Consider the following 144,179-nt stretch of genomic DNA (forward strand, 5'->3'; position numbering starts at 1 on the left):
ACTTACCCTACCCCAAGATCTTACAATCATGGCTCTCATTACTGAAGTATCTGAGCACTTCATCATCATTAACGTCTTTACTGTCATAACACCCATGTGGAGTTGGGAATTGCTATTAACCTCACTTTACTAATAGGGGACTGGGTCACAGACGGACTAAACAACTTGTCCAAAGTCATACTGGAAGTTTGTGACAGAGCAGGAAATTGAGTCCAGATTTCTTGAGCACCAGGCTAGTGTTATTAGTCACTGGACCATCATCATCTCTCATCTAGAGCATGATACCCAAGTTCATAGCACCGCTCATAAGAGTGAAGGTTTATCCTGATGCAGTTGGTCAAGATTTTTGCTCTCCTCATTGTGGTGCAATGTGTTGACTCTTCTGGCAACTCCCCAGGGAACTGCATCTTAGTGGTGATAGAAGTGACTTCTTGATGTGTGTAACGTGCTGTGGATGAAAGTTGCTGAATATACACAAATGCATGAAACATTATCATTGTGGTCAGTGCAGTGAGATTATCACTCACTTTCTCTTACCACAGCAGTAGAAAACTTCATCTAGCTCCCGCAAGAGAGATCTTCCAGAGTAGACAAGGGATAAAATTTCAAAAGTGCCTCAGTGACTTAGGAGCCAAAGTCCCACTGACTTTCAATGAGACTTTGGCTCCTAAGTATCTAGACACTTTTGAAAACTTTACCCACTACCCAAATTTTTGAATACATGGGTTCCCACCCATCTGCGCATCACAAACAGGTATCAGGGCGATCATAAACATCCTCCCTTTCTTTATAGTCAGATGGCAGGGGAGTCCTGAAACTTATGGCAAAGGGGAATCACAAAAAAATGGTTTCCATTGTAACATGAGATAATGGGATGGAAAAGGCTGAAAAACAGCCTGTTTTGGCGAAAATCTTTCAGTCTTTCTTTATGATCGGAAAGGAGAAGAGGCACAAGTCCAACTTTTTGTTTCCTTGCAGGTCTCCTTTCAGTAATTTGAGCCCAATCCTGTTATGTTCTAGTTGCTTCCTGTGCAGGGCTGAGCACACCTGACATGCAGTGAGATCATTGTAGGACAGGTAATGTACATGCAAGAGCCAAGCATTATTGTAAGAAGGGACTAACTGACTGATTTCAACCTATGGATATGTTCTCATTCAATCAGATCAGTGGAGATTGAATACTGGTGTGGAGGACAATGACTGGGTATTTAGTATGAAATTCTCTTTTACTGGCTGTTTCCAGCTACTGCTGCTGAGGTATAGTCTTATTACATGAATGAAAATCTGGCTGCAGCATCAGCTAAGTAGGGCTTCAACTGGCAGTGCTGTGACCCCACCGAGACAGTCATTTAAATCTAGGTATCAGAACAAGGGGAAAAAACCATCTGTTTGTCTAGATGCTCAGCTGCCACGGTGATGACTGACCTTATAAAGACCTATGTACATACATTCTGTGGCCTTCATCATTGCAATAGCTGGTTGCCTTCTATTTGTCCCTCTCCCTGTCAGCTAAGGGCCGGGTCCTGCAAAGTGGTTCACATGGGCAGCGTCTTGCACCCCACACAGAACCCTCTTTAAATCAGTGGAGCTCCAGGCAAGCCCCTGCAGCTCCATCTGCAGGATCGGGCCCTAATAGCCCCTCCTGTTTGCTCTCAGTGGTAATCAAAGTAAGGAGGGAACTCACAAAATGAATCAATTTTTCTTCAGTTGTTTTGCTTGGGTTTTTTTTCCTCCTTAGGAAATGAACACTGTGCTTTCAAAGGGAAAAAACACCACCACCACACCACCCTGGGAATGCCCCTGAGTGGGGATATAAATGTGAATTCTGCAGCTTCTCTGCTGCCGATGACAATGACACTTGTATGTATGTGGATGTCTATCTATTTATCTAGTGCATGTATTTTTTCCAAGGGAGTCTATGTCTCTGGCCCTCGAGTGACGAGTGCCTAATTTTTCCAGGCTGAATCTTGACTGTCTCCAAACTTAACTATTTTGACACCAGAGAAGACTGGTTGTTTCCCCTCAGAAGGTAGAGCTGTATTATTGCCAGAAGTACATCTCACCCACATGACTGGCCTTCAATGCTAATCCCAGTTGATGGTAGGGAGGGGCTGTCCTGGGAGGCAGCCATGTGGTTAACATTGTGCACAGTGTATTTTTTTCTCCTCTTCTCTCCTTTTCTTTTCAGACATGCAAAATTGTTCCATACAGCCATAGATGTGTCTCCCTGCTGCACTGCCTCTGTCTTTTCTCTTCCAGAAACTCAAGGGCCTGAATTAGCAGGCAGAGATATCTAAAATCTGCTATCAAATCTGGATGGAAACTGGAAAGGGGATGAATAGCAGAAGGCAAGAAAGAGCAAAGTTGGTTATTTTTCTGGCACATGGATGCAATTACGCTCAGTGCATTCCAGAGGCGTTCCTTTGAATTCTGTGCAGGTCTGCCTACCATTCCTGGGAGAAAGGAAGAAAAAGGGAGGAAAAGTCTCTCTCTCTCCTGGAGACGGAATGTCTGCACTTTCCATCCTCTTTTTAGGTGAGTGGGGCTTTTTTTATGGAAATTAAACTTACATATGCTTTCTCTGGGCAACAGAAAATGCCACAGGGACCAGCAAAGGAGAAGCTCTTGCAAAGAAAAAAACTTGTAGCAAAGTCTGTTGAGCTCAGAGACTGACTGGTTTAATTTTGTTGTTGGAGTTTTTGTTGTTCTTGTTTTAATTATTACCAGGTTTGGAAACAGGAGAATTTTTAAACTTGATTTTGCTTTCATATGTATCGATCAAACCTAGTCATTATAGTGTGAGTTATTTTTATTTTTAAAAGGTGCAGCGGTTTTAAGCCGTGAACTATTTAGCGGTTTGACTGTTCTTTACAAAACAAAGGTGAAGAAAGTGTCTTTGTTCCAGGGATGGTGTCAAATTTGTTTAATTTTATTTTGTTTCATCCAGGAATTTTAATTTCAGGTTAAAAAAATAAAAAGAGCTTATTGTTTCCAGTAGACGCTGCAGACAGTTCAGATTAGAAACAGATGTGTTAAAGTGCAAGTGGAAGGGAGGTGGGGGAGAGAGATGGGGAAAGGGACAAGGAGAGGAAGGTAGAGAAAGGGAGAGAGAAGGCGACAAAGAGGAGAGAGAAGGGGGGGAGTGAGACAAAGTAATACGGGATGGAGAAAGGAGAGAGGGAGAAGAGAAAGGGGGTGACTGAAGGATGGAAAGGGAGAGGGGTAAAAGAGAAACTGGGGAGAGAGAGGAGTGGATGAGAGGAATTAAAGTATGAGAAGGAGTGAAAAGAAAGAGGGAGGCAGAGGACAGGAAGGGAAGATGAGTGAAAGAATGAATGGAGGAGGAAGGGGTAAGAAAGGCAGACTGGAAGGAGGGATGTTTATTAAAGAGGAGATCTCTGGAGGAAGGGATTTGCAGCCCTGTGGTATTTGAGGGACCTCGCCTGAGTGACAGGCTCCGAGGCAGCTCCTGGTCTCCAGAGGCTCCACAGTGCAATGAGTGAGCCTCTGTCCCCATTCCCCTGCCAGATTTCACTGACAGGCAGACAGCTCCGCGAGAAATCTCGTGTCAGGGCCGGACGTGGGCTGTGATGGCTGGATCCCCGCCAGCAGACTGAGGTTGGGTGTGAGGGCAAGGTCTCCTCCTCTCTGGGGAGCGCGGGGTGCCACAAACTCTGAGGGGCAGGTCAGAGAGCCACCACAATGGCTTGAGACGGGAAGATGGAGATGCTGGAATGGAAGGTCTTGTCTGCTGAGGCTCACTGGTCTGAAAAACAGAGACTAGTCAGCATTCTAAATAGGGATCCAAGAGACGCGAGACCGTCAGTAGAGCTGGCTGAGTAATAATCACGACTCATGTGCTCCATTCATTTTCCCCTGCTCCATCAGTTGTTACATACATTAATTGCGAACAAAGGTTTTCGTCACTCGAGTGTAAGGTTTCCTCTGCAGGGACGCGGGCTGGAGTGCCAGAGACTGCTGGAGGCAGTTCAGAGACGCTGCAAAGTCTGCAGCAGAAGTGCAAGTAGGAGCTTGTCCCCTCTGTGCGTTCGCCTCTGCCCTTCTGTCTCCACCCGCTGAGGGTGTTTGAGAGACTCTGATAGCACATGGCCTTCCAAAGGCACTGGGGTAAAGACTAACAGCCAGGCTCCTCTTAAAAGGGTCAGTACTGGGTCTGCCACAGAACCACCACCATATTGGCACTACCTAGCCTAGTTTTATCAGTGGTTAGGGGAGGTCAGTGCAGTAGCTGAGAAGGAGGGGGAATTGTGGAGAGCACTGCTTGCCCCAGCCAGTGAGAGTAATTTCCCCCCACTTTAACCACTGAGTCTTATTAAGGTTGCTACACATGTTGGACGGACAGGAAGTCAGAATTAAGCCTTAGCTGCATTTATACTTTGCATTGCTGTAGAAACCCTTATCCAAGAGTCCCAAATAACTCATGATTATTTGCATTCTAATAGTCTCTAGAGGTCCCATGGTGCTAGGTGCTGTATGTATCTATAGTTAGAGCCCTGCATGGATACATTTGCATCTGCATCCGATCCGCAAACATGGGCCGTGGATATCCGCAGATTTGCAGGGCTCTACCTATAGTGAAAGATGATCCTTGCCCTAAAGAGCTTATAGTTTAAATAATCATGAATGAGTTAAGCCTTACCATCCCTTTGTGAATCTTGGAAGTATTGTTACCCCCATTCTGGCAGAGGGGTAAGTTAAGAGACTTCCCCATGATCATAGCAGAGGTGGGAATAGAACCCAGTTCTCCTAGTCCTCTCATCTCAGACACAAAATTGTCTTGCACCTCTTTTGTCCTTTGTCTCTTCTGCCCCTACTGTTCCTGCTCTGTAGCTAAATAGAGGAATCCAGCCCCATTCACTAATAATATGCTTCAGAGAAAAATAAGAAGGGACCATGGCTCCTCTTCTTGGGATCCAGACATCGGGGTGAGATATAGGAAGGCTGGAGAGTCTCATTCACTAACTGAAACCAATCCACTTGCAACTATGTTTTTGAAGCTCCAACAGCCCACTTCTCTTCTTGCTGTTAAAGCAAAGGGAATAGCCTTGGGATAGCATTTGAAAGACACAAGCAAGGTCTGGGAGGAGGGTAGTCGAGGGGAAGTGAAGCACAGCTTGGTTTTCGTTGTTATTAAACATGTCTATGGCACTGCCAAAACATGCTGTGCTTTACGGACAAGATGAGGGATGGTCCCTGCCCCAAAACAGTCTAATGGAGATAAGTTTGGGTAAAGATGGGAGGGGAGTCAATGGTGAGAAACAGGAGCAAATGACTCTTGGAAGAAGGGAGATTTAAAGAAGGGAGGTTGTGCTCTTAAAGTATGAGCAAAAGGCATGAATCAGAGGGTGGGTGGAGGGAACAGAAAAAAGAGAAGTAGAAGGAAAATGTGAAGTGTTTCTAGCTCTGGAGGCATCGGATTCCAATCTCAATCACACTAGAGCTGGTTGAAAGTTTGCTTTCAAATTGTGTTGTCAACAAAAATGGCTTTTGGGTCCTCAAAATGCAAATGTTTGTGGGAAATGTCCATTTTTGATGACTTTTCTTAAAAACCTGAACACTCATTTTTTTCCACCTTTTTGGCAACTAAAAGCTGAAAACAATCATCCAGTTGAGCAAATATTTTCAATAAAACCAAAATGTTTTGCTTAAATGACTGAATTTTTTGTGCCAAAAGTTAAAAAATTCAGTTTTGAGATTTTGTTTGTTTTTTTTTCAGTAAAAAGCCTCCTCCCCCCAATTGTAGAAAATTTGAGGCAGACAAAAAATGTTGTTTTGCTAATTTTTCACATGGAAAAAAAATCATACCAGTTTCACATTGGTATAATTATGTTGACTTCAGAAGACTTTGGATTTACAATAGTGTGAATCAAAACAGAATGAGGCCCCTCAATGTACCCATCTGAAGGGAACCTGGTAGAAACATTTCACTAGAGCTGAATGGAAAAATGCCAAAATGAAATTTTAGTGAAAAAGAGGGGAAGGGGGGAAGGCTTTTTGCAAAAATTGTCTTCCATTTTCCAATCAGTTCCAGAACTGTCATCCCATTGAAAAATATCCCCATTAAAAAAAAACTGTTTGTAAAAATATGCATCAGCACATGCAATTTTTAGACTTAACTTACACTAGAGCTAAATTTGACCCCTTTATCTTGGGAAAGGTTTCGTGAATCACAAAGCTAGAAAATATTCCCAGGTGCTCCATACTAGAGACATAAGAGATGTTGGCAACCACACTGGCTGTGTCTAGCTTCAGAGATAGATGGGTTCTAGACCCAAAAGAGCATAAGCTTTGCCTGACCAGATCATATCATTCATCCATCTAGTCTAGCATTCTGCCTCTTGCAGTGGCTGAGACATGATGCTCAGAGAGATGTGAAACCCACCCTAATGTCCTAAGTGCTGCTGCAATGTTGTATGGCTTGGCAAGAGTACTTACAAATCAGTAGATAAACTGCCTCATAGATCTGCACAGTGGAGATAACCTCCCTGTCGGAACTACAGCAAATTTATTACATGGAAAATTAATCTGGGGGAAGTATTCATAGCTTCTTTTAATGTGACTGACCAGCTGGAGGCAAAGAAGAGCCAGCGGCGCGCCATGTGACCAGTCTGCTCTCTGCTTGGGTCACAGCCTTAGAGCAACTGCTGTATGTACTATCTTTTGGGGGGGACGTTGGGGGTGAGAGAGACAGGATTAGGTTGTAATGAATATAAAGGGAATTCTTTATTTGGCTGCTGGACACCAACAGACCCTGTAGTTCTCTCTAGCTCCCTGATCAACTGATACAGTTAGGCTAGGTCTACACTACAGCGGGGGGTCGACCTAAGATACGCAACTTCAGCTACGTGAATAGCGTAGCTGAAGTGGCGTATTTTAGGTCGACTTACCTGGCTGTGAGGACGGCGGCAAGTCGACCACTGCCGCGCCGCCGTCGACTCCGCTACCGCCTCTTGCCGCGGTGGATTTCCGGAGTCGACGGCAGAGCCATCGGGGATCGATTTTTATCGCGTCTTCACTAGACGCGATAAGTCGATCCCCGATAGACCGATTGCTACCCGCCGATCCGGCGGGTAGTGAAGACGTGCCCTTAGTGTTGCCTAAAGTTGCCACATAGGTTCTCCCCAAGACCTGGGGAGCAGTCATGGAAGGCACTACAGGGTGATTACACTACATTAAACATTCTCCATAAACACCCTAAAGCATGAAATGTGATTCATCTTTATCATAATCTTGACTCTGACTTCCAAATATTCACTATCACTTAGCATCTTCAAAGCTCTTTATGAGTGCTAATTAATCCCCACAACACTCTCAGTAAGTATTGTTATCCCTATTGTACAGCTAGGGAAGCAGCCAGTGGGTAAGTAACTCAACCAAGGTTATGCAGAGAATCCTTGACAAAGAAAAGTTAAAACTAAAGCTGGTCAAGAATTCCCCGCCCTCCCCCACCCCGCTCCCTCCCATGAAAAATATCAGTGAAAATAAAGAGTTTTGTGGGGAAAAAAACTTTTCTTTTTTTGTGTTTTTTTTGAAAACCCCTAAACCGTAAATGGGTGTTTGGTTTGTTTTCTGCAACCAATCCCCCAAATATCTCCATTTAATATCAGTTTTTGATGAAAATTTGGAAAAAAAATGGACAAAATCCCCTAGAAATATTTTGGGGAAGAAAGAAATCTAGTTAACACTCAGGAACTCATGGCAGGAGCACAGGGCTTGGACAGATTAGATCACACTTCAGTCTCTAGAGGCAACGTATGCCACAAACTGACTGTGTGTAATAAAGAGGAGTTTTTCTAGCGTCTGGTCTAATTTCATTGCACTGTGTTGAGCTCTGTCCACTGAATCTCTGATATCAAGGAGGTATTTCGGTGTTGTCCCAAGGGTCCACGGTTAGTGAATCAAACTCCAAGACTCCTATAGTCTCACTGTATGGGAAAAGGTTATGGTGAAAATCCCTCTAGTGCCAGCTGGCATGAGCACAACTGTCCCAGAATGGAGTGATCAGGTCTGACAGAGGATGTGCAGTTTCTTATATACTCACCAGAGTTCCAGGATGCATCTTCTGGCATAAAATGGAGGCTTTTCTGATGCATTTAGGAACTGCAAGCCTGATAACATTAAAGCAGATCAGGGGTCTGTCATAAAGGCTATTCATCCCACTCCTAGTGGGGGAAGTTGTTATTGGTTTTAATGGGCACAGGAAAGAGTTGTATATTAATTAACAGAGAGGGAAGGGGACTGGGTATTAAGTAACCCCCAAAATCTGAGCTGGCTCTGTCATCTCCTTTTCTCAGCTACATACTGTGCCAGATGCTCAGCTGGTGTAGCATAGCTCCTATGATTTCAGCGAAACTATGCTAGCATACACCAGCTCTGGATCTGGCTCATTACCTCCAAACTAAACTTAATCAGGATGGGGAATAGTTTTGGTCTGTGCTTTAGATCTCTTCGTCCCACGCATTGCTAATGCTCCCATCATTGTAATATATGTGCGCTACATGGCAGGGTCATCAGTTCTTCTTAAAAAATAAACTCTCCGGTTTATCTTATTTGCTGACATCTTTTTCTTTCTTTAGAATCAAAGTCAGTGATCTTTGCATGTTTGATAAATTAGGATTTGTTCGATATTCAACAGCACAGGCCTGAACCTACACCACACCAGGCTGTGAGTTAGAAGATCTCATAAACTAGGCTAGATCAGAATTTGGATGGGAGATCTGGGAAGGAAAGCCGAGTGCTAGAGAAAGTGGTGTCGGAGATAGTACTGAACCAGCAGGGTGGTCTGGCATGCTGTGGTCCTGGGGACACCATCTTTCAGAGAGAAAATAAAACTACAGTTGTCATATGTATCATTAAAGATGCCATAGAACTTCTCACAAGGCTATAGTGTTGTTATTGTCAAATTCCAGTTGAGTACTTGCATTTTTCCTACCTACAATTTTTCCCAGAAATGTCAACAGGATAAAATATTCTATATGTCTCCTATATTGTTATGCTGATGTGTTTCACTCCAGCCTGCTCCTGCATTATGTGGTGGGGAAGTTATGCATCTTATATCTGTATACGTATTGTAAAATACGTATACATTTTGCCACTGGAAAAGGAGGAAAAACTGAAATGCCAAATGATTTTTACTAGAGGTAAAAAATCACAGGAAACTAAAAGGAAAAGAAAAGAAAACTTTTCTAAATTGTCCATGGAAAAATAACTGGCATTTTTCCATCACCCCCACACAGGCCCTTGCTTTTATGTCTCCTTCGTGTAATCTGTCATCTGTTTGTGGGGTGTTGGCGCTGTTTAGAAAGAAGCCTTGTGAAATTGCAGCACCGCTTCCCAGAAATGTCCAATCTTGCACAACTGACTCCTTGACAAAGGAGAGCTCTTTCTGTTTATCATCATGATTGCAACAAATACCTCTGCTTCCCTCATGGCAAATACAGGGGTTTTACAAGGAGGACAGATAAGCTGGGAATTGGGGGATTATTTGAATCTTCAGGAATTGTCTGGGGAAGAAAGAATGTAAACAAGCACCCTGATAAAGCTTTCAGTGTGTGTGGAAGGGACAAGATGTTAAAGTTAACTGGAATTATGCATGAGTAAGGACTGCAGGATTGGCCCCAATGTATTTATTGCATGATGGTGCATGTTGTGTGTGTGTGTGCTCATGTCATGCTCAGGTTCTACCTCTGTGCTTGATCCCCAGAGGAAAAGTGCCTGTTACAGCACTGGCAGGGGCGTTGCAGTTCAAGCTGCAGCAGTTAATGCTTTTAGTTCTGGAGGTCTGTGATTCAATCCACAGTGTGTCAGCCAAGATGGTGGCCATGGCTATATCCTGTGCACGCAAGCAGGAATGACTGATGTGTGTGTGAATTTATGCACATGTGACTGCGTGTGTATTATGTGTGCGACTCCCTGTGTGTTTTGAGTGTGCTGGCACGTGTGTTACGAAGCAGAGGCATTCCGGCTGTAGTGTAAACTTGGCGCCCGTCCTGTCTCAAAGATGAATGGGTCTTTTTCAGACGGGTTCTTCGTCTGTTTTTAGAAAATTGTTAGTTTCCAAAAGTGTCTCAGCAAAGAGGCTTGGGTGAAGTCAGGTCATTAAGAGTATGTCTGCACTGCAGTTAAACACCCGCGGCTAGGGTGACCAGACAGCAAGTGTGAAAAATCGGGATAGGGATGGGGGGTAATAGGAGCCTATATAAGAAAAAGACCCAAAAATCGGGACTGTCCCTATAAAATTGGGACATCTGGTCACCCTACCCGCGGCTGGCCCGTGCCAGCTGACTCAGGCTTGCGGGACTCGGGCTGCAAAACTGCGGTTTAATTGTTCAGGCTCGGTCGGGCTTACAGGGTTAGGGCTCTGGGACCCTCCCCGCACATGGTTATGAATAGATACTCGGAAGACTCAAAGGGAGGGGAATCAGGAAAGGTAACATCATGAATAATGGCAAAGTGTATAAAGTGAATAAATTGAAAGTGTCCCCTAAGGGCTTCTTGCCAGCAATGGGAACGGGAATTAGTAGAAAAAAGGAGAACACAGTGTATTATTCCTCTCATTTACCCTGGCTATCATCTCCTCCCTTTTATACCTCCCCTCCCCAACAGTACAGGCTGGAATGGTAGCTGTGTCAGAGCAGAGCTCTAGTGGTAAGAGCACAAGACTCCAAGACAGGAGTTTTAATGCTGGTTTGGATGCTGACTCTTCCTGGGAAAGCCACCTATTATTTGTATTATTATAACACCTAAGAGCCCCAGTCATGGACCAGGATCCCATTGTGTCAGGTGCTGTACAAACACTGAACAAAAAAATGGTTCCTGCCCCAAATAGCTTACAATTTAAGTATAAAACAAGAAATAACAGATGGATTCAGACAGACAGATGGAGGGGAAGACAAGTAAACAATGAGACAGTATTGGTCAGCATAACAGGAAGTGGTCTCAGAATGCTAGCAGCCTAACCCTTCTCAAGTTTTTTGTAGGCACTTAGCCTCACTGTGCCTCAGTTTCCAATATGTAAAAAGGGGTCAGTTCTCCCTTACATATGGGTTAATGTTTGGAAAATATATTGCAGATGGTAAATATGATGACTGGACAGGGGTATGAAACAAGTTATCTTCTGAAAGCCTCATCTGCACCTTCCTCCTTTCCAGGAAAGGGCTGGGTTGTTTCTGGAAGGCAAATGTTCTTCTAGCTCATCAGCTCTCTTAAAGGGCAAGGGCTTCATTTGTTTATGCCAGAATCCCTCTCCTGCAAGGATCATTGCACATTAATGGGTGCATTTCCAGCCTGGCTTCCTTTCGCTCAGATGTAGATTGTCCCCCCCCCTTTTTTTGTGTGTCCCTAAAAAATGAATTTGGGGCACAAATCACAGTGTGTGTGGTTACAGCTGATTTGTCCCCGCAACTGACTAGGAAGAGAGGCAGGAACTCAGATCTGTGCTTGCAGTTTAATTGTCTGTGGAAAAAGGTCACTGCAAATTTTGTGGGCAGGCAAGCTGCATCTGCAGAGGGAGACTGCCCTCCTGAAAATGAAAGGTGTGCACAGTTAAAAGAGAATAATGAGGAGGAGGAGAGGACGGATTTTGTTCGAACAGCAGTGCCACACTACTGCTACTTTCCACTCCTATAGATCTTTCATAATAAGGAACTAAGAGACCTTTTACAAGCGTACAAGCTAATTAATGTCGCCTCACAATTCTCTGGGGGGGATGAAGAAGTGTTGTTAGCCCTATTTTAGAGAGGGCTAAGGTGAGGCACAAACCATTGCCCAAGACCACACAGTGACTGAGCAGCACAGCTGAGAATGTAGAACCCAAGAGTCCTGACTCCCAATTTTCTGCTTCAACCACTGCTGTGTCCTGTTCTAATACCTCCTGGAATATACCCAGCTGCACATAGCTGAATCAGTAAAGGCCACCAAATAAATGCATGGGGATCATTACAATAGGCAGAAAAGCTTTTCATACTGATCTGAATTAACTCTTATCTGGAGGGATGACTTCAAAGGGGAAGAGGAGAAGTCTGATTTGGCCCTTGCTTCCTGCTAAAATTGCTCAACAATCAGTATAAAAGATGACGGTGGGGTTTATAACATGGACACATTGCCACTAGATACTGTTCTGACTACATGAATGACACAATATAGCTTTATTAAGAGAATCCCCCCAAGAAAATTAATTTGGGGCTCCATGTTTGTTCCCTTTATTGTTTTGCTCCACATTTGGGCAGGGACTGTCTAAACAATCCATGTAGAGTACTTATAATGCTCCCTTTACTGTTGTATCTGAGCACCTCACAGTCTTCCTGTATTTACCCTCACAACCCCCCTGTGAGGTAGGGGTGTGCTATTATTCCCATTTTATAGATGGGGAACTGAGGCACAGAGAGATTGTGGCTACACTGTGAGCCAGGGATGTGATTCCCATATGTGGACATACTTTTGCTGAGCTGGTGTGCTAAAAATAGTAGTGTAACTGTAACCGTAGCACTGTACTAGCTACCTCAAGTACAAACCCACCTGAACCCTGGGAGCTGTTAGCCTGCATCACTACAGCGACAATACTATTTTAGCATGTTAGCTTGATGACAGCTAGCACAAATATGTCCACAGGAGTTGGGAATCACACCTGTGGGTATGTTTCTGTAGCAGCTGGGAGGGTATTCCCCAGCATAGATCGACAGACATGCTAGTGGACTATAGGAAGTCTGTGGTCAAACAGGGACTTGAAGCGGATGCTTTAACCACGAAACATCCTTCTTCTTTGTGTCAATCTGTAGTAAGGGGGAAAGACTGAGGCCCTTATTTAAAAAAAAAAATGTACACCAGGAGAGATGGGTTCAGTTCCCAGCCCTCCTACAGACCTTGACCAACTCACATAGTGTCTCTGTTCCTCATCCGCTTGTGCACTGTACTCTTTTCTTGACTATTAAGGCTGTGCCCTCTCTGGGGCCGGAACACTCTTTTTTACAATGTGTCTGTACAACATGCAGTACAATTGGGCCCCAATGTTGGTTGGGTCCTTCAGTACTCAGAATATTTATGAGATATGTGCTGGCTGGATCTCACAGCTCAGCCTGTTGAGGACACACACACACACACACACACACACACACACACACACACACACACACACACACACACACACACACACACACACACACACACACACACACACACACACAAATGTTAGTAGCTATGGAAATTTTTAATGTAGAAATGAACTCTATCTGTTAGCACAGGAATGCACAGCGCTAGGAAACCACGGAAGGCAGGATGGATCTTCCATATACCAGACAGAGCTTGGCATATCAAACTAAAACACAGTCAGGTTTTTTTTATTTTTATTTTCCATTTCAGGAAAAAAAAAATCACAGGGTTTTCAACCTTGAAGGCAAATCACTTTGTGACTTCATTGTTTAAATTTAGGTTTTGTTTTGCGGGGGGGATCATTAGACTTCAAGCAAAAGCCTCATAGCCCAGGGACTGTCACTTCTGATTACTTCCAGTGACACTTCCAATTATTTCCAATCACAATTCCAGGGACAAGAGGGAAACAGAGCCAGATTCTCCAACATCAGGCTTTCTGAACAAAGGACCATTTATCAGACCATTGCAGAAAGGGAAGTACCGGGCCAGATTCTGAGTTCAGTTACATCAAAGTATATCCAGTGGGACTGGAGTCAAAGCCATTGCAGCTTTGAATAACAGAAGAACACTGGGAATCAAGAGTTCTGTTCCTGATTCTGGCTCTGATATGCTTGGTAACACGAGGCAAGTCATTTTCCCTGTCTGTGCCTCAGTTTCCCCAGATGTAAAAGGGGGATAGAATGCACTCCAGAGAGGCTGCACAAAGCTTAATGGACATTGAAGTGCTTTAAAGACCTTATATGAAAGGGGCTGTGGAAATGCATAAATATTATTTAGAAGAGAGTGAAGGGAGGGAGACTGTGCTGGGAACAGGAGACCAATGTCTCTGCTGGGGAAACGCCATTGAGCTTAATGGAAATATGCCAGCAGAAAATTTGGCCCAATTGTAATTCAGGAGACACTTGCCATTGTATCATTTAATAAGCCTCCCCAATAACGGACGGCTAAAGAAAGAAAGAGGAATGACTGGTGCATGTGTAAGTGATTATAATTCCTCAGGGCTTGCGCCTTGCAGCCTTGAAACAGAAGGCAGCTGCTGCTCTCCCCAGTGGCAGTGTCAGGCAGCGATGCACCCCAAATGTGTCCCAGTTCAACTCATTAAATTGTGGATAGCACAAGTAACAGGTTCAGTGGCCAAAGACCATGTGGTCAGAGTGGAAGGAGCCACTACTAATCGGGGCCTGCCTAGGGGAGATTAAAAGGATGTTTTACTTCAGCTTGGTAATGCAACCGTCTCATCATTTTCTGACCTGTAATGTCAGATGATGGCAATGCAGCATTGGGTCAATGATGCGTTTAGGCACCTCTGGATTTAAAGGGCCAGGTTCTCCACTTCCCTCCTGTGATTCCACTGCTATTCCCGATATACACCAGTTCAAGTGAGACCAGAATCAAAGTCCAAATGATAAAACCCCTTCTTCAGCTTCAGTGCATTAGATCTTTGCATAACATAAAACTGTTTTCACTTTCCTGACTTGACGGACATGTTAATTAATTGTGACTTCAGAGTACCACAGGCCAATTCCCAGCAGAACTACGTCTCCGAGGTGGGGGATCATCAATGAAGCAGGCTGTATTCCTGCTGCCTAGGTGTTCGGACCAGCTCTGTGGCAGGATGAGACCTGCCACTAGAGCTGGTAAAAAGTTCCTTTTTGTTTTAGAATGTTAGTAATAGCACCAGTGCCTTGGCCAAAGTCCAGTTCTGCTTATTACTTGCCACTAACTTAAATTCCTATCACAGATGGATGTGGCACGCCTCACTTTGTTTTCCGTCCTAGACTGCTGTGTGCTGTGAAGCAGCCATTGTTTTCCACCCCAGAGGAAGGTGAAGTGATTTCAGTATCTGTGTGTATCTGATCAAATCTATTCTTCTGTAAAGTACCCTGGAATGGAAGGTGCTATATATAAATGTAAGATATTATTATTTGGCACATTGAGCACAAGCAGTGGAGTGCATAGATATTTTTGTCATCAAAGTTCAGAAATTCACTTTCAGATCAGTGGCTTTGGCATTATTATTGGTCCAAGGCCTTCAAAATCTAGCCAGACATCAGCACTGAAGTCTTTGCTTTTTTTCCCCTCCCTCAGTTGTCTCAGCTTCTGTGCCTGCTGGAACAAGTCTAGCTTTCATTACAGGTGCACATCACTGGTGTTGCTTTGAGGCGCTGCTCTCCTGAGAGCCCAGCATTAATAGCCTATAACTTTCAGCATTTCATATGAAGAATTAACAGCTTTATTGAACACATCCTTTCTGGCTGGACATCTATACGGAACTGACTACTCCTGTTCCAGTATGGACTGAGCCTTGTGCAAAACCCATCCTTACTTTGGTTGTTCGAAACTCTTGTTTGGAAACACAACGTGGATTTTCCCAAGACATTGTGGTGAGCAATTTCACATAATTCTGCATTTGGTGCGGCCCGCAATTTTCCATATTTCTTTCCCAAAGTGGAATTTTAGGGAAGTGGGTGGATTTTCTGATGGTTAAAGCAGTAGGCTGGGAGTTGGGATGTCTGGATTCTGTTTCTGGTTCTGCTACTTACTGTGTGACAAGAAATGTAGGCCTCAATTTTTAAAAGTGCCCACTAATTTTGAGTGCCTCTATTTTCAGGTGGCCATCGTGAGTCATCTAGGGCCAGCACCTCTGAAAATGAAGACTGAGGGGCTGATCCAAAGCCCACTGAACTCAATGGAGAGATTTCCACTGACTTCAGTGGGCTTTAGATCAGGCCCTAGCTGTCTCAGCTAGTCGACACTATTGAAAGTGTAGGCTTCAGCCTCTGTATGCCTCAGCTTCCCACCTGTGAAATGAGAATAATATGCATTTATCTGGGTGAAGCGTAAATCATGGTTTTAAAAATTCTTTGAGATCACCATAGAAAAGGTGCTGCAGAAATCCAGGGTATTATTGTGTCAAAGTAAATGAACTGAAAGCCATAGAAGAAGTGATAATACTGCAGCTGTTAGTTATTTCAGATTCACAATGACCTCGTGCGAGAAAGGTTGAGGACTCTGAGGTCACTTGCTTTGGAACTAATGATCCTGTAATGCACAGTAGTACTTCCTCTAATTACTTATTTTTTTCCTATTTAGTAACGCCCTGGGCATGTTGCTTCCATTGCAGGATTGTGGTGAATGCACACCCATTAGTAAGCAAAGCCGTCTAAAGGGAGTGGAGGCTTCGCTTTCTTTCTCTAGTGACTTCAAGTTCTTCCCAGCATCATTGTTGGATTTCCCCGCTCCCCATTTTGTGAGTGACGAGGGGGAAAAAAAGCAGCAAGCAAAATCTAAATAGAAAAAACCGGTGGATTGTGGCACCAGATGGAAATACATGGAAGTATTATTTAGACTGCAAGCTCTTTCAGACAGGGGCCATCTTTTTGTTCTGTGTTTGGACAACGCCTAGAAGAATGGGATCCTGCTCCATGACTGGGCTCCTAGGTGCTACAGTAACACAAATAATAATAATACTGTAATAATAATTAATATCAAGTACAGAGTATGGGGGCTGCATGCGTTGTGCATAAGTTAGGAACAGGAGAAGGTCTCAAGCCTAGCCTTGTGAGTACTCACCTCTCATCTTGACAGATAAAATGGGAACTAAAAGATGTACGGAGCCCACATATGATGGTGTTAATGGCACAAGGACATGTTCAGATACCCTGCTGATGGTCATTCTAACAGGGTGGCTTACTCAGGGGCTGGAGAGCCTGGAGTTAATCCAGACCTGATTACAGGATGAGCCATGAATTGAATCAGAGGACCCCAAGATAAAAAGAGCAGGAAGCTGCAGGGATGGGGGAAGCCTAGGAGACTGTGGGTATATTTGCAGAGGTTCTAGGGAGCAAGAAGGCTCTTGCAGGTCAACAGGAGGAAAGCTGAAGAAGAAGAGAGTGGGAGAAAGCTCTTCAGGCAGCAAGGCATGGCAGAGACCCCTGCCCAAACAGGGGAGGGGTTGTAAAGGCCTGTTGGGATGAGGAATATGTGACATTTTGGGTTAATTAAACCAGAGTCACTGAATTGGGCTTGGGGCCTAGATGGTCTCTATGCACAGGAGCACTCAATAAATTGGAACCCAAGAGGGGACTGTTTGAACTATTGTTGAACTGAGTGAGTTCTTAAAAGGGCCCTCAAGGGGGGAGGGAACAGAGGCAAAGTACTGCTGAGGCACCGTTGGACACAAGGAAGTGCTTGAGGGACAGTCAGTAGCCACACTGCTACAGTCACCGTTGTAAATGACTGGACAGACAGACAGAAGGCTGTAAGGGCCTTATAGGAAAATCAGTAAGGCCTTAAGGCTATAGGTCAAAGTTCTGATTTTTGAAGGTGCTGAGGACACTCAGCTCTCATGAACGTCAATGAAAGAGGTTTGTTCTGGTTGGAACAAAAAAGATATCCCTAATGCTAAACTAATTTTTAAGTGTACTTGTTTGCTAAAGCTCCTAATTTCTGGCCAGTTCCAGACCCTGCAAAGAGCTCTTTCACACTGCTGGCTCTCAGCAGATAAAGCCATCTCAAGAAACCTAATTGTAACCCACTTTGATGTGCGTCCATCTCTGCGGAGCCCCCCGGTACTTCCTGGGTACCCACAGTCATAGGAGTTCTGAAACTAGCTTGCAGCCAGAGTTCAGCAGGTCTCCATGGGGTAGCACAAAGACATTGAGGGGACAGGGAGATGGATTTTCAGGCTGGCAGTGATCACTGGATCTGATGGCCTGTATATCAGAGGCCATAGAATTTCACTCAGCTACCCCTATATTGCGCCCAATAACTGGTGTCAGATTAAAGCATATATTCCAGAACACAGAAAATCCACCATTTGGTAGTTTAGTCTTAGAGCTTGGCTACACTGGTGCTTTACAGTGCTGCAACTTTCTCGCTCAGGAGTGTGAAAAAACACCCCCCTGAGCGCAGCAAGTTACAGCGCTGTAAAGCGCCAGTGTAAACAGTGCTCCCAGCGCTGTAAACTAATCCCCTCGTGGAGGTGGAGTACTTTGAAGTTTCCAGTGTAGCCATGGCCTTAGTGATTGATCACTCTCATTGTTAAAAAAAAAAAGTGCCTTATTTCTAATTTGAGTTTGTCTGGGTTCCACTTCCAGCCGATTGGTTCTTGTTCTCACTTTCTCTACTAGGCTGAAGAGCCCTTGAGTACCTGGAATTTTCTTCCTGTGAAGGTACTTATACACCCTAATCAAGTTACCTCTCAGTCTTTCTGATAATAAACTAATTAGATTGATCTGTTTAAGCTTTCCCCCTTCCTTCCTTTGTTTGCAGGGGTGGTTTTGCTAAAGCAGAGGGATTGCTGGAGCATGGAGCTCTGCTGCCAAGCCTCATACAATAAGGTGAACTTCACAATTGGCCAAGATTTTCAGAAGCAGCTAGTGATTCCGGGTACACAACTTGATATAATTTAAATGGGCTTGATTTCTGGAAGGCTGGTGCTCAGTGCTTTTGGAAAATCAGGCCCTTTAACATGTCTTACGTTGAGGCCCTGAAGATCGAGCCCCCGCCCCCAAAAAGCTTGTCACGTTTTTGAAAACGTTCTCCTTCAAATGCATGCTCACTCTGATCTCCGCAACCCCACAGAGCAAGAACAGTACAGCTTTTTAAATGGAATTCAAGTAAATTTCAGCTGGATTCATATTCTTCTCTCTCTCTCTGCTTGGATATACTTCTCTCTCTAAAGGCTCCGATAGGAGGGAAACATGAGTGGGGAGAGGAGCTGATAACATTCGTGCATGTGGAAGGATTTATTTAACTGGCCTGTTAAATAAATTACTCAAGATGCCAATATCATCTGTCTCCCCTATTAGAGCTCCTTCCTAGAGCAACTAAAGGCAATGGACTGTTCCCAGCCCTTTTTGACTTTTCCATAGCTGAAGCAACCACAGAACAGTTGCCCTGAGATGGACCCTCTGTAAGGGTCTGGCTGTGCTGCTGTGACTCAGGACATGCATGGCAGCATGTATAAGCATACCCAAGTTACATTGTGATCAAACAGCTGACTAGCAATAGCAGCCTTGGCAGGATGTCTGCACGGGCTAGCCACCCCAGAACAATCCCACCTGGGACCCTTGGTATGGACCCGGGTGGCTAGCCCATGCCACTATGACTATCCTGCTATTTTTAGCAAGCGAGCTTGATCCAAGCTAGCTCAAGTTTGCCTACCCATGTTGTCCTGATTTCTGTCTCTGGAAACAGGTTGAATGATAAAAATCCACACACCCACCTTATCACAAAGTCCCTAGTGAGGTGTACGGTGAAGACTATCTTAAGCGAGCAGCAGAAACTAGTGGGTCATCACAGTGGGTTGTACTGGACACCCAAAAGGAAGCTTTAGCATCGACCCTTAGGAGCAGAGGATGCCGGTGTGGGGTGGTTTTTATTTTTTAGTGACAGTCTCGCTGTGTTTCCCAGGCAGGGGGATCCTTTGAATTCAAACTTGTTTAGCACCTGTGTGAGCTCCCTGCCTGTTTCTGACAAAGAGAAGCTCCTATTGGGCTACGTTTTCCCTTCGGTTGAACTACTGCAACTCCACTGAAGTTAACCGGGTGACATAACAGAGAGGTGACCTGCTGTCTGTGGAAGATGAAAATGGGTGCTTATGAAAGGGCTGTGAATCACTGCGCTTCTGCCTCCAGTCCTTCCTTAGCTGCACCATGTGGTGAGGTTCATCACCATCATGGCATGATGTGCCCCCTCTAATAGCCTGCTGCTGCTTAAAAAAAGGTTGGGGCTTATGGTCTTGGGAACAGATGCTCAAAGGTATTTAGGTGCCTACAGGTGCAGAGAGATGCCTAGTGGGGTTTTCAAAAGCACCTAACCAGGTTAGATGCTTAACTCCTGTTGATTTGCTTCTAGTCGTTTGTGTTTAAGGCCCTGTGACTAATCCCTGCTCTTGCTAGTGTATAGTGCCTTGCTTGAGCCTTCAATGGAAGACTGGAGAGCTGAGACCAGAAAACTCATTCAGCTAGTGTGAGATTCCCATTGGGTTTCCCCACATCGAGTGCTGGAGAAAACAGAACACTGTCTGCTCCTCTCTTCCTAAGAGCCCATGTGTAATGCCTAGGGCTGGCCCATTGGGTGGGGGTGATATGGATCCCCCTATGAACACTGATAGATGAAACTTTGCACCGAACACAAGTCTGTAAAAGCTACACTTACTTTAAACCTTGTTTCCATGAAGAGGCCCCACTTGCCAAGAGTAGCCTCTTTGGGGTAAGGACTGTTCTTTTGTTTGGTGTCTGTACAGAGCCTAATGGGGTCCTAGTCCTTGACTAGAGCTCCTAGGTGCTGCCACATGACAAATAAATAATAATAATAACCTCCATGATCTTTTCAGCCATACACCTTATGCATTACAAAACCTTTGCATGCCCACTCCCTCTCCCACCCAGCCCAATCAATCCTCTCAGTCACTTCCTATTCTCCAGCCATATGTACTGTAAAACTTGGTCTACATGGACAAGCAGTGGCTTATTGAATAGCTGCTGGCTTCCTTCATTGTGATGAGACATGCTTCGGGCATGCCGAGGCTCTCTTCACTCAGCATGCATGTCTCCTCTTGCGGTTTTGGCTGCATTAGGCCTCCTGGTTGAGTCCAGAATATTCACTGCAGATGTTTGCCTCTCTGGACTCCAGCAGTATCATGTCAGTGGGATGGAAAATCTCTCCCCAACTGAAAGCACCTGGTGTGTTGAGCCTCTGGAGTATTAATATCCAGCTTTTGGGAACATAAGGAATTAATGTACTTCTTTTGCTGAGAGTGAAGTTTGGCTGTTGTAAAAGAGCTTGCCACCAGTTTCCCTTGCTAGTTGCTGGCGTACAGACGTCTTTTGGTTTAATTGATGATCTGGCAAAGAGGAAGAACCACTGTCAGGGATCTTTATAAAATGGCAAATACGTCCTTTCAGGGTCTCCGCATGGGACAGATACGGAATTGAGCCCACCCCAGATCAGTTCCTGAGTGGAGGGGTTGGGCATGAGGTGTAGACAGAAAATTATGCCCCACTGCAGTTCCCTGAATGGAGGGTTTGTGTTGTCACTGCATGCGACACAGGTATGTTCCTGTCAGTGTTCTCTGAAAGGCATGACTTCAGGGTCACTTCTGGTCACCCCTTGGTGCTACTGTAATGTAAACATGAATTAAATCATAAGCATCTTTGCTTTCCCAGTGTCTGAGAGAGACGGGGACGTGGAATCTAACTTGCTTAGGCTCAGCCAGGATAAGGTGGAAAGTGGTTAATTGTGTTAGTTTATTGTAAAGATTTATTTTACATGTTGCTTGTTGAGCACTAGCTGTGGGCTCAGTGCTGTACAGATAACGGACAAAGTCCTTGTGTCCCACAAGAGGCTCACAATCTAAGTTAGACAGATATTTATAGTCCAGACAATCTCCTACATGAATCAAATGCATTGGAACACTGAGAACAGCTGACATAGACTCATAGACTTTAAGGTCAGAAGGGACCATTATGATCTTCTAGTCTGACCTCCTGCACAACGCAGGCCACAGAATCTCACCCACCCACTCCTGTAACAAACCCCTCACCTATGGTTGAGCTATTGAAGTCCTCAACTTGTGGTTTAAAGACTTCAAGGTGCAGAGAATCCTCCAGCAAGTGACCTGTGCCCCACGCTGCAGAGGAAGGCGAAAAACCCACAGGGCCTCTGCCAATCTGCCCTGGAGGAAAATTCCTTCCCGACCCCAAATATGGCAATCAGTTAAACCCTGAGCATGTGGGCAAGACTCACCAGCCAGACACCCAGGAAAGAATTCTCTGTAGTAACTCAGATCCCATCCTAGCTAGTGTCCCATCACAGGCTATTGGGCATATTTACCACTAATAGTCAAAGATCAATTAATTGCCAAAATTAGGCTATCCCATCATACCATCCCTTCCATAAACTTATCAAGCTTAGTCTTGAAGCCAGATATGTCTTTTGCCTCCACTGCTGCCCTTGGAAGGCTATTCCAGAACTTCACTCCCTGGAAATGATGCTAAGAAACTGGGGTTAATGTCTCATAGAATGGTACAGGCCTTCAACTGTAACTTCTCTTGGAGCTGTACATAAGTGTTTTGCCCATATGGTTTACACTCTGCAGGTCATGTTGGATCCATTACTGCCCCTGGACCTGATTTTTCAGAGATGCTGAGTGCTGGCAGCTCCCATTGACTTCAACTGGAGTGGCTGGTGCTGAGCACTTCTGAAAACCATGCCCCTTGGATCTTAGGAGATTTTGGTGGCACGCACAGACTCATTTCACCTGCCACTGGCCCTGAGGCTCTGCTTGTTCCTCTTTCATGTGAACCTCTTCGTAATGATTTGTGCTTTTGCAACCTCCCAACAATGCGCTCTACTTGAAAAGCGCTGAACTAGTACAGTATGCAATGACTCACCTCTTGACAATAGTGTTCCACATTCTACGCTGGCTTCCAGTTTGCTTCTGAGAGAAGCTGAAGATGTTGATTATTATGATGTAATATTTGTATTGCATTAATAATAATAATGCCTAGCTTTTATATAGAGCTTTAGATCTCAAAGGGGATGTCTATGCTGCAATAAAACACCTGCAGCAGGGCTATAGAACTGCATTGTCACCGTCCAGGCTCGGGGACCCTATGAGGAGGGAGGGGCCCAAAGTCCAGGCTCCAATCTGAGCCCAGACATCAACACTGCAATTTTATAGCCCTGTAGCCTAACTGACCCAGGTCAGCTGCAGATGTTTTTATTGCAGTGTAGACATACCCAAAGTGCTTTACGAAGGAGGTCACTATCATTATGTCCATTTTACAAGTGAGGAAACTGAGGCACAGGGCGAGAAGTGATTTGCCCTAGGTCACCCAACATGCCGGTAGCAGGAATTGAGCCCAGGTTTCCTGCAGTCTGGTCTGTTCCTCCATCCACTAGGCCACACTGCATTTAATATAGCCCCTCTCTAAGGAAGGCAGAATAACCCAGTGGGTAGCACCCTGGACTGAGGGGCAGGAGGCTTGGGTTGCATTCCCAGCTGTATTCTCGCTGACCTTGGTCAAGACACTTCAACTCCCTGTGCCCCAGCCCCATTTGTAAAATGTTCATGATGATCCTGAATCTCCTTTGCAAAGCATTTTGAGCTCCAAGCGGGAGACATGCTACATAAGATCTAATTGCTGCTGTTATTATTTATGGCTATAACAAGTTTTTAGATGAATAATTTAAAAGTGCAGACTCAATAAATGAAACAATCAATCGGAGCATGACTTACTCCCACTTGCTGGAAGCCCCTGCGAGGGCAGGCCCAGAACGGATCAGTGCCATAAGAGGAAAAGAATCTATTAGCTGCACATTCCTGATCTTGAGGGACGAGCCCTCCTCATTGCTTTAAATCACTCTGGGTTTTATTCTTCTGTGTCAGCACTGTCAGTGCCTATAATCCTCAAGCAAAAGAGGCCATCCTAACCGACCAAGAGGGGGCTTAAAGTGAGGAATCCCTTTCAGCAAGGATGTGGCAAGCAGACTGATAACATAAAGGAAAAGAGAAAATACCCTGAGCTGAGATGCATAATATTAGGGCCTGATCCTGGGGGCAAATGCTATGAGGTCTCAGCTCCAAATGAAGACAGCGCCTCTCCGGATCAGGCCTTAATTTCTCTCCCTGTCTAAACTACCTTCACTATTATCATTAGAAACTAAAAACAAACCCATGCATGATTCCTCTGCTGCAGGAGGCTCATGTGATCCTGAAATGGGCCATGCTTACTGACCAGCCATGTGTTATAACCACTGTAATTGAGCAGGTAATTATTATACATGCCTGGTAAACACACACCATTGGTAATGTTCATGTTGTGCACACAGGAAGGATCCATGCAGCAGATAAATGTTACTTCTGCATTCATTATAAATAGCTGCCATGGTTCATGTTCCTCTCTATGTGCATTATAAATCGACAAAGCAGGTAAAATGTATTATGCAAGCAACGTTTGTTAGGTATGCATTAGAAATTGAGGCATTTGAGAAACAGTGCAGGTTTCAGAACTCCATGCTGTTTGCAGTCACAATACACACCCAAAGGTGTTAACTGCCCGCTTCATTGTAAGTGGCTTATGCTTAACAGTCTGTCCCACCTTGTATTTAGTTGTGTCAGTGACACTCTGGCTACCTTTTTCAGCTCTGAAGAACAGCTCTGTGTAGCTCGAAAGCTTGTCTCTTCCACCAAGAGAAGTTGGTCCAATAAAAGTTATTACGCTACCCTTCACCCACCTTGTCTCTCTAGGCTGCATGGTGGCAGGCGGTGTGGCTTAGAGGATAGGGCACTGCCCTGGGATTTAGGAGACTTGTATTCAAGTCCTGACTCTGCCACTGGTTTGCTGGATGACCCTGGGCAAGTCACTTTCTCTCTACCTCAGTTTCCCATGCTGTAAAACAGGGATAATGATACTGACCTCCTTTCTAAAGCACTGGTAACTCCATGGATGAAAAGAGCTAGATATTGTTATAATAATATATTAGAGAAGGCAGAATTGTCTAGCTATTAGAACGAGAGGTGGAGTGTGTGTCAGAAACCAAGGGCTCCACTCTTAGCTCCTTTTGTGATTATGTGACCTTGGGCAAGTCATTCATTCTCTCTATGCCTCTATTTCTCCATCTGTCAAATGGGAATAATTTACTCAACTTTGTCAAGTACTTTGAGGCCCTCAGATGAAAAGTGCTGTATAAATGCAAAGTACTGTATTCGTTGCTACTGTTTAATGTCCTTTCCAAAGAACTTGCAGTTCTTGCCTATCATTCTAATGTATAATACACCCATCAGCCTAGTAACTAGGCACATAATGTGTTCCGTTGATGGAGCCTGAGTATTGCTTCATTATTTAATGGGAAAAAAATTGAATTCTCCAGGAGTTGCAAAGCTGTTTACTTCACTCTTCTGCAAATTTTGCAAGAAACATACACTCAGCTTTCCTTCCTAAAGGAAAAAAACCCCTCCAAATCCCAGAATCTTGTCTTCTTGGTGCAGAATAAACAGAATCCAGATGTTTTATTCTGGGAGGAAAATGTTGTTTTGAATGTAACAGCCTGAATAGAACAACCCTGAAAAAAACCCATCAACAACCCACCCACCAACCCACACAAAAACTGGCAGTTTCTAGCTTAGAGAAAAATAGAAGTGTCCTGGTGTCATGTCAGGTTAAGAGAACGGATGGGAGAAGGGGAATTGGTTTCATCACTAACTAAACAGGGCATCTCAAGCAAGATTTATAATCATGCCAACTCCTATAATTGTCCCAAGTGAGTCTTATGAAACAATCAGCTTTTCCACAATTGTGCCCTGTATGTGGAGTTTCACAATCCATCGTATATTTGTTAACAGAAAATGACAAATATGCTTTTTTAGCGTCCCTGCCTTTCTGGCACATAGGCCAATACCACCCACATTCACCCATGCTCTAGACTCATCTCTACAAGTGCTGTCACGACTGCCTCATGCCCTGTCTGACCAATGGCTTGGAACGCCAAGAGCAGCCCATAATTAACAAGCATTTCACCCCCTCTCTTAGAATAAATTTAGTCAGTGAGTCAGTCTGCTTGCATTCCTAAAACAAGTGTTTGTTTCATGGAAATAGGAAGTTCGGAATTGCCAGACCAGATCAGATTGATAGTCCACTATTCTGCCTCTGACAGTAGCCAGCACCCGATGAAGATGTGATAAACCCCATCAGAGGAAAGAACGGGGAACCCCATCATGACTTTCCCATTGGGAATATCTCCTCCCAGCCCCCGGGGGTCACTGGTTGCATTATGACCTGAAGCAGGAGGCTTGTGCCTTCTTTTTTTTTTAAAAATTTCTATCCGGTGTAATTTTGGAATGTGAGCTCTATAAATGTGTAATCCCTTTCTGAATCCTGCTAAGCTCAAAATCTTTGATCTGCCATCCTGGAGCCAAACAGTCCATTTCCTTTGCATGTTCCTGAGTTGGTGGGGGTCTTTTGTCTTGCCTTGCCCATGCTGCTAAAATTCCAGTGGCCTACCATCAGCAACCCTTTTCCCATGAGTGAAGAGCTGTTAACGCAGTGCCTATTACAGACACGGAACTCTCTCTGCATCTGGTTAGGAATCAGTCTTACAAGAAGGGATTGTTGGGAGTTCTTCAGCTCAAAGAATTATGGACCTATTTCTAAGGGTACCTCCACACTGCGGTTAACAAACCCGCAGCATTGGGTCTCGGAGCCAGGGTCAGCTGATGTAGGCTTGGGCTGTGGAGCTATAAAATTGCAGTGTAGGCTTTCGGGCTTGGGTTGGAGCCCGAGCTCTGCGACTCTGTGTGACAGGAAGATCTCAGAGCCCAGGCTGAGTCTGAGCCTGAACGTGAGCACTACAATACCCACAAGCCCCAGTCAGCTGACCTAGGCCAGCCCTAGCCACGCTGCGGGTCTTTTATCACAGTGTAGCCATAACCCAAGGGATCTCTTTCAGGTGTACAGTGGAAGAGCTTTGGGTATGCTGTGTGGAGAGATGTCACAGATGGGGGACTCAATACCCCAATGTACACTAGAGAGGTGATTTCAAACTCACCATGGAAGGGACAAATGTGGCACATAACAGAGTCAACGTATGAGTCTGTATAACAATATGTAACGTGCCAATTTTTCATGATTTCAATGAAAGACAAGTTTTGTAACCAGCACCTGAATACTATGTGATGGGCACACAAGAAAGGTGTCACTAGATGGCTGGGTATGTAAGTCAGTTGAACCTTGGCAAGCCTTCCGGATTTTTGGATGGATGGATATATGTGCTAGAGAAGACGGATGCAGGAGTTAGGCAGAAAGGCTGATGAACCTGTGGAGGAACTTAGTCTGGGTTTCGACTTTGTGTTGAGTTTCATGTGGCCTCAGGTTTCACTGGGATGGTTTGGTCTCCTGAATCTCTCTGAAGCCCAGTGATCATCTTGTTCTGCCTGACTCATGATGGCAAAACACACATAAACAAGCCGAGTGTGGTAAATGGTGTTTTGTTTTGGAGCTTGTGCCTGAAGAGAGTCTGGGTCAGAGTAAAGGTCCCTCCATTAAACCACTGGCGCAGGCTGCTTTTCGGCTTGTTTAAACAATGCAGCTGAGCAGAGTTTAGCTTGGGGAAGGAATGCAAACTGTTTGGGATTGGGAGGCGACTCTGGGCTATGCTAGCTGTCAGATGTATACAGAAGCTTCATCAGAATGTGCTGTCTCACGTCTCTTGGCAGCTCTCTATAGTTTACCTGATTACCATTTATAGTAAATGTTTTTTAATAAGCACGGATGTGTCCAGGCCTGCACAGATGCAAGGAAGACATGACAGAGACTTCCCCAGATTGCAAGGTGCTGTGCAACGACTTGATTTATTAAAAGGAGGGTGAGAATTAAAAACAGCTCACCCCCAGTTATATAAACTCCCCCCAGTTTTGAATGAGTCTCAGATCTTGATATCGACTGACAGCTAGGCCTAGTCCAGGGTAAAGCTCTCCCCTTGTGTGTGGAGTGCAAGTTCAGGACAATCCCTGCCACCAGCGTAGGAAGCAACAGGCGTTTAGTAGGGTATAATGTGCAAAGACATGAATTGTCCTTGGTTTGGGTCATTGTGAGAAAAATAAGTTCAAATACTACAGTAAAAGTTTTTAAATCATCTGGGGTAATTAGATGTCTGATGTCAGAGTCTCTAACGGGCCACAAGTACTCCTGTTCTTTTTGATGTCAGAGTCTTTAATCTAGCAGACAAAGTCACAACAACATCCCATGGCTAGAAGTTCAACACTGACAAATACAAACTGGAAATCAAGTTTCTAACATTTAACAGTGAGGGTAATTAACCATTGAAACATTTCATCAGGGGTGGTGGTGGATTCTCCATCACTTGAAATCCCTACATCAAAAATGGATAAATTACTAAAAGTGACACTTTCGTTCAACCACGAGTTATTGGACTTGCTGCAAGAATCACTGGTGATATTCTATGGCCTATGTGATGCGGTGATCAGACTATGATCAAAATGGTCCATTCCGGCCTTAAAATCTATGAATTTTATTACCTTTCATTTGTTGTCTTTATTTTATTGATTGGTGCCCAGATTCAGCAAGACACTTATGCACATATGTAATATTAAGTGTGAGTACTCACACTGATGTTGGTACTATTCACAGGTTTAACTGATTTTAAGCTCATTACTGAATCAGAAACATAGTTCTGTGGAGGTACATAGTGCTTTACAGTAACTAATCAATGCTCAAATGGAGGTAGATGTTCTTTACAAACCTAAGAAAAACATAGATTGTTATTCAGTGTTTTAACTCAACTCATCTCTAATGGCTTCTCTGAGTGGGTGTTTGTGTGTGGAGTCCAGACTCACCCTTTTCCAGGGGTTTGGATATATTTAAAAAAGAAAAGAAACAAAGTTCCTCCTTCAAGACCACTCAGCCCACAGCCTAGATCTTCTCTCTATAGACCCACTCCCATCTCCATTATATCCAGGTGGGGTAATGTACTACAGTCCTCAATGGGTCAGCAGAACCTACTTAACCCTTTCCCAGCAGGATCACCAGCACCTGCTAACGGAGAGTTCTAGGAAAACACTGCCAGCCTATTATAGTCTCTTTTGTCCTTTCCTCATTCCCCTTAAGAAGGGTCTGACCTTAACTGTTTGATTTTTAAAAAGCGACAAAGAGTCCTGTGGCACCTTATAGACTAACAGTCGTATTGGAGCATAAGCTTTCGTGGGTGGCTTTTTACAGATCCAGACTAACACGGTTACGCCTCTGATGTTTGATTTTTGTTACTGTGTAGCTTTACTTTTGTATAGTAAAATCTGCAAATATTTCATATCTCTTTTCCTGTGTGCATCCTTGTTTCTTACTTAGGACCATATGCCGAGAGGTGCTGAACTCTCTTAAATCCCACTGACCTCCACTAGAGTTGCAGATGCTCAGCACTTCCTAAGGATTTGGTCTAAATTTAGGTGCCCATGCTTCATGATGGCTCCTCCAATGAATAAATATTCAATAACAAAACAGCACGAGTCCATTTGAAATGTAAAAGGGGCAGGAATACAGAATTAGCATTGCCAGGAAGAGAACTGAATTTCACATGGGACAATCCTTGTTTCACTTATCACCAGCAAACAAAGCAAAGCAAGCAGCAAAGAAAACATAACGCAACAAAAGCCACAGTCTCTCCATAGTTTGCAGTCAGCAAACTGCTCTGTTTATTTACATAGTGATGTATCCTTTGTGACTTTTTCTACCACTAGACTAATCTTGCCCTTCCAGACTGTTGATTCATCAGGTCTGGTGCCCTGCAACCGGCAGTGGCTAATTCCTGATGCCTCTCTCTCTCTTCTTCTTTCTATCTATTTTTTCTCATTTTCTGTCTGGGTTTTTTTCCTTTTTTTCTTTCTCTCAAATTTTTCTTTCTTTCCACCACAGTGCACCTAGTCATCTAAGCAATGTTCTACATTGGTGCAGAGGGAGTAAATGGTTCCTTCCTAATCCCTGTAGTGATCTGCTTAAGCCTTAGCCTGCATAATTATGAATGTTGCTCATAAAATTATCCAGGCCTTTTAAAATTCCACCTACACTGGCCCTGACCCCCTCTGGCAGTCTATTCCACAGGCCACAGCCACACTGTGCAAGCTAAGTAGTTCCCTTTGTTTGTTCTAAATTTAAGGGCCATTTAATTTTCAGTGTCTCCTTGTTCTCCTGTTTTGATCCATTATGTCCCTGTCATATTCCTGTCTATTTCTTGCTTTCTTTTCCACATGATAGTTGATAGTGTAACACAGTTAGAGTTCAGGGCACTATAGTTCAGAGGAAATAAGAAAGGACACAACTCGTGTCAAACCTTTCCTGAGGGTTGGAAAAATTTGAATGATTATTTTTTATTCTTTATTTTAGGGATCTCGTAGGGTTTGAGGTTTTGTGAGCCTCTCACACTATTTTTAAAATTTGCAAAATAGGCTGGACTAGTTCCTGAATCGCTTTTTCCTAACCTTTAAACCCATTACTTTTATTTTTCTAGGCTGAGTCAATTGCTTTAAAATAGTCATGATTTTCTGGCTGTAGAGTGGCCAGTCTAAAGCCATAGGGATAGAAGAGCCTGGTTTTCCCCCACTCCCAATTTAGACTGGCATAAGCAAGTGCCATACACACATACATATAATAGGCTCTAACAAACCTGTGGCTGCCTAAAAGTTCACGGTTGTTGCTATGCTGCACATCAAATGCAACTAGAAACCTCATTGCAACAGCAGAGTTAAAAGTCAAGTCCTCCTGCTCCAAAGGTCACAGGCCTCTACTTGAGCTAAAGGACACTCTCAATTAACAATTAGCCCTACAGGGCCTAAGACAGGCAGGAGAGCATATTCTGTTCTGTACAGGAAAGTGATGCACATACACACTAATTAGTCCATTAAAATATTGCATTTATATTTTCATTGGATTTTTTCCCCTCTCTCTCCATCTCTGGTCCTTTCCCTCCCTCTCTGTGTATTTGTTTTGCAGTCTATCCATTCTTTGCTCCATTTCTCCCTTTTTATTTTATTGTCTTTTTCAGTCTGCTCCTTTCCAGTCTCTGCCAAGTGGGATGAAAACCCAGTAACATTTGAGTTCAAGTCTAGTTTGCAAACCCACAATATTCAGGTGGATTCAAAATGATGTGAAATGATTTTGCACCTCCCTGATTACTTTATATTTTTGCAATAACCTTTCACTGGTCAGCTCCTTAACAGCTCCCTCTGCCATGTGCCCCACCCGTTTTTCCTACTGTATCTGTCTCCTAATACTCCAATATCCAGTGGACACTAAATCACGTGCCCAGTACCTGATAATTCCCCCAGTTTGAGAGTCATCTCACCACTACTAGTTAGTATTGCTCAGCCAGGTACTAAAGGAGGGATTGCTCAGTGGTTTGAGCGTTGGCCTGCTAAACCCAGGGTTATGAGTTCAATCCTTGAGGGGGCCACTTAGGGATCTGGGGCAAAATCAGTACTTGGTGCTGTTAGTGAAAGCAGGGGGCTGGACTTGATGACCTTTCAGGGTCCCTTCCAGTTCTAGGAGATAGGATATCTCCATTAATGTATTTATTTTTTATATTCTGCTTCACTACCAACACTGAAGCTTCCAATTGGGTCATACCTTCTTAACTGTATTGATCAACAGTTATCTAATATTTTGCCTTGTTGTCTAGCCACATTTATTTCAAATTTCTAATAAAAAGAATGAGAGGGATGAAGAAGCCATTGGGTAAGCATTTGCTTAAAGTTAGGCATGGACTCTAATGCTCTGCTAAGGAACCTGATTTTTAGTGATGCGTCAATTTTGTGTCCAGTATTGGGAATGTAAAATATTGCGCATATTTGCATTCATTGAAAAGTCTAACTCCCCACTCTGTGGGTATAGTTACATAGAGTTCTCTAACGGTACGTCTCCACTACAAAAAATAATTCAGGGCACCGAGTCTTAGGGTACGTCCGGATTGGCGGGTGGCAATCGATCGATCGGGGATCGATATATCGCGTCTCATCTAGATGCGATATATCGATCCCCGAACGCGCTCCCGTCGACTCCGGAACTCCACCAGGGCGAGCGGGGGTAGCGGAGTCGACGGGGGAGCTGCGGCCGTCGATCCCGCGCCGTGCGGACGGGAGGTAAGTTGAAATAAGATATGTCGACTTCAGCTACGCTATTCCCGTAGCTGAAGTTGCGTATCTTACATCGACGACCTCCCCCCCCACCCAGTGTAGACCAGCCCTTACAACCTGGCTCAGTTGACTTTGGTTCGGACTACAGGGCTAAAAATAGCAATGTAGTCATTCCCACTTGGGCTGGAGCCCGGTTTCTGAGACCCTCCCCCGGCACTGGGTTTCTGAGCCCATGCTCCAGCCTGAGCTGGAATGTCTAAACTAGTATTTTTGGCCCTGCAGCCCTAGCCCCGCAAGCCCAATCCAACTGACCCGGGCTCTAAGCCTTGGCACCACGGATTTATTGCACTGTGCAGTTGCAAGTGCCGTACAGCTCTGATCCTGTTCTAATTTAAGACAGTGGCAAAACTCCCTTTGACTTCAGTGGTGCAGGATCTGATCCTAATTGTGCCATTTGGAAGCAGTTTTTGAAAACGAAGAAAAACAAATCTTGCCATAATTCTTCCTTGTGCTCTCCTGTCTGTCTCCACCTGTTGTCTCTTGGCTTAGACTTAGATTGTAAGCTCCTTGGGGCATGGACAAGCTTTTTTCTTTTGTTTGTACAGCACCTAGCACAATGGGGTCCTGGGCAATACCACAATATATAGAATAATTACTAATATTGAGACACAGCTCTGTATTTAGCAGATAAACCATGTTCCAGCAGACAAATTAGTCCCATAGTCAGTAACAAGACATGGAAACATAGTTCACTAAGGAGTGATCTGACCCTAAATGCAATATCCTCAGATACAGTGCTTTAATCCTCCACAGCAACGCTCTTTGAAACACAGCCAGATTCACCATGTCAGGAGCCTTAGGACAGCAGAGAGGCATCAGGCCATTGTTTCTGTATCACTTTTATTTTTTTCTTTTAACCTAAAAGTTCTGAGGGGGGAATTTATTACCAGCTACGAAACGTGGCTGCATCAGTGAATGAGAAGCAGTGACATTAAAAGTAATTGACATTAAAATGTTGTGACATTAAAATTAATCATGTTTGATGGATGTTAGAGACTGAATCCACAAGGCTCCAGGGTTCACATTTTAGCAAGTTCTAACATTCATTCCTACCCTCTTCTGCCTCTGTTATGTAACTTCTTTCCCCCCCCCCACCGCCCCCCCCCCCCCCCCGGTCTCTAAGACCATCTGTAGGGAGGGGCTGGAGAAGGGTGAGTGCTATTTCAGGATGTAGGATGCCTTTCCACTTGGAATTGCAGCCAGGGCTTGGGCTAGACTGCTGGGTTACCTCTGCTGAGTGCATTTACACCTTGTCTACACTGGCAAGTGAAATACAAAACTTTTGTCCTTCAGAGGTGTTAAAAAAACACCCCCCGAAAGACAAATGTTTTGTCGCTGACAAGCGCTGGTGTGAGCGCTCTCCTGCCAACAACGCTAACGCTGCTCCTTGGGGGTGGTAGTTTTTTGTTGGCAGGAGAGCTCTTTCCTGCCGACAAACAGTGGCTACACTGCGCACCTTTTAGCGGCACGACAGTAGCAGCACAGCCATATCGCTCAAAGCTGCGTGGTGTAGACATAGCCTTAGCCTGAGACGTGTTGGGGGAATCTGCTCACTGCTTCAAAGGGAACGTCATAGGCTCTTCTCATAATGCCTTTGACTGGGGGAAAAAAAGGGGTAAAGACACATGTCCCATAAGTCAGAAGGGTTAAAATAATCAGTTTGCTCTACCCTCCTACTCATGAGCTGCCAGGTATTTACCTTTTCATTTTCAAAGAGTTACATAGGATTTAGCCACTCCTATTGATTTACATGGAGGATTGCTTTCAGAAGGTTCAGACAAAGGAAATGGGAGTCAGGATTCCTGAGTTTTATTCCTGGCTCTGTCGCTGATTGACTATGTAACCTTGAGCACGTCACTTAACTTCTCAAGTTTCCCTATCTGTAAATAAGGATACTAGCTCACACGGAGGCTGAGGACAAGTATATTTTTAATGTACTTGTAAAATATCATCATTGCAGTTTTGAGATTTAATTAATTGGTGCCTGTAAAGAGCCTTGAAATCCTCAGCTAAACTATGTATAACACAGGTGCCAAATAATGTTAACTTCTTAATTGCTGCCTGGTTTGCCAGGGTTTTGGAAAACAAACGCACCTCCCGCACTGCTTTATGAGAGTGGAACGCCCTTACAGAAGCACCTGACTCTTCAAAACACACTGCCAAGCTGTGCCTGTGATACGCTAATTAAGGCTCCATAAACTCTAATCACTTCCACTGACTTTAATGGGAAGCGTGGAGCTAAATCGGGAGTAACGCTGAAAGTTTCTGTTGAAACTGGATGTTTTAGTATAGGGGGCCTACCCTCAGGTAGCCATTCTGGCTCCAGACCAAGAGGGAGATTGTGACGTTGTGCAGTCTATATGGTTTTATAAAAATATAAGTGAGTATAATGTAACTGGGATATGCTTCATGCAAAAGGTCTCTTGTAAGGTATCATTACAAAGCTTATAATCTACTGAGTGTGATCATCCGATTTGTATAAATGTACCACTCTTGTATCTAAAACTAGAAATATAAAACATAACTCTGAGGGCCTATTGTAATTATGTAAAGTGTGGGCCATTAATGATGGTTTGGAATCTTGATGACTCCCATTAACAAGGACCATTGTCTGCAGATGACTGTGTTTACCTGTGAGTCTTCCTGTATATGTGTGCTGGCAAGTGAGTAATGAAGTCTTGCAGTGACATGTGATCATGTCACCTGAACTGGAATCCATCTTTAACCTGGTGCTTTTCCAGTGAGGGGGGGTGGAAACCCAGAGAGACAAAGGGTTCCCGCCTTATGCAAAAGATATATAAAGGGGTGGAAGAGAACAGAGGGGGAGAGGAGCCATCATGGAGAATCCCCTAGATAACACCTAAGCTGGAACAAAAGCTGTACCAGGGGAAAGAATTGTGCCCAGGCCTGGAAGGTGTCCAGTCTGAGAAAAACTTACTGAAGCATTTCTGAGGGTGAGATTATCTGTATTTAGTTTGATTAGGCATAGATTTGCGCATTTTATTTTATTTTGCTTGTGACTTACTTTGTTCTGTCTGTTACTACTTGGAACCACTTAAATCCTACTGTCTGTATTTAATAAAATCACTTTTTATTTAGTAATTTACTCAGAGTATGTATTAATACCTGGGGGAGCAAACAACTGTGCATATCTCTCTATCAGTGTTATAGAGGGCGAACAATTTATGAGTTTGCCCTGCATAAGCTTTATGCAGGGTAAAACGGATTTATCTGGGTTTAGACCCCATTGGGAGTTGGGCATCTGAGTGCTAAAGACAAGCACACTCCTGTGAGCTGGTTTCGGGTAAACTTGCAGCTTTGGGACTAGTGATTCAGACCCTGAGTCTTTGTTAGAGCAGACTGGAGTGTCTGGCTCAGCAAGACAGGGTGCTGGAATCCTGAGCTGGCAGGGAAAACAGACGCAGGGGTAGTCTTTGCACATTGGGTGGCAGCTCTCAAGGGGGTTTCTGTGATCCAACCCGTCACAGAGATGTTCAGTGAGCGTCAATTAACATAGCTTGGTCAATGGAGCTACACTGATTTATACCCGCTAATAACCTGGCCTCATGTCATTAAAGATGAAAGCTAGTTCCCATCGAACAGCTCTTTGGCGTTGTTGAAATGGGCGTGCTGATCTCAGTCCAGTTCCAGGTGGAGTGGCGTCTGCATTGCGAAACCATCATTTCGGGTAGGACTAATTGGTCCCATGGGCCGTAGTCTCAGCAAGATTATAGATTAAATGGATCATAGAGACACCAAGAGAGAGTTCTTGCAGGACAGGGCTGATGGGAGGCAGTGTAGGTGAGTTTGCCGTGCCACTACCTGTGCTTTGCCTGTTGTGTGCAGAAGCAGCCGTGCAAAATTCTTCTCTTTCTGTGGGAGTAGCTTTCTTCCCTATTTTGACAGGCTAGGAAAAATATTAGTGTGTTGTTGTCCTCATCATCCTGGTAAGGTCGGCCGTAAGCAGAGTGTATATCCGGGCTGCTTAGCTTTCGTAACAATTGTGCAAGGTTGAGCCAGGGACATCACATCAGTCTTCAGGGCTGTTAACACCGCACGAGCACAGAGTGCAAAAGAAACTGGCACCGTTTCCACCAACGGGCCTGGAGCTTCTCTAACAGCTGGAGGGGACCGAGCACAACGTGACACCTGCACTTCAGAGCCAAGTCATTTAACAGCAGCTAGGAGTACAGGGAATGTCAGGAGCGGCTTTTGGCAGGCCACCATGCATGCTGTTTCCTTTGCAGAACGAGAGCCAGGTGGGAATGACGGCAGCTGGCTCCTCCTAGATTGGAGCCAGCCCTGAGGAGATGCTGCCTCTGAAAGGGGAGCAGGAGAGAGAGGCAGCATTTTCTGGTTTTGCATGTAACATTTTCCCACTTCCTTTTTTGGCAACTCGAGGTTCCGTGTGGCCTCAGAAAAAACGAAACGATGCATTGGGTAAGAAGCCAGCCACCTTCTCACAGCCTCCGCTCCAGGCTGGCTTCACTTCCTGGCCTGTTTGCAAACCACAAGAAGAAGCACCGTGCTGAGCTGCGCTGTTTCTCTTACTGTGGGCAGCATGGGCTGTGTGGGGTGCAGCTCTTGTTTATTGAAAGAGCTGGACAATGGGCACATGGCCTTTCACAATGGCCTGTTCCCCAGCACTGGGCAATTATTTGCTTTAGAAGTTCCCTCAGCCTCTCTGGAAGCCATGCTGATGTAACTGCATTTTCACAGACAAGCCCAGAGACCACCCTGCATGGTTATTTCAGCTGGTTAGAGGAAGCCTTGTCTAGCAGTTATAGCACAGGGATGACCACTCTCTTCTGCTTTTGCAGGCGACCAGGAACTCCCACTGAAGTCAATGTATTTTGCAGAGAGAGAATTAGACCCCAGGACTTTTGTGTTCTATTCCCAGCTCTAATATTGACTCACTGTGACTGTGGGCAAGTCCCACCATGTCTCTGGGCCTTGTTCATCCTGAGTGTAAGGGCACACAGGAGTTAAACTATGGATGAATTTGGCCCCACCCTCTGCAAGCTGGAAATAATGATACTTAACCAGCTTCATCGGGAGCTCGTTTAACTAATGGCTGTAAAAAGCACATTGAGACCTCGGGATGGAAGGATCTAGGGAAGTGCCACGTTTTTCTCTTTTGAATGGTGAAACATGTACAAGTTTTACAGCAGAGGCACTGTATGGGGGAGGGTAATTTTAAGACAGCTTGAGCTGAGCAAGCCAGTTGAGTGGTTGTTCCTTTTCCTTATGCAACATGAGACTCTAGTTGGTTGGATGCCACTGAACAGATGTTGCTTCCTTAAATCCCTAGGCTAGACCAATGACGAGAAGAATAAATAGGGCAGAAAAACTTTATTTTCTATTAACATTTTAAAGTTTTCAAAATGAAGCTCAATACAAATAAACTTTCTCCTGGTTTACACTTCTCTGGTGCTGCTTATTCAGAGATCTCAAAGCACCTCCCAACACCCATGGGGTAGATAATTTCTGATTATGCACATTTTGTGGGTGGGTAAACTGAGGCATGGAGCAGTTAAAGTCCAGAGTTTGGCTCCTTAATTTGAAACACCTAGGTCCTGGTGTCCAGCAGTGCTGAGCACCCACAATTCAGGGCTGGTCTACACTGGCAATGCTAAAGCACTGCCGCGGTAGCGCTTTAACGTGGCTTGTGTAGTCACGGCAGAGTGCTGGGAGAGAGCTCTCCCAGTGCTCTAAAAAACCACCTCCACAAAGGCGTAGCTCCCAGCGCTGGTGCACTGTTTACACTGGCGCTTTACAGCGCTAAAACTTGCTGCGCTCAGGGGGTTGTTTTTTCGCACCCCTGAGTGGGAAAGTTGCAGCGCTGTAAAGTGCCAATGTAGACAAGCCCTCAGACTGAAATCAATGGAGAAGATGTGAGTGCATAGGATCTCCGGGGAAAAAAAGCCCAAGGTGTCTCAATTTAGGCAGTCAAAATTAGTGCGTACTAGGGCTGTTTGGAAAAATTTCTATCCAACCTTGTTTTGACTGAAAATTATTTTTTCAACTAAACAAAAACCTTTGCAGAAAAATGTCTGCTTCCTTTGAAAATATTCAATTTTTCATCGGAAAACAAAAGCATGAAAAACCAAGTTTCTTTTGGTTTTCAGCCAAAAATGTTTTAGGTTTTGGCAATTTTGGACCAAAACTTGTTTGGGTTTCCATAGGAAGTCGTCATTTTTCACTGAAAGTTTCAACAATAATGAAAAATGTCTTTGTTTTCATTTTTTTTAATTGACCAACTCTAGTGGCCACTTCTCTAAACATATGGGCCTAAATGACAGCCAACATCACATAGTGTACGTGGCAGAGCAAAAAATCTAACCAAAGAGTTCCAACGCCTAAACCTATGCTCCATCTTCCTAGAGAGACATTGAATAAGACAAAAATGTTCTGCAAATATTTGTTTTATTTTAAATAAAATTTGCTGTGAGCGGGCTACTGCCCCATTTGCGTCACTTCCTATGAACATTCCAGACACTGGGGTTTTTTTCTGGCATCTTGAAAGTGAATTTCAATGTCACCTACATGAATGTGAGTGGCAAATTAATTTTAAATGCACATGCACGTTTGCTTGCTAGCTCATCCAATCAGGAAACAACACCAGATGATTCATCTGACCAATCGAAACTAAGCTCTTTTTTTGGATTTTTCATAATGACACACAGTAAAAAAATCAAAAAGCTGTTTAGTCAATACTAGAATAATGAATGAATTGGAGGAAACGGTGACCTGCTCACGGATATTCAGTCAGCAGCAAAAGAGGTTAAATTCATCAGATAAATTATTTGCTCAGCTCTTCACTAGACCACACATGCTGAAATAGCTGGGGTTTACTTTAGTGTAAATGTATCTGACAGATGGCTGCCAGACATTACAATGGACCCAATCACTTAAAAGAGTCTCCCTGTCTAGAAGCTGAGTGTGCATTTTTCATGTCACTGCAGCTGAGCCTCCAGAATCAAGCTGTGGGACCCTGGTAGTCTCAAGGAAAGTAACTGTACCAGGTGTGGGAACGTCCCAGTGATAGGAGAGATGCAGAACTTCTTGCCAGATGTTATTGCCATGAAGAAAGATGAGAGATGTGCTGGGGGGGTTAAAGGGAGTGGAAATCAAGAGGCTGGCGTTCTAGTCTCAGCTCTGTCCCTGACTCACTGTATGACCTACCGCAAGGCATTGTTTTGCAATGAGAAAGAGCCATTGATGGAGGCAAAATAACACTACGGGACCAATTCTGGACCTCATCACTTATATGCTGCTCTGTTGGGACTGGCAAGGAGCCACAGAGGGTTGGAGGACAATTCTCTTGATTCAGGGGCAGCATAGGGTCAATGTAAGCAGTCCCAGCAAAGGGGACATGCCCGGACAGGGAACAGATCATAGATGGGAGACAGCATGCTCATCCTGCTGAGTGCTGCTGGTATTCTGGGCTGTAGCAAAGCCCATAGGCAGCCCTGGGGAGCCTGCTGTAAGTGAGAGCAGCCCCCCGTGGCTACAGTAACTTATGCAAGAGCCTGTTTTGACCTCCACAGCAGCCCAGAATCCGGATGATGGAAAGATGACGGAAAGCCACCTTTGCCCCCCGGCCTCTCCTCCTGTTGAGTCGCACCTTCTGTGCTGTGTCTCTGAGAGGGTGCAGCACAGAATCTGCCCCTTGCTCTAATCATGGTATTTCAGTTCCTTTGTGCTCGGTGTACTGCAGGGAGACATGAACGTGAACTTGGCCCAGAATAACTCCCCTAGGAGCCGTGGTTCCTTGAAGCAAAACCACGCCAAGAAATAGGCAAATATTGAGGCCCTGGAGTTTTCCTGCATACGAAAGCCACTTGGATTTATTTGCATTCACCCAGGGCCAGAACACATAGCCCTTGTGTTAAATTACCCTCCAGGTCAAACCCTGGCAGGAGACTTTCAGCCATTCCCTGCAGGCCCATGTTTCCCTCCCCATGTGATAAGAGCTGAGCTTAAACTGTGCTCCTTGGGGATTTCAGGAATGCATTTTCAAACAGAGCTTTTCATTGCTCTGTAATCCCAGTGCAGCCCAGGTCAGTGTCACAGTGACAGATGAGAGAGATATTGAGTGACAGGGGTTCACAGCCTGTGAAGAGACTAATGCCCGGGGGAGGGGGGGTGTCTGGTGGTTGTCTCTGCATTTTGAGGGGTGTTGTTCAGTGGAATATCTGAAAACGTGTATCCTCTGGAAAATGGTCTCTTCTTGGTTTGGAGCTGTGCAGGGTTGCAAAGAGCTCCTTCTGTGAAGAGATGGGTATCTATCTCCTACATTACTGAACCAAGGGAAAGGGCTCAGATGCAAGTTGCTTAAGAAAAGATGTTTTTACGTGTGGTTAATAACACTTTTCACCCAAAGGTCTCCAAGCTCTTGCCAACCATTAATTATTTAAGCCTTACGCCCTCTCCCCTTGACACCGGTAAGTATTATCATCTGCTTTACAGCTGGGGAAAGTGTGGCACAGACTTGCCAAAAGTCCATCCTTTGGGCCAAGTCCAGAAGTCTTTCATTCATAGCAGGGGTCTCAAACTCAATTTACCCTAGGGCCAGTGCCAGTCCTCAAATCCTCCCAGCGGGTCAATAATGTCACTGAAGATGGTGTTCAGAAAAGAAAATGTTTATATTGTATTTTTTATTTAGAATTTCTTAGAAATAATAAAACTGTCATACAACTTTATACAATTCTTCGCCTGCCAGAGAGTTTTTAGTGTTTGCCAGACACCTGGCAATGCTTCAGTTCTCAGTTTGTTGATGTTTGGCCTCAGTGACTGAGCAGTTGAAACCTTCAGGATTGCAGCAAGTTGTGCGTCAGATAGTTGTGTTCGGTACTTTGACTTGTTTATATTAATTGTGGAAAAAAGTGACTCTGCCCAGCGACTAGTGATGCTGCCCCCATGGCTAACTCTGCCCAGCGACTAGTGATGGTATCCCTGTCCCTCTCCCCCAGCCAATGGGAGCTGTGGGGGGCGATGCCTGCAGCAGACATTGCTGGCAGCGTGGCCGGCAATGTCTCTCCTCTGTGGGCCGCAGTGGGGAGGTTCTCGGGCCTTTGAAACCCCTGATTCATAGATTAGAAGGCCAGAAGGGACCACTGTGAGCATCTTGTTTGACCTCCTACATAACGCATGTAAGTCTTATAGTTAAGAGAATGCAAACCGTTCCAACAGTAGATTAGACAGGAGTTGAACTTGCTGCTACAAACCGTTCCTCTTTTCACTGATCCATGAAGCTCTTCTTTAGGGCCAGATCCCTCCCTGCAAGCAGGGGCTAATCAGGAGAGCATTCCGAGGCTCCCCCTCGCAAAGTTTCTCTCTGACTATTCTGCAGGGTTGGTCCCTCCCCCTCTGAACAGGTTACAGATCTGCCTCCAAACCACATGAATGATGAATCCGCAGGGATCTGAATCTGCATGGAGGCACTTGCTCTGTTATCTCCTTGCTCAGGACATTCCCTGGGAGTTCCAGTGAATGTGAGCTACTAGGGTGCTAGAATTGTTGCCAGTGAGCTGTCCCCAAGAGCAGAGGAACAACGTAAAGGTAAAGTATAAAGACACTTCTCCCCAACTTCTTAGGTCCTGCACCAAGTACTGTTCAGCTGGACCCAATGACCAGGATACTTAGAGCAACCTGTAGTGGGTTTAGGATATGTCAGAGAAAGTGCAGATTAAATACGAGTTCAATGTTCAATTATAAATCCAGCAGATGCAAAAAGCAGGATAACAAATACAAATGTGTACAATAATTCATCACACAGAGCCTAATTAATAATGATCATCATTCTTCTCTCTGTTTTAGAATGGGGAGAATCCCATATTTCATTACATCTACTAGACCAGTGGTCTCCCTTGCACAGCCACATCATTTTCTCATACCTCCCACTTGTGCCAGTAGCTGAAGCCACTCTTGATGCAAACAGCTCGTGATGTGAGGGAGTTGGTTGGTCATGTTGCCGTAGGGGCTTCCCAGGGTCTGGATGAGGACAAGGGAAAAGTTCAATGACACTTTTATTTAAGTTGAAGTCTATGTTGTGGTCATTGAGGGGAAGCTGAGAATTCAGAGTCTCTGTGGCAGAGGTTAGCTGGACATGAACGAGGGTTACCCATTCCTCCTAGGCTTAGCTGTATATACTCCACCTGACCTTTACAGTATGTTCCTTGATAACATGCCTGACCTTTTCAAATCTAATTAGCAAATACGCTCAATTGTTGCCCAAATGCCGTATTTGTCTTTTTTCTCCTCTGTTCCGCATGTTGGAAACTCTGCTTGCTCACCAGAGCTCAATGATGTACCGTAGCTCTCAGTCAGAGCGTCCTTACTCTAAGGACACTGATCCCCAGATGCAAAGGGCTCTGCCGCTTTCTTCAGCCATACCTACAGTAGCCCTGACTGTGAAACTGGGACACGTGCCTAACAGAACTGCATTCCTCTTTTGCGCAAAGGTCACAGGCATATTTGGCAGGCATGGCACTCGTATGTTCCCATCCGGGGCTTCCCTCAGCAATGGCCTTAGGCTCATGAAGCCTTTGCTGTTGGACAGTGCTCTGTGCACTTCAGAACATGCCAAACAAACAAATGCTTCAAAGGATGGCTTAAGAACCCTGCAGCATAGGCAGACGTGGCATAATCTGTCCCCCACATAGGTCTCTAATAGTCAGAAGAGGCTTAAGCCCTGAATCACAAGGTTTAATATTCCTTCCAAAATGTGCTGCCATTTTGATAATTCTGGATATTCCTGGTATCCATACAAATATCCAGTCTTTGTTAGGTTCCCCTCACCGTCATCCTCACAACACCGCTGTTAGATAGAGAAGTGCTGTTACCCCCTACTACATAGATGAAGAGCCGAGCCCAAGGTCACATAGTCTGTGGCAACTCTGGGGTCCTGAATCCCAGGTTAGCATGCCAATTACTGCACCGTTCTTCCTTTCAACGATGATGGCATAAGGTCTGTGAATGAACCATTGTGTCTTGGATCTGGGCATTTAGACCTCACAGAAGGCCACAATGAGCTACTCAGGATGGAGAAGAAGATGCAGTTTCTGCCCTGAGGAGCTTACAATGGAAAGAGGCAGCAACAGAAAGCAAGATGGGAGCCATAGAGGAAGGTTCTATTTACTGTTGTTGTTTTATCAGTTGTGTGTGTGACCGGGTGGACATGTTAATTGTGGGAGATGAATCGGAGGGTGGTTTTTTGTTGTTTTTTTGCTGAGGCGGTTTAACCTTTGCGAGCTTCACAGAAAAAGTCTGTTTTAGTCTCCAAGAAAACAAACCCCAAACCAAGAATCAGTCTCCTTCCCTTTTGGTTGAACAGGTGGGTGGGTTAACTAAGTGCTACACCATGTGCTTGAAATGATAACTTGACCCTCCTTCCCTGTCGCAATGGGATAGGGGAAGTTTTTGTTACAGAATATTCAGTTAATACTGTGCACAGTAAATAGAGGAAAAGGTAGGGTAATGAACTACATAGTTTCTATCTGTGGCACTATTGTCCTCTGCTGGATAGAATCAGAACTGCTTTACTATATGACAGATCCCCATACTGCTAGTATATAATGCAGATTCCTCTTTCACTCAAATGGTGCTTTTGGAGAAAGAATTTGAGTTTTTAACCCTTCCACCATCAGGATGTTCAAAGCAGAGCTGCTTTGAAAATGGGGGAAAGATTTGGTGAAAAATTCAAAATTTCAAAGATGTTTCTATTCCACAGGGTTTGAAATGGATCCATTTTCATTTTTAAAAAAAATTTCAAGATATTTTTAACTAATTTTTTATTGAAATTGTTTTCAAACCATTTTCTTTACCAAAACCCCCAGTTTTGAGTAAGAAAACATGTTATTTGGTAAATAACAAAAGCAATTAAAAATGATTTGATAAACATAGTTAAAAAGGTCATGGAATATTTCACTAAAACAGAAAATTTCAATAATATCAACATTTTTTGGTGAAAAGTTTTGTTTTTGAAGAAAGTCCATTTTTCAATGAAAAAATGTTTAGTGCAAAAAATTGTTAACATTATTTAGTTCCAACTAAGTGTGGTGTGCACCACTGGGGGTAACAAGTCCTAAGTGGTCATAGATTTGTTACAGTATTCATCTTGCATATTCAAGGAAACAATTTAGTAGTTTATATTCAGTGCAGGTGCAGCTGTCTATTCAATACCTTTAGTCCATTAGCATAGGGAGGAAGATTAGGATGTTTAAAAATAGGGATTAGAATAGGGTGACCAGATGTCCCGATTTTATAGGGACAATTCCAACATTTGGGGCTTTTTCTTATATAGGTGCCTATTACCCCCCACCCCGGGTCCCAATTTTTCACACTTGCTATCTGGTTACCCTAGATTAGAATGACCTTGCTCAGGTTCTAAAACAGTCGTTGATAACACATATTGCAGAAAACTTTCCTTGGCCCAAATGTGATCACATTTCCTGGCACACTTACTGTCAGATCCTCAGCTGGCATAAACTGGCATGGTGCCACTGAAGACAAGGCAGCGACATTCATTTGTATCAGCCGAGGATTTGACCCTCAAATCATAAATTTCAATCTAGTTGGGGATGGAATCCTTTCCAGACCATTGCTGTGTGTGCGCGCGCGCATGTATGTGTGTGTGTGTAATATAGGGTGACCAGACAGCAAGTGTGAAAAATCAGGATATAGGGTGGGGGGTAATAGGAGCCTATATAAGAAAAAGACCCCAAAATCGGGACTGTCCCTATAAAATCGGGACATCTGGTCATCCTAGTGTAATATGTACTGTACCTGTTCTTTCAGGTAGTCATTTCAAACTAAGAATATATCTAATCAGTAGCAAGCCAGTGTGAAAAACATTTGGTCAAGTCTGGCATTATTATATTTTTCATTTATTTAGCACTTAGCAATACATTCTTCTTGTATTCTCTGATCCTGAATTTTCAGTCCCTTTATGAACTTCAAAGGTACTGGTAGCTATTGTGCCATGTTGCTACATATCAGTTAAAACAGTTGCTGTGTTCTGCCTCAGAGGTGGCTTCCCTTCCATGGTGGGAAAAGTCCTTCCAAACAGTGCATGCCTTTCTCCTATGAGTAGCTCTTTTGAAGTCAGCGGGATTGCTTGCATGAGCAAAGTGTGCAGGATTTGACCTTCAGTGTGTAAATCTGATTGTAAAGAGCCTTGGGATCCTTCTGGACACAATGCCTTTTACAGAAATGTGAGCTGAGTGTGTTTTCAGTGTAACACAAACTAGCATTCAGTACCTCGATGAGCCAGCGGGACAGCAAAGATGCCTGCTTTCCAATATCCACATGCCTGCTTATCTGTCAATATATAAAGTGGGATTTACATTCCAATACACTCCTTGCTTTGCTTGGGCGGGTGATGTGACTCATGGAGTGTGATACATGGAGCTCTGCCTCTTGTCTTTTGGAAGACAGCGCTATGCGTATAGAATTGTTTAATTCCTCATGGTAGTGGAAAAACATGGGAAAGGATGAAGGGAGCAGATAGTAGTCTCATTTCCAACCCAAATTCCTAAGGGATTGCTTGCAGCTGGCATTGTGCTAGGCCAAACCCTGAGAGGGATGTGGAGAATGGCATAAAATAATACTAATAAGTTTACTCACGGCTTGATCCTCCTCTTACCTATAGTTGTGTAAATCAGGAGAAACTCCACTGAAGACAGTGGAATGACATTACTGTAAAACAAGAAGAGAATCAGACCCTTAGCATTTACATTCCATCTTCCAAAAGCTTTGCAAGCATAAACTAATTAATTAATTCTCACACTTTCCCTCTGTAGTGGGAGAGTATTATTAGGCCCATTTTAAAGGTGAGGAAACTGAGACAGAGCAGGTTAGGTGATTGATGCAAGGCTACAGAGGGAATCTAGTCCAATCTCGGATTAGATTTTAGTAGTTCCTGGTACCCAGTCCTGCGCTTAGCCACAAGCCCACACCTCTCATTCAAAAAATGATCCCTTGGAGCCACACAGAATTTAATGTATCTTTTTCACAAGACTAACGGGGAGGTTCTGCTGTTCGTTTCCTGCCCTAGAGTAAACTGTGGCTGCATGTTTGAGAGTGGGTGGGAATATGAAAAGTGACAGAGTGCTAATACATTAGGCATTCATTTTGCATCATATTAGCAAAGCTTGTACTGGATAAGTGAAATGTCATACCCTGTTAACACACAATTATGGGAATATAACTGAGCATTTCACTAAGGTAACATGAAAGTGGTTAACAGGGATGAAGCTTGTACCTTGGAAGTGCATTAGTCTTCACTGTGGATTATTGCTGCAGCAATAAAGAGATGCAATAAAGCACTCACAGTTTACTTTGGAATAGCTTTTCTTTGTCTTTAAAAAATGAAATCCCCCTCCTGTGAAGACAAACAGCAAAGGAAATGGAGCCATAGGCCAGCATTTTTTGGAGAACTTTTGTCTTGCTTTGGAGCCTAAAACAACAACAAAAAATTGGCTTGATAGGGGTTTGTTCAGAAGCAACTCTTTTATTACCCTCCCACATGTAACTTTCCAGTCTTTCTTTGGCCTGAATTTTCAGAACTGAACATCTCAGTTGAGCCCCCACATTCCATCTTTGAGCCCTCCGGTTGACGAGGAAAGTACAGACTTGGGCCACTCCACGGCCCTTTGAGTAGGGTTACCATCCGTCCGTATTTCCCCGGACATGTCCGGCTTTTGCGTCTCTAAATAGCCGTCCGGGAGGAATTGGTAACAAGGTTAAAATGTCCGGGTTTTTTTTCTCCCTCGCCTCCCTCCCTCCCTTCCATGCAGAGTGCGGCTGCTGATTGGGCGGCTGGGCCGATTGACCCACTCCCATTGGCCTCCAGCAGCCAGAGCCCTCCCCTGCTCCCCCCTCCCTCGGTCTGCAGCCCTGTGTAACACACAAACCGACCCACCGGGCAGCGTGTTTTGCAAACATGTGGAGCCAGAATGGTAAGGGGAGTCCGGGGGGGGGGGGGCAGACAGGGACTGTTGGATGGGTCCCCGGCCTCCACCTGCCACCCCCCTCCGCGCATCCCACTCCCCGTGGGCCCCCCTCCCTGCCTGCCTCTCCCTTGTCTGCTTGTACTGCCAGAGCCAGCAGCAACTGCTGTCTGCTGCCCCCGGGTCCTAGTGCCCCCAACCACTAATGGGAAGACAGGCTGCCCTTACCCTGCCCTTCCACCCTAGCCCTGAGCCTCTCCAACGCCCCAAACCCCTCAGCCCCAGCCCTCATCCCCCCGCACCCTAATCCTCTGCCCCATCCCTGAGCCCCCTCCTGCATCATGAACCCCTCATCCTCAGACCCACAGCCCTCACCCCTGCATCCCCTCCTATCCCCAAACTCCCTCCCAACCCCCCTCCCCCTTCCCACACACCCCCTCCTGCCCTCAAACTCCCTCCCAAAGCCTGCACCCCCTCCCTTTGCACCGCCTCCCACCCCCAAACTCCATCCCAAAGCCTGCACCCCTCACCCCCTCCTGCACACCCACCCCCTGCCCCAGCCCGGAGCCTGCACCCAGCACCCAAACTCTATCCCAGAACCTGCACCCTGCACCCCTCCTGCACCCTAATCCCCAGCCCAGGACTAGCACCCCAAACCTCCTCCCCCCACCCAACCCCCCTCCCAGAGCCTTAGGCAGGTGTGTGTCTCTGTTTGGACTGTACATTCTTTAAGGCAGTGACTGTCTGATTACGGGTGAAAGGCTGACTCCATTGAATGGAAAAGCTTCCAATGACTTCAGTAGGGCCAGGATTTCACTCTCTGTGTTTAGCACAATGGAACCCTAATGTCAGATGGCAGCCTCCAGGTGCTCCTGTAATACAAACAATATGTAATCACAATAAATAATAATGAGAGGCAATGTGTTGTCTAATGCTTAGTACAGGCTCCTGAGAGTCAGGTCACTTGGCATGAAATCCAGGCTCCACTGAAGCCAATGACAGTTTTGTCACTGACTTCAATGGGGTCAGGGTTTCACCCTTAGTTTCTATTCCTGCATCTGACACTGATTCACTCCATGGCTTTGGGCAAGTCACTTCACCTCTCTGTGACTCTGTTTTCCCATCTGTTAAATAAGTTAAATACCTGCCTCACTGGCACGATGCTAAAGCTTAATACATTCATGCTTGTACAGTTCTTTGTCTTCCTCAAATGGAAGAGACTATAGAAATACAAAGTATCTTATTTCCTTCCTCATCCTCATCTTTCCTCTCATATTCTCAACCTTGCTTTAAATCGGGGGTATTTGATGAAGAAAAGCCAGCAAAATGTCTCATATTTTCATGGAGATCTGTCCCATTCGCTCTCTTCCTCAATGCACAGCTTTGTAGGGCACCCAGAGTGGCATAGATTCCATCACTGGCTGTGTGAATGTTTGGGGGACAGCCCGTAGGTGTATCAGCGTCCTAATGTATCTGGGAGATGTACTGACAGGTTCTCTGCAAAAATCTGAAACACACAGCCTGAAATGACCAGCTGAATTACTCAGCGGCTTAGCTGAGCTATGTTACTGTAAAGATTAGAAGCAGACACCTTGACTCTTTTACCAATAAAACACCTGGACTTTTAGCTAGCAGGCTAAAGGACTTCATGCCTTGCATTGCATAAACATTCTAAAATTGGATGAAGTTCTAGCATCTTGTTTTCTGTTTGCTTTGGTCTCAAAGGCTGTAAACCTGACACCTTTTACTAGCACTAAACATTCATTTGAAAATTAAAACAAAACCAAAAAACAATCCCAGTGCCTAGACACTGTTTGCCTCCACAGAGCCCCTACCTAAATCAGAGTCCAATTTCTTTCTTGTTTTCCACCATCCCGCCTCAAGAATCTGGATGAAATCCTGACTCTACTGAAATCAATGACAAAGCTTCCGTTGACCTCATTAGGGCCAGGATTTCACCCTTTGTTTTCAGAAATTTAAATGTAAGATCTTTGGGACAGAGACTGTCTTCCATGTTATGTTTGTAGACCCCCCAGCACAATGGGGTTCCAGTTCTGGTTGAGGTTCTGAGCACTACTGTTCTAGAAAACACCATAATAATATGTTCCTTGGAGCCTTTGTAGAACATTGCATCATTCCTTGGACTACTTTTTTTTTTTAAAATAAATGACTAGAACTATTTAGTATGGAAAAAAGAGTAACAGAGGATCTGGTAGTGGTATATATGGTCAAAAATAGTATAGAGAGTGTTTGCCCACTCCATATTGTAGGAACAAGAGGCACCTGATGGAATTAAAAGTAAATGTAGAATTGTTAACCCATGGAACTTGCTGCTGCAGGATCTCATTGAAGTAAATACTGTACATCAGTACTAATAATAGTAATATAACAAAAGGATTAGACCCTTATGGAAATAAAGATAGCATCTGCAGTAATTTTAACCAGGAAAATATTAAAAGAGCTATCAACCCTTATGCTTTCAGGGCATAATCGGATCACTAATCAGGAAATGTCATCCTTAACCTCCATTCATAGCATTGCATATTGATTGGTGTATTTTAAATGTGGAGGAGATTCTATTTGATTCTATTCTAAATAGGTTTTTATACTTCCCTCACCACCATAGCATCTAAGCACCTTCCAGTTGTGCATCAAGCAATGATACTAATATCTGTCACGTGTGCTTCATTTTCTCCCTCATCCTCTCCCAGGGGGAGAACTGTGTGCGCCATGAAGTGTTTGGTTTTGGTAATTTGTTTGTTTTAATTAATTTACAGTTAGGAAGAAGCTACTGCACTAGATGGACCGTTGATCTGTTATGGCAGCTCCTATGTCTCTCATCTTTAGAGGAAACATCAGATGCTATACACTGTTCATATCAGATTACCTGCCTTTTTCTCATGTGTTACTCTCCATGATTTCCACTTGACTGGGCTGTCTATCCATTTCTAGCCAATCCACCCAGTCAGAGGCCTGTGTTTAGAAGGACTAAAACAGCAATAAGAGCTTCATGCAAAACTCACGTGTTCTCTTCCCTATTGAAAAGTAGTAATAAAAACCGGAATCAAAGCAGATATATTTAACTAAAATAATAATAGTTTTGGTGATATTGGTTCATAGAGAAAAGCAAAATGCCATCACCTTCTTATCCCCTAATGGTATTATGTATATTTCTGAAATGGCTTCTGAATGATCCGGCAAAGATATCCATTGGTGCAGTGATAATGCCCTGGAGTTCACAATCCCACTGAATTCAGCAAGGGGCTAAGAGGCCCATGCTGTGGGAACCTTTTGCAAGATGAAGACCTGAGTATGCATCTGCTTTCCGACTTAGACAAGTACCCTGCACAATTGCCCAGTCTAGCCCTACAAGAGACAAGAGAAGCTGCACAGGAGCAGTGCAAAGAGGCTGTAGCACCGCTGGACGTATTTGCGTATGCATATGCGCAGGGCCACCCAGAGGATTCAGGGGGCCTGGGGCAAAGCAATTTCGGGGGCCCCTTCCATAAAAAAAGTTGCAATACTATAGAATACTATATTCTTGTGGGGGCCCCTACGGGGCCCGGGGCAAATTGCCCCACTTGCCCCCCCCTCTGGGCGGCCCTGCGGATCAGGCCCTCCCCTGACATCTTCATCCCTCCCATCGTATAATGCCCCTCTCTGGCTCTTGTCACAGAGCGCCTGAGGAGTGGTTCCTTTGAAACATATTTGGACGAGCCAGAACAAGGGAGGCCAACTCCCTCCCCACCAACTCCCACAGCTGGTGGCGTTACTTTTGGTAGGAGTCTGCATAGCACCAGCCAGATTTTAGCCCACCTGCCCTCCCCCTCAGTCCCTGTTAGCTTTTAAAAATGAATGTTTTCCTTCATTAAACTGTATTTTTCTGTTCTGCTGGGGCCCGATTAACTCCTCGGCAGCTTTGATTCCAAAAGCCTCACATCATCACTTGGAAACACCGCAACACGCATGTTCCTTCAGTTTTATTTCATCGCTGTGCAGGATGGAATCCTGTTCTCAAGCCTCAGTCCCAAGCACATGTGATTTCAATCAGAGAGAGGACCTCTGCAGTGCTGCGTTTGTGTGGGTGAGATCTGCTGACCTCTGTGTTTTGACACAGCTCTGCCGTCCCTGCGGGAGCTGACTTCAAGCTCACATTTTTTATTCGCGACGCTTTCGTCTCGCAACCAAATTCTTGAAATCAGAGAGGGGCAGAGTGGGGCAGGCGGCAGGCAGCACGCACTGACGGCTGGATCTTGCTCACTCGGCGCGTTCAAGCTCTTGGGAGAAGGTGACCCCTGACCCATATCCCTCTGCTGGCCAAGGAATACAAAAAGCAGATGTCCCACAACATAGTCTTGGCTGAACTAATTACCCTTAGGAGACTTCCATCCACCCCCAGCTCCTCCTCCACTTGCGGAAAAGAATGTCAAATAGCCGTCTGTGTAAAAGGACACCATTTTACATTTCTTTGGACTTCAAATGCTGTGGAGGGTAGTGAAGTGTTAAGACTGGAATCATGAATGGCAATGGGAAACATAACATAAAAGGAGGGGATAGGGTCTAATGGTTAATGTCAGGGCTACACAGAGGTTTTTAGGGGCCCTGGGCAAAATTTGAAACTGAGGGCCCCTCACCCTTCCAAAAAATTGTCACTGAGGGGATCTCAGGGTGGGGGCGAGCTGGAGAGCAAGCCCCCACCACACTCACCTCTGGGCGTTGCAACCTGGGTGTGGGGTTGCAGTGCCACTCAGGTTTGGCTTGTCCACCTCCTGCCTGAAGGGGGGGCTGCCGAGTCAAATTTCAGTGAGTGGCACTGCAACCCCGCCTACCAGGTTGCAACTTTACTCCATTTGGGAGCCCTCTCAAATGGGGGTGCAGGGCAAACTGTCTCTTTGGCCTCCCTATTTCTTTCCCCCGCTCCCCTGGGCAGCCTTGGTTAGCACACAGGACTGGGAATCATGAGTCCTGGCTTCTACTCATTGCTCTGGAACCAGTCAATTTAACCTCCCAGTGCCTCATTTTACCCAAATGTAAAATTGGCATGATATCTATCCCACGCGGGTGTTGACACAATGTACCTTTGCAAAGTGCTAAACTATTATTTTTAATTGCACAATATTTGTACTAAGAAATGACTGGTCTTGCAACATAGATATTAATTGCAATGCCCAGTGGGTGGAATAGTTGGATCATAGCTCTATAATGAAACAGTTCTCCTTGGCCTTTGCATCCTTATGGTATCATCCATGAAGTCACAGACAGTCCCCTTGGTAATCCGATCTATTTTGTCACCTAGGCAAGCTTGCTTGGGCAATAGAGAGTCACTTGCACCAAAAATCAAAACTACTCCCAGTCCCAAAGGACCAGTCACTTACAACGGGTCTGTTGTGCCTTAGATCTTACACCAAAGACAACAATTGTAGCCAATCCTCTAATAAACTATCTAACGATGTATTAACTACAAAAGGGAAATGAGAGAGTTATTCACAAGGTTAAAGCAGATAACATACACACACAAATGAGTTACAGCCTTAAGTTTCAAAAGGCAATAGAAGCTTCTATAATAAGCAAGCTCTATATGTCCCTTGGGGCTAACCCAGGCTAAACACTAGGAATCTCTTGCTTATGGTTAGAAAACCTTGCCCTTGTCCAGCTTAAAGAAGCAGTTCTTCCTTGTTAAGGCATTTTTATTCCTTTCCCCATTCTGCTTCCAGCTGCAAACTTAGCTGATGGGAGGAATTCACTTGCACGCCTCCTCTTCAAAGGGAGCGAGGGGGTGAGCAATCAACAAATTGTTTTGTCATCTGGTGTTGATGGGCCTTCTCTGCTGGGCAGAGCCTAACGCCTTTTGTTGGAAGCCAGCATCTCACACTAATTCATGTCCCTTTGTCTGGTGATTTACATAGTTACAGAGTCTTAAAAAGCAAACACTTAAATACTACCTTCCTGGGATACAGATGTTATATGTGAGATTAATGCATGCACTAATTTACAAACATTCAATAAAGACTAATCACTAAGCACATTTTTATAATTCGAATACCTATTTTAACAACACTAACACACACAAGCCAGATTAATTCCAGCTACGTGTTTGTCAGTATCCAAGTGAGGCATGGGGACCTTGTGCCAGCATTACAGATGGATTTAAGCATGTGTTTAAGTGCCTTGCTACTCTCCCAAATCATCCAACCAAGTTGATACCTGCCTGATACTAGCACAAGCTGCCCTTGTTTAGCTTCAGTCACAGGGAAATTGCAGGTTACCTGTCTACTTCGCAGACTAACATCGACCTTCTGGAAGAGACTTAGCAACCTACCCCACAGATAAAGCCAAAATAAGGGATAACAAGTGTAGTTGAAGAACCTGCTTGTAAATTAAACAAAAAGGCCTCAAAATGTTTTCAAAACCAATTTTAAGAATTCATTTTTCAAATGATCATGGATGGGATATTTTGGACCAGATTCTCAGTGTGTCACTAAGTGTTCCCCATATCCAGAAGCCTCTAAAATTTCTCTGGGCCATTCATTCTCTCTCCAGTAGTCCATAAATGATTGAAGCAAAACTTATTTTTTTAAATGTGTAATTTATATTTAATATTAGTCCCTGGTTCAACCTCTCCTCTGAAGCTAATAAAAGATTTAGGTCCAGAAGCGCTTTAGCTTTTAGTATTAGAATTTTCCTATAAATAGAAATGTTGACAAAATATGTTAGTTTCTAATCCCATTCTGTGTGTATGTGTGCATTTGTGCTGTGTGTTCATGCGTGATTATCTGATGTGTTCCTGCATGTGTGTTGAATGTGTGCATGCATTTATATATGTGTGCACCTGTTTCAAATGTGTAAGTAAATGTGGTTTTGCATGTGTATCTTGTACCTCTGTATGAAAGAATGCATGAAAGTGTATGCTGGCACATGTACATGGTATGTGCATTTAAGTACATCCATGTATGTATGTGTATATATATCTTTGGTGAAGGAGTTATGGGCTTTCTCACATTGAGTAGTACCTTACTCCTTGAGTAATCCCACTGATTTCAGTGCACACTGCAGAGGGGAGGGAATGGTACTCTGAGACACCTGACTTTCTGAAAATCATCCCCCTTTAAAGTGTCTCAAGTTGAGTACCAAAAATTGAGGCACTCAAAATCACTTTGAAATTCGTAGAATCGAAGGGACTACTTCAGGAGGGAGCATGACTAAGGGTTGCAGAATCTGGCCCCATATATTTAAAAAAACACGTTGCTAAAAAGAACTGAAACTTTGTTATTACACTGTCCACCATATACCATTTAGGTGGGTGAGCTTTTGCGTTGCTTAAAACATTTCTGTAGTTTTAATACAAATGTTAGACTGGGATGAAAGAGCAAACCTCTCTCTTTTGTCTGCAGGGCCTGTGTGGGTGACCAAATCCATTGTCTTTTAGCACAAAGATAAATGTTTAAATATTAAAACTGTTTCACCAAAGTGTTCTGTTATATGATGAGTGACACATCAGCTAGCCTGAGGGCTAAAGAGGACGCTCATTTTTAAGGACTACATGCCCAGATGTGAGCCAAAGCTTATGCAACCTAAGAATTACTGTACAGGATCAGTCATGGGCCTTGCTCGGAATAAAGCTCCCATTGTTGTCCGTGGGAGTTTGCTTGACTAAGGAGTGAGTAAAGGTTTTAGAAATCTGAACACTATCGTAATTTTGAAATATATCATGACGCTCAGGATCCATGGAGGACTGTGAGTCAGTGGGGGTGTTGCTGGAGTGAGGAGTCCAGGATCAGACTTCACGTAGCCACTCTGGGGTACGTCTATACTTACTTCCTGGTCCGGATGTAAGCGATCGATCTTCTGGGATCGATTTATCGCGTCTTGTCTAGACGCGATAAATCGATCCCGGATCGATCCCGGAAGTGCTTGCCGTCGACGCCGGTACTCCAGCTCCAGAGGAGTACGCGGCATCGACGGGGGAGCCTGCCTGCCGCGTCTGGACCCGCGGTAAGTTCGAACTAAGGTACTTCGAATTCAGCTACGTTATTAACGTAGCTGAATTTGCGTACCTTAGTTCGAAGTTAGTGTGGACCAGGCCTTAGTAGATGAAACTTAAAGAACTGACCTTTGGGGAAATCATCTGTTGTATCCCTCTAGTAGAGTGCATAACGTCTTATTTGGGTGGATTCTGCCCTCTTGTGGCTGGAAGGTTTCCTAGGGATGGGTGGAAAGATGCTATAGCCCATTGTGCACAAATATTATGGCTCTACTATGCACAGAATCAGCTGCAGGGTACTATATCTGTTGCTTTTGCAAACCAGCAAATGTCTATCCCTACCAGCCTACAGATAACCACACAAACAGTTATGGATGGTTTTGCTTCCTTAGGCAATCGCCCATAAGCAGAGCCAGCTGATTTTTATACCCATTAAGTGTTTTAGTTTTTGTTTTTTAATTCCTCTGTTTATAAAATTAGGAGCAAACTCTGAGTTTTCTGGAGTGTTTCTTGCTATTTGCTCTCTCCCATGCCCTCTCTCCCAGCCCCAAACCAGAGAGGATGGAATGCTGTTGCATTTTGGACAATGTGGTATCCCAATGATCTCGCCTAGATATTCCTGGCCAGGGCTTTGAGACACCCAAAGAAGCTGCTGCCTCCCTAGGAAATCCAACCCAGGTTATACATGAAGCCCAGTTTGATGGCAAAGAAAGGACTTTGGGAGTTTAGTCAGTGCTGTGTGTGAACACTCCCTGGAATGGCAGATCAGTTAAGCTCATTGATTAATCACCTAGTGCAGTGGCTCTCAATCTTTCCAGACTACTGTGCCCCTTTCAGGAATCTGATTTGTCTTGCATACCCCCAAGTTTCACCTCACTTAAAAACTACTTGCTTACAAAATTAAAAAAAAAAAAAATACAAAAGTGTCAGAGCACACTATTACTGAAAAATTGCTGACTTTCTCATTATTACTATATAATTATAAAATAAATCAACTGGAATATAAATATTGTACTTACATTTTAGTGTATAGTATGTAGAACAATATAAACAAGTAATTGTATGAAATTTTAGTTTGTACTGACTTCTCTAGTGCTTTTTATGTAGCCTATTGTAAAAAGGCAAATAGCTAGATGAGTTGATGCACCCCCTGGAAAGCCCTCTGTGTACCCCCAGGAGTACACGTACCCCTGGTTGAGAACCACTGACCTAGTCAGTGCCAGTGGCTTAACTGACGGAGGATCCAGCAATTTAGGCCATAATAGAAAACAAGCGTTTATCTTTAGAAAGAGTAACTAATTGTGCTTGGGATATGAAAAAAACTGATCCCAATTGTGGTCACTAGAAGCTTTGGCATCAGTGAACCAGCTATAAATTGAATTAGCTTTCCCTTTAGAGAAAGCAGCCAAAGTGGCTGAGTGCGGCCTCCTCCCGGGCCTGTTGATTCCTGTAGAGAGCAGGGTGGGGGAGATTAATTTGCAGAAGGAATCCACCCATCTTAAACTCTGTGGCAGTAAAGGCTGAAGGAGTGCCAGGGTATAAAGGAGGGCGGAGTAGGCGCTGGCTGGGTACCGCCTTCAGTGTGGCTGTGAATGACTGATGTGATAATTTGTCACAGATGCTTTTGGCCATGTAAGAAAATTTTATTTGTAATGAAAACAGGGTGGGGAACTGTAAAATGCATATAAGGTGTGTGTGCATGCAACTGGGCATACAAATCCTGATTCTTACCCCGGGAGCAGAGATTTTATAGGCTATGCATGCTGTTAATTCAGAACACACATTAAACCATTCAGCCCCTGTCTTCCCATGTCATTATTGTATCACTATTACATTGCACAGATATCCTGAGCAGTGCCTTTAATCCAAGCACGTGACAAATATCAGTTAAGCAACACGGATAGAAAAACTGAGGCACAGGGAGTGAAGGTCAAACAGCAATTCAGGAGCAGAGCTGGGAACAGGACCAAGGTATCCTGGCTCCAGCATGCATGCTTCTGAGGGTAAAGTTTGTCCCAAAAGGAGGGAGAGAACAAGAGAAGTCCAGGGAAGTGTCATTCTTGTTGTGTCTCTCTTGTCCTTACACAAATGTAAAGGAGAAAGGTGGAGAAAACCTTTCAGCCTTTCTGAATGTAAATTCTGAGGCAGACTCATAGCGTGGTGAACAGGGCCGCCGAGCGCGGGTTCGGGCCCCGGTGAAAAAAATTTTTCGGGTCCCCCAGCAAGGGCAGACCGGCTAAACAGGGCCGACGAGGGCGGGGGAAGCCGGGCCCCGGGCCCCCTTCCAGACCGCCGGGCCCCAGTAATTTGTACCGGCTTCGCCCCCTCTCGTCGGCCCTGGTGGTGAATACAGGTCCCGCGGTGTTGCCAACTCTTGCGATTTTCTTCACAGTCTCACAACATTTGGTTTTTTTTCTTAAAGCCCCTGCTCATGGAATCAAGAAATGACAGGAGCTTTCCTTTAATAATAATAATAAATAATAATTAATAAAAAACTTACCAGTCTTCATGTTTGCAGACGAAAGTTTGAAAACATGATCTGACTGCACTCTGAAGTCTCCATACCCAAAAAGAAGCCCACATTTATTTTATTTGTTACAAATCTAATTATTTTTAAGGCAATCTCACAATTTTAGGATAGGGTGATCAGATGTCCCAATGTTATACGGACAGTCCTCATATTGTGGGGCTTTGTCTTATATAGGTGCCTATTATCACCCACCCACCCACCTCCTGTCCTGTTTTTTCACACTTGTGATCTTGTCACCCTGTTTTAGGAACCTGACCCATCATTTTTGAATGTTGAGTTTGGCAATACTGTGTTCATGTCTGTCTGCTTAAAGTGCCTTTAAACATGTGGCTACTTCACAGCAGCAATGATGCCTGTCCCTTGGGAACAAGATGAAAGACTAAGACACCATGAAGCTCGAATGTTTGCCTTCAGATAGGTGGTGATCCCACACATAACAGCACATCTTTTGCCATGCCCGAATTTTACTTTGAAAAACATGTTCAAACGAATCTCAAAACTCCCTGTGAAAACTCAGTCAAAACTGCCATTTTCCACTTGATTTCATGGCTGAACCAGAGATGACCCTGAGGCAAATGCTCAGAACTTTCCCAGTATCCCAGAACTCTGGAGCCGTTTGGATCAAGATCCAAATTAGCATCTCGGGGCTAATTTCTAATCAAAGCCGTGAGATGGGCATGGTTCAGTGCAAAGCCATACTGTAGCCCAGATCTGTTTGGACCAGAGCCTGATTTAGTAACCGTTCCATGAAACTGGGCTTAATTTTGAGTTTGTAAGGAACCCCCAAAACAGGTGAGCTTCGCAATGACTCACAGAGCCCTAATATTAACACAGTGCATGTAAATGTAATGCTTTGCCTGGCATCACCCAGTCTTCCTTTTTCTTGATGTCAGATGCATGTAAGGATCTGATTCCCTCTAGTGGTCCAAATTAGGATTTTTTTTGTAATGGTAAACTGTTCGGGACAATCAGGGTTCAGGGCCAGTTCACTAACCTAATTATGCCATGCCTGCTTTACGGAAGATCAGACTTTTATTTCCCGAGCTTGACCTCTTACTTTCACTGCTGCAATAACACTGAACTCATCCTCTGGGGTTAGGGAGAGTCTCCCATTACATCACTCATCAGGGACCAGTCTGGCTGCCAGAAGTGGCATTAATGTAAAGGCTGGAAGGCTACACACTGAAATGCAAGCTATTGGGTCATGGAAGTGTAAAAGAAGAAGAAAGTAAAGAAGGAGGCACTCTCAAGCCCGAGGGGGTGCACAGAGGACTGTGGTGTGCTCCAGAGGATGGAGCTAGGCTGTTCTCAGTGGTGGCAGATGACAGAACAAGAAGCAATGGTCTGAAGTTGCAGTGGGGGAGGTCTAGGTTGGATATTAGGAAACACTATTTCACTAGAAGGGTGGTGAAGCACTGGAATGGGTTACCTAGGGAGGTGGTGGAATCTCCATTCTTAGGGGTTTGACAAAGCCCTGGCTGGGATGATTTAGTTGGTGTTGGTCCAACTTTGAGCAGGGGATTGGACTAGATGACCTCCTGAGGTCTCTTCCAACCCTAATATTCTGTGATTCTATGTGGGGAACAAGCTTCATGTGAATTTAGCATTGACAGCTCAGTGGAGACCAAAGTAATCTGTTCTTTGTGCTCAGACACTGGGGCGAATCTAACCTGATGTCAATTTACATGACACTTTTAATCAGATACAAAGTGTCCAGTAAGCAAAAGTACTGCATTTTCTTTGTTACTATGAAGCAAAGAGTTCCCAAAATCAGCCCCAGCTGAACCTGTTAGTTCATAGATATTTCCTTCCTCTTGGTCACTGACCACCGGTTTGTGTCTTTCAGCTTCCTGTTCAGTTTGGATGTCAGGGGCTCAAACGGAGTTTAAGAGGGTGGCTGAGGAAAACGTCACTCTGCCCTGTCACCACCGTCTGGGCCTCCTGGAGCCAAGAAGCCTGGATATTGAGTGGCTGCTGCATGATTCCAAAGCCGACCAAAAAGTGGTAGGTCTCTGTTCAGCCACAATTAGCATCCACCAAGAAGAAGCCATGTTTCCTTGTTGCATTGAGGGGGAGAACTTATTCATGTAGGTTGATATCAACACTAGCCTCTGAACTGGCAATCCTCCTAGTGGAAATGGGCACACAAGAGGAAATGAAGAATGAATCTCTCATCTGCCAGTAGCTGCTCGGCTACTCGTAGCCTCTCATTGGAAAAAGAAAAAAACAGTCCAACACAGAGAAATGGTTCAAAAACATATAGGAAGCTGTGCTTATGGAAAAATTAACACACCAATTACGTACCCACCAAAATGGACAGAGGACAGAGGACAGATAGAGACATAGAAAAGTGGTTTTATTCAGTACTCAGATAAAGTACATTCACCTGCAGATAAAGCCAGCACCCCTCTCCAGTTGTTTTAAATACTAAGCCTGGTCAGTTAAATATGTGTATATTGAGATTTCACTCAGCTTAATAAAATCACTAGAAACGACATAGGTGTTGTAATTATGCTCACTCTGGAATAGGGTAAATCATGTTAAACTGAAAGATCTGATGACTCTATTCCTGAATAATGTTTTGGTAAACAAAAGCTAACTGTTATAATGATTGTCTTGTTTCTGATATTGACATGGCAAGGATTTGTAAATTTATTAAAATTTCCCAAATAAAAAATAGTTTAAAAATAAATTAAAATGGGGATGGTAATATTTCCCTATTTCATAGAGAATAAATATGTTAAAACTGTAATGCACTCACATACTCCTGTAATGGGGGGGCGTATAAGTACCTACAGTAAATGGATGGAAGTGTAGTGCTGTTTGCACCAGTGAAAAGGGTAAGCAGCACCAATGTAAATCACACTATACCAGTATAAACTATGTCTACACTAGGGGTTTGTACCAGTGCAGCTAGACTGGTGATTGAAATCCCAGCATAGACAAGGGTTTTCTAAACTGAACCATGACAGAGTTTTTAGAGGGATTAAACTGTGGGTACAGGAAGAAAGCTCAGTGCAACCGTAACTGAATAACTACCAACATCTCCACAATTACTAATAACCAAAGTAATTGCCAGATAGAAATCCTATTTTGCAAGCTGACCTGGTTTCAAGTATGAGTCTCTTGTGATTCGTTTGTTTGGTTGAGCTGTACAGTACAGTGACTGGTCCAACTGACTGATCAATGGCTAACTCTGCCTTTTAGGTTATCACCTACTCTGGAGGCAACGTGTATAATGACCTGAATGAGGGGCAAAAAGGTCGTGTTTCCTTCACCTCCAATTTCCTAGCTGGAGACGCCTCCTTACGCATTGTATCTCTGCAGCCAAGTGATGCGGGGCAGTACACGTGTAAAGTTAAAAATGCCGGGCAGTACGAGTGGTATCGCATTACCCTGCTTGTTCTAGGTAAGGTCATTTTGTTTTTTTCAAAAGAAAACCCACTCGACTCAATTCCTTGAGGCAGATTTTGCTTCAGCACACAGTACTGATGCACCTGAATTGCTCCCAGTATCTCACGATCAGGTTTCACATTCAAGCTTCACATTTGCCTTTGCGCTTTCCAGTGAAGGACAGAGACTGGAAGAGGCCTAAAGTGCTGTTTGGAAGTTACCACAGCCAACTGAAGGATAGCATAAAACATTCTTTCTGAATTGTATCTCTGATTTGATCACAAAAGCTTGCCATTGTAGCTGACTTGGTGATGACCCCATACAGAGTTTGAGCAGAGAACTCTGGGTTCAGATCCCAGTACCAGGAACTGGCCAGATGTCTGATGGGAACAAGATGCCTCCCTGACTGAAGGCTTTCAGTTTGGGTTTTTGCTTAGTATACAGTTAATAAAATAAATAAATAATAGGGATGCAGGGCCCCCAGCAGATAGTGGGGAAAAGGACGGACAGACAGAAGGAAGGAATCAGTGAAGGAGAAGAGCGTGGACCACAGGGCATTCAAGGAATGAAGAGCACTTAAAGCAGAATGTGATACAGAGGTTTGCAGTGTACTGAGCTGCTTCATGATGAGATTATGGGGATTAAGCCAAGGCACCTCACCTTCCTTGCTCTGCTAGGCATTCATATGGGTGGCAGACAGTATCTAATTCCCAAAGGGGACAAGGATGGTGCTTTGGCCTCCTTTACCCTAGTGCAAAACCCAAGGAGGGAACTGGCACCGATGGCATGGCATGTTGCTTCTGTGCCCATAGGAGACACATTCATTCCCTGTCCTGAGGCTGTGGTGAGAGTCATTGCTCTAAAGGGGTCAGAAGTAACACCAATAAACAAGCAGCAGCGATATTCTGTGACACCCCCCAGAATGGCTAATTTGGAAAGGCAGCTTTCAGAAGCTGCTAGAAACAGTGTCCTCTTGCCCTCTGCCTATGAGCAGCCATAGAAAGTGTTGCTACTTGATATCCAGCTGGCAGGTTCTGCCCTATTTCCCTGGGGAATGCTCAGCTCTTATTAAACTCAGTGGTTATTGTTGTTAGAGGTGAGGTTTCTAGCTTGCTTCCAGGGATGAAATCCTGGACCCATTGAAGTCAGTGGCAAAGCTCCCATTGACTTCAAAAAGGCCAGGATTTCACACCGGATTCTTAGTTAACTATTGATCCAAACCCCCAACCTGTTTCTTCCAGAGAAACCTTCCAAGCCCAAATGCTGGGTGGAAGGCGAGCTTTTTGAAGGAAAGGAACTCTCCTTGCAGTGCAATTCTGCCTCCGGCACAGCACCCATCAAGTACCAGTGGCAGCGCATAAGTGACAAGGAAGGAAAAATCGGACACTTGCCACCCACGGCACGAGTCAGTAAGTCATCCCAGGGCCCGTCCTAGTTCTCATGGTGTTTCAACAAACGGAAGAGCCATCCCTAAGGGGAAAAAAAGAGGCCTACCCTCTATTCCTCCCTACTCCCAGCTCTGTCACTGGATGATGATGTAACATTGGGCAAATCACTGAATTGCTCTCAGCATATTTTCCTGTCATTACAATAGAGGCTATTGAGTAGACGTGGTGCAGTATTGACTAAGAGCTCAATTGACTAAGAGTCAGGGCCCCATTGCGCTAGGCCCTGTAGGTACCCATAACAACAGGACCGTCCCTGCCCCGAGGAGTTTACAATCTAAGTATTCAACTTTATTATTTGTTGAATGTCAACAATATGATCAATGATAATAATACTTCTCAGGGGTGTTCTGAGGCCTAATCCATTGCTTTTAATGTGGGTTGAGATCTTTGTATGATAGGTACTATAGAAATGCTAATTATTTATTGTTAGCATTATTTATTTGTATTAACATAACACATAGAAACCCCACCCCAAGATTGGAGCCGCATTGTACAAACATAGTGAGAAACAGTCTCTGCCCCAACGAGCCCGCAACTTAAATAGGTAAGACAAACAAAGTGTTGGAGGGGAAAGAGAGAGAGACAGAGAGGTCAAGCAACTTGCCCAAGGTTACCCAGAAAGTCAGTGGCAGGGCTGGAAATAGAATACAGCTCTTCTCTGCCCAAGTTCAGTGCTCTATCCACTGAACAACATTTCCTCTAATTTTTATTACTAATTTATTCATTTTGCTTGTTTTTTGTTTCCATTTCAGACATTTCTAACCCTGGGCAAGTTCTAATGAAGAATCTCACACAGATGGTTACAGGGTTATACCAATGCACTGCCTCCAATGACGCTGGACAAGAGACCTGTGTTGTGCAGGTGACAGTGCAGTGTGAGTATCAGAGGGTAGCGAGTATCCAGGGTGCTTTAACAATGGCAATACCTCCAAAGAGTCTCCTGTGCTGATAAAAGCTCTGTTTCTGCGCAGGAGAAATGCCACACCTTTGGTTTAACCTGAATACTTGCATACTCTGAAGTAACTCTTCCTTACTCATTATTGACTTTATGGGTTTGCATAACATTTACTGGTATAACCTAGGGTTGTACAAAAATACTTCAGGTGCAGTCACGTGGTTTCCTTTGCCTCTGAGAAGGAAAGACTGGCAGAGCACTGGGAATAATGCTGAATTGCTGAGCTTCCAGAGCATTCAGGTGTACTGTACAGATGTACAGAAGTACATGTACTTACAGATTTACTGGCTGTATAATAGAGGACTATTAACTATAACATCCCAATCCAGAATTAAGCATCTGTCCCAATTAAGAGAGGAAGCTCTCTAAACACAGCCTGAAAAGACTTACTGTGAAACGGAATAACATGCTGATTAAAAATGACATTTGCCGCATTTCATTTCTAATCCATGTTTGACAATTTCTGCATAAAGACCAGAGATTAGGATGTCAGACCTGGTTAACCACCTCAGCTGGAGTCGTGTGTGCACCTGGAACAGGGGTGGGATACCAGGCTATGGCTAGCACACTGCATTGCGTGTCCCAAGATCTATGTTTAGAAATCAATCAATCCATAGAACACATTTTTCCTGGGTTTTCAAAACTCGGTGGGTCCAATTCACCTGTGAGATCAGCAGCGAGGTTGGAGCTAGAACACCACTGGGATATACAAAAGGGGCCTGGTGTGAGCGTTCTCTGTGTTTTGCAATTTATCTCCATCCCAGTCTGAAATTGCCTGAATCTGATGATGTTGCAAAGATCATCTTTTTCCCCACACATTTGAAAATAGTGTGTGTGTGGAGAGGGGGGCGCCGAGGGAAAAAGAGGCGACTTGTAAGGTGATGGATTGTTCAAAGGAGAGAGGGGTTTGAGTTTTCAAGTTGTCTGGCTTACTGGTGTTGGTTATCAAATTGTACTACTGCACCTAGGGTGTTTTTTAAGACAAGTCAAGGATGCCCAGGGCATAGGGATAGGTGCCATTTTTAGCATTTCTATAAATCTAAGGGCTTTTCTATACGAGAAATTTTCAATGGCTTAATTTAAGGTGTGATTTTTTTAAACCAATCTAGTTATATCAGTAAAAACCCGTGTGGACACACTGCAGTTTAAGAGTGGCGTATTTCGGTGTAGCTTAAACCTATACCTAATCAATGACCTGGTCTACACTATGAGTTTAGGTCGAATTTAGCAGCGTTAAATCGAATTAACCCTGTACCCGTCCACACAACGAAGCCATTTACTTCGACATAAAGGGCTCTTAAAATCGATTTCTGTACTCCTCCCCGACGAGGGGAGTAGCGCCGAAATCGAAATTGTCATTTCGAATTAGTGTTAGTGTGGCCGCAATTCGACGGTATTGGCCTCCAGGAGCTATCCCACAATGCACCATTGTGACCGCTCTGGACAGCAATCTGAACTCGGATGCACTGGCCAGGTAGACAGGAAAAGCCCCACAAACTTCTGAATTTAACTAAACCGGTTTAAAATCTCACTTTAAGTTAAACCAGCAAACTCTGTGTGTAGGCAAGAGTAAAGGAACAGGTATAAGCTAAACTAAAATAAGCCACTCTTAAATAAGAATGACCACACAGGGGTTTGCACTGACTCAACTGAATTGGTTTAAAAACCACTGTAAATTAACTTGGTACAACTCTTGCATGCAGGCAAGGCCTAAATAATTGGATTAATTAAATAAATTCTGTCCTGACTCACATCCCATAATGCTTACACATTGATTGTTTGATGTAATTAGATATTAGGAAAAACTTTCTAACTAGGATAGTTAAGTACTGGAACAGGCTTTCAAGGAAGTTGTGCAATTCCCATCACTGGAGGATTTTAAGAACAGGTTAGACAAACACCTGTCAGAGATGGTCTAGGTTTACTTGGTCCTGCCTCGGCATAAGGGGGCTGGACTAGATGACCTCTCGAGACCCTTTCCAGCCCAACATTTCTATTTCTGTGATTCCGTGAAATCCGAGTGATGTAAGAGAATGGGGTGTGGGGTGGAGTCTGGCTTTGTGACTCTGTGGAGAATCTATTAACATGCACATTTGCTTTCTGGGATAACAGACGCACGAAGTGTTGGCATGGTCGCCGGAGCAGTGTGTGGGGTGGTGGTGGGAATCTCCCTGGTCTTCCTGAGCGTGTGGCTGACAATAAGGAGGAAAGAAAAGAAGAGGTATGAAGAAGAGGAGGCCCCAAATGAAATCAGGTAACTTTCCTCTGCCTGCACCCTCTTTAGGCTCACACATACCCAGCATGATCTAAGTTAACAGGCGGTTTCATTGTCTGTTAAGTAACAAGCTAAAATCTCTATGAACCTTCTGTTAAGAAGCTTGACTTTATGCCCACCAGCATGTAAATAGTCATTAAGAAGCTTCTAGACCACTTTGTGGAGATCTTGCAGTGAAAATAAAATACAGAGATATAAAATGCTGTGTTCCAAGGGCAGATCTAAGATAAAATACAACCCACTCACTCTCTGACTCATTCACTCACACAGTTTCCACCCCTCCCTAAGCCTTTATTTATCCCTTTCCTAAACTGAATTCAGATGAAACTTCCTTTAAATTCTTAACTGTTTGAATGGTTTATTTTCAACTCCAGTTCCTGTCTGTAGGACAGGGATGTTCTTGCAGTCTCTCTGGCTGTGGTGAACAGCCTTCCTTGCTTCTGGCTTTAGCACCGAGTGAAAGAATTCTCCCAGCATGAAAGTGGAGACTGAAGTTCTACCCGGTGCTGATGTAACACCGCTGCTGATACAGGTTTGATGTACTCATTATGAGTGTAGGCCAGTAGAGGTTAGTTCCTACCAGAACTTGCCCAAAGTTCTCACTAGAGAAATTCCTGGAAAAGGAAAAGGAAATCTCCGGAAATGCATTTCAGCAAGCTGTGCCCTTGGAGAACACCTCATTTTCTTTCACCCTTAATTCTGTTTATTAAGGAGTGCTTGCCCTCACTTGACATCCATTTAACAGTAGGCAGGGGTCTTTATAATCCATTCAGCAGTGGATCTCTCTGCCCTTTGACAGGTCAGGACAGCTATTAAAATGCCTGTATGATGGAAGTAAGCTGCTTACTTTGCTAAGCCCCAGCCTACAGACTGATTCCTGGCCTGTTTTCTCTGCTTCAACCCCTCGCTTTCCATTTCCCTTCCACCTTTTGTTTCAGTCTCAGCTTCCGGCTCTTGCTAAATCATCTTTTTACCCATCTCTCTCCACTCTGCTTCATCTTCTTCCTTTTTTACATGCCTGACTGTGCACCCCTTACACCAGTAGCATTTACTAGCACTGCACGACTGGCCCCATTGGGTTCTGCTCACATCAGAAAGTACTTATTTATGTTGAGTGAGGATTGCAGAATCAGGCCATCAGTATCTGAACTCTTTGCACATAACCTCTGCACTCATTCCAGAGATCTCAAAGCCCTTTACAGATAAAATTAAGTGATAAAACCTTGTGAGGTATGAGTTGTTAAATGCATTTTACAACTAGGTCAGCTGATAAACTGAGAGTTTACGGTACCTGCCACAGAGTCACACAGCAAGTCAGATGTCAAATGGAATTGAATTCAGGAGTCCCTGCCCCCTGCTCAAACCACTAGGCTATTTATCTCTTTTACAAATGATACAGACTCTTAAGAAGTCTCTCCTGATCTTAGTGGCAACTCAATCTGGTATGATCTGTGGGCGTGACTATTCCTGTTCTCATGGTATTTTAATTCTGCCATCTCTCGTGTTTGGTTGCAGAGAAGATGCAGAGGCTCCAAAAGCCCATCTAGTCAAACCCGGCTCCTCTTCCTCTGGCTCCAGAAGCTCACGTTCAGGCTCCTCCTCAACCAGATCGACAGCCAACAGTGCCTCTCGCAGCCAACGGACTTTGTCCACGGAAGCCACCCCTCGTATAACTCCTCCGCAGTACAGCCGGGTGGAGACAGAGGGAAGGGAAATTGATCCAAAGAAAGTTAACCATGCCACCCTGGTGAAAATGGGAGCCACCCCAGTCATGCTGCCTGCTCAGAGCCGGGCCTTCCAGACCGTTTGACTGGCCACCTGCTATTCTGAGACTCCAGCCATCCAGAACTACTGTACACGCCACCAGCCATATAAGAATAATTAGATTAGCTTATCTTCCTGGGTAGTTTTTTTTTTTTTAACCACTTCTGGTTATTCACGCCACAAGAAGCCCTCAACTTCATCTCTTTCTGCATATTCCTACACTGCGGTTCAGACACTGATTTTTTTTTTAAAGAGTTCTGAAGTTGGAGAAAAAAGGAGGCTTTATTTTGTAGTTAATATTAAAAAAGGGAATGTTGGGTACTCTGAAAATATAGCTGAAAATCTGGACAGCTGAGCACTGTGAAAATTAAGTGTAATGTTCTGGGGCCTGGAAACAAATCTCAGGATTTTTTAAAAAGGGATCATCAGAGGCACAAGACGTAAAATATTCCGGTGGGGTTTTGAAAAAAATCTTTTGTACAGGTTTTTGAGAAATTGATAAATGAGCCATTCTCTTGTCCTCCAAGGCAATATCTTAGGTGAGGATAGTCCTCTGATCACCTTCAAAGCGAATTGTCAGCTGCTTCATATTTTTGCATTACGCCTTTTAGCAAAATAACTGTAGGAGGCAAAAACTCAAACCAAATGGCAAATGATAACTCAAATCACTATTGAGAAGCAGCAGTATTGTAACAGATAGAAGTAACCTTTGTGCTGAAGAAAGGACCTTCATTGTTAGGGGATGCAGGTACAGTAATTGCAAGAGGAAACTGAAGACTGAGTGAATATCAACATGGTCCCACTGTAAAGGAGCCGGATCCTGCTCTTATTAACACCAATATAAATCAGCAAAAGGTACTATAAAAGGTAAAATCAGTCTATGAGATCATAATCAGGCCCTGAATCCCAAATAAAGGAAGTCCCTTGTGAGGTGAGGGCTAGTGATTGAATAGCATAAGAAGCCCTGGAGGGTGAACTTGGAGTGTGTCCTTCTTGGTACCAGAGATGATGATGCACAAGTCTGGGATGAGCAGTATTGCAGAAGCCTTGTGAACAGTCCCAGAGCTGAATGAACAATGTGGTGGAATTGTCTCGCATACTTCCAAGTAAGGGCTGAGGTGCATTGGTGGAGCATGCTGTGAGGCAAGCACACAGGGAATAGACAACCAATTTAAAACTAATTTGAAATCAAATACTTTTGTTATGCAATACTTAATTCACCTGTGGAACTCAATGTCACATGATATTACTGAGGTAAGAACATAGCATGACTCCAAAAAGTATTAGACATTTACAAGAAACATACAATTTTATATTAGATAGGATAAACATTTATAGGGAATATAAACCCTCATTCTTCAACTTGTAAACTTTAGGGATAAACTTCCCCTGCGGGCAGATTATTCCATAATTGCCCAGCATGGTATTTATTGCATCTTCTTCTGAAGCACTTGGTACTGGCCACTGTCAGGCACAGGACACTGGACCAGATGGACCATTGGTCTGATCCAGCAAATCCTATGTCCCTGTATTCCTAAATTCAGGACTTAATAATTATGGTAACTGAGTTTTACTCTTACCAATAGGAGAGGGTTTTCTCCATCCCATGGAAGAAGTCCATTGGAAACGTACTGGTACTGTACAGAGAACTGAGCAAGTATGAATCTGTAATTCTTTAATTTGAGGGATTAAAGTTAACCTCCTTTTCTGACAGAGGCAAAGTATTTTAGACTCTTCGATGGAGACTTTAGAAAATGATGGCTTGTGATGTCCCCCAGAAGCACCAAAACCTGATCAAACACAAACCTCTGAATGTTTCTTCTATCAGGAGATAGAGTTCCATCAGGGCCGGCTCCAGGCACCAGCCTGGCAAGCAGGTGCTTGGGGCGGCCACTCTGGAGAGGGGCGGCACGTCCAGCTATTCGGCGGCAATTTGGCGGAGGGTCCCTCACTCCCGCTCGGCGCGAAGGACATCCCGCCGAATTGCCGCCGCAGATCGCGATCGCGGCTTTTTTTTTTTTTTTTTTTTTTTTTGGCTGCTTGGGGTGGCCAAAACCCTGGAGCCGGCCCTGAGTTCCATAGCCATTTGGAGGAATCCATGAGGAATTTTAGATGGCCTGTATTCTTGGAGAACTTCACTTTCTAATAACAGTAACCAACCCCCTTAATCTTCACATGCAAAAATATTCACTTCCCTCCCTTATCAAAACTACAATATTACCACTCTCAGAGGTGCAACATATCAGCATTGTTGTGCAAGGGGAACAGTCTGGAGTCATACATCTAATCTTGAAAGCTCATTGCAAAAGCCCCAAATTATATCATCTTTTGGTTAGATCTTCTGCTTTCATGCCGCAGTGCATGGTGTTGGCCATGATATTGTTTTACTTACGATCTTTTCAATACTAGCCAAAATGCAAAGACATTTCTCATTGACCTACCCCTTCATAAACAGGTGGTTGAAATTAGGGGGTTGTCTACTGGTGAGGTTGCACCCATTTAATTAAGCACATGCTTTAAAATCAATGCAGTTAAACCGGTGCAAAAGACTTAACCAACATTACACCTAGTTTGTATTGATTTAGCTCAAGTTGATTAGGAGCAGGTTGAAGCTAAACTGAAATAAGCCAGTCTTAAACCAAAATGAGTGTTTATCTAGGGGTTTGCACCAGTTTAACTAACGGCTTGTCTACACTTAAATTCTTCCATCGACCTAGTGCAGTCTACACGGAGATTTAGGTCGGCTTAACTACACCGCTATGGGGTGTGGATTTTTCACACCCCTGAGCGACATAGTTATGCCGACCTAATTGTCTCATGTAGACCAGGCCGAAGTTGGTTAAAAAAATGATTTAAGTTAAACCAGTGCAACCTGTGTATGTAGTGGGATAAGCAGGACTTTTTAAGTAGTGCATAGCTTTTGTGTTGGCCCTCTGCACAGAGATGAATCTCACCAGTTGTTGTTTAATGATGACAGAAGGCTACAAGTTTACCCAGCATACCCTCAGTAAGTTTTAAGTCATTGCTGGGAACATGTATTTCATATAAGTATTGTACTAACTTCCTAATTACTGAAATCTATAACTGAGCACCCAGAGGCTTATTACCAGAGCATGGAAGTTAAGGATTCGAAAAGCTGAGTTGGCTGAGCTGATCTAGATACAAGTTACTGTATATTCTTTTTGAGCCTTTACTTGATACTCTAGATTCCCAGCCAAACTTGCCATGCTTTTATTGAAACTAGCAAAGTACAAGCCATGAAACTGCTGTTCAGACCAGATACCAATGATCTTACAGGTTTAAATGAAGTCAACACTGAACTTCATTGCTAAATATGAAACCAAAAAGAAAAAAGCTAACTAAACAAAGGGAATGTGAGGAAGAGATTATTTCAAAGAATCATAAACATTTCATTTTCAAAGGGACATTTTCTGAGTTCATCATGGTACAATCAGGAGTTTTCGAAGGGAAACAATTCAGTCAACCCATAAACCAAACTTTTTGTAAAATATTGTATTTAAAGCATTTACTGTTAGGATGTATACCAATTATTGCTATAATGTGATTGCTTACATTCTTACGTAGTTTTATTTTGTTTCTCAGTGGCTAAACTGAGTTTACTTCTCTCTTCTAGTACCTGCTATAATTGGTGTACTTGTCCTGTGTCTGAGCAACACAGAGGAAAACAAATATTTATTATAGATTCCTTTGAATCAACAATTTAATAAAACTGTTTGGGGTTTTTTGGTTTTGGTTTGTTTTTTAATAAAGATGCTGCACTTAAAAAGTCTGTGGTTGAATTAAACTAATAAAAAATGCTCTACTTTCTGAGCTTTATTATACTATACACAATCAAGCAAGACACCAAGCAAAAGCCCTGCGTTGGTAAAAGAGTGTCTTGAAACTAATAATTATTCTGTACTTACAGTGTTTGGTGCTTTAGAAATCCTGAGGAAATCACAGTTCCTGCCCCTGACCTTACAGTCTGAATTAAACACGGTACATAAATAGGGAGTGAAATCCTGGCCCCATTGAAATCAGTACGAATTTTGCCATTGATTTCAATGGAGGTAGGATTTCACTGATGATATTTAGGTTGAGGGTGTAAATTTCAAACTAATAAGGTAGGGTAGATATTGTGAGTAGGGACAGAGGACAAATACTGCTCACAATAAAGACAACCACAGAAATTCACCCTTACACCTGAACCGTCACATTTCAGTGGTATCTATTAAACTGTATGCAGGATGACAATAAAACCCTTAAAAACAAACTGATTTCCATTGCAAAGATTCTGGCTTTTCCTGCTTGCTTGGATGTTTTATGCCAAGATATGCAGTTGGCATACTCTTAACCACATTGCACAGGGTGTGACATTTTTCAAAGCCCTGAGTGACATAGCTAGGATAATCTAACTTTTAGGTGTGGACCAAGCCTTAGATCCTACAGAACTGCAAATGATAACATTAAATGCAACAAAGACAATCCATTGCCATCAGTGAAGCCTCACAAAACTCTGGACGCTAACAAAATAATTATATTTGCCCAAATCATGAGGTCCTTATTCAAGGCAAAATTCTGCACCGTGTGCTGGAGGGGTTGCAATGTGGCTGGAGGCCTTGGGAGGAATGCCAGGCTCCTAGAGTGTGTACCCCAGAGAGGGTGCAGTATGCTCTCTGCTCCATACCCAACCAGCTCTGTGGAGGTGAAGGACCCTGGCTCACTTTGCCTCTCCTCACCTTTTCAGACAGCTGAGTGAGGGGAGGGTGTCGGAGCTAGTATGGAGCAGAAAAAATGCTATTAAACAGAATTCTGACCCTGCCCTTGTGCACAGGGGTGGAAAGCAGTTTGAACCCTCTCTCACTGCATATCCATGCAGGGACTGGAGAGAATCTGGCCCTCTAGTTCCTACTCAGGCAGACTCCCATTGACTTTATTATGGGGATTTTTACTTCATTTAAAGAATCTAAACAATTCACAGTAACACTGAGCTTGCCTGACCCTAATTGGTTTATGATATTATGACATTCCGGGATGCAATCCAGACCAGTGAGGGGCTGCATCACCCTTGCCCTGCAATCTGGGGTGCCTCACAATGCTTTGCTGCTGTAGCTTCCACTTGTGCCACTCACAAACAGCCTGCCAGCATGCAGGTCACACCCTGAGTGTCTGTGTATAGCCACAACCCTAGTCCAACACCTCTGATCCCAGAAGCTTGTCAGCGAACACCAGCCACACTCTGGCTTCTAGCAGCCTTGGTTACTATTTGCAGGGTGACCCCAACAAACTCCCAGTATCGAATTTCCCCCCAAAAATGTGTACTCTGCACTGTGCGGCCCTCTCCTGGACAGTTCAGATATTTTAGGGGTCCGTTGCCCCTGCTAAAGGGATCAATATCCAACAGTCTGCTACTTTAAATAGAGTTACCACACAGCCCAACTTAACCACAACACTGGATTAGTTTTGATTAAAGAATAAAGCAAGTTTATTTAACTACAAAGAGATCGGTTTTACGTGAGTGCACGTATGAGCATTAAAGTGAGAAATGGAGAAATAAAGATAAAATGCTTCCTAGTACTAAATCGTAACAAACTAAATTTGGTTCAAGGTGAATTCCCTCACCATATGCCCAAATTCTCAGGCCAGGATCGGCGTCCAAAGGCTGTTTCTTTTGTCTTCTTAGGTGAAAGAAAGAGAGAGATATGAATAGAGAGAGATACCTTGAGGTGTTTTTGCCCCTCACTTTTATAGTCCAGTCCCCTTTGAAATGCATTTTCTTGAGGGTTACCCATTTATTCCCGCTGTGAGGACAGAGATAAGGAATCTCGTGGTGAAAGAGGTTTCATGCTGTTTGCTATGATGCAGATCTGTTTTTTCCTGTCCCCTTTGTCTTTGAGAACTTGTTTACCCACACTTGTCTGGTAAACATATTTCAGATCTAATGTCAGCTTATGTTTATAACTTTGCACATATATAACGTTGCTATACACATTTAATCATATTATTGACCAGTGAGTTATTAGTTTTCAAATGATACCTCACAAGGCATATTTTGTACAATTATTACAGTGGTGTGTAGAGTGTGAATATAGGGGTGCATTCGGTCACAGATATCTGACCATCTTTTAGCCTCAGGTGGTATGACTGTTTAGGGTTTTTGATGGGCCATATGCTTGTTTTGTATCAAAGGTTCCTAAAGAAGCATATTACAGGCGAACAAATACAGTTTTCCACAAATGTCCTTCCTTCCTAGCTGCTATTTTAAACGCACCCTCTTTGCTGGAACACTTCTGCTGCAACAACTCATTTTGACAGCATGAACTATGAGTGGCATGTGGCCGTGGATTACTATATATATTTCCACTCAGATAAATAATGTGGAGATTGTTGCATTGTTATCCCTTGGTTTATTTCAGTACATTAGCACTGATTATGGGCAAGAGAAGCTTACAAAGGATTAAAAAGTGGGATTGAAAAGATCCCATTGAGGCCAGATTTTCCTCAATGGAGAAAACTCTGCATCACCCTAAAGCAACCCCTTCTGAGAAATACACCTCTACCCCGATATAACGCGACCCGATATAACACGAATTCGGATATAACGTGGTAAAGCAGTGCTCCGGGGGGGCGGGGCTGCGCACTCCGGCGGATCAAAGCAAGTTCGATATAACATAGTTTCACTTATAATGCGGTAAGATTTTTTGGCTTCCGAGGACAACGTTATATCGAGGTAGAGGTGTATAGGGCCAGTTTTCCTCTGACAGGTGAATTGATCTGATGCAGGGAATTAGGGCGTGAAGGGAAATTGGAGGATCTTCACCTGCTCCCCAACCAAAGGATGAAAAGGAAGGCTGCAGGTTGACCCTCATTGCTAGAAAAGTTTATTATATTGTGAGATGTTCCCTGAAGTAAACAACTAAGTACGTTTTTTAAAAGGCATTAGCCGATGTATTATAAATAAGAACAGCATTTGCAGTTGCCAGGATAAAAATTACAAGTACTGTCAATTGTTTCAGGACATAAAATTATCACCAGCTGGTTTAGGAAACAATTACCATTCTCCTCCGTGGTACTGTATTGCACTATGTTGTGGACGTTTTTATGCCTTCTTCTGAATCATGTAGCACTGGCCACTGTTGGTGATAGAATACCTGATAGGCCCACTGACCTATTTTGCTATGGAAAATCCTATGGTATATTAGATAGCGAAGTACATTATGTAGGGGAACAGGATTACACTTTTCACCAAAGCATCCAGAATTGGCCACTGTCTGAGGCAGAATATCAGACAAAATAGACCTCAAAAAGTTCTGGTGTGGCATACTCTAATGTTCTATAATAGAAGATTGAATAAGTAGACACATTTGTTTTGCCTCCCTCTGAAGCATTCAGCAATGGACACTATTGGAGACAGCATAGCAGACAAAATGGACTATTCATCTAATCCAACACATGGTAGCAGTAATAATGATAGATTATCTACAGTGCTTTTCATTAGATTGCAGAGTGCTTTACAAAAGAGGTCAGTATAATTTCCCCCATTTTACAGATCGGGAAACTGAGGCATGAGATGCAGTGACTTGCCCGAGGTCACCTGGTAGGCCCGTTGCAGAGCCCAAAAGAGAAACCAGGTCTCCTGAGCCCCAGTCTAGTGCTCTAACCACTGGACAACACTGCCTTCCGTATGGTCTGGTATTACACAGTGAGATGCAAACAGTGCATGCTCTCCATTAAAATATCATACATTAGCCATTGTTGGAAATCAACTCATGCTACTTAGACAACTGATTTATCCCTTTATGGAGAAGCCTATGGTCTGATATCGCACAGTGGGATACATAAGAATTAAACAGCTGTGTCCTGGCCACTGGTGAAGACAGGATACTAGGTTAGATGAGTCAATGGCTGATCTGCTGTGTCAATACTTCTAGTCTGGCATGATGGGTCCAGCATGTGATGGAAAGGTGGGGTAGATTACACTTTTCTGTGAAGCAGTGTTACTCAATCTCTTCATGTTAGCAACCCCTTATTCAACGTGAAATTGTTTTGTGACTATTCCCCAAACATTTACTATTGAAAAGTAAAATAAACAAAACAAAAACAAACCAATGGTAATATATCTAATCTGATCCTATACTTGTTTTCAAAGGTTGACAGGGAACACTTGACCTTGAAGAGTATGGATGAGCAGGCAGTGGGAGAGGGTTTTTTTGCGTTTAATAATTAATAATACATAGCTCTTATATACTAGTTTTCATCAGCAGATCTCAATATGCTTTACCAAGGAGCAACATTACCCCTATTTTAGGGATGGGGAAACTGCAGCACTGAACAGTGATGTGACTTGGCCAACACCAGAACTAGCACCTAGGGCTCCCCAATTCCAGCCCAGTGCCTTATCCACTAGGCCACATTACCCCACCCCATATGTGGTACTGCTTTGGATTGTAATGGGGGATGCCTAAATGTAAGGGACGTTTGGCCCCTCTCTCCCACAAGATGTGGCTATGCCAACCTATGCCCTGGTGTAGACAGGTCTCCGTGATGGAAGAATTATTCCGAGCTGCCTGCCTCTGGTGGGGTCAAGGTGTGCTGGAACCATTTTTATAGTGGTGTGGTGTGCTGTGAGCCATTGAACCAAACAGTAAATCCTGTATATAATGGAACCTATGGGTGAGGATGGATTACTACAGCGACTGAAGGACCCCTCTGGCCGCCACGGCTACACCACAGGCAGGGAATGAGCACTGGGGAGAAAGGCCAGACAGCCATACACGGGGAGGGGGGGGGGCAGGGAGAGGTGCATCATGGGACAGAGGCCCCCAGGGGCTCCTGGGCGTGGCTGCTGTGCGAGTGCGTGGGAGGGGACTGCGGGGACGTGGCTTCTCCTGTGGCCCCCAGCCTAGGGCTGTGCGCCCCTGATTGTGCCCCCTTTGGACTCCCTGCCCCCCCGCCCGTATCTACAGCTAAGCCGCCATTTTGTTTCCCTTCCCCGCTCTCCCTCCCCGCGCGCGGCTACCGCATATGCAACGAGCTCTGTTAATTCCGCGATCGGATTGGTCTCTCCCTTTCCTCCCTCCCCACCCCCACTTTCCAAATATGCAAATATAGCCATGCTGTGATACGATTGGTTAAATTACCGGCCTTCCTTCCGCCTTCTCCCCACCAGCCGGCGTCAAGTCCCCTTTATGCAAATAAAGCGGCAGCCTGGAGCTCTGATTGGATCCCGCCCTTCCTCAGCTCCACCCCGTCCGGCGACTGGCCCCTTCCCCAGCCGGGCACGGGCATGAAGGTTCGAGAACGCCGGCCGGCAGGCCCGCCTCCTTCCTGTATGCGTCACTGAGGGACCGTACTCCGCTCGCCGCGATTGGCTCCTGAGGGGGGGAGGCGCGTCAGGATTGGCCGGCTGGCGGGGAAGGGGCGCGTCAGTTCTGGAAGGTTCTGGTGGGGGGTATATAAAGTGTGTGGGGGGCCGGTAACCGGTCTCATTCAGCACTGCAGCGCCAGCATTGCCATTTCCCTCCGCTCTGAGCCGCCTCGCGCTGAACAGGTACGAATGGGGCCTGGTCTCGCGGTTAGCCGGGAATGGGGGGCGGGGAGGAGGAAGGGAACGACCTCAGCCAGGCCGGGCTCGCCGCTTTTGGAGCGGGGGCGGCGGGACCCGTAGCCCGGCCGGGCTCTCGGCGTGGGGGGAAGGGGGATCGCGGCCTCGTTTCCACCCGGTTCGTTGTTTTCAGGGTGGGGGGAGGGAAGTGGGGCCCGAAGCTTCTCCTCAGCCGGTTGGCGCTCGCGGCCCAGGACCCCCCTCCGGGGGGCGGGCGCATAGCCGCGGGGAGGCGTTCCCCGTGTCCCCGGCTCCCTGTGCCCGGCTAGCGGCGGGGAGTGAACTAGGCAGCGCCGCTCGGCTCATTGGGGTAGGGGGGAGACTGCCTGCGCCTTCCGGCCGGCGTAAACCTTTGCCCGTCCCACGTGCCCAGCGCCGCGCCCCGCCGGTTCCGGGAGGGGGTGGGGGGGGGAGAACTGTCCATGTGACACCGCCCCAGCGGCTGGTTCCGCAGGGGCTGGCGAGAGCGCAGGCGCTAGAGTTCCCGGCCTGCCTGCCACGTGGTGCGGCGGGGCATGCTGGGGCATGTAGTCCGAGGGGCTGGCCCGCACGTGGGCTGCGTGAAGCGATGCATGCTGGGGTTTTTCAGACCCCCCACTCTACCTCCGCCCGCCTTGATTCCCGGCTGCGTTTCCCCGTGGCCTGGCCGCGTGGCTCTGAGAAGGCTGCTGTGGTGCAGTATGGAGATTTCGCTTCCCAGCAGGCAACGTGCGCCACCTTCACCCACGTGGCCGGAATGAGCAGCCCCCCCCCCCACTCCCACCCCGCATGCCGGGTCATTTCCACTGCAGAGCGGGATTAAATTGCAGCCACGTTTTTCCGGCCCGTCAGCTTTTGTTGGCCAAATAGCTCAAATTGCAATACGTAATACAGGATTCTGTACCCTAGTCATGGACTGTGGCTTTGTTCACCCGACTAAAAGGCTATGTGACCTTAAGGTATAGCTGTAAATGTAGACTTCATGAGTCATTTAGCTACTAAATTTTAAGGGAGTTTATCTCTTCAGGTAAGCTGGGGGGTTTTTGTGTGGGGTTTTTTCTCCCACTCTGAGGCCACATGGCATCCTGTGCATGGTGTGCACCTTTGTTCTAGTAGCTAATCTGTGAGTCTCAACTCCACATTAATTATTGATACTTCGCAGGTAAGCGAATAGAAGCATGAGCTACTAAGAAGTTTAAATCTTGCTACTGTTGCTAGTTTTATTTTTTCTAAAAGGAAAACTGGTTCTGTTAACTTTTGTCTTATACCTGTTTTTAGGAGTTTTTGTTAAACATGGGCTAACAAACTGAAGTGTTTGCATGTGTAGTAAACAAGCTTCTCATTTACAGGCAAAATGTCTAAGGGACCAGCAGTTGGAATTGATCTTGGCACCACATATTCCTGTGTTGGTGTCTTCCAACATGGCAAGGTGGAAATCATTGCCAATGATCAGGGTAACAGGACCACGCCGAGTTACGTTGCCTTCACAGACACAGAAAGGCTGATTGGCGATGCTGCAAAGAACCAAGTTGCAATGAATCCTACTAACACAGTCTTTGGTAAGAAAAGACATGAGACTTTAAAACGGGGACTAGAACATTAAACTGAATAAAGTTGCTGTATTGTTGTTTGGTTAGCATAAACTGTATAGCTCTTCAGCTTGTTAGATGGTATAGCCTCATCCTGAATTGGGCTCTCTAATTTGGATGTAGATGGAAGAAGCTAGAGGCCTCATCTCCATTGTTTCCATGTTAGCATCACTTTAGGCAGCAATGCCTGTTTGCTTTCAATGAACAAATTCTGGGAATGAGAGGAAAGAAAGAAGGGGGGGGGGAAGCCTTTGTTCCTTAACAGCACATCCTGTGCTGTAGGTTGGTGCTCAAATTGGCATGGGCATAAGTTATTTAGACTCCAGTTCCATTCGTAGTCCTAAATGATCCCAGTTAATTATATTAAGCTTATTGTTTCAGCTTTCATTGAGTTCAACTGTTCCATTTTAACTAGTATACAGGTTAAGGCTCTAAATCAGTTGTTTTTCAACCTGTAATCTGCAGACTGTCCAATATTTCCCCGGTGGGGGGTGGGGGGGGTCTGCACATCCTAAGGTTGAAAACTATTGCTCTAAATCATGCAACCTCCATTTACCCCTAAAGCAGAGACTTTTGCCCTTGTCCTGATACTAGTAGATAGGAGGGCTTAAATCTGCTCATACCATGGCAGGAATCCATCTCGATAATTCCACTAACCAAAAGCCCTAGATATTCAGGGAGGGGAGTTATTGTGGGAGTTGCCTCATTTGAATTTTTAACACTTCACTTATGTCCTGTGTTTAATCTCAGTATGCTTTTGTAGAATGATGAATTAGAATTATTACTGACAATAGCTAACTCTTTTCAGATGCAAAGCGGCTGATTGGTCGTAGATTTGATGATGCTGTTGTCCAGTCTGACATGAAACATTGGCCTTTCACTGTGGTGAATGATGCTGGCAGGCCAAAAGTCCAGGTTGAGTACAAAGGAGAGACCAAAAGCTTCTACCCAGAGGAAATATCTTCCATGGTATTGACCAAGATGAAGGAGATTGCAGAAGCATACCTTGGGAAGGTGAGACTTGAGAGTTAACAGAGTAGCTCAGCTCTCCTAGAATTTAAGGGGTTAATAGTCTCAAACATAGCTTGATCTTGATTTTGTGTTCATATACCATGTAGATGAAGGTCTCAGCTGATTGTGACTCTTTTCTCCTGCCCATAGACTGTTACTAATGCTGTGGTCACAGTACCAGCCTACTTCAATGACTCCCAGCGCCAGGCCACAAAAGATGCTGGAACCATTGCAGGTCTCAATGTGCTCCGGATCATCAATGAACCGACAGCTGCTGCTATTGCTTATGGTTTGGACAAGAAGGTGAGCAAGCTGTAATGTAGCACAGCTAAACAGCATAGTAGATTGTTCCTAGTCGGCTCAATACTAGTGAGATGCAACACATCCATAACAGAAAATGCTCTCTATTCCTTCCAGGTTGGAGCTGAAAGGAATGTCCTTATCTTTGACCTTGGTGGTGGCACTTTTGATGTTTCAATCCTCACTATTGAGGATGGCATCTTTGAAGTAAAGTCAACTGCAGGTGATACCCACTTGGGTGGGGAGGACTTTGATAACCGTATGGTCAACCATTTCATTGCTGAATTCAAGCGTAAGCACAAGAAGGATATTATTGAGAACAAGAGAGCAGTTCGCCGTCTCCGCACGGCTTGTGAACGTGCAAAGCGTACCCTCTCCTCTAGCACTCAGGCCAGTATTGAGATTGACTCTCTCTATGAGGGCATTGATTTTTACACCTCAATTACCAGAGCTCGTTTTGAAGAGTTAAATGCTGATCTGTTCCGTGGCACTCTGGATCCCGTGGAGAAGGCCCTGCGGGATGCCAAACTAGACAAATCACAGATCCATGATATTGTACTGGTTGGTGGGTCTACCCGAATCCCCAAGATTCAGAAACTGCTGCAGGATTTCTTCAATGGCAAAGAGCTGAACAAGAGCATCAATCCTGATGAAGCTGTGGCTTATGGTGCAGGTAACTAATTCCCCCAATAACTGTTTTGGCTTGTAATGCTGGGTTTTGACCATAGGTATGGGTATATGTAAAGTCTGCAAAAGACTAATACAGCACTCAAGCTATGGCTAGTAAGCGATTGTCTCCCAAGCTTACACTTAAAAGTTGGTGGCCTGTGGATCACAATAGCATCAATGACAGTCACTTATGCACAGTATTCACTAAGTGTATTTCTTAAATCCTATGGGATAGCATCTTTCCAGTTTACTTGCGTTGATGAATTTGGTTCCAAAGCCATTCGTAGTTTCCACCAGAAGTTGACTGATGATGGCTAAAACCTTCCTTGGATGTCTGAGCGAGTTAAGACACCTCCATTTTCCAGTGATAGTATTTTTTTGCAGTGTCTTGACACCACTTCTTTCTTTTCAGCTGTTCAGGCTGCCATCTTGTCTGGGGACAAGTCTGAGAATGTACAAGACCTGCTGCTGTTGGATGTCACGCCTCTATCTCTTGGTATTGAAACAGCTGGAGGTGTCATGACAGTCCTGATCAAGCGAAACACTACAATCCCCACCAAGCAGACTCAGACATTCACCACTTACTCTGACAACCAGCCTGGTGTACTTATTCAGGTATGTATCTGAATTGGAGTAATCATTCTTCAGATGGTTAAGGGGCTGCTACTCATCACATTGACTGCCTCTGTACTGCAGCAAAACCAGAGTAACCTAGTCATCAGTTTTAGGTACTGAGAACCTCTAGTTTAAACTTCCAACTCCTCTTGTAAGTTAGTACTGTGCTTATAATGGAAGTTGATCTGCTGATTTAGCAAGCAGTTCAATATCAGTGAGTAGATTATCAAGACATGGTGGGTTTGAAGAATTTCTTCCCTGTTTGAGAGTTGATTTTTGTGAAGGAGTAACTTATGGCCGCTATGATGAAAACGTTCCAAAATCATTCGTAGTTTCCACCAGAGGTTGAAAGACCCATGTTGGCTCAAAGTACCTTCCTTGGATGTCTGAGCGACCATAACACGTACTTCACTTGATTTCCTGATCCTTAGGAAAATAAAGTTGAAAACACTAGTTTGCAAGTAACACTGATTAAACTTCATATAGCAAAATGTTTACGCTCCTCTTGTTGGCCCTTGTTTCTTCCCCCCCCCACGCCAGGTCTACGAAGGGGAGAGAGCCATGACAAAAGACAACAACTTGCTGGGCAAGTTTGAGCTGACTGGCATTCCTCCAGCTCCAAGGGGTGTACCTCAGATTGAAGTAACATTTGATATTGATGCCAATGGCATCCTTAATGTGTCTGCTGTGGACAAGAGCACTGGCAAGGAGAACAAGATCACAATTACCAATGACAAAGGTAAGCAGTGCATAGTCTGGGAAGGGGGGGGGGGGCAGTGCGTAAGGTGGCTGCAGTCGTAGTGGTACTGGAACCACCAATTCCAGCTCCTTTCCCATAACTACCTCCTTGCTGGGGTGTGCCCTAAGCTAAAGCGGCTGCCCGGTCACCAATTTGTGCTGATAGGGAATGTTAAAACTATGTTGCAAATTATGCAGGCATTAAATTCTGATGCAACATTGGACTGTTCTTTGTTCTGCATACTGCACACTCCAAAAAACCATGGGGCTTGATAGTTTGAAGCCTAAAAATCTCACTCTGAGTACAAAATTTCTTATAGTAATGTGGCCTACAAACAAATGTCGTCCAACTGACTTACCATATCTTCCAGGTCGCTTAAGCAAGGAAGATATTGAACGCATGGTCCAGGAAGCAGAGAAATACAAAGCAGAAGATGAGAAACAGCGTGATAAGGTGTCTTCCAAGAATTCTCTAGAATCCTATGCTTTCAATATGAAGGCCACTGTTGAAGATGAGAAGCTCCAGGGCAAGATCAGTGATGAGGACAAACAGAAAATCCTGGACAAATGCAATGAAATAATCAACTGGCTGGACAAGAATCAGGTATGTTTAAAATATAGCTCCATGAGGAATTTTATCATCCAATAATTGGAATTAAAAGCTCCAACAAAGATTCCTGACTCCTTTTAACCTGAAAATGAGCACACCATCAGTGTGCAGCAACAAATGGGCAAGTCTCCTGCCATTGTGATCTTAACCTAGTGTCTCTTTGTGTTGTAATGGCCTACAGAAGGCAGCAGTACCAAAATCCAAGGTGGGTTCCTAGTTTCTATGGGGAGGCTGTAGCCTATTGGCCTAGATTGGGTGGCAAGAGGTAGCTAATGGTCGCTATGATGAAAATGACTCCAAAGCCATTCGTAGTTTCCACCAGAAGTCGAAAGACTTGTGTTGGCTGAAAGTACCTTCCTTGGATGTCTGAGCGACCATAACATCTTTCTAAAAGACTGCCTTAATGTATTTCTTCTGGTGCTACAAGAGGTCTCCCTCCCATTTAAAGATACCATGTCAGATCACTCTAGTTACCAACTCAGCTAAAAGAATATTTTCCTTCCTGAGTGCGCTTCTTGCACTGGTAAATAACCAGCAATTCCTTGCCAAAACTGTTCTGACAGTGTCTCTTTGACTTTCCTGTAGGATATTAACACAGTAGATTACATAAGTCTCACACTCTTTAGTAGTGGTTTCTGTTAACCTATAGCTTTCCTTCTGCTTAATTTTTGTCTGTCTGTATTTACACCTAGTTTTAGATTACAAATTCCTCTTTGTAGCTTGTCAAATGCCTAGCTTAGCATACTACTCTCCCACACCCATCCTTGTTACCCAGGAAAGCAGAGATTGACTATAATAGTGCAAGCCTCCCCCTGCATGGGGTTTGCTTTAAGTACACTGTCTTAAGGTGCCATCTTAACCCTGACCCAAGGTACATGGGGAAAGTTCTAAACAGTAGGTTGGTGCTTGAGCTGGCTTTCCAGGGGCACACTTGCAGCAAGTGTACAAACTGTTCTCTATGTTCCAGACGGCTGAGAAAGAAGAGTTTGAACATCAACAGAAGGAGCTGGAGAAGGTTTGCAACCCCATCATCACCAAGCTGTACCAGAGTGCAGGAGGGATGCCTGGTGGCATGCCTGGTGGATTCCCTGGTGGTGGAGCTGCCCCATCTGGAGGGGCCTCCTCTGGACCAACCATTGAGGAAGTGGATTAAATGCACTGGAAGCAGCATTCCACAGCTGGCTATTTCTTAGAATTGAAGGACTCAAGGCTGGGTGCAGTGGCAGTCTAAAAAAATTCCATATTTGAGCTGCTGTATAAATTGTTTCTGGGCATTTTAGGCATTCTAAATACTTGAACATGTGCACAGGGACGGGAAGGTGAACACCATTGCACTTTATCAGTACTGTAAACAAGTGCAAATGCAATTCATGTCCTAAGGAATAAAACTTATTTAATTGGCATCAAAAGGCTCTTGTTCTTGATTCATCCCACTTGCTTTACATTTACTCAATTCCTTATAAGCTATAAGTTGCTTTAATCAATTGACTAGAATTGAAAAACAAAGCCACTCATGTAATTGGACATAAGCAGCAAATTCCTCTAATGCTTGACCTTGGCAAAACTTTTAACAGTCTACGTGGTTTATTACAGATTATCAGTGTTCTGGCCCCTTAACATTTTGGTCTGTTTGACTATGCTTTGAGCATGAGATTCAGCTCTTCAGGTTCTCTGCATCATCTTAGAAAAAAGGAGTGAAGATGGGACTTCATGCCACTGAGGGTTGGCAGACCTGAATGATGACTTCAGATATGTAGGCTGATGCAGGAGGAAAATGGCTGTTAATATTTACTCCACAACAAACTTCTGGAAAGCAAACTGACTAGGCATAGCAGCTGGCTAGAGACTATTCCTCTATTCTGCCAAAAAGCTAAAGCAAGCACTGTTTTGATAACTCATCAAACTTGTCTGCAGTTATAGGTCAGGCATCTCCTTAACAGGCACCAAAATGACACACAAGGTGTCTTCAGACTCTTAGGTAATTTTACCACACCTCAAAGGGATGCAAATAATTAGCATGGGCAGGAAAAGTGACAGGTAAGAGACATTTCAAAGTGAGCAAGTATTACTGTAAAATTAGTAATTTGCCAAAGTGCCTGGGTTGGGAGTGTTGCTTTTTCCATCAGAGGCTATAAAGCAGTCATACCAAACCCATTTTTGCTTTAAAGAAGCCTCTTTGGATAGCTATTGCATCAAATGCACACTTGTATGCTGCAACTTAACTGAACTCTTAGCCAAAGGTGCCAACTAATGGTTTCAATTACAGAGGAGGTATCAGCGTTGTGACACTGCATATTTATTAAAGCTGATAGCTTCCCTTAATGCTGTTACTAGGCCTAAGGTAAAGCAAAAACTTTATATAAAGATTCCTAATTTCCTATGAAAGGGACTTCCCTTATCCTACCCACTAAGTAGGAAACTAAAGAGTTTAGTGAATGTGTCTTGTACTGTGCCAGGAAGCTCATATGAACTCTAAAATGGGGTGAGCACAAGTGCAAACTCCCAGGTAACACTATTTACCCTACAGTACAAATATCCCTCACTTTATGTGGATGCTGAGGTGCAACTACACCCAGAAGAGTGAATTTGTTTATATGGCTCTGGAACTTCACTCTAGCAGGGCTTGTCTACAGGGGGATGCTGTGAAGCCTGAGCTGCTTGCTAAAGTTAACATGCATAATTGCGTTAAAGCACTGTGTAGATGGTGTTGGAATCAAAGTGGCCTGATCTTGCTGAAACTTAAACCATGTACAAAGTAGCCTGAAGGAGAGCGTCTATGCATGGCTTCAGCCAAACGTTTTCCACAGCTAGACTAAATGGGTATGACTAGCTCCCCACAGTACAGAATCAAATTAGCTTAGTTGTGTCTTTGGGTTGCAGCCACTAAAGATGAAATAGTGGGGTAGAGACAGCACACTGAAGGATATCGGTCTAAGGCTCCATCTCTACTTAGACTGCTATATGTAGCCACACTACAGCTACAGAAGGCATTGCTGTAGTCTACCTACCTCCCCAAGAGGTGGAGGGTGGTAGTTAAGGTGATAGAATTCTTCCTTCACCATAGCACCGTCTATGACAGGATTGAGGCTGGCTTAGCTGTGTGGTTCAGGTATGGACTTTTTGCACCCCCAGGGTTGTACAACTGGATTGACTTACATTTTTCAGTGCAGACCTGGTCTCAGTAGTTCCTCCAACCAGTTAACAGCACGTGGCACTAAGGGCAGTGATGCCCATTCTCGGTGTCAGCTGATAGGGAAATTAGCAAAACAGGGCAGCAAGATCTTTTGCTCAAAGTTCAAACTGGACTGGACCCTCCCCATTCTAACTTAATCTGTGCAAGTCCTGCTTTGTGAGTGCCCATTGGCACCCCCTTTCATTGGTGCTCTTGGGATTTACAAGTCCTTGCTTATTCCTGGTTTTCCATTGATGCTTCTGCTTGGGAGAGGTTTTGTTGCTAAGGATTGAAGTTGTTAGGTCATTAGGCACAGAGATTTTCTTTATTTAAAATAACTCTGTAAAGCACCCAACTCCTTTTCATAAAGGAGTAAGTGAGACCACAGCAGGGAGGGAAGTGTTTCCATATAGCAGAACAGAAAAATAAATGGCTAAAGGTTGGCTTTGTAGGCTGCCTAGTTTAATAATGGTGCCAACTGGAATTTGAAGTCTAAAATCATTGAGCAGATACTCATCCCAGGGTAGAGCAGAGTTTACAACTCTTAGTTGCTGATCTGGGGGCAGGAATCCATTTTCTGGAAGGTCAGTTAAACAAGGTAAGGATTCCTTAATAGTCTCAGAGATAAATTACGTAGTGCTCTGAACAAAGGATTTGGAGCTAAGAGCTTCTGAAATTCTAATCCCAGTTTTGATACTGACCCTCAGGGGCCTTGGCCAAGTCACTTCAGACCTAACGGGTTAGCTCTTGCCATGGCCAGGGTGTGTGGGTTTTGTTTGTGAAGCATTTAGAAGATGAAAAGTTCTGTACAGGGTTACTGAAAATGAACCAAAAATGTCAAGGAGCCTCTGAATTGGCCATACTTGCAATTCCTCCTGTTCTGAGTTGTGCTAGACCCCAGGGATCAAATAAAAATTATACCTTTCCTCTACACTTTCAGTTTATCCCTTTCAGGTGCCTCCCACCCTGCTGCCATTGTGAACAGGCTGTTGGTTGAAGGAAGAAAAGCTTGCCTGTCATCCAGTCAAATGGATTCATGTTACCATCTAGTGAGCTGGTGTGAGTAATACTAGAAGGAAAGTAGATGTCTCTTTAAGAGTATGTATGGGGGATCTGGGTGTATTATCAGCACTCAGCAGGGTATGGATCCTTCGGCTTAGGTTGAGGGATGTGGGCAGGGCAGCAGGGAAAGCACCTACTTCTGGTGGTGTAACCCATGCTGAGGATTAACAGTCTCTTTGGATTTCAAGCAGCTGAGAATGAGTTCTCTGGATTTGGTGAGGGGAAGAGATGGCTGAGTTTCTCAGAAGGATTGACCCTTTGTCTTTGCCATAAACCAAGGTGTAGTTTGAAGATACATAACTGCATAGCTTCCTGGGCCTGTTCCAACAGTGTAACTTCCTAGCTGAAATCTGGTCCCCATCTGGCCTATGCTTTCCAGCTTTATTATTTTAAATTGATCTTTCCCCTTAAGCACAACAGTGTGGGCTTTGAGGCTATGACTATAGGATCCTCTCTGAGGTTGCTTTGTTTTATATGCTATCCATTGAAAGGCAGTAGTTCAGTAATGTTTCAGCCCTAGACAAGGGACTCTCCTGGGTCACTGAGTCCGGTGGCCCGCTGATGTGGGCAACTCACTTGTGGAAAATACAGGTTCTTCAGGTATTGTTCGGGTGAATCACCATTCAGGGTATGCCATGTATGCACAGGTCTGGAAACTTTTGGTCCACCAGTGTCTTCTGGGGGCACACATGTACCATCTATGTCCTCACAACATACGCTCCTCACCCAAGAACATATAAGGGAGTGCAGCCACTCCCTTTGTATTAGCCACAGGAGTGAATCAGAATTCAGCTTTGCTTGCCTCATGCCCGCAGTGTAATTCTCAGAAATAAAAAACGCCTTACCTTTTAGCCCTGAAAATCTTTTCTTAACTACGCTGGGTTATTTGACTTAAATCATTCCAGAGTTAGTTTTGGGATTATTAGTGGTTGATTTGAGTTTCCATCCATAATAGTGGATTTCAATCAGTCATACTGATGATTGAAGAGTTCCTGTTGCATAGGCGTAGTTGATTTTTCATTGGGGTCACTCACTAGTAAAGGGTCAGTTTTTGGGTGCTAGGCAAGGGTCAGTATTAGGCACCAGGGGAGGTCCAGGGATGGTATAAAATAAAGAGGGTGGAGTAGTGTCCTGAGTACATGGGCAGATTTCCCGAGTGCTAATTCCAGGTCCGCCACTGACTACTTGGAAAAGTCACTTTACCTCTTTGTTCCTCAATTTCTCCATCTATAAGATGGGGCAATAACACCTACCCTTTGGAGAGGGTTAAAATACTACATAATGTTTGTTCTGTGCTTTGATCACAGAAAGTACTAATTATTATACCTGAGGGGAGACAGCACGCTCCAGTGACTAGGGCACTGGATGCTGAGTCAGAAGACCTGGGTTCTATTCCTAGTTCTGCTACTGGCCTGCTGGATGTCCTTGGGCAAATCACTTCTCATCCTTATGCCTCAGTTTCCCCATCTGTAAAACTAGATAATGATAGTGACCTCTTTGGTAAAGCACTTGGAGAGCTAATGAAAAGTGCTATGTAAAAGTTAGGTGAGCTATTATTATTATTATTGACAGGCTATGACCTTGAGCAAGTCACTTCATGTCTCTGTGCTTTGGTTTCCTTTCCCACCCTTTGTCTACTTAAAAATATAAGTTCTCGGTGGTAGGACTGTCTTTTAGGACAGTGCCTAGCTCAGTGGAGACCCTAAACATCATAATACAAATAATAATGACATATTATTTTCTGCCTGGAGAGATGTGAAATGAATTATGCTTGGCTATGAAATAAGGCTAAGCAGTAAACCCTGCAAATAATATTAACTTGTAGCATTTAGATAGGAATTAGTAAAGCGGTTAGCCGTAGGGATGCAAGCAGTAAATGCGTCTCTGGCTCAGGACAGACACAGTACTTGTGTTGCCCACCAGGTGTCAGCAGTTGTTAATCTATTAAATTGACTCAGAAAATCACTGGCAGTTTTCTCATTTTTAGGAGTGTAGATTAAATCCAGCGGAAATATTTTATTCAGAGAGATCTCAGCACAAGGTTTGTAGCATTGCAGGGTTAGGGTAACCAGATGTCCTGATTTTATATGGACAGTCCCGATATTCGTGGGTTTGTCTTATATAGGCACCTGTTGCCATTCACCAGCGTCCCGATTTTTCACACTTGCTATCTGCTCATCCTATGCAGGGTGCACCTCACAGCAAAGCAGATATTTAACTGCATGGGTGCAGATTAAGAGAAGCAGTGCTTCTGTTAATGGGGGACAGTTTTTCAGATTCTCGGTTAGGGCTAACACTGTTTTAGAGAGCAGGGCACATCTGAAGTTTAACAAGGCCAGGATACTATCACAGGGTGTGATTTAACTGTGATCATTATTAAATATCTCTGTGAAGGTAGCTCCCCGAGATCCCAATCAGGATCAAGGCTCCATTGCACCAGGCACTGTACAAACACAGAATGTCCTTGCCCCATTATACTGTCCTGACCCCAATGAGTTTACAGGCTACAAATATAAAATCAATAGCAATGAGAGAGGTGCATTTTAAGAGAGATGAGCTATTGGCTGGGTTAGGGGTCACATGAGCACTCAAACTAGAGTTTATACAGCTCTCAAGGACTAAAGTAACAGGTTAAGAATTTCAATCCTGTGTTTTTCTTACAAGGAGAAAAGGACATACTGACAACCAGGCCTGGAGCCTTTGTCGTAAATGGAATAGACTATTTATAGGAGGATGTAGGTGATGAGAGAAGACAGCAGAGGAGAAGTCAGAGACACAGGAGATGCTAAGGAAGAATTACTGTCCTAGTTCCATGGTATAGTATTGCACAGTTAGATAAAGCTTGTATAGTGGGGTGATACCCTTCTTTGAAGTATCTGGCATAGACTGTTGACACAGACAGCCTACCTGACTGGAAGGGCCATTCATCTGTTCCTTGATATCAATTTCTATGTTGTCAATTGGAAATCAGAGCTGTTGGCCAGGTAGATCTCACGTGGCCTAATGGTACAGGAAGCTGGGGAAGAAATGCAGAGAGCAGCTAATGAGATAAAACTCTTTGTGCTTCTGGAAGGATCCTGTTTTTCTTGGGAAATGGGATGGTACAAACAAAACCAATAAATAAAAAGAGCGCAGAAAACAGCAATATTTTGTTGTTCTGTTTGAGAGTGAGACCAATTGATGAAAAGGGCAAGAGGCCCCACAAGATAAATAGCACACTCAAGTGCTTTCCCCTTGTAACTGACAAATTTATGGCCAAGTGGTTATCACAATTGTTTGATCACTGGCCGTCCATCTTCTAGGACTTGTGAAATAACTATTTTCCCTTGCAAGAACTGGCCAATTATCCCCCATCTCTAACTGCCTTGCAAGGAGAGAATGCACATAAATCACAAGCTTCAATTACTGCCTGCTTAGAAAGGGCAGGAAGTTAATTCCTTGTTTATTTAAGAGTTAGGATAAACTATCTGGATTTCATCTCTCTGGAAAGCCTTGTAGGGTTTGTCTCTCCTGAAGTCATTAGGCTGCATTAGTTGTATAATAATAGTCATCAAACTCTGAACAACGTACAAATCTATGGTGACTCTGTCCCTCTTAGATGCTCCATCCACATTGGAGCAGCTGCTAGATTTCCCCCACAATGCACATGTCTGCTGGTGTGTGTGTGTTTTAAGGATTATGGCCATTAATTTTAGATTAAAGGTATAATAACATCCTACTGGAACATTCAGCACAGAGCAAAAGGCTACTGCCAAAGTGTTTTCACTTGGTGGGTTGACTGCTGAGAGAAGAATTCTCATGTGCAGTTATGCCTAGTAGATTTGCACTGCAGCCTCATGCAAGACAAAAACCATCAAGAGTACCAGTCTAGCAAAGGAAAGTGTGGGTCATGACCTACTGCGGCTTTTAGGCACCTGGACCAGCTTTCCCTTAGGTATATCTTATTTCATTGACTTTCCATCTATCCTCAAATCTCTTAGAAATCTCCAGACTGGATCAGAGCCGTGGGTCATCCAGCTCAGTAGCCTGTCTCTGAAAGTCGCCAGTACCAACTGCTTCAGAGGAAGATGCAAGAACCTGCGCATTTATGGAATAACCTGCCTGCAGGGAAGGTTTACTCCTGACCCCCACATAGTTAGGAGCTGGCTTAGCCATCTGAAATCCCGGTCTCATTTGAAAAAACCCTCTCTTCCCCCTTGCATGGATATACTTACTATAAGATAGCATGGTCCAGTGATTAAGGTACAAGACAATGGATTTGCTCTGAGGTCTTGGGCACACTACTTCTGTGAGCACATGGATTTGCCTGAGCAGATCCAGCTGCTGAATCAGGGGATAATGAAACTTACTTTCCTTTGCAAAGTGTTTTGAGACCGATAGAGGAAAAGTGCTGGTCTGTTTTGTACGGCATGGGGTGTCATTGCCTATAGACCAGCAAGGACTTATATTACTGCCTTGTAGTGTCTAGCTATTTGGCATAACAGTTCTTGGGTGGTATCATACATAGTGTGTACTTTGTGTGTATTTATTATCTGTATCACTGAGATCAGGCCCATTGTGCTAGGGGCTGTAAATACACATAGTAAGTCTTGGTCCCAAAGAGCTTACAATCTAAATAAATAAGACAACTAAAGGAAGTATTATTGTCCCCTCTTTACACATGGGGAAGGGAAGCACAGAGAGATTAAGTCTGGGATTTTTGAAGGAGCCTAAGGGAGTTAGACACCCAATTTGGATACCTAACTCCCTTGGCACCTTTGGAAATTCCAGCCTAACTGACTTGCCCAGGGCTACACAGGGTGTCTGACAGAACCAGGAATTGAACCTCGACTCCTGAGTCTCTTGCCTTAACCACAGTGCCTCTTTGCTCTCTAATAGCTTTAGGCTCTTTAAACACTCCACTCAAACTCATCGAGCATCTCCTGCCAGACAATACCAGAGACAGAGAGAGAGAAACCTTTGTATGTGCTATTGGACTCCACAGAGTAGTGGTTGGTGGCCCCTAGAAGAAAAGGGATGGCAGTGGGACATGTATTTTGTTGTAAGAAACTATTCATGATCTAATGGTGTCTTTCTGCTGAAAGCAGGGCAAAGGGACAGAAGGAGGGGGAGTTCTTTAATGTTTAGAGCATGGGATTGGGAACCTGAGCACCTGGGTCCTATTCTGTGCTCTGCTCGCAGCTTGATGTTTGATTGTGAGGAAGTTGTTACAGCACCAGGAGTTAGCTGGATTTGACCTTCCCCACGATTCTGGCATCTGATATTTTGAATCAGACCCTTTTCTATGTAGAACCAGCTTAAATTACGTGCACATACAGAGCCTTTGTTAGGGTGCCAAGCACTCTTCAGATTTCACTCTCATGGATTTGTCTATGGAACTGAACCACCTCTTCTTAGAGGTTTGTCTTACACTAACCCACCCCCTTACAGAACCCAACCTTGTGGGCTCCTGTGCCCATAACTAGTTGACCCAGCTGTCCCAGAATTCCCTGCACTGGAGAAAAAAACTACTGGCCCTTCCCAACCCACTGCCCAGGTGCTGTCGTAAGGAAAGTGAGGTTCATGCAGTATCTAAACAGCAAAAGTCTCTGTGGCGATTTTAAATGGAAGAAGAAGAGGAAGAAATCCTGGAGAAGGAAAGTATGAAAAAAGAAAGGAAGAGCAAGAGGTTTCTGCTTGGCCTATGAAGTAAGTGGCAGCATAATCTGACTATAGTGTATAGGACATGAGCCACAGCTCTGAGTTGAAATCAACACTACTCAGTGTGTTGTTTTAACAGAAGAAATGTAGCCCGATTAGGAGATACAAGCAACCAGTTTATTGCTATGCCTGAACAAGACGGGGAGCGTTTGCCAGCTCCCCCTGGCTGAGCAGGTATTATGCCAATAGAACAATTGCCTGTGTGATCATTTTGTTCCAGCTAAATCAGTTGGGAGTGTTTGTTTATGGTGTGTGTTGCAACCTGGCTGCAATGCAGTGGCATTGGATGGTGGAGGAGGCTGGGATTAATGCTAGAACCTTTGCCTTCTAGTTCACCCTGTATACCTGGCCCAGGTCAATGACTTCTTGGGGGCCTGTGTGAAAATGAGTTGAGCAGTTTCTGTTAAGTTCCTGGTTGGCAAATGATAACGGTCACTGTGACCGTCTCTGTGCAGAGGGCAAAGAGACTGAATTTCTCCTCTGTATACTGGCTTTAGTCTTGATTCAGCAGCTGGATCTCCCCAGACAGTCCCCTATGCCCATGTGGAGCAGGAGCCCTATTGAAATCATTTTAGCTCTGTGTGGGGGCACAGGTCTGCCTGTGTCTATCCTAGTTGCAGTTTCAAGGCCTGGGTGTATCCAGATGACTAGTAGCGTCCTCTAGGGATTGTACTACAGCAGGGCTTTGTTTTAGCTCCCATGGGATAGTCCTGTGTTTTGGGAGCTGAAGGACCAGAGTTGTACTAGCCCTGCCTCTCCAGGTATGTCTGTGTAACCTAGACAGTAACTGTGTCATCTGCAGCGCACTCATTTAATGCACAGTAGTGTCTGCACAGTGCTTTCGTCTGCAGCTTGTGGACTTACTACCCTCTTAGCCTGGCAGCGGTTCCTGCTGATCAGGACTGAGGCACGTGGTGGGGCAGTGATTTTTTGCTTCTCTTTTGGATCAATAGAGGAGTTCCATTTCCAAGGGTCTTTCGCCAGCACAAAAGTCCTTTAAAAGGAAAAGCAGAACTGCTGCAGATTTTCTCAAATGCATCTATATTTTTAAAGACTATTTTTCTTAGACTCTGCAGAGGATAAAACCCTCACTAACCCACTGCATTTCACATAGCACGGTGGACTGTTTGCACTGGGGGGGGCAGTTCTTAGAAACAACCACGGAGCAACTAACCGCTGCACCTGGAGCATAAACAAACAAGTCTCTGAATTCTAATTTCTGCTCCTTCAATGTGATTTATTAATAAGGCCTTTAATTGGCAGACAAATGGGTACTCAGCAGCTCTTTACTGCTAAGGATGGGGGTGGGGGTGGGGGAACCAGCAACCTCCCTCCAAGCTTTTTCCTATCCTTCTTTCTCCCCTGTCACCATCCCTTCTTCATTGATTTCCCAACAATGCCTAATTCTATTATTCGGAATGATTTCCCACCGGGCGGTAGTTTATTTCTGTCATCAAATCTCTGATGAAATCTTTAGACATGAAATATTTAGCCCAATACCAACAAATCGCATATAGTGTTAACATGTCACAAGCTGCCTGGCGACGGCATTAGGGTGTAATTTGAAAGCGAGTGAAGTGATAATACCATGCGTACCGCCTTTGTGAGCATGCATTAATGTTTCTTTGCCTGAGCTGGTCATTGACAGCAAATCGACTCGTGCTAATAGCGTCCGGGAGGGTGGTAAAATTGGGGGTGATGCAGAAAATAAAGAATATTGACTGGCCAACTGCAGTGCCTCAGTAGCCTTTAATCTATTATTGCCCTTGATGGGAATGTTTTAATGCGACTTTAGTGTCAATCGCATTTACAGTCACACACTCTGCCTGCTGGGGAGCACTGTGAAAATGGCAGAACTCGGAACATGCTGTTGCTTAGAGCTCATAGTTATTGATTGTTCTGGGGCTCGGGAGTCTGAGTTATAATTATTTCATTAAACCATTTAATGGTTATCAAATATGAACCCATCTATCGCTCCGGTTAGGAAATGTAGTGAGTTTGAGGTTCATTATTAATCCATGTCGATTTTGCTTTCTTAAATTGTCTGATGCTTCTGAACAGTCGACCTTCCCCTGCCAAGGTTCTCGGTCAGTTTATTATGGGAGAAATGCGCAGAGTGATATTTGATTATTGCATGGGATGGGAACAATAGATAACACAGTTCAATTGATGCTGACGTGCGGCAAGGCAAGCTCCTGCTCTAGGAGATTACCCTGAAGTATTACAGAGTGCACCTCGCCCAATTCTCCCCTCCCTTGGGCCATCGTTGCCTTCACTGGAGTTATTCTCCGGTTTCGCAGGGCCGAGTCAGAGCAGAATCAGTCCCTTTAAATGCCACCGTGATGATTATTTGTGTTGCTGTGACGCCGAGGAGCCTCTGTGCTAGGTGCTGTGCAAACACAGAACAAACAGATGCTCCCTGCCCCAGAGAGTTCACAGTTCTGCTTGGCCTGCATGCTAGAGTCTACCCGCTTACTCATGTTTGATGGTATCTTACTCCATGGCCAGGTCTTTGCTAGGAGCACTTGGCCAGTACAGCTAAACCCCAGCGTATTATACCAGCAAAGTGCTCCCCGCGTGGACTGTTTATACTAGCAAAGCTTATTCCTGCCCCTCTCCCTCTCAAGCTCCTGAGAAAAATAGGCTATACTGGTAAAAACAGAGTCTTGGCGGTATAACTATGTCTACTCTAGGGGATCTTGCTGGTCCAGCTATGCCAGCCAAGGTTCACACCCCCGATCGACACACCAATGTTAGCAAACGTTTGCAGTCCAGACCTAACCTGTGAGAAGACCCATTGATTTCAATGTGATGTAACAACCTGGGAGAGACCACTAACTCCTTTCCCAAAGAGTGTCTAAATGTTTCAGGTCTCAACCACTGCCCACCTAGATCCTGCAGTTTGATCTGGGCAGATCCTTATGTCTGTGTGGAGACCCACTGGCTTCACTCCATAAGATTCTAGTTCCAGGGATCGGATTGCCCGACTGAAGCCTTAGGTTGGAGGTCATCCCTAGGTGAAGAGATTCATCCAGTCCCTTACCTGTTAAGTATTTAATTTAAACTTGTGGCTTTCTAGAGGGGAGGCAGCTTTGCACAGTGGATATGGACCTGGGCTGGAAGCCAGGGAGGCCTAGGTTCTATTCCCAGCCTTGCTTCTGATTCTGCATGCCCTTGGGTGAGATCCTTCATGTCTCTGTGCCTCAGTTTCTCTATCTGGGAAATGGAGATACTGCTCCTGGCTCACCTTTGTAAAGATAAACACTTTGGCATCTGTAAATCTCTCATTATAAACCTACCTTTATCAATATAACACACTCTCTGACTTGTTAATTTTATATACGTTTATAACAACCCATCCTGGGAGCCACCCATCCTGGAATCTAGATGCTTGAAATAACTGCAGAGATATAAGATATGTGGCATATTACTGTACTTTAGACACACTGGAATTGACTCTTTCCTGCCCTGTAATTTGTGTCCACTTTGTGCCCCCAGGCAAAGTGGGTGTCAGTGGTACTGAATTAGAATGGTAGCATTTTACATCCACTCTGCATAGGTATAAATGTCTTCACATGGTTCAGGACAACAGGGAATCAAGCCAGAGAACAGCAGAGGAAAGAGGGTCTCTTGGTGAAGGCACCAGAGTCATGAGACCCCAGTTCTTTGCCATGAGCTACCTCTGTAACTCTGGGCATTTTTTCCCCATTGACTAGGCTCAGGCCCTCCCTAATTCCTATGTGCCTCAGTTTCCCCATCTGTAAAATAGGGATAAGGATCCTTCGCTGACCAAGGCTTAATTCTTGGACATTTGAGATCCCCAGATGGAAGGCAAACAGAGAAATGGAAGGTGCTATAAAAGTGCAAAGTATTATTATAAACTACATTCAGGGCCAAACTCTGCAGTCAGTTCCACCTCTGTAAATCCAAAGGAATTCCATTGCACTTGGTGGATTTATATGGGAGGAACAGAGCAAAATCTGGTTCACGGTATCATCAGGTGGCAGACAGGATAAACCATCTCGGAGTGTATTTGTATTCAAGTTTTGTTGAAAACAAAAGTATTCATTTGCGCTTTTACATTAAAAACCCTGGACGCGTTGAACAGTCTATATCTTAATTTTAACAACCTGATTCCTGTTTTCTGCGGGAAGGTAATACAGCTCTGCAGAGTCCTTTATCAGTATTCTCTACTGCCTTCAGACAGCTGCTCATTTTGTGCTGCCTCAACCTGCGCTGACCTCATTTTCTATCACAGAGCAGCAAAGGACTTGGTAAAAATTAGTTATATTAGTGGCTCCTGATACAGCCATCTTATTTGTGATATGACAAATATTTCAGCCATTAGAATCTTTCCATCTCTTATCAGCTTAAATGCACTCACTTATATTCCAAATCACTGCTTAATTTAAAAGCCTATTTGTCTAGATTGTCTCAGGCATGGAAAAAAATGCAGAACACTTACTCTTCAAATAGGGCTGTAGCAGAAGTGGAGTTTTGACTTTGATTGGCTCTCCCCCTCCATAACTTCACACTAAGCAAAGCCCCAGTCTAATCACTTAGTGCACAACACAAGCACATCACTGCTATGCAGGGAGGGTGGGCTGAGGGAGAATTGTCTCTGGACTCCTGGAGTTCTGTCTTTGACAAGATGCTGAGCCTGCTTGTGCCTCAGTTTCCCTGCCTGTACAGTGAGGATGTGATAAATGTATTTACCTATTTTGTGGGAAGGGATAATTAACCGTTGGTTTGTAAAATGCTTTGAGATCATTAGATGAAAGGAACTACAGTGGGGATACCCAAACAAATTAATAACCATCTGTGATTAGGGAGGGAAGGATGATCCAGTGGTTAGGATACCTGGGCTAATTCTCTGCTCTGCTACAGATATCCAGGGTGACACTGGACATCTCACTCAGTCTCTCTGTGCTTCTGTTCCCCATGTGTAAATAGCACTGACCTCCCTACCCGGGGTGTTGGGAGGATAAATACATTACAAATTGTGAGGGGCTCAGCTGCAAAGGTAATGGGAGCTGTGTAAGTACCTTAGGCAGGTGAACAGGGTTGCCTGACAGTGGAGTGGAGACTTTAATACCTGCTAGGCAAGTTACCTTGATTGTAGAGGCTTCTGGCTGGTTTCTTAAGGCCCAGCCAGCTCCATAAGAGGTGGCAACCACTGTATAATGAGTATAAGGGATCTGGAGTAGAGCAAAACAAGGAGGCATTGGCTGGGGAGTCATGGCTCAGCTCCCAGAGGGCAGAACTGAAGTTTTGTGAGCTGGCTTTCAGTTAATCAGGGCTATCTTAGATAAATGCAAAGTGCTGCTCACAAAACAGCTCCTAGGCATTTTAAAATATGTCATTGCTTAATCGAGAAGAGAAGGCAGAAGAGATGAGTTGATTTCACGTTCACAGAAGCATTAACTTTTGCTGGTGGCAAAGCACTTCCAAGAAAGTGGGCAGGGAGCAAATTAAGGATCAGATAAATTCAAGGCAAGATTTGTTTTTCTTCCCCCCACCCCTGATGTTTACATGGAAGTTCAAAAGGTGGAGGAAAAAGTGAAACTGCTGGAAAACTGCAAGATAGACAATGTCATTGCAATATCCTGGGGATATACCTTTCATAATTCCGGTATAGATAACCGCATATCAGACCAAAATCATGAGATTTTAAAAAATAACACATTTTAGGTTCTTTTTTCATTGCCTTTATTTGAAACTTTAGGTTCATTCAGGAAATGTTTTCAAGCTTTTATCCACAGCCAGGAGGGTAGAAACTTCCTCTTCTATGAAAGTTGGGATTTTCACCTAAACACATGGCTCCAGGAGCTGACGCTTTAAAAAAGCATCATCTCTTGCGAGACACTCAATAACATCACAAGAGCTGGCAATGCAATAGTGCAAAGCAGGTCTTTGAACAGCCAGATTATTTTCCCCTTTGCTCCAAATTGTTTTAATATAATATGAACATTTGTTCACTATTTCCTTTGATTGTGGTGCTTGAATACCAGTGTAGTAACAGAACACACCCAGGATAGATTCCCTTAAGCAAGCATTGGAGTCATGGGACACAATACTAGTAAGAACCCTAAACCCCCAAGTGCTGTTACTATTGATCAAGGAGGAACTGGCCAAGTCACAGAGTTTTATAGAGCATACCAGCATGGAGGTCTGTTCACAGCTGACAGCACTGGAATTACTGAATGCTTATGATTGCACTGGGACCCACATACTTTTAACTGATCCTGTGGTAACTTGTGCCATAATCCAGGTTTGACTATAATCCATTGGCTGCATGTACACAGATAGCATAGTTGCTAGATGAACAGCAAATTTGCGACATGTAGGGGATGGAATTGAAAGCTAAAGCTGTCTGAGTAATGGAAAAATATTCTGATCTGATGATTGACAGAAAGAACTCACTGCATAAATTATCCACACCATCTAATATTCACTCTCCTATGGGTTTATATGAATAAGGAAAAAATTAGGCATGAATGAACTATTTGAAGAAAAATATTCTGAAGGTTGCCTGATAAATTAGTTGCAATGAATAATGTAACCAGCTCTGCTTCGGGCTTTTGGTTTCAAAAACACTGGTCTCTACCACTTTAACTGAAGAAGAATCCCCCCATAGCAGTCACGCGGTATTAGGGCATTTATTCTCCAGCCACTGGTGGGCGGATGTCACTGCAATCTTTGGCGCAGTTCTGATTCCACCAATAGAGGGCAGTGCTGCTTGCCCACTCACAAGCCACTACACTTTACACAGCAACAGAGGGTTTCAAGTCTGAACTACAATCCCTACCATCACTATAAGCTTTTCTGGAGAATGCAGATGCTGCTCATTGGATCTACATGCAGACCGAGGTGGACTGCAGTCAGAACGTCTTTCTGCCCTCCCCTATGTTCCCCTGAGAGTTTGTCGTTTTCCTCTGACCCTTTTCTCCCATGCTAAAGGGCTGGCTTTCCAATGAGCAGCAGTTGCATGTGATATCCTCCAGTGCTCGTAATGCTACTTCATTTGGCCACAGGGGGTGCTAGAGAGCAAGGTGGACCTCTACTCCCCACTCCTCCCCGAGCTAGGGTGGAGCATGCTGGCTCTGTAGCACATCAGCTGTCTGCTCTGCAGCAGTAGCCTGGCTCTGACACTGTCTGTTTGGTTGCTGCTCTAATGAACGTGTTTACATTCATGGGTGTTTGTTGTTCAGAACAAGCAAGACAGAGCACTATCACAGCTGTAGGGTTTTTTGGTCAAATAGCTGAGTTTTAGTTTAACCATTTTGATAAATCCGAAGGGAGGTCATCAGTAACATTTAGGACCATCTCTTCATCACACCAACAATGTGAAAGGATCGCTCGGAGGGCTAAGCATCAGGTTTGCAATCGTTGTCTTGACCTTATTTTGAAGTAGATAATTTATGCATTTCATTGGGGACCTGGGGTGGTGAGACTTAAAAACAGAGGCTCTGTGTAGTACTTGCAAGAAAGTAGAGCGTCCCGGGTTTCAGTAGAAGACTTTTATTTACCTGTTGCATCAACAACTTGGTGGAGGAGACCAGACCCAATAGAACTTCTATTCTCTGTCTCTATCTCTTTCTTGCTTACTCCCTGTTAGATACCTGATGACTCTATGCCATATCCTGTTGCTTTGCATGGAGATAGGGTCTGATTTTCAGAAGTGTTGAGCACCCACCATTCCAACTGAAGTCAGTGGGAACTACGAGTGTTTAGTAACCCTGAAAGGCAGGTCCCGAAGATCCTGTGGATAGGTTTGTTTGTTTGTTTTTAAGACAGGGATTTGCCCTGGAGTCCTTAGCTGGTTGTCCTATGGACCAATTGTCCAGCTGGATGTGGTTGTCCTTCTGCCCCCAGAGAAGGGTGGATAGGTTTGTTTGTTTGTTTTTAAGACAGGGATTTGCCCTGGAGTCCTTAGCTGGTTGTCCTATGGACCAATTGTCCAGCTGGATGTGGTTGTCCTTCTGCCCCCAGAGAAGGGTGCACTGCATGTGTTATTCTTCTGCAAGGAGCTTAGAGATGAAAACTGCTATTCTCGTGCACTTGTTGCTTATGGTATTATCAATTTGGACTCTCTAGTATCTTACTCTAATGTAAATTATCGCTCATATTCCTATTTATATTAGTAGGTTTCAGCCAAGGTTCTTGGTTCTGACTAAAACATAAACCCTCTATAGAATTTATTGGTAAAAATATGGTTTTGTCTTAACAAATTCTACCCCATATGAATCTTTTAAAAATATTTCTGTTGGGAATGTGTGTTTCTTGATGGCAAACAGTCATGATGGAATATATTTAATTACTTATGAAGGTACCACAAAACTAGAACAAACTGTAGTTTTTGTTTAGTTTCAACATTCAACTTGCAAGACACCAGGAGTTCAAATGCTGATGGAAATGTATTGATTTTTCCACCCATATTGAATGCTTAAAAAAAAAAAAGCAACCCATGATGCAACTCCCCTGGTTCCAATTAAAATCACCTGTTAACTTAAAAAGGTCCCTTTTTAAAAAGGCTTTAAAAGATTTTCATTTAATTGATTCAATGTAAAATGCCCTTTACAATTACCACTATAAACTAGTTGTTGCCTGCTGAGTAAGACCCAATTTGAGATGTTTATGAAGACTTTGCACTCTTTCCACTCCTCATACTGAGTTCTTAAATTCCTTATTGATAGCTTGCATCTGTCAGCAATGGATATTTTTAGTTTGTTTCAAGAAAGCTTTTAAAAGGTTGTAATGGCTTCATTTTGTTTCTGTGATCACAAGTGATAAATCGTCTTTGAATGGCCTCACATGTGTGGACTGTTGGGTACTCCTTAATTCATAGGACTAAAATTACGTGATTCATCAACTTCCTTTGCTTTCTTTCTCCTTCATTTACCTGTTTTCATGAAGGCAGCCTTGTTTCAATGATGGGGCCAAACTTGTTTGCATTTCTCCTACAATAAGCTCATCCAAAACTAACAAACAATGTCATACTGATTTGTTTCCACTCAATGGCTGTGGATTGAGATGGTTGGACACATCTAGGACTGTGCCTTCAAAGGATTAAAATTAAAAGGTCTATGCTTAACTCATAGGCTATATCTTCACTGACAAAAAAAAAAAAAAAAAAAAGAGGTGTTTTTTACCGTGGGATAACTAATGCGCATTAGCTATTCCACTGTAAAAACATAGTGGAGACAAAGCATTGAAGTTTTACTGTGGGGTAAACTAGGCAAGAGCAACTATGAGTGAGGGTATAATGCTGACCTCATTGTGTACATTACAAATGCCATGTCTCCACTTAGGACCTTACCGTGCCATGATCATTGCATGATTGTTATCTTGGTGTTAAAAAAAAAAAAAAATCACTTTGTGTCAGTGAAGACAAAGCCTTAGTGTGAGTGAATTTGATGCTTTTATAAGGTGTCAGACTCTTTAAGCCCTGGGATGGTGGGTATAGCCCACTGGATGAACAAAAGGGCCACCCCCTTACCTGAGGGAGAGGCACCAGAACCCAACTGATTGTGGGGGAGAGAGAATGAAAAACAGGGATGGGAGGTGTGGGGCAAAGCAAGGATCCAGAAGGGGTCAGCAGCATGCTCTGCCCTCGGGAGCCCAAGGAGTCAGTGGATGTTTAATATTTTTTCATCCTTACAGCTGTGTGAGGTAGGGAAGAACCTGTTTTACAGATGGGGAACTGAAGTATAGAATCATAGAATCATAGAATATCAGGGTTGGAAGAGACCTCAGGAGATCATCTAGTCCAACCCCCTGCTCAAAGCAGGACCAATTCCCAACTAAATCATCCCAGCCAGAGCTTTGTCAAGCCGGGCCTTAAAAACCTCCAAGGAAGGAGACTCCACCACCTCCCTAGGTAACGCATTCCAGTGCTTCACCACCCTCCTAGTGAAATAGTGTTTCCTAATATCCAACCTAGACCTCCCCCACTGCAACTTGAGACCATTGCTCCTTGTTCTGTCATCTGCCACCATTGAGAACAGCCGAGTTCCATCCTCTTTGGAACCCCCCTTCAGGTAGTTGAAGGCTGCTATCAAATCCCCCCTCATTCTTCTCTTCTGGAGACTAAACAATCCCAGTTCCCTCAGCCTCTCCTCATAAGTCATGCGCTCCAGACCCCTAATCATTTTTGTTGCCCTCCGCTGGACTCTTTCCAATTTTTCCACATCCTTCTTGTAGTGTGGGGTCCAAAACTGGACACAGTACTCCAGATGAGGCCTCACCAATGTCGAATAAAGGGGAACGATCACGTCCCTCGATCTGCTGGCAATGCCCCTACTTATACAGCCCAAAATGCCGTTAGCCTTCTTGGCAACAAGAGCACACTGTTGACTCATATCCAGCTTCTCGTCCACTGTGACCCCTAGGTCCTTTTCTGCAGAACTGCTACCTAGCCATTCGGTCCCTAGTCTGTAGCTGTGCATGGGATTCTTCCGTCCCAAGTGCAGGACTCTGCACTTGTCCTTGTTGAACCTCATCAGGTTTCTTTTGGCCCAATCCTCTAATTTGTCTAGGTCCCTCTGTATCCGATCCCTACCCTCTAGTGTATCTACCACACCTCCTAGTTTAGTGTCATCGGCAAACTTGCTGAGAGTGCAGTCCACACCATCCTCCAGATCATTAATAAAGATATTAAACAAAACCGGCCCCAGGACCGACCCTTGGGGCACTCCGCTTGAAACTGGCTGCCAACTAGACATGGAGCCATTGATCACTACCCGTTGAGCCCGACAATCTAGCCAGCTTTCTATCCACCTTACAGTTCATTCATCCAGCCCATACTTCTTTAACTTGGCAGCAAGAATACTGTGGGAGACCGTATCAAAAGCTTTGCTAAAGTCAAGGAATAACACATCCACTGCTTTCCCCTCATCCACAGAGCCAGTTATCTCATCATAGAAGGCAATTAGGTTAGTCAGGCACGACTTCCCCTTGGTGAATCCATGCTGACTGTTCCTGATCACTTTCCTCTCCTCTAAGTGTTTCATAATTGATTCCTTGAGGACCTGCTCCATGATTTTTCCAGGGACTGAGGTGAGGCTGACTGGCCTGTAGTTCCCCGGATCCTCCTTCTTCCCTTTTTTAAAGATGGGCACTACATTAGCCTTTTTCCAGTCATCCGGGACCTCCCCCGATCGCCATGAGTTTTCAAAAATAATGGCTAATGGCTCTGCAATCTCATCCGCCAACTCCTTTAGCACCCTTGGATGCAGTGCATCCGGCCCCATGGACTTGTGCACGTCCAGTTTTTCTAAATAGTCCCGAACCACTTCTTTCTCCACAGAGGGCTGGTCACCTTCTCCCCATATTGTGCTGCCCAGGGCAGCAGTCTGGGAGCTGACCTTGTTTGTGAAGACAGAGGCAAAAAAATCATTGAGTACATTAGCTTTTTCCACATCCTCGGTCACTAGGTTGCCTCCCTCATTCAGTAAGGGGCCCACACTTTCCTTGACTTTCTTCTTGTTGCTAACATACCTGAAGAAACCCTTCTTGTTACTCTTAACATCTCTGGCTAGCTGCAACTCCAAGTGTGATTTGGCCTTCCTGATTTCACTCCTGCATGCCTGAGCAATATTTTTATACTCCTCCCTGGTCATTTGTCCAATCTTCCACTTCTTGTAAGCTTCTTCTTTGCGTTTAAGATCAGCAAGGATTTCACAGTTTAGCCAAGCTGGTCGCCTGCCATATTTACTATTCTTTCTACACATCGGGATGGTTTGTTCCTGCAACCGCAATAAGGATTCTTTAAAATACAGCCATTATTTAAAATACAGTACATTATGAGCTGTGGAGACTGAAGCCCTCTCATTAGCCACAGAATTGGCTCAGTACAGGCCACAATCATGCTTGTTTCCATGCCCTTCCTCATGCCATATGCCTCATTCTTGAGCTAGAGAGGCTGCCTCCTAGACATAAGAGAATTTTAGTCACTAGGGCCCACTGAGTCCTTGGCTTCCTCACTGAGACAGACCCCAAGGGTGCTGATTGTGGTGGAGGGATGATGTGGAGGCTCCTGTGAGAGCTAGACTGAGGTCACTAAATTCATTTCACATAGGCCAGCAGTTGTTGTCGTCAACTCTTGCGAATCTCTCTGTTTGTTGGTTTTCTTAAAGCCTAAGCACCTAGAGTCTTGTGATTGAGTGTGAAACTCAGCTTTTTGTTTGTTTGTTTTTTAAAAAAGTCTCTAGACTTCGTGTTTGTGGAGAGAAGCCTGGAAATGTGACCCAATGAACACTGATGGCCTAGAAACCAAAGGCAAATACAAAGAATCTGACTTTTTTTTTAAAAAAAAATCATGATTTCAGCCAATCGCATGATTTTGACTCATGATTTTTGAATGCTGGGCATTGGCAACACTGATTGCTGAGTAGCTGTCCGGTGGTAGCAATGTAGGTCACTATTCTCCTCCATGAGGCCTTGAGATGGAACTTAAGGCTCTCTCCCATTACCAAACCAACCTCCGGAGTTATCAATTCTTAGTGGGTAGGGCACTGGGATGGGAGTCAGGAAATCTATTTCCAGCTTTGTCATTGAGCTACTGTGTGCCCTGAGCAAGTAACTGCATCTCTCTGTGCCTCCATTTCCCCCTCCCACCCAATGTCTGTCTTGTAAGTTCTTAGTGGCAGGGTTGTCTCTGACTATGTGGTGTATGTACAGCACCTACCACAATGGGACCCTGATAGCAGCTAGACACTACTACCATAATAAACTTTGAGTGCCCAATATGAAAGACTTTGTGACTGACCTCTGTTCGGTTGCTATAAGGTGCAGAGATGTGTCACAACCAGAACCCTGGATTCAAAATCTGAATTAGAACTTTATGGATCTAATTAGGCCAACTGAAGACCCCAGATCGGAATATCCCAAAGCTTGTAGGCTCCGCTTTGGATCTGAGCTTTCTCAGGGCTTGGATGAAGATGTTGATTGATGGTTATTTTATTTTATTCATCCAGTGTGTGAGAGAGAGAGGGAGATGGGGAGAGATGTCCAAGCTGTGGAAATGGTTCTGGAGCCAGCATTCGGTTCTGGGATTTTGATTTAGGGCTGTCTCGTGTGTGTTAGATACTTAATTTAGCCTTTCAGTCTTTGAGCATTAATCAAAAAAATCTTTGCTCCTTCTCAGTGGTGGCTTCTTTACCTGCTTGGGTGAAGTCCAAAGGTGAAATTCACCCTTGTGCAGAGAGCCAATGTGATGTATCACTGGGGCCTTGTTTCAAGGAGGCAAGTAGATATTGCCAGTTATATGCATTTAAGTGGTACATAGGTCTCTGTACAGGGGTGAGCTTCAGTTCATGAGAATTTGATTTGATTATTCAAAGTCAACATGTAGTTTTCAGTTGCTTTTCTTTGGCAAGAAGATTGTCTGACAAAGCATCAGAGAGTAAGATATTCCTCTTACTCACACCCAGCATATATTTTATATTTGCTATATGCTGGGCCCAATTCTGGAAGGTGCCAAATACCCTCAACCCTGACTGAAATCAAGCAATGGTTTAAAAATGCCACAAGATCTTGTCAGAAGTGTTTAATGTTTAAAGTCTATGCAAAGTGCTTGCAGCATCTGCTGCATGAAATATACAAAGATGAACAAAGCCTCACATCCATTCTGGTTCCCATAACCTTTCTCTGTGTGTAGTTTGCAGCCCCCGAGGTACACTCTGAAGTTCCAGGTCCAAGATCTCAAAGCAAGATTTAGCTTAAAATCCCAAATTTTGCTTGGTTTCCCCCTCAAACCACAAATGGGCCTTGGTTCACTGTAATCTTGGAGTGGGTCTTGCTCAGATGTGCAAAAAATTTCCCCTGATTTTAGTTATTTCTAAGGAAGGAAGGTTCACACACCTTTAGGGATGTAGTCTCATCCAGCTTGTGCTCACAACCACCAGACATGTGCACCTTGTTTGTCAGACCTCAGTGTTGTCGTTAAATGTAGCTGTGAGACCATGCTAAAGTTTTTTCCTTTAATGTATGTGTGTTGTCTGTATATCCCCATAGACATTTCAGTCAAAAGCAGTTCACTTTGCATTGGCAAGATCATCCCCGTGTCTCATATGTCAGTTGTATTCCTACCCCCCAACACCCGCTGAAGTTAAAGGTCTGGATTTCAGCATCCTCAAAGTCTGGGGGGTTTCGATGCTGAGGTTTAGTTCAACTCATTGTAAACATCTGGGTTTGGATTTCAGAAACCTCCCCAAATTTCAGGGTATTTGGATCCAGGAGTTCAGTTAAAGCACCTCTCTAGTTTTTTCTGGGTGTATTATTTTGTTTTGTTTCCTTTACTTAGGCCTGGTCTACACTACCCGCCTGAATCGGCGGGTAGAAATCGACCTCTCGGGGATCGATTTATCGCGTCCCGTCAGGACGTGACAATCGATCCCCGAATCGACGCTCTTACTCCACCAGCGAAGGTGGGAGTAAGAGCCGTCGACGGGGAGCCGCGGAGGTCGATTTTGCCGCCGTCCTCACAGCGGGGTAAGTCGGCTGCGATACGTCGAATTCAGCTACGCTATTCGCGTAGCTGAATTTGCGTATCTTAAATCGACCCCCCCCTGTAGTGTAGATGTAGCCTTAGAGGCCTTAGAGCCTATTTATAATGGGAAAGTCCAAATGAATGGTAACAAGTCCATTTCTGTGTGCACACCCTTCCTGAGCTGTGTGGAACATTCCTGAGCTGAGGAAAAGGGCCCGTGGTTCTTGTTCACTTCAATGGGAGCAGGAGCAGGCTCATTGGGTTCAGTGGGAGTTGTGCATGTTCAGCACTTCTTAGAATGAATAAAAATATACAGCTATTATCTAGCACTTTTCATGCATAGATGTCAAGTCACTTTACAAAAGAGGTCAGTATCATTAGTCCCATTTTACACATGGGGAGGCTGAGGCCCAGAGCCATGAAGTGATTTGTCCAAAGTCCCCTAGCAGGCCAGAAGCAGAGCCAGGAACAGAACCCAGGTTAAGCTCTAAACCTCCAAAATAACCATTCTTACTAAAAACGCTGCCACTTAACTGTTTGCTGCTGTTTATCTGCAAGAAAATATAGCTAGAGTCAACAAGTGGGTTAAAACGAAATCCAGCTTCTGTAATAGTTTTGTTACCATTCATTAGGATGTTTCATAAATTACACCAATTATCACATAAAGTACTGAGGGTTTGTTGCCATACTTACAATCAAAGACTAGTAGCACCAAGAGCTAGGAGACATTAGGATAGGCTCACCAAATATACACATGCTAATTACAAACCACAACAGGTTAAAGTGTCCAACACAAAGGTAATAAATATGGCTGTAATTATGGGTTATTGTAAGAGTCTAATTAGGATAGAAGTAATTAGCCTAATTTTCCCCCACTGTCATTTAGCAGCTAGCAAAATAAAATGGAAAATATTTTAATTTTAAAAGGCCTCTTTGGCATAGGGTTACTTGAGGAGACTTAATTGCTCATTGATAAATACAAGGTGGAGAAATCATTTGTGATGTGTGGGCAACAATGAAAGGGAAGGACTCTGTTCAAGGACGTGAGATATCCTACAGATTTAAATGGGGATATGAACAGCACCAAGTTTATGCTCTGAACTCTATCCTTATTCCACTCTGTGATGCTGAGGTATAGGGCTCCTGGGGTTCTAGGCCACCCAGGACCCAATCCACAAAGGGAGTTAGGCACCCAACTTTCACTGATTTCAATGGGATTTAGGCACCTTTGAGGATCTGGGTTTTGGAGATCTGAATGGCACGCTGAGTATGCAAGAAAAGAAAATGGTCCTTCACACTGCAAACTTTCTACTTACAAATGTCTCAGTTCGGCACATTTCTTAGGGGGCAGGTGGGAAATTTGGAAGGAGTTGGCTGGAGAAAGGGATCTTGGAAACTGACAGATCAGGGAAGGAGGTTCTTTCAGTGAACACGATGTCAAATGACTGGCCATTTTGGTGAGTAAGGGGCTTGATCCAGAGTTGAAGATAAAGAGGACCAGAGGCAGATAAGGGACTAGAGGCAGCTAATAGGGAGGATGGGAAATAATCCCCATTAGGCCAGATTAAATATACATTTACACACTGGCATTTTACTTCTTCTTAGGAAGATGGCTTTGGCATGGTGGATACATTTCAATGGTTTATTAACATTTATTGATTAACTGTAACGTCTACAAACCAAATTCTGATCTCAGTTATGATGCTGTAATCTGGTAATCTCACTCAGTTATGGAGTTACACCAGCGTCACTGAGATATCCTGAATTTGTCTCTGAAGATGTGTCTTGTTCTCAGATGCTCCCTTTCTCAGTTTCCTGTTTAAACTCTGGCCTTTCTAAGGCACCTATGGCCTTGGTATCTAAACCCCTCTCTTCTTTCTCCTCCACTTCCAGGTCTTCATGCTGCTGACTTTGCTCCAGACCCACTCCTCCTGGGTCTGTTCTTCATTCTCATCTTTGTAGAATCAAAGACAATCAGGCTAGATTAGACCATGTGGGTTGATTCCTTCCACTCTGCAATTGAATGGATATCCCTACTTTCTTCCCATTAATTCCTTCATCTAATGCCTCTTTTCTCTGCATGCGCCTCATTCTTCTTCCAGGTACTGCACCTGTTCCAAACTCCCCTCTGATTGTCCTTCAGCCAAGCCAACTAATGCTTTCCTTGCTGCTGCTGCTTCATTACTCAACATTTGCTCATTTCTTGCACCAAGGGGATGTGCTTCTAAACCTATTGTTCAGGCCACTACTCTGGCTAATTCTGGGGTCATTAAAATCTTTATGGAACCTCTTCCATGTATTATTGAAAATTATCAAAAGGAATACATAAAGTGGAAACTTACCCACTGAGTGAGATATTTTTGGTGGTGACGTAAGATTTCCACTGGATATGGCCGTGTTCAGTAGTGGCACCGTTATTATGTTATAATAAGCGGTGCTATCTTATGTGGCTAAATAGGCATTTATTCCACATTCCTCATCACAGTTATAGAGTCATAGAAATGTAGGGCTAGAAGGGACCTTGAGAAGTCATCAAGCCCAGTCCCCTGTGTTCAGGCAGGACCAAGTAAATCTAGACCATCCTTGACAGGTGTTTATCCAACCTGTTCTTAAAAACCTCCAAGGATTCCACAACCTCCCTTGGAAGCCTATTCCAGAGCCTAACTAGCCTCCTCTGGACTGTCCCCAATATGCCCACATCTTTCTTGAAGTGTGGTGCCCAGAACTGGACAGAGTTCTCCAACTGAGGTCTCACCAGTGCTGAGTAGAGCGTAACAATTACCTCCCACGTCTTACATACGACACCCCAGTTAATACACACCGGTGTAGTCGCCTTTTTCACAACTGCTTCACATTGTTGACTCATTTTCAACCTGTGATCCACAATAACCCCTTGATCCTGATATGAGAGTGCCTGTTCTACAAAGTCATTCTCCCATCCTCGTTTGAAACACCTTGGCCCAGCACCTCAAAGGCATTTTGACATCTCGCCCCCATTGATTCCAATGGGAATTAGGTGCCTAATTCTCTTTGAGGATCTGGTCCCCTGGTCCTCTATGTAAATCAGAAATAACTCCACCAAAATCAATGGGGGCCCCATTATGGGGCTACATTGGTGTAGGTAGGAGGCAAATCAAGCCCCTTATTTCCAGCACAATTGCTTTATATTAAGATAACGATATCATTGTGATCACTGCATTGTGAGTTTTCTGGTCTCCAAATGAGGGAAAACTGCACTCTTCAGAAACCTCCGAATTTTCACAGCTCGCTTGATCTGAGCATAGATAAAATAGCCCATCTGATTATCCCCCCTGTTGCGTGAACAGGGGACCATTCACATTTTTGACAATATGCTTAAAAAAAAAAAAAAAGTCCCCTGCTAACATCCCGGTGGATTAGATTGCTCATTTATTGAGCTTGAAAACATTTGCCTGTTCACAAGCTAAACAGATGAGACTCTAAGATTCCTCTCTTTCTTGTTCATTTAGGGGTGAAAAATTACCAGCAAGAACTCAATTAGCATCATATCTGCTTAGCCCAGTCTGAACTGAGGGCCTTCCTAAGTCCATACTTTCACAACATCGTTTTCACAATAGCAGCATCTGCTTTATTATGAGTTGCCTAATTGATTCCAACATGTGCAGTTATTATACATGAACAATGTCCTCTAGGGTGAATAGTTAAGGGGGGGGGGGAGAAAGGGCTTATTCCAAAGATGTTTCTCTTTTGTTTTTTGGTCTCCCTTTCAGAAATAAAGGCTGCAGATTGTATTAACTTGATCATGGGGAAACCAGCCATGAGTTCTAGAAAGGTTAAAAATGTTATCTTGTTGACTTATGTTACATTATAATATATTTACCTATAATATAATATATCACAAGCTAAAACAATAAGGTCCAAATGAAATGTTTCATTTCTGTAAGTTTTGTTTTGGTGTTTCCAAAACAAAATACTTTAGAATTTTCATTTTGCAGTAAACTTAAATTTCAACTTTTCATTCTGATCTGGGATGAAGGCGGACTTCAAAATGTGGGAATTTCCCATGGAATGGAACTGCTGAGTTTTGCCCAGTTCTAGTTATAAGTAATGTGAAGAGGGTATTTTTGAAGCTCACAAAGGGATGTGGTAAAATGGGAGATGTGACTTTTCAGTGCCCAAGTAGAGGATGTCAGAACATAATACTGGCAAACTAATGCTAAACATTTTGTGAAGACTCATGGCTAAGATGATGCAGAAAAAAACTGTAGGTGAACTAGTTTGAAAAAAATTTCCATGAAGGTTTTTTTGTCAAAAAAAATGGGGGACAGGTTGATGACAATGAAACTTTACATAAAAAATGTTATTTTTCATGACAATGTTAATGGAAAAAACCACAAAATTATTTGTAAATGTTCTATTTGTTTAAAATGGCTGGAGGGAGGGGGGTGATCCCACTCACTCCTCTTGCTTTCTCTTTTTTTCCCCCACTGGAAAAAACAGAGAACGTGAGAGGAAAAACCCACTTTTTCTCACTTTTTTTACTTGGGAGAAAAGTTGAGGGGGATAAAGATAAGTAATTAACACAAATGTGGGAGTACCTTGCAGGGCGGGGCACAATGTGAAAAAAAAAAAAAAAAATTCAAACTGAGGCCAAAATTTCTATTTTTAATTTTCCCATTCATTAAAAAATATTTTCAAAGAAAAGTTTTCACACACAAAAATTCAGCTAACGATTGTGAGCTAAATGCTCAACTAGTGCGAATCAGTGTAACACCATCAACTTTAGAAGAATTATGCAGCTCTACAGCAGCTGAGGATCTATCTCACAGTGTGTAGGTATAATATATATGGCGCTTGCATCCAACCTTCTGTAAACAGCAACAAATGGATGAAATCCTTGTCCCATTTAAGTCAATGGGAGGTATTCCATTGAGTTCAACGGGGCCAGGAGTTCACCCCAGGACCTTCCAGCCCTTTCTTTGGGATTTCTTATTTAATTAAATCTCAGTTAAGCTGACTAATTGACTTAATAGTCTTAACATATTTAAATATCCATTGTTTATTATATATTTGTACTGCAATAGCATCTAGAGTCTTATTCATGGACCAGAGCCCCACTATGCTAGGACCTTTAGGTTCCTTGTTTTTCCTAAGGGAGCTGAAGTTCCCAGCTCATGCCAGTTTTTATGCCAAAGGGCAAATAAGCTCTGTTTATAAGTAGACTTGGCAGAATATGATTTTTATTTTTTAAATATTTTTTGATGGATAATATAAATGTTTATTTTAAGCATTTTTAAAGATTTGTGTCCATTTGCATTTTCACCATTGTGGGAAATTAGTGTGTGTGTGTCCCAGGATAATTACTGAATGACCGTGGATGTTGAGATTCAAAAAATTAAAGCTTTATAACCATTAAAACACTAATTGTCCACATCACATGTCAAAATATACAAATTAAATATCTTTAAATCAAGCTCTAAGAAGTTCTAAAGCAGCATTTTTCTTACATTGCTTATCCATAGATTTCAATTATTATTGATGGAAGTCTTTTTTTGTCAGTTTGTGTGTTCACAGAGAAATCTGCATTTACCGATAAAAATCAAAACCTTCCAAGCCTTTTTATAAGTTGTATCTTCCAATAGTATTAGAAATGCTGATATTTAAGAAGTGAGAGCAAGTGTGACTCAGCATTTATATATATAACTGGGAGAAATATCAGTCCTGCAATTAGACAAATGAATTCTCATCTACGCAGTTACAAAATATTTGCATGGCTGGAATGTCTATTGGTCAATCATTGCACTTCAGGTATTAAGCCATTTTATAATATAACCATATTTAATCATACTCTACATTTCTAATTAGAGTTGGTATTCTTTGTGACTTGTATCGTTTTTGTAAGCACCCATTTTATTCAACACCATATCAGCAGTGACACTCACACCAACCTAATCCCAATTCAGACCAGGAATGTCTAAACTTTATATTCTTTTAGTACCAATAAAAAGGTATTGTAGGGAAAACTCAAATTGCCCTTCTGGTTCTTGCTATGTGCTTCGGGATTGCTGCAGAACATGAAAAGCTATTTTTGCTCATCATACTCTCCCACATGGTAGCTGTTGACATGGATGATGTCTTAAAGGTTTGTGCACTGCACACCCATGGCCCGGGAGAGCTGGCAGCAGCACTGTGACAAGGCGGCTATGGAAGGCAAACAAAGTGTATGCTTGTTTGTTGGTTAGGGAAAACACACGGGTCCAAACTCTGGATCCTGCAAGTTTCTATCTCCTCTATAATTACTTCCGTGGGTCTTCAAATGGGTGAAACAGAGGTGACCAACACAGTCTGTAGGGGACGTTTGCTTGTGGTTACAGCAATGAACTGGGAATTGGGACACTGGTTTTATGGCTGACTGTGTGACTTTGGGCAAGTAATGTAACCTCTCTGTTCACCATCTATAAGTGTCCTACCTCACAGAATGGTTGTGAAAGAGGCCTTGTTCACTTTTGTGATGTTATTTAAGGTATTTAATGGGAAGGTGATTACAGATGTGCAAGGTGTTATATTGTTGGAACCCTGCCTATGCCACACAATTTGTTGCATCCCTGATCACTAATAGGGGTATGATATCTCCTTCTTGTGGAATAAACTCTGGAGCATACAAAGCTTGCTTGGCTGTGCCTGTTATGATAGTGTTGTGTAAAAGAGATCTGTACATATGTAAATAGCTGATATAAACTATAGCCACTGTGTAGTCATAGTTTTCATATGTGTGTAGGCTCAATAAAGTTGTTCTTATGCAATGCCAGTGGCTTCTGAGATCCAACTCTTGATCATGGCCATTGGCTGGGTAGAAGGCTTGCACTCAGGCAAATTCACCACCAGTTAAGTGGACACAACAGTATTGGTGTCATTGGAGTTATGCCCACTAATTGGGCCTTTGGCTTCTGAAATGAACCATGTTGATCCTATGGAGGAGCCTCTTCTATTTTGCTCATCTGCCACTGAACTAGGAATAGGATCTTCCCAAGTCACATCAGTTCTTAGGGATGAGTCCTGTTATGCTCCTACATCATTTAGGCCCAAAGCCTCAAAGGAGTCAATGGGAGAGCTGGGAACTGATCTCAGAGCACCTGAGCCTTAGTTGAGCATCTTAACCACAAGACCATCCTTCCCATCTTGTTAGTAGTCGGCTCCTCTCCAGCATCAGGTTCCATAATGAGGTTGCGACAAGGGGAAAAAATAAATCTTTTAGCTGAGATTTGAAAACAGTTGGCAGGCCAGAGAAATACAAGCAACCGGTTCAACCTGCGCATCAGCCGGTGGGCTTTAGGGCACATTTTAAAGCGTCCTAAATTTCCTGCTCTTTAGTGTGATATACACAATAGAATGAAATGTTTTTGCAACCATCTTACCTGCAAGCTGTTTTAGAAACAAACATAATGGATGATTCTTTCAGGTATTTCTCCTTTAAGCTACAAGTAGCATTAGAGTTCAATTGTTCATTACAGGAAGTGCAAATTGATGTTTCTTATTGACCATGCCATTCACTGACTCTAATGTAAAGTGTCTAGAATTTTGCCAGAGTAACTTATTAGGGAACATTAATAAAACTTGTTACCTTAATTGAAACAAATACTTAAATAAAAATCAAGGCTTTCGGCCTTAATGGATGTGTATGTGGGAGAGAGGAAATGGCACACAAGGCTTCCTGTCCTTTTAGTATTAGATAGCAATAACCCTAGAATGATGACAGCTAAATTAGAGAAGATGGGTTTCCATAATTCCTCCAAACAATCACTTAATGGGTGCAGTATAATTCCACGAAATAGGTGAATGGAGTACTGATCCATTTTATGGAACCATCAATAAACTAAACCTTGCCTGCTTTTAAGATTAAGTCAAAAACAGACACAGCCAGGGAGGGGAGAAAGAAAGAGAATTTATCTTTATATACAAAATTTGTGTGCTAGTAAAGTGCAGGCAGTGACAGGAATTTCAATTATTTAATCAAAAAGAAAATGAAAGTGGCTTTAAGTGTTGTGATTTGAGCCAGTGAAATCTAATGTGGGCTCACATTGAATATGTGGAAAATGGGAAGAAAATTAAAGCTGCTTCTACTTAAATCATGTAGTTACAAATGGTAAATTAGTTTCTCAATGTTTTCATTTAAGTGTTTAAGTGGAAGGTTTTATTCTTAATGTAGTGTTGTGACACAGAATAAAAACCTTATCTGTCTCTACAGTTTTTTCTTTCCTCATCCAGGCAGTTGCCTTGGAAGGAGAAAGAAAAAAAGCTACAACAACATTAGGATGCTTTTGTTAAAATTGGTAGGCAATATGCTTTCAACACAAGCTCATTAAGGTAATAGATGAATAATGTCTATTAAAAATGCACTAGGCTAAATGAATTTAATGTGTGTGGGGGGAGGGAAATTACATTTACAAGAGGACATAAACTGGAAAATCCTCCATTCTCAGCTTATTTATTATGGAACACAGGGGCTGATCTCAATTGGACACAAAGAAAATATCCTTTTTTTAAATAGAGACCCAGTTAAAAATGTGCATGGCTATGAAAATTCTGAAATATCTAAAGCTCTTTCAGGCCATTGGTTCTGATATGTTTCTTATTATTTTACTGCTGTTTTCCTGCACGGATACTTATGGCTCTAGACCTATGTGATTTTTTTTACAGATAATTTTCATGTAAAAAAACAGAGCAAACTCATTTGCAAAGATGGATACAGAGGCAAACCTGGTCCCCAGTGAAGTCAACAGCATATGGGAGCAGGATTTGGGAGATCATAGGTATGTCCATTGTAATTTAGCATCCAACTGTTACAGTAGGATGATTATAACATTTAACACTGTAAACTGCATGGATAATCTATTTATAGAATAGGAAAATAAATAATTAATGCTTAACACATACCAAGTAAGTGGAAAGTTTTAAAAAAACCACCACAATCAAATTCATCCAGATGTCCGATGTTTCTGGAGCCCTTATACGCTTTTATTATAGGCAGGTTTCTTGTACTATTTCCTTTCTCTTAAAAAAAACCTATTAGTTCAGTATATTATGCATGTGTATTTTATAAGAGTTCTCCTGAATTGGAAAATCCTATAGAATTTTATAGAGATGAATTTCCTTTTTATAGAATTTGTTAAGCCAATGTATAGAATTCTATAGCAGGGAGGTAAGTACTAAGTAGTAAAATTTACCTGGAAGTTTAAAAAAAAAACATGCAGGAAAATATATAATTCTTTCATTACATTTTGTAGTTGTTTGAGAGACTTTTTTTTTAAAATAAAACTAATTTTTATAGAACCCTACTCTGTCATTCTTATTAATTCTATAGGATTTTGCCATACTGTAGATCTAATTTGTTTATAGGGTCTCTTTCACCATAATTAGGCATCATGATTTCCTTCCATATGTACAAGTTCTTTGTGAGCTGGGTAGGTGAACTTTCCAAGCAAAGTCTTGAGTTGGAGAAAAGAAATGTGTATTCAACTCAAATAGACAAAATAATAGTCTCTATAAGAAGGAGTTCTGGTAACCTTTACTTCCCATTTACCCCATCACCATTTCTGTTGCGTGCTATACATATCTGAAGTGTCTTTAATTAGTGTGCAAGCTTTACTTTTGTTGATTATATGCATGTACAGTGCCTAGCACACTTGGGCTCTGATCTGGGACCTCTGGATGCTACCATAATTAAATAATAAATCATTGTCCCTTTATAAAAATCTTTGAAAATGATTTTTTGTTGTTCTCTTTTTGGTATATAGATCAACATGGTAGCTAAACACTGCTGTGGGAGGAAGGGGGCAAATTTTAATAAGGTAGAGGCAAATGGGTAACTAACATTTTCTGGCTGTTTCCACACACCTTCCAGTTTACACATCTTAAGATACGACATCACCACTGCATGCTCTACAGTTGTTGCTACATATCAACCAAACTGTTTTTTTCCCCATTCAGATATGCTATATGGCTGGATGGAAGCACTAGATTCATTTCCATGTTATGAGGTGCATCTGCTTCTTAAGACAATTGGGTTTAGCTCAGGGTTCACTTACTGCTGAGAGAAAATATAACCACCACTATATTGCCTTCTTATGGATTAAATCTTAATAATCTTGCTCCTTTTGCTTACTCACTGAAGTCAGAGGAAGTTTTACATGAATAAAGTGCACAGATCTTAACCCAAAATCAGAGGCCACTTCTGAAAAGTGTTGGGTTGGGTGGCTGCCCCCCAAACCGTACAACATGTGAGTGGTAGAATTGGAAATTGACCCAAGAAGTTCTTTCTGTCTGTTGTTCTAACTAACAGATACTGACCCTCATATGCAACATCAACAAAGAACCTGATTCCTATCCCTTGCTTCAAACTTTAGACCACATTCCTTCATATATAGGGCTTAATCCAAAGTCAGTGGCAGTCTTTCTATCCACTTTGGATCAAGCCCTAAAATTATAAGGGCAAATTCTGTCCTTTTGGGGTGTCCCACAGTCAATTAAAAAGGGGATTGGCACTATGAAAAACAGACAAATTGAACCAATATTTCTATGCTCAATAATTTGGGGTTGTTTGATTTTTAATGTGTGGGGAAATCATTACATTTTACCCTATTGTTTTACTATAACATCATTATTTGTTTAGAATTTCTAGAATATTAAAATAGTCATAGTTTTTAATATAAGGATATCTGCCAAGATCACAGACTGTTTTTAATGTTAGAGGACATTATCTTACATCACTTCCCCATTTGAATACCTCATCTTCGGCAATATACAAAATGTCATTTCCAAACATAATTTCCAGTAGAAAAGCATTATCTGAAGATGCATTTGCTTGACGTCAGATACATTCTACCTTTCCCCCAGGCTTGTCATCCACTTCTGGAGTGCTTAAAATAAAGTGCCCAGACATAGAGTAAGCTGAAACAGTCAAGAAGCAATATAATACAAAAATGTTACGAGTAAAGTGTGTTACTCAGATCTTTCTAAAATACATTTCTCCCTTTATTCTGAAGGCCATGGTACTGACAACTCAGACTAATGCAAGTAATGGAACCAATCTCTCCCTTTGATCATCAAAAAGGTTATCTTTTTGGTAAACTAGGTCCAACTAGTTTTACAGTCTGGTTGAATCAGAAATGAAAGAAAAAAAGTTAATGATTTTGCCCATAAATGATTTGCCATATACGTTTAAATCTAAGACCGTATCAGTTTGAGTTCTACACTCAATGAGTACACACGTTGTACAAAATGGTATATAATAGGTGGTATTTTAATGTATGTATTATATACAATGCAAGAAATGTAAAGCCATGTTAAGGGGGACCATAGGGACAGAAATCAAAATTGAAGAAGAGAAACTAGAGAAGGTAAACAGTTTTATGTACCTTGGAAGTACCATCAGCCAAGATGGTACTAGTTCCGAGCAAATAAGAAGAATCGGGAAGGCAAACGCTGCATTTGGAAGTCTCAAAAACATCTGGCAACTCAAGACAAAACTGAACGTGTACGAAGCAACTGTTACCGCCATCACAACATATAGCAGTGAGACAAAGCAACTTACCAAGAAAGAGTCGCAAAAGCTGGATGCTCTTCATCACAAGTGTCTGAGAAGAATATTGGGAATAACAGAGAGAGATAGGAAGACGAATGAAGAAGTCAGAAAAATTACTGGACAAGGCACCCTCTCACAAATAATCCACAAAAGAAAACATCAGTGGCTGGGACATGTGCTGAGAATGGAAAAAGAATGCTTACCAAATACCGCCCTTGGATGGAAGTCAGAAAACACAACAAGAAAGAGAGGAAGATCACGAATAACATGGAAACGAACAGTTCTGAACGACATCAAGCACCTCCACATGAAATGGGAAGATTTGGAGAGAAGGACAGTTGACAGGGAAGGATGGCAAATGCGGGTAGCCGAATGTGCAGCGAAGCACGGGATGGACTAAGGTCTAAGGTAATTATATAATCATGAAAATGATATAAGAGATGGTACATTTAAACTGTAGAGCAGAAAAACTGAGCTTGTACACTGAGTCTGGTTGCCTAGCTGCCTGTTTGACTAGAGGTTGTTATTATTTGTATTCTTGTTGCACCTGCTAGCCTTAGCCATGGACCAGGATCCCGCTGTGCTAGGTGCTGTACAAACAAAGAACCAAAAGACTCTCCCTGCTCCAAAGAGCTTACAGTTAAAGACAAGAAGCAACAGATGGATACAGACAGACCAACAACAGAATACAAGGAAACAATGAGACTAAATTAGGGTTCAAACCTACAAACACATGCTAGGTTGTCCCCCGCTTCCTGCCATAAATAGTTCCATTCATTTCAATGGGACTACTCACAGTACAATAGTGTTTGCTGGAAACCTTGGGGATATTTAATGTGGTGGCATGTTGGAAATACTCCAAAGGGGAGCTGCTTTATCTTCCGCCCCTACAAACATGCATGTTTTCTATATCAGTGGTTCTCAACCAGGGGTACACATACCCCTACGGGTACTCAGAGGTCTTCCAGGGGGTACATCAACTCATCTAGGTATTGGCCTAGTTTTACAACAGGCTACATAAAAAGCACTAGCAGAGTCAGTACAAACTAAAATTTCATACAATGACTTGTTAATACTGCTCTATATACTATACACTGAAATGTAAGTACAATATTTATATTCCAATTGATTTATTTGATAATTATGTGGTAAAAATGAGAAAATAAGCAAATGTTCAGTAGTAGCGTGCTGTGACGCTTTTGTATTTTGATGTCTAATTTTGTAAGCAAGTAGTTTTTAAGTGAGATGAAACTCAGGGGTACGCAAGACAAATCAGACTCCTGAAAGGGGTACAGTTGTCTAGAAAGGTTGAGAGCCACTGTTCTATATTATTTAAAGGCAGTGTTGTCCAATGGTTATAGCTTAGAACTAGGAGTTAGAAAAACCTGTGGTCTATTCCCAGCTCTTCCACTGACTTGCTAGGTAACTCAGGCAAATCATTTCAACCTTCGGTAGCTTAGTTTTCTCCTCCATAAAATGAAGGATGATAATATTCCACTCTTATTGGTAAAGCAGTTTCAGATCTTTAGATAAAAAGTTATATGTCAACTCAGAGTATTCATTTTTAAAAACTTTGTGTATGTATTTGATTCAGGAATAGGTGAAATTCTCTGGCTTGGGTTATTCAGGAAGTCACGGTAGGTGATCTTGACATTTCTGAATGATGTGGTTTTAATTTTTTTAAAGGTTTCATAATGACAGATTTTAAGCAGTAAAAAGAAAAGTCAGAAAACAAATTGAAGGAGAATTAGAATGTTTTCCTCATTTAAAACCTGATGCATCCCCAATGATTTTTAGCTGATTTACACTGGGGTAAGTGAGATCAGAAGCACGGTCTTTGTATTCAAAGCATTCGCTAAGCAAAATTGCCACAGGAGGTTTTCAGGAGGGCCCTGGAGCTGCAGAAGGTATATGACAAAGCAGAGAAAAAGCACAAAAGAACATTGGAATCCTATATAAGAAACAAAAGTGGAATGAAAAAGAAAGGGAGAAGGTTTATCCAGCCATGAAGGCTAAAAGCCAGGCTGTAAAAGGTGCATGCATTGTCAAAGTAGAGAAATGAGGGAAGGCCTGATTAATAAACCAAAAAAGAAAAAGGGATAAAAATGTTGAGTGGTACAGATGACTGTTCCCCTACTGGAATAAAAGAAAATGAATAAAAGTTAAGGTGCTAAGACAACAGCAAAGCAATGACCACAGCAGCGAGCATAGATTCATATAAGAGTAAGGGATTAACCAGGAGCCCAAAGTACAGATGGTGTTAGATGAAATAATGACCTAGGTCTCAAGGGTGTGAGTAATGCCCATGTGCAGGCCATGCTATAGAAGAAGAATTAGTATGTAACCAAATGAAGAAGGAAACTAATTGAAAAACATCTAAGCTGCCCAATTTCAGACTCTTTCAAAAATCAAATGATCCTGCGGGGTACTGGAATGGGGGATGTGGCCAAGGGACCCAGCTGAAAAACCAAACATTGGAGACCGGATTTTAGATAATTGCCAAAGTTTGCATTTTCTTGGGAAGATCTGAGCTTAACTGCCCCCCCATCATTAACATTTTCATTTAAAAACAAAACTAGACCACATAAACCTTCAGCTTTACAGGAAGCATCCAGGATACCCAACCAAAGCCGGAGTATGGGGCAAAATTTCAGTGTAGACGCAAAGGTCTGAATATGGACACAGGGCTGGATGAATGCACAGGCCATATAAACCCATGCCTAAGACTTCAGCTCCTGAAGGTGCATGATGGAATCAGAAACTCTGCCTTCATTTAAAAAAAAAATCTAGCCCTCACAGGTGCAGAAAACCCCAAAACATGTTGATGCATGCCTGAATCTGCAGATAGCCTGAAACAATAGCTCCAAGAAGGGTGAACTGCCACATTCATAGCAGAGGTGCTGCATGGTATGTGTGGCACTGGGAGGGACAATACGAGTTGTACATAGGACCTCAGACTGCCTTAATTTGGCCCAGCATGGGCATGAAAAACTCACTGTAGCCCCCAAATATAGTCCTAAAAATAATTGGGCTGGTGTCTCACCCCATCTCCATTGACTTGAAGTAGAGTGACTTGATTGGAACAACACTGATGAACCCCAGCTGAGAACCTGACCCACTCTATAGCTTAGTGTCATTAGTATTTGGACTGTCTTAGTGCCTAAGAACCCACCAGGGAGCAGGGCCCCATCAACTCTTGGAAGCTAAACCCCATCCATGTTTATTTCAGATGCAGCTCTGGGACCCAATCCTACTTCCCTTGTGTACCTCAAGCTCCCATTGAAGCCGATAGGGATTTGGGGTGTGAAAGGAACACAGGATGAGGCTTCTTAGGAGGGTAGGACTGAGGGTGTTAATATCTGGAAAAGGCTTCAAAGCCAGTGGAAGTTTGAACATAAAATTAAAGGGTACAAATTAAACAAGCTTCAAATTCGTAACTGCTCTCATGAAAAGCAAAGTGTTCCTCACTGCTATTGCCTGTGTCTTCTGAGACTGAAATAAACAACCTATTCTGATAGGAGCACAACATGCAGAGGAACGTCCACTATTTAAACCATGATTTGTGTAAAAAGTCTCTGCTTGTTACCTATGTCGCTACCTAAACTGTACTAGGGCTGGTGCCCTTTAGACGTCTTCTGCATTAGGTTTGTGTCTGGGTCTTTGTAATATTGAGTTAAGGTGCATCTTGGAAAGTGAGGTTTTGCTATTCATTTTACCCTTCATTTTTGAGTGTATTAATTACTTTAACGGCAAAAAGGGACTTGTATCTGATGCTACCTTCCCTCTTCCTGCACAATAGATAAGTGTCTACGTGTGGAATTATATAGAAACCAGCCAAATATATCCCTGATGTAATCCTGCTAAAATCAACCCAGTAAAATCAATGTACTTATACCAGCGATGAACCTGGCCCAATATTATAAATCACAATTAAATTTCTAATCTCTGGAAAGATTAGACAATGCAGCTGCCTTGTGGTGCACAGAACCACTTGCATTTCCAAATATGAATTACAGGTCTTCTCATTGCAAGACCTACACCAATCACTGCCAGAGGGAATGTGTTTGCTGCTATTCAATCTGTGCAAGAAATGGCTGCAGATTCCAATTGGCTCCATGTATAAACATATATAATTATAAGAAAAGTCTATGGGTTTAAACCTTTTAGTGCTGCAGAAATTGCTTCATTCTAGTGGCAGAAAAAGGCCAAACTCAGCTCTGCAGTAATCTGAAAGGTGCCTCAAGACTTGTGATAATCGTATTTTGAAGAAATCCAGACATTGAAAGTGGCAGGCTGAGCTGATCTGTTCATTTGGAAAGGGATTTTTAGCCTTCTCCGATGTGGAAGAGTGGAGCAGGGTAGCTCCAAGAGAAAATATCGATCACCCCATATAATTTGAGTCCTCAGAAGTGCTGAGCCCTCTCACAACTCCAACAGGCTTTCAGCGCCTCTAAAAATCAAACCCAGACGAGGCATATAATAAGACAACTCTGCTTTTATCGGCTTGATCCGGCAGTATATTTTTTGCCTAAAGAAAAGATCGGGTCCCTATAGCAATCTTTGATCTGCTTTTCTGGCAAGCTTGCATATCTTTCCCTCACTCCGATTTCATTCAAGTCCTTCGCAGACTGTGAGCACATAACAGGAAGGGTTATAAACCCCAGGCCCTATTAGATGCCATTGCGGGTTTATTTGTCAGTTCGCATCTGAGGTCTCTTCAAGAAGATGTTTTTCAAAACTGCAGAGAAAATCTGTCTCCTTTGGAAGCATGGTAGAAGGGCTGTTTCTCTGTCATATGCCATCATCTTCCCTCTCTTGTATAGCTGAACCCCAGTGAAATATAGGTACCAATCAGTAACGCAAAGCTTCAGTTTTCCCGAGGCGTTGCGTAGTACGTTGCAAAACATCACATGAAATGCGATGGGGGAAACCTCACCCTCAGGCGGGCTTGGGCACAGTGGGTGGCAGGAGACATTTCTTTATAGACCCAAACTCCCTGTTAGTGTGTAAGAAAACTGCTGTGCATACCCAGCGCTCCTTGGATAAACAGCGAGACCAGGCAGTGTGAAGACCTTAGTTCCTCTGGCTCTAGGACAAGCTAAGACATTAGGGAAAGAGGGACCAGACTGAAGTTAGTATAATGTGTGTCGATTCACACCTTCAGATGCCGTCTGACTCTTAGCGGTGGATGTTTAACTTGCAATCAAGCTGACTCCTGTATACGTAAGGTCAGAAAACCTGCAGGACACTATAATTATTTTGTGGCTTAGAATTTGTTAGTTAGAGGAAGGTTCCACCTTGCAGAGCTTAGAAAGGAAAAGGAAAAGAGCTGGGTCGAGAGGAGGAAAGGCCCCAGGGAGAAGAGAGATGGGAAAAAGCTTTGTTTTCACCCAGCGGTGGCAGTCAGATTCTAGGGAACAACCTCTAGAGTGGAGAGGGGAGTCCAGACCAGTGGACTACAGGGTAAAACAAATCGGAAGCCTATGCACCGCATCTTGGACAGCAAGAAGCAGAGACCCCTTTTAGAGCCCGTCTTTCCCTCCGGACAGTAATGCTGGGTTCAAATGGAGAACACTTTTAGCTCCCCCAAAATCTCAATTTGTAGCGGGAAGGGTCTAATGCCCCCTTTTTGACGCCAAGAAAACAAGGTAAATGCTGAATTTAAGAAAGCAACTGCCTTATACACTCTTGAAAAATGCTACTTGTTGGTCTTCGCCTTCCCTTAACTTAATTTTCCATCAAGGGCACCTTTACATAGCCGTTGAATTATTGCAATTTAGTCCGCTCCTTGGCTGCGCTGGGTATGGTAATAAGAGTTTTTATGGTAATAAGAGTTTGCAATCTTCCAGAGGCTAAATTAAGAAATTGCGGCATCCCCCCCCCCGAGTCTAACCCCATTTTTCTTTTAAATAAGGGGGGAGGGAATGTTCCATGCCCTGAATGGAACCAGCTATCTGACATTACTATTAAGCTGTTGGTTTAGTCCTGGGGCTGCAGCCCAGGCTGGCAGAAGTAACATTTCTTTAATCTTTGAATCTTCTTTAAAAAGGAATATCGCTGGTGGCTAAAGCAGGCGCGACAGCACTCCCCAAGAAGTAATTTCATTTGATGAAATGGCTAGTCAAGCAGCTTACGTCTCCCTGGCTGCGCTGCCTCCATTAACAAGTTGGGCATTAGACCCGTTTCATCACTATTAATTCATTTGCTTTCCCATTTGCTCCTAAGAGAAAGTTGTTAGCTTGTTGTGTTTTTAAAGCCCCATCCAAAATCCTGAGTTGATGCAGAAATTGGCCTTTCGTGGGAGGATCCCAGAGCAGATTCTTTCTGGGGAAGAGAAGAATCCTACTCATAAGGGCTAAGAGAAACCTACCAGAGCCAATTTCTGGTGACCGGAATAGAAAAAGTGTATGATAAAGTAATCCGTACCTCTATGTAATCAGAGATAGGGATATCCCAAGAGCTAAAAATATCACCACAAACTAGGCAAACACACACATACCCAGACAGTTTATTATTTATTTATGCTTTTAAATACAAGAGCCCTTGCTTGGACACCTTTTTATTATGTCTATACGGGTCTATAAATGTGTGTATGTATATACACACATTGTGTATATAATATAAAGATGTTTGCGTATGTTATCTGCATATACTTTTATAATTGTGTGTCTATGTTATATGAACATACACTATGTGCGTGGTTGGGTTCTCTGCCATATCTAGTTAGACTGTGTGTGTGTGTGTGTGTGTGTGTGTGTGTGTGTGTGTGTGTGTGTGTGTAAACATACACACAAAATAAGTGTGGGTATCTATCTATCTATCTATCTATCTATCTATCTATCTATCTAAATAGAATGTATATATTTGTATATAGTTTTGTCTGATAAATGAGTGCAAGATTTGGCCCAAAATAAACCAAAGCAATGCAGAAGGCATAACGTCATTTAAAACTGTCTATTTAAAAACTAACATCAACATTCTGGCTAGCTGTCTGAAAGATACAATTAGAATCAAACGGATGGTGTTCCTGCATGCGGCCTCTCTACACGTGCATGTAAAAGTAGCATTTGAAAACTCCTGTGCTCCCAGTTCCAGGTTCATTAAAATATCATGATTGCCATTTCTATTCTTTTAAAGGTTTCTCCATCTATTTGCCGTTTACTAGCTCATACATATGGAAGACATGGCTCACACTTCCTGGAGAACTCTACTTTTAGGACTAATTGATTCTGGTAATTAATTTGTTCTACCTGCTGGATTAGATGGAAATGCAGTCCATGTACCCAAGGATTAGCACTTGCCTTCCTAACATCTTTTTCCTAATTATCTAATAGCATGGGTTGGGAGAATTCTGGCTCTATTAAAACACTTTTACTATTAACACTAGTGATTGGAATTGTGATGACAACTCGATTTCAACAAATTAGAGCTGAAAATCAGGAGATGAAGGAGAAGTGCCTTCTTCTAATTTCCCCGAGTTTAACATCAATAATTAGAGCAATTTTCCGAGATGCGAGCCCAAATTATCTCGGCTATGATGTGATGTATCACCCTAATTTTAGCAAATTGACTCCGGAGAAATGAATGCTACAGATTAGGAAAAAAAAAAAAAGACAAACAGAAGGGGGGAAAATTGGAACAAACCCCGCAGTAGGATAATAGCTAGGAATGGCGGGGATGTGGCTGTATATAGGATCACGGCCAACGCTGGAAAAGTAAAATATAAATAGAACTGGTTGGAAAAGGGCAGCAAATATGATGGACAATGCCACCAAAAATTCTTTTGTCCCTTTTGAGTCAAATTTTGAAATGTGGAAACATTTCAGCCAGCTCTAAAAGTCATTCACGCAGAATAAAGACTTGTTGCTTTGACGTAAACGAAAGTAATCTACACCTGGAAATATCAGAGGGGTAGCCACAGGACCCTCTGTTACACCTGGAAATATTCGTTCTACTCAGATTCTTGCGGCTAGCTCCTCCGTGGCTGTACATTAATGTCGCTCCACTGCCCCCAAGCAACCCCTTAAAGTTAACTCTGGCTTACACCAGAGCTGGGGATCTGGCCCTTTTCTTTCCGTTTGGAACAACCTGAGTGTTGGCTCGTATTGAGGCGAGGGTCAGAGGTCCCAATCTGGGCTCATGGCGGTATGTGCTAGGCGCTGTATGCACAAGCATATCCCTCCTTTTGCATATGCACCCGCATACGGATGCACAGCCAGGGAAACGTGCCTGCCTATATTTAATAAGCCAGTGCTGCCGGGCTGCGGACATTTGTCTGACCCTGCAGCACCTACAATTTTGAAGGGGACCCACTCTCTCTATTGTTGGGATCCTGGGGCTCTGTATGCTTCAGGATCTCCATCAGCTCGGAGCACGTTTTCCATACCCCCTTCTTGCGTAACTAAGTATCCCAATGGTTTCGCACCAGCCTTGTTACGGCCCTTTAATGGACCGATTCAGTACCTTGGCCAGCGCCCCCTTCCTTTCAACCTCTCCATTAATTTGGGTGACATTGGGAAATGAAAAACCCTTTTCCCTCCGCCCTGCTGGTGCGCGATTGGCTCGCGGCATAGCCCCCTCTCTTCACAAATCTCCTCCAAGCCGCCCGAAGCCACCTTGATCTTCTCTTCTGGCTCCTGCGTTCTGCGGGTTTTCAGCCAACGGGGCTGAAATCGGAGGCCATCCCTCCTCGCGCGCCCCGTCTTCCAGCGCGGTCCCCACCACCTGGGGAAATGAACCTCCACTTTACCTCCCCAGTTCATCCCGTCTCCGCGCCAAGGCCGACCTCCTTCTTCATCGAAGACATTTTGCTCCACAAGCCCAAGTCCTTGAGAGAGGTCCCTCCAGAGCACTTCTCCAGCCCCTTAGCCTCCAGGGTTCCCCTCCTGGACTATGGATACCCTCTGATGCCCACACCCACCCTCCTGGCACCCCATCCGCACCATGCGCTCCACAAGCCTGAGCATCACCATCCGTACTTCTTAACCACCTCGGGTAAGTTGAGTGTCCCATTCTCCTTGTGTTTGTTTCGGCTTTAGAAGAAGGGGAGTGTTTTGACAGGCGAACCCAGTCTTAGCGCCCAGCACTGCAGACCTGGGGGATTTCATCTCCTAGCAAGGGACACGCTTCATCATTCAAGGAATGGCACCTGTTATACATCAAGGCAGATTTTACACGCCTGCCGATGCTACAGTTTGGGGGAATCATTATAATAATCAGACTCTACTGGTTTAGTTTATTCCCTGCCCTGCATCAAGAGCATCAGCGGATTTAGCCATTGCCTATAGATGTAGGAATATATTGAATATCAGAGCAAAAATAATTTGCACGTTGCAGTTCTTCTCCTGCTGTCAGAGACTGGGGTCTAACCTCCCTCTCTCTGAGCAGAAATCATAGTTTACTTACTCACTTTTTCCAGAGAATCTTTTCTTAGGGTTCAAATGTTCTGTGCTTTAAAAAATAAGACAGCAGAAATCCGATCGAAGCTGCATTCACAGATCTGAGTATCCATCACTGACCTACTTTTACAGCATGCATCTTCAAAAGAGCGGAAACTGTTAGTTTCGTTCATATGAAAAAACAACCCTCAACAACCTCGATTTCCAAGTTATTTCAAATGATTTTGCACCTTTTTATTTACAATAAATTCATCTGATCACTTACTATTTAGTACCAAAAAGTTCAGAGGAATTTATCTGCGTAGTTTTCTAGGGTAAAATTCCTTATTTCTTAGGCTGTGTGCGCTAAAAGATTGTCTGGCCTTTTAAAAAAGTTAAATTATGTTACGACCTGGCCTTTCCCATATCCAATCAATCAGTTAGTCACTTCTTTCTGATCTTCGCAGCACAGGTGGTAAATATTTTCTGTGCCTCCCCAGTAGCTGGTAGTAAATTTCGATTTTCAAAAATGTGCCCGATTAAAATATGCACAGAACAAGAAGATCAATCCAGTATAGAATTGCAGAGAAGAGGGAGAACAAACTGCACCAATTGTCTAATAAAATAAAAATAAAAATCCTTACCTTTGGCTTTAAAAAAAGTGGACCCTTCAAAGTATCTAACAGAGAGCGGCTGATGAATAAATCACAAAGAAATCGAATGCTCAAATGGAAAGCGAGGGGTGGATTTATTATTAACTACCATCAATAGAAATAATTTGAACGGAAACGCATGTAGAAAAAAATGTGTAGTATTCGGAATAGAGATATAGAGAAAATGTGCTAATCCTTCCCCTCTCTAAAATCAGCACGCTACTTTGCTTTTAAACTGAGTTTGAGTATGTTGCTTTTCCACTGTTATATATGGGGTTGGAGGGTGAGGAGGGGAGAGAGGACAACCGACCTTCATTATATTTTTGCAAAGCGATGGGTTTCATAGATCTAGACCCCAATTGATCATCCCGAGCAGGTTTCCTAAAATAAGCAAAAAACAAATAAGTTCACAGGTTAAAGTGATAGACACACCTAATACACACGTGCAATATGATTACATACACAAATTTATCTGTGTTTGTAAGTGTGTAATATACAATTACAGACCCAAAATGAGTGTGCCCATGTTTGTGTCATTGAGTGTATATATTTAAAATTATTCTGTGTTTGTGTGTGTGTGTGTATACACACAATTACATACCTTTGTGTAATTCTATATTACACACTTTCACGTTTTTTGTGTGCATTTATGTTTGTATAATTATAGTACGTATATACACAGGTGTGTTTATATATAATATTATTTAAATTATCATTGTCTTTATTCTAGACCCCTGAATTGCAACCAGACCAAAATTTCACCTGTAGCAAAATTTGTAAATACCCACCGTGTTCATGACAGCTACTTTAAAAACCAGTCTTTCACTGGTGTGTGTGGGTGTGTGGGTGTAAGTGTAAAAAGAATACAAAAAAGGGGGGGCTGAGCTATGTCTGTGGAATGAGTTAATGCCAAGTTGTTGCCCAGGAGAACAACTGTACCAAATTCTAAACAGCCTCCTGGCTTATTCTTTGTGTGCGGGAGGGAAATGCCAGCCTGGGACAGACTATGCCCCTCACCCCAAGAAGAAACCAGTTGGAGCCGAATGTAGGGTGGATGCTGGAGTCGCCCGGCCCCTGGGAAGACGAGCCACGGTGACTTACCTAGGTGCGGGGTCTGCCACCACAGGGACACCTCCCGGGACACACACACAAGGCTGAGCGGTGCCCTCCAGACAGGTGGGTGGGTGGCGGAAGGGCAGGGGCGGGGAGCTCTTTTCCCTCCAGGTGGGGCTGGGGAAGGGGGAGAGGACCCCGGATCTCCAGCCTCGGCCCCGGCCCCGTCCCACGGCCTCTCTCCCCTGTGCCCCGCGCTGCAGGCATGCCCGTGCCCGCCCTCTTCCAGCACCACCCGCACGCCGAGCTGCCCGGCAAGCACTGCCGCCGCCGCAAAGCCCGCACCGTCTTCTCCGACTCGCAGCTCTCCGGGCTGGAGAAGAGGTTCGAGATGCAACGCTACCTGTCCACCCCGGAGCGCGTGGAGCTGGCCGCCGCCCTCAGCCTCTCCGAGACGCAGGTACCCAGCCTGGGGGGGGGGCGGGGGGAGGGAGAGGGAGGGAGGTTCCCCTGTCCGCTGGGCAGCACCCGGGGGATGGAGAACCCCACCCGGGAAGGGACCCTGGGGCTTGCCCCCGGCTCTGCTCCCCGCCCCCAGGCTTCTCCTCGACCTCCCCGTGCTCTGCGGTGGCCCAAAGAGCTGGGGTAATGCCCGAGGGGAAGCAGGAAGCAGCTGCCACCCCCGTGGTGCCCTCCAGCTGTGTTCCGAGGGGACCTCCTGGGATGAGGGACCTCCGTCTGGGGCCGGGTAGCATGGTGATGACATGCCAGGCACGGGGTGGAGTTACCACTTGTGAAGCTGCGTTACATGCTACTGACATGTGTGCTCATGCAATGCACTGGGGTGACGGTGCCCCCTGGGGAGCTGGGGCACATGCTAATGACATGTGTGCTCATGCAATGCACTGGGGTGACGGTGTCCCCCTGGGGAGCTGGGGCACATGCTAATGACATGTGTGCTCATGCAATGCACTGGGGTGACGGTGTCCCCCTGGGGAACTGGGGCACATGCTAATGACATGTGTGCTCATGCAATGCACTGGGGTGACGGTGCCCCCTGGGGAGCTGGGGCACATGCGAATGCGTTCCTCCCCTTTCTCTCACAGGTAAAAACGTGGTTCCAGAACAGAAGAATGAAGCACAAAAAGCAACTGAGGAAAACCCAAGACGACCCGAAGAACCCCAGCGGGGAGGAGTGCCTGGAGCAGAGCTCGAGCGAGCCTGAACTGACCGACAAAGCCAGCTCGGACCCCCGCAAGGCCAGCCAGCAGCCCGCCTTCCTGCTGGAGGAGAACGAAGATGAGGTGGACATCATTGAGGATGGGGATATTTGCGCCACCCCGCATCTAATATAGACATGCTCCTTCCCCTCCCCACAAGGCGAAGGGCCCGGGTGACTGGAAGCCCCTGATCTGGTTTTGCCGACGGAGTGCTAAGAGCCATGACTCCTCTGCCCAATAACCAAGGCAGATGTGATCTCGGTCTGACCCGTCGCTTAAAAAGTTTGTCCCAGGCCCCAGCAATCCGTAGTAGACCCGGCTAGTGCTGGAGCCAGGGAATATTTAAAGGCCACGGTTGAAAGGATCTATTTGTACAGTCTGGGAAAGAAACATATTGGATTCGATGTAAACATAATTCTAGGGCGAGCAGTCCCGTTTATATCATTGGTTGCGAGTAGAATCTGTCCGGCTTGGTTATTTCTAATTCAGGCTTGTTAACTGCTATCGACTTTTGCGTCCCCTTTGAGCTAGCACAACTAAGCATGGGAGTTTGATCGTGTTTAAGCACGACTTAAAAACAACCGAGCTAGCTAACACGAGTCTGTCAGCGTAGACAAGGACAACAGAGTCAGCTAGTCACGGCTAAACTCGATTGTTTTGGACACGGAGTTTAAACACGATCACCACATTCTCTACTGTGGACAAAACTATAACCAGCCTTCTGTTATCTGGCAGATAGTCTGTGTGTCCCGCAAACATATTGTATAAATGGGAGGTACTTCTAATTTCGTTCAAAGACAAGTACAAATTTGACACTTGCTTTGAAAACTGAATATAAAGATAGCAAAATCAGGGCCCTATATTCCAATTTTCCGGTCTCGTTCGAAATGCATGGATAACATTTATCCATTAGCAAAGCTTTCCCTATTTCCCTACATCAAATTTATACCCGGTACATTATTTTAGTACACTGGTGTTGAGAGTTAAATATCAGGAATACATCGACTCGAGTGAGACAGAAGCTTGCTTAGTCACAATGCAATGACAATGAATGGTGTATCCAGACAATTTCTCTTAATATTACTGTAAAATACCATTTAAAATCAGACACACTCCAGCGAATGCATATATTTAAACACTGAATTGCATATAGTTTCTCCAAAGAAGCAGGTAAGAAAAATACATTATATATAATTCCAAGCTTGTAAAGGGGGAAAAATGCATTGCTAATAAACTTGATTTTTCTTAAGACATCCAGGAAAAAAATGAATCGAATTTATTTAGTAAAATTGATCTTATATAATTTTAATAGCTTACCTACATCCTAAGTATGATTTATGAATCGTTTCCTGATGTGAATCAGTTTTAGAATATTTTAGTTTTTAACGGAATATGTTCATAAACTAGTTTAAAGTCTGACTCATGTTTCATTGCGAGTGCCTGCTGTATGAATTCCATCATACCGCAGTTCACAACTGGCCAGCGGTTTTAAACCTACACCTTCGGCTGATAGCCTGAAACATATCAAGCTATTAAACTGCAAATCCATCTCTGCATTGCAGAGTTGTATATAACAGTTTTCAACGATGCCTCAGGCTTGCTTTTTATTTATTTACATTACAGTGAAATATCTTGAATTTCCAGCTAAACAAAACATTTCCTGGTATAAATTCCATTTCAGTGTCTCTTTAGGGTATTTTGTAATTTTTGTAATTTATTTTTTATTAAGAGTTGATTTGGTTGTTGGGTGTCCTTAGCACTTTTGGTTTTTGGACTGTAGGACATGCAGTTTTGTTGCAAAAATTTAAAAAGTGCCCCCTATTCATCTGCAAAATATGACTTATTTAAACTTGTATGTTTCCTTCCCTTTTGTGGGTTTGCAGTATAATTAGAATAATAAAGATCACACGTGAAAAACTTCCCGATAATGAATGTGTGTTTTTGGACTGTGTTTACAAACACTTCAGAGAAAACTCTTTTCTTTAATGACTTTCAATCAAAATATTTTGCTACAAAATTATGCAGCTCCTTAAAGATTATAGTTCAAAGGGTAAGACCCACCAACATTCTAAGAATTACATTCTAAAGTGTTCTTTAGAAAATCACCCAGAAATCCATTCTAGCTATAACAAAAGTCATTGTATAGTGTCAATACAATGAGATATCAGCTAGATGAAAACCTTTATTATAGATCCATGATCATTGACTCTCGCAATACCTAAACCAAAGCACTAGGAAGGACAATACATTTAATTTCTCTTATTTTAGTGCATTTGATATTTAATTTGATAGTTTTCTTATATTTGTATCTTGTAGGCTGTAGAAGTATTTTTTAGTTGGTATGTCTTTCATCAACATTTAATAAAAGTGTGAGTAAAACAGCCATATCATACAGACTAGTTATTAAAATTAATACTAACAAGGAGCTATACGATAATGTTTTAATATTAAGATTCTGATTAGCATTTTTAGTGATAACATTAACTCCTAACAAATGCTGTATAAAAGAGTATTATAGAGACCAGATTTCACAACCGATATCATCAGTAAAAAGAAAGCATATACCAATGTCTTTATTTGCAGCCGTTCTTAAAATCACAGTGTTCTTTATTCAGACTCAGATATTCATGGTTTATGAGTACCATGATTTAGCAGCAAATAATTTTATGAAATAGAGAAAAAAAGAGAGAATTCAGAAGCAAGTACACACAAGGGATCACTTAAAATGTACATTACTCTGAGTGACATTAAAAAAATCTGAATTCTTTACATTTGTGGGTATGGTTCTGTCACTTGCAGTGAGGATTGCTTTCGCTCCTGTATGAACAGAAAAGGCACATTGTTATGCTTCCTAATGACCTTTTTCCAATGCTTGGAGACAAAGGCATGTAGTAAATGCTCTTATGTGGAGCGTACACACAGAGTGCATGGCAGGAAAAAGTGCAAGGTGGATTATTATGGGAAATGCGACAGGAAGCACAGAAGAAGTTGCAGGGAATACAGAAGTTGAGAGCACCATTGGATTAAGAATTGTATTTATACTGGTTATTTGCAAAATGTCAATTCCTCTTGAAGAAGAGCGTGATGTTACTCACCTCGCCCTTGGACTGGCATTGCCAGACACCCCGCTTTGAATAAACAGTGTAGGGACTATCATGTGCTGTGTTACCACTTTCAAGCTCATCAAGGCAAATGCCTCCAAAGCTAGTGCACATCTGTACTGCAATAGCTGAGTCTATGTGAGCTTGTATGTTTGCAGGCAGCAGCCCCTGCCACTATATGCAGATGATTCTTGCCCACAGCAGGAATAATCTCTGGGTGTGAGCATAGGTAATGGATGTGTGCACATAAACATGCAAAACAAACCCCTAGGCTCCACCTCATCATGTCCTTCCATGGCTCCTCTTGCAGATGGCCAGTGGAGCAGCTGTTGTTTTGCTTAAGTAAGGGGCTTGGTTTGGAGCAGACAATGCTCCACCTCCTGAGAACTGCTTTTCTGCACATGCCAGAATTTGGTCCTTCATACATAAAGGTCTAGAATATGCCACAAAAAATAATAGGCAAACCCAGGGTATAATCTCAATACAATGCACAGGACTGTAATGCTAATGAAGTTGCATGACTAGTGTTGTGCAGCCAATCCCCTATGGAGCAAGTTGAGGCTAGATAGTCGACTTCACTTGAGCGTATAGCAATAATTTGGTCCCAGTCTTCCTCCGACATTATCTCACTCTGTAGAAGCACGTCACCTAGGGAAGAAATTCATGTGAGAACAAGGTCCATGAACAATTAAGGCACCCAACATAGGGTATAAATTGGATTCAAGCAATGTCTAGCTCTTGTGCTGTCTCTTTGCACAGGCGTGCATGTCACCCTTAAACCACATTTATGATCTACAAAATACCCTCATCTTTCCTTGACCCTGCGCACCTTTCCAGATAAATAAATAAATACAATCAAATGAAAAGGAAAGCCAGCTGCTACTGCAGGTCCACAGGCCAAATATAACAAGCATGGCAAAAATGAAGCCTAGTAATATTCTCCCTCCTGCCACACAAACCTCCAAGCCCCATAGTCTGATTGACAAAGGTGAAAAGCTCCTGCAGCTTCCATTGACTCCAAGGAGAAGCCTGCATGGCTAGTCTTTCCTTGTAGTGTGGGGGTACCAAGATGATACTGAGGAGGGCAAAAATATGAGGTATTACGCATATTTGTTTGAGCCCCAACAGTGATCATGGTGCCGTATAATACATGGCGGAAACAATCCAGTCCCAGAGATGTTTACAAACCAAGAAAGGTTTCTAGTACCCCTACAACCCGAATTATAGCTTGGGTACTGTAATGGGGTTTACTGGGCTTTTAAAGCCAGAGAGCGAAGTTGTGGAGCTACCAAACTCCAGAAGTCCTGGGACAGACAAAGACCCAGGGGATGACAGAGATAGATGCTGAGAGAGAGGACATGGTCTGGAGTAACAGGTGATGTCTGGAAAAACTCTGTTTGCCATTCTCTTTAGAGCTGGGGAGCAGGAGGCTTGTATTACAGGGTGGGGCAGAGTTCCTCTCTCCCATCCAATCAGGACAAGTTCTGGAAAGGAGGGCAGCATATAATGTACCTTGTCCTTCATAATGGATAGGGACAGTGGTAGGAAGAGCACTTCCTGCCAACCTTTCCTGGGTCAGCGGGAATGAGACTGAATTGTTTTGACTCTGACTGCAAACTGGACAAGCAATGGGGGAAACCTGCATCCCCCAGTGGAGGAAAGGACATTTGTGGTGAATGCTTTTACCCAAGTTCTGTTTGAAAGACTCTGTGGTCAGTCTGGATGGAAGTAAATTGAAGTGTCAGCAGGGAGAAGGTTGCAGCCTGCTATGAACGTCCAGTTGTAGCATTATAATACCCAAAATATTGCTGGTCAGTAGCGCAAATCTTCTGTGGACTCAGCCCTGACATGACCCTAGGTTATTGGTGAAAGATGCTAGATGGATAGCCCTGCAGAGTGAAGTAGGTAAAGCAGAGGCAGTGTGTAAGCTTCTTTTACAGCACCCTCTGCTCACGTGCTTTGACTTGGCAGGACTATCTGGAGAGGAGAGAGGGAAGCTGAAACTGCACAGACCCTTTGGACCTCATCCTGACAGCTAAAGCTACTGACAATGACTGGTAGCTGTGATGATGTTTTACCACGTGGCTTGAGAAGACTTTTAAACCACCAGGTCCTCTCTGACGTGCTCATGAATATAACAGAGAATTAATGGCTACACTGCAGCAAGTTGAACTAAAGGCTCTGCAGGTGTGTGCTCTAATGAGGTGTTAATGGGAGAGCAGGTGCACATGAATAAGGAGCACTGAGGTAGTGAATAAAGCATTGTGAACATGGAGTGCTGTAACCCAAAAGAGACATAGACTAGTTTGCACTGCAGTCTCTGTTTGGTCTTGTTTTCACACAAGCTTGCACCGGTTTAATTAAACAAGTGCAACTTCTTGTGTACATGCTCTTGTTTTGCTTCAAGAATGGCTTATTTCTGGTTTGCCTTCAGGCTGCTCCTAATCTTTTTCCCTAGCTCAACTGTTCACACTGCAGCTGCTGGAACTAGAAGAGACTTTCTGAAGTGCTGGAGATGATTTGGCTGACAGTGCAGACTCGCAACAGGGACATTAGACTTTGTCTGTAAAGCACAAGGTACATTTATGGGACTATCTAAATACCATTGTTTCAGCCATTTAGGGTTTGTCTATATGGGGGAAATTGAGCAGAATAGCTATTGTGGAATAAGCTATTGCACAGTAGCTCCCCCCTGTAGACACTATTTTGGAATAAAGTTACTAATTGGTGACTAATTAGTATGCTTTGTGAGGGCACTAATTATTTTGGAATAAAGTGACTTATTCCAGAATAGGATGCCTCACAGGGAGCTACCAAATTAAAGCAGCATTACTCATAAGGAAAGGGGTGTTTGGGATTGGAAGGATTCATCACTTACCTGCATGGGAAAGATGGACAATACCATGGAATACTTAGAACCTTCTTTCCCTGTGTGGGAGGAATGAGAGAACTGGAGCTGGGGGAGGTGTTACTTTTAACCTGTGGGGCCTTTAAGAAAGGGCAATGCTTGGCAAAGCCCCTTTTATAATGCTATCTAGAGGGCAGGGTTTAAAGGGCTGGTTCCAGTTCTGGGCTAAGCTATCCCTGCCGTACACTGGTCAGCAGCTATAAAAAGCTTTCGGAGCATCGTGTGTGCTCGCTCAAAGGGCTTGGGCTCTCTTGGATGCTTCATTCCTGCACAGTGATGTGACGGAAAGGAACACCTTGACTCTACTGAAATAAATGGGCTAGAAGCATTTCACTGGGGCATTAGGAGAATGGCATTTTGCCTTTTAAAAAGTCCGGCTGGCATGTGCAAAACCTAGAAAGACTTATAGGTGAGAAAGAGTGAACATAAGAATGGCCGTACTGGGTCAGACCAATGGCCGATCTAGCCCAGTATCCTGTTTTCCAACACTGGCCAGTGCCAGGTGCTTCAGAGGGAAATGAACAGAGCAGGGCAATTATCGAGTGATCCATCACCTGTCATCCAGTCCCAGCATCTGGCAGTCAGAGGAGTATAGAGTATGGGGTTGCATCCCTGACCATCTTGGCTAATAACCATCGATGGACCTATCCTCCATGAACTTATCTAACTATTTTTTGAACCCAGTTATACTTTTGGCCGTCACACATCTCCTTGCAATGTGTTCCATAGGTTGACTGTGCGATGTGTGAAGAAATACTTCCTTTTGTTTGTTTTAAACCTGCTGCCTATTAATTTTATTAGATGACCCCCTGGTTTTTTGGGTTATATGAAGGGGTATATAATACTCCCCATTCATTTTCTCCACACCATTCATGATTTTATATACCTCCATCATATTCCCCCCTAGTCAGCTCTTTTCTAAACTGAACAGTCCCAGACTGTTTAATCTCTCCTTGTATGGAACCTCTTCCAGACCTTAATCATTTTTGTTTCCCTTCTCTGTACCTTTTCTAATTCTAATAATCTTTTGTGAGATGGGGCAATCAGAACTTCACCCAGTATTCAGGATGTCAGAGTACCATGGATTTATATAGTAGCATTATGATATTTCTGGTATTATCTATCCCTTTCCTAATGGCTCCTAACATTCTGTTCACTTTTTTGACTGTGGCTGCATATCGAGCAGATGTTTTCAGAGAATTATCCACAATAACGCCAAGATCTTTCTTGAGTGGTAACAGCTAGTTGTGGTCCTCGAGTATAGCTGCAAAGCACAATTTTATGAAGCCCCACAACGTGATTCAAAATTTCTGTCTTAAATATTTTAAATGTTATTGAAGTGGTATGAGGGATAAATGCTACAGCTACCTGTATCCAACCTAGTTAGAACAGAATGCAACTAACGAAGCCCTACAACAAAGAATTAGAAATACACGCTGGGTCCACCCAGCAATCTGTCATACAATGTAAGGCCCCGCTTTGCTTTTATAGAGTGCTTCTCACTTGGAAGGATCCTGATACTTAGTCCTGTCATGAGTGCAGGGGACTGGACTATATGACCTCTCGAGGTCCCTTCCAGTCCTATGATTCTATGAAGCAATTTACACACGCTAGCCACTGAAATTCAACCATTTTTGGATTAGGAGCATTGACCGAACCTGCAGAACAGTAGAGGAAATCTTGACCACAGAGCCTAGAGCAAACCCTCACTTTTGTGCACATGCCATAGAATCTTTCCTGTCCATACAGAAGAGACAGGATCTCATTGGAATCCTTTCCCCCTCAACCCCTCCTGCTGCACTAAAATAGATGAACTATTATGTAATATGGAAGGCTGAAGGGCTTAGGAAAGCCTTGCTGGGATATGAACCTGTGGCTCCAGAGAGTCTATTATGCATGCAGTGGGCATAGTTGTGCACGGTGTCTTACAAACATGTAATAGGTGGAGTTTTTGAAGCCTTGAAGAGCTTAAGTTAGTTAGAGGGGTTAGTTAGAGGGGTAACAAAAGCAAATGACTATTGATACAGGAAAGGAAGAAGAAACAAGACCAAAAAAGGGGAAAGAAGAATTCATACTAGGAAAAGTATAATGAATTCATGCTAGGAAGAGTATAACTTCCTGGAAAGCAGATCCTTTAATTCAGCATGGAGGCTTCAGTCCTGATGCTTAGAGTACCAAGCCACATCTCTTTTGTCTTCCAGTATTATTATAATGCAAAATGCACCCTTGATCTTGGTGAGGTTGCTTATTCTGCTATACCCCCCTCCTGCTACACTATGTCCAGTTTTTGGAAAAACTTCATGGCAAAGGCTGATGCTCTTATTGCTGGCACATGCCAGCATCTCACTTTGATCGTGGTACTGGTACAGTAAAAATTCTTTGATTTCCTGGCATATCTTTACTATCTCAAGGAACTTCTGTAACAACCCAGTGGAGAACATGTAGCAGATTGCCTTAAAATGTTTAATGCTAGAGTGACTACAGTTTTTAAAGGACATTTGTGTTTTGGTGCCTGTCCTGTTTGATTGTGGGTCTAACTGATGTCTGCCAACCATCTTTTATAACTTTAGTCCTTGCACAAGAAAAAGCATGAAACATTGTCACTGACCTCTGACTCATTTGTTGATTCTGATATGTTGTGATCAACATGGGATATTTTTCTACTGGACTGAAAACATCAACTCTTTTTAGGTAGGTTATCTAAAGCCCTCAGTGTTAACAACTATTGGTCATTGCTAATTTGGATCTCATTTGAGCCAGTGACATAAGTTAGGGTCGATGGCTTTGTATCCTGTTTGCAATGCCCTGAGCTAATCATCGTCCCTTGTCCCCTGCCCAGATTCTAAAGAAATGGTTTTCATGATCCCCAGGCCTCCAATATTAACACAGAGCTGGAAAGTAAGTTGTCTTCTTTTGGGAAGAGTTACCCAAGGCTTACTTCTCTGAAGGTATATGTTTGAAGCCAAAGAACTGAGCGAGTCAGCTAGATCATGAGCCCTCATGCCGATGATGGTCACAAGCAGGCTTCAGGGCATCATGACCACACTGCCGGTCTTTATTGTCAGAAGGAAAGCTGATCCCCAAAGCTTTTATCTGTGCTAACATGGGGGTATGGGGTGGAAAAGGTTGAAACACTTAGCTAGGTAAAGGCACATGTCAAACAGGACCTCACATTAACACGAGTTCTAAAACCCCTCTGACTGCAATAAGAATGTTTACTGTATATCTGTAGGGCACAAGCGATAGAACAAATTACTCCTCTTCTGCTTGGTGCTGATGCTATGATCCTAAATAGCCAGCCAATAAATGTCACATGAAACAGCCACTAGGAAAAATGTTGTCCAGAGGCCTCAAAAGGCACTCAGATACCCCAGTGTTGAGTGCAATATAAGAACCTGAATACAAAAGAAGAGTATAGAGAATCTGGAGCAACAAAGCCATAAAAGGAGGAGTTGATCAGAAAATCATTTAGGGTAGTGCCTAACAAAGCCCAGGCCTTACTCCCTTCTCTGAGGAACGGGTTCAAAAGCTTAACATGTGCAGCTTTGAAAACAGAAGGTCAAGGAGGAATTTAATTACTGTACACAAATACCTGAGTGGGAACACTCTCATTTTATGGGAAAAGGAGAAAACACAAGGATATGTGCTGCACTTAAAGAAAGAGAGACTCCAGTTGAATTGGAGATGTCAAGCAAAGGGGGGGGGGGAATGAAGGGATGGTGCTGGGAACAGTCACAACTGAAATAATTCAAGTTATTAATATAAAAAGAATGTAAGGGTGAATAACTGTTCTGGTTCTACCTGCTTAAGATGGGAATATTCTATCTAAAGATAGACTGGTATTGAAGGACTCCTGGTTTTTATGCTCTACGTCTTCGTATTTCTGTATGACATAAAAACGGCCATATTGGGTCAGACCAAGGGTCCATCTAGCCCAGTATCCTGTCTTCTGACAGTAGCCAATGCCAGGTGCCCCAGAGGGAATGAACAGAACAGGTAACCATCAAGTGATCCATGCCCTGTCGCCCATTCCCAGCTTCTGGCAAACAGAGGCTAGGGACACCATCCCTGCCCACCCTGGCTAATAGCCATTCATGGACCTATCCTCCATGAGTTTATCTAGTTCTTTTTTGAACCCTGTTATAGTCTTGGCCTTCACAACATCCTCTGGCAAAGAGGTCCACAGGTTGACTGTGCGTTGTGTGAAGAAATACTTCCTTCTGTTTGCTTTAAACCTGCTTCCTATTAATTTCATTTGGTGACTCCTATTTCTTCTTTGAGTGCTTGTTCATGTCAATTCCAATCAGGTGTGTGGGCACGCCGCGTGCACGGTCATTGGAAACTTTTTCCCTTAGCAGCTCCTGTTGGGTTGGCTGGGGAACTCCCTGGAGTGGCACCTTCATGGCGCTCAATATATGACCCCGCCAACCTGACCCCGCCTTCAGTTCCTTCTTACCGTCTGTGGCGGCCGTTGGAACTATGACTTGCTTGCTTTGTAAGTGCTCCCTTAGCGTAGTTACCTAGTTCTTCTTGTTTTATAGCTTTTAGTTGTTACAGTTATAGTTAGTATAGCTGTTTGTGAGTGGGATCTTTCCCTATCCCCTACTCCTTCTTGGGCTCCCATGCCAAATAGTAACCCCCACGACTCTTGCCTGAGGTATCTGGGGGAGATGCATCAGACAGAGCACTGCAAAATCTGCAGGGCTTTTAAACCTAGGACAAAAAAGGAGCAGGATTTCTGTTTGAAGCAGCGGCTCATGGAATCCACACTTTGTCCGGCGGCTTCAGACCGCCAAGGCTTAGGCCCGAGTGCGTCTGTGTGGAGCGCTCCGGCATGACTCAGGGCCTAGGAAAGACTCTAGTACGAGAGACCCTCGGCACCGGCGATCCTTGGCACCATAACAGGGAGCACCGGCCAGGCACCGCTCTACTTCCCCGGTGCCCCACAAGTAACATAAAAAGACTGAGAGAGGGCGCTCTCCTCGGAGAGCTGTGGGACTGCCAGGGGACGCTTCGCTGCACCTGAGGAAGGACCCATCTCCCAGAGAGCAGGAGTCGGTGTCATGGACTCCAGCGCCCCAGAAGGCACCGTCAAGTCCGGCACACAGCGACTCTCTGGCAGGGCAGTGCCAGGTGGAGGTGTTTTTGAAGCTGCAAGCGATGCCATAGAGATGACTGCGGCTCAGCCCCTGGTTATTAGGGGCAAGCCTCCTGTACCATTGAGACCGGTACCGTCCAGAGGCAAACCCGCCATGATGCGGCACTCCCAGTCGCTGGACCGGCACCGCGCCCGGCACCGTTCCCAATCCCTATCTCCGAGACATCATTCCCCAGCACCAAGTCCAGCGGGAACACACCCAGTACCAGGGACACAGCGATTTATCTCCCTGGCACCAAGGGTGGATCGGCATTGGTCCACAATGCCCTCGGAGGACTGGCACCTTATTTACTTTCTTCGTAAAAGTCATGATTTTATAGACCTGAATCATATCCCCACTTAGTTGTTTCTTTTCCAAGCTGAAAAGTCCCAGTCTTACTAATCTCTCCTCATACGGAAGCCATTCCTTACCCCTAATCATTTTTGTTGCCCTTTTCTGAAACTTTTCCAATTCCAATATATCTTTTTTGAGATGGGGCGACCACATCTGCACGCAGTATTCAAGATGTGGGCATACCATGGATTTATATAGAGCCAATATGATATTTTCTGTCTTATCTATCCCTTTCCTAATGATTCCCAACATTCTGTTAGCTTTTTTGACTGCTGCTGCACATTGAGTGGATGTTTTCGGAGAACTATCCACAATGACTCCAAGATCTCTTTCTTGAGTGGTAACAGCTAATTTAGACCCCATCATTTTATATGTATAGTTGGGATTATGTTTTCCAATGTGCATTACTTTGCATTTATCACCATTGAATTTCATCTGCCATTTTGTTGCCCAGTCACCCAGTTTTGTGAGATCCTTTTGTAGCTCTTTGCAGTCTGCCTGGGACTTAACTATCTTGAGTAGTTTTGTATCATCTGCAAATTTTGCCACCTCACTGTTTACCCCCTTTTCCAGATCATTTATGAATATGTTGAATAGGACCGGTCCCAGTACAGACCCCTGGGGAACACCTTTATTTACCTCTCTCCATTCTGAACTATTTATTCCTACCCTTTGTTTCCTGTCTTTTAACCAGTTACTGATCCATGAGAGGACCTTCCCTCTTATCCCATGACAGCATACTTTGCTTAAGAGCCTTTGGTGAGAGACCTTGTCAAAGGCTTTCTGAAAATATAAGTACACTATATCCACTGGATCCCCCTTGTCCACATGCTTGTTGATCCCCTCAAAGAATTCTAGTAGATTGGTGAGGCATGATTTCCTTTTACAAAAACCATGTTGACTCATCCCCAACAAATTATGTTCATCTATGAGTCTGACAATTTTTTTCTTTACTATATTTTCAACCAGTTTGCCTGGTACTGAAGTCAGGCTTACTGGCCTGTAATTGCTGGGATCACCTCTGGAGCCCTTTTTAAAAATTGGCGTCACATTAGCTATCCTCCAGTCATTTGGTACAGAAGCTGATTTAAATGATAGGTTACAGACTACTGTTAGTAGTTCTGCAATTTCACATTTGAGTTCCTTCAGAACTCTTGGGTGATACCATCTGGTCCTGGTGACTTATTACTGTTTAGTTTATCAATTTGTTCCAAAACCTCCTCAAATGACACCTCAATCTGGGACAATTCCTCAGATTTGTCACCTAAAAAGAATGGCTCAGGTTTGGGAACCTCCCTCACATCCTCAGCCGGGAAGACGGATGCAAAGCATTCATTTAGTTTCTCCGCAATGGCCTTATCGTCTTTGAGTGCTCCTTTAGCATCTCGATCATGCAGTGGCCCCACTGGCTGTTTAGCAGGCTTCCTGCGTCTGATGTTCTTAAAAATTTGTTTGCTATGACTTTAAGTCTTTGGCTAGCTGTTCTTCAAATTCTTTTTTGGCCTCCTAATTATATTTTTATACTTCATTTGGCAGTTTTTATGCTGCTTTCTATTTTCCTCACTAGGATTTAACTTCCACATTTTAAAGGATGCCTTTTTGCCTCTCACTGCTTCTTTTACTTTGTTGTTTAGTCACCGTGGCATTTTTTTGGTTCTCTTACATATGTTTTTTTAATTTGGGGTATACATTTAAGTTGAGCCTCTATTATGGTGTCTTTAAAAAGTTTCTATGCAGCTTGCAGGGATTTCACTTTTGGTGCTGTACCTTTTAATTTCTGTTTAATTAACCGCCCCATTTTTGTGACCAACGCAAGTCACTTGAGCTCTGTGTTTTATTATACTTTGCTATCTATCACTAATGGTTGCTTTGCTACTGCCAAGGGGACTGAATTCTCCATTGCAATGCATTAGGCTGGCTTTGCCATAGGTATTGAGGCAAGGCAAATTGATTTAAGTGATCCTCGTGGTACATGGAAAACTAACCATATGGCATTACCTGCAGCTGCCCTCTCTGCACTTACAATCAGTGATTGCATGAGCTGTTGGGTAGTTTTATAGCATCTGCTGTATCCATGTTTTTGGCTCAGTAGCACTTCC

The 144,179-nt window shown here is 43.6% G+C and overlaps 3 protein-coding genes and 3 non-coding genes across 6 annotated transcripts; all 6 read left to right on the forward strand.

Moving 5' to 3' along the window:
• Positions 1 to 2,387: 2,387 nt before the first annotated feature.
• On the forward strand, positions 2,388 to 67,222 carry CLMP (CXADR like membrane protein). Its single transcript, XM_065417413.1, has 7 exons — positions 2,388 to 2,535; positions 59,188 to 59,345; positions 60,549 to 60,750; positions 61,976 to 62,143; positions 62,935 to 63,057; positions 65,250 to 65,391; positions 66,928 to 67,222. The coding sequence occupies exons 1-7, from the start codon at positions 2,388 to 2,390 to the stop codon at positions 67,220 to 67,222; spliced, it is 1,236 nt and encodes a 411-aa protein (XP_065273485.1).
• A 9,429-nt stretch (positions 67,223 to 76,651) lies between these two features.
• On the forward strand, positions 76,652 to 83,693 carry HSPA8 (heat shock protein family A (Hsp70) member 8). The gene is made up of 9 exons (XM_065417282.1): positions 76,652 to 76,726; positions 78,109 to 78,318; positions 79,157 to 79,362; positions 79,510 to 79,662; positions 79,777 to 80,332; positions 80,741 to 80,943; positions 81,484 to 81,682; positions 82,053 to 82,285; positions 83,259 to 83,693. Exons 2-9 carry the CDS (start codon positions 78,114 to 78,116, stop codon positions 83,442 to 83,444), a joined length of 1,941 nt encoding a protein of 646 aa, XP_065273354.1. The 5' UTR covers positions 76,652 to 76,726; positions 78,109 to 78,113; the 3' UTR covers positions 83,445 to 83,693.
• Positions 80,580 to 80,670, forward strand: LOC135889697 (small nucleolar RNA SNORD14). The gene has a single exon (XR_010562030.1). It is a non-coding gene; the product is annotated as a small nucleolar RNA SNORD14 (small nucleolar RNA).
• On the forward strand, positions 81,241 to 81,337 carry LOC135889696 (small nucleolar RNA SNORD14). Its single transcript, XR_010562029.1, has one exon. It is a non-coding gene; the product is annotated as a small nucleolar RNA SNORD14 (small nucleolar RNA).
• On the forward strand, positions 82,568 to 82,665 carry LOC135889695 (small nucleolar RNA SNORD14). Its single transcript, XR_010562028.1, has one exon. It is a non-coding gene; the product is annotated as a small nucleolar RNA SNORD14 (small nucleolar RNA).
• A 43,315-nt stretch (positions 83,694 to 127,008) lies between the features above and the next one.
• BSX (brain specific homeobox) lies at positions 127,009 to 130,714 on the forward strand. The gene is made up of 3 exons (XM_065416903.1): positions 127,009 to 127,270; positions 129,623 to 129,819; positions 130,466 to 130,714. Exons 1-3 carry the CDS (start codon positions 127,009 to 127,011, stop codon positions 130,712 to 130,714), a joined length of 708 nt encoding a protein of 235 aa, XP_065272975.1.
• The last annotated feature ends 13,465 nt before the right edge of the window (positions 130,715 to 144,179 follow it).

The sequence above is a fragment of the Emys orbicularis genome, chromosome 15 (genome assembly GCF_028017835.1).
Source record: "Emys orbicularis isolate rEmyOrb1 chromosome 15, rEmyOrb1.hap1, whole genome shotgun sequence".
NCBI lineage: Eukaryota > Metazoa > Chordata > Testudines > Emydidae > Emys > Emys orbicularis.

Coding starts and splice junctions, on each gene's coding strand:
- BSX (XM_065416903.1), top strand. CDS start 127,009: ATGAACCTCCACTTTACCTCCCCAGTTCATCCCGTCTCCGCGCCAAGG. Junction 127,271..129,622: donor GTACTTCTTAACCACCTCGG/GTAAGTTGAGTG, acceptor CCCGCGCTGCAG/GCATGCCCGTGCCCGCCCTC. Junction 129,820..130,465: donor TCAGCCTCTCCGAGACGCAG/GTACCCAGCCTG, acceptor TTTCTCTCACAG/GTAAAAACGTGGTTCCAGAA.
- HSPA8 (XM_065417282.1), top strand. CDS start 78,114: ATGTCTAAGGGACCAGCAGTTGGAATTGATCTTGGCACCACATATTCC. Junction 79,663..79,776: donor CTTATGGTTTGGACAAGAAG/GTGAGCAAGCTG, acceptor TATTCCTTCCAG/GTTGGAGCTGAAAGGAATGT. Junction 81,683..82,052: donor CACAATTACCAATGACAAAG/GTAAGCAGTGCA, acceptor CATATCTTCCAG/GTCGCTTAAGCAAGGAAGAT.
- CLMP (XM_065417413.1), top strand. CDS start 2,388: ATGCAATTACGCTCAGTGCATTCCAGAGGCGTTCCTTTGAATTCTGTG. Junction 2,536..59,187: donor ACTTTCCATCCTCTTTTTAG/GTGAGTGGGGCT, acceptor TGTGTCTTTCAG/CTTCCTGTTCAGTTTGGATG. Junction 63,058..65,249: donor TGTGCAGGTGACAGTGCAGT/GTGAGTATCAGA, acceptor CTGGGATAACAG/ACGCACGAAGTGTTGGCATG.